Genomic DNA, 144179 nt, shown 5'->3' with positions numbered 1-144179 from the left:
CAGATGGGGCAGAGTGCTGGACAGAGATGGGGCAGAGTGCTGGACAGAGATGGGGCAGAGTGCTGGACAGAGATGGGGCAGGATTGGAAACAGATGGGGCAGAGTGCTGGACAGAGATGGGGCAGAGTGCTGGACAGAAATGGGGCAGAGTGCTGGACACAGATGGGGCAGAGTGCTGGACACAGATTGGGGCAGGATTGGAAACAGATGGGGCAGAGTGCTGGACACAGATGGGGCAGAGTGCTGGACACAGATGGGGCAGAGTGCTGGATACAGATGAGGCAGGATTGGAAACAGATGGGGCAGAGTGCTGGACACAGATGGGGCAGAGTGCTGGACAGAGATGGGGCAGGATTGGAAGCAGATGGGGCAGAGTGCTGGACAGAGATGGGGCAGGATTGGAAACAGATGGGGCAGAGTGCTGGACACAGATGGGGCAGGCAGAGTGCTGGACACAGATGAGGCAGTATTGGAAACAGATGGGGCAGAGTGCTGGACAGAGATGGGGCAGAGTGCTGGACAGAGATGGGGCAGAGTGCTGGGCAGAGATGGGGCAGAGTGCTGGACTGAGATGGGGCAGAGTGCTGGACAGAGATGGGGCAGAGTGCTGGACAGAGATGGGGCAGGATTGGACACAGATGGGGCAGAGTGCTGGACACAGATGGGGCAGGATTGGACACAGATGGGGCAGAGTGCTTGACACAGATTGGGGCAGGATTAGAAACAGATGGGGCAGAGTGCTGGACACAGATGGGGCAGGATTGGACACAGATGGGGCAGAGTGCTGGACACAGATGGGGCAGAGTGCTGGACACAGATGGGGCAGAGTGCTGGACACAGATGGGAGAGAGTGCTGGACACAGATGAGGCAGGATTGGAAACAGATGGGGCAGAGTGCTGGACACAGATGGGGCAGGATTGGAAACAGATGGGGCAGAGTGCTGGACACAGATGGGGCAGGATTGGAAACAGATGGGGCAGAGTGCTGAACACAGATGGGGCAGAGTGCTGGACACAGATTGGGGCAGGATTGGAAACAGATGGGGCAGAGTGCTGGACACAGATGGGGCAGGATTGGACACAGATGGGGCAGAGTGCTGGACACAGATGGGGCAGAGTGCTGGACACAGATGGGGCAGGATTGGAAACAGATGGGGCAGAGTGCTGGACACAGATGAGGCAGGATTGGAAACAGATGGGGCAGAGTGCTGGACACAGATGGGGCAGAGTGCTGGACACAGATGGGGCAGAGTGCTGGACACAGATGGGGCAGGATTGGAAACAGATGGGGCAGAGTGCTGGACACAGATGGGGCAGAATGGAGACAGATGGGGCAGGATGGATACGATGGAGACAGATGGGGCAGGATGGGGAGATCATATGGGGCAGAATGGATACTCATGAGGGCAGGATGGGAGAACATATGGCTGGAGCCTGGAATGAGACACACGGGGGCTAGGATGGCAAATATTACCATAGGGGCTAATTAAGGGATATTATTATTGCAGTGAATTATTTATTTTATTTTTTGAGTATACTGTTTTAAATGGGGGGCAGTCCTGTTACTGTGTAGAGTTATACTATGTCACCTTCATGTGGTGTAATGTAGAGGCTGAGAAAATTAAGCAATATGTTCTACAAGCGGAACTCGAGATAACTGTTTTATTTCCTGCAGAGACGAGTCCTGGCTGGATGAAGTGATGGTGGTCTGTGCTTGATGAAAGATGAAGGACTTCACCTAGAGTCGTCACTGGTGATTCAGTGTTACCTATACACTGACACTATACACTGTATACTATATACAGAGGTCCTGTGTATAATGTCACCAGTGATCACTGTATTACCTATACATTATATACAGAGCTCCTGTGTATAATGTCACCGGTGATCACTGTATTACCTGTAGACAGACACTGCTTACTAATTACAGATCTCCTGTGTATAATGGCACTGATGGTGATAGTATTGTGGTTTTTTTTTATTACTGATCAGTATTGTAGTATTCAGTCACTATGTGGTGGTAATATGTGGTCTTGTCATGATGCGGTGGTATTTGTTCCTTGTATTTTATATTATTCGATCACTGTGGTGGTAATATGTCATCTGGTCATAATATTGTGGTATTTGTTCCTTGTATGTAGTATTATAGGTCATTTTAAAAATTGAAAAATAAAGAAAAATATACCTAAATTGTATTGCATATTTTAACAAATATTTAATAGGTTACAGCAGAGTAGGGCCCGGCCAAAAGTGTCTACCGTGTTATGATGGCGGTTTAAAAAATCTTTTGGCCAAAACAAAAGCTGCCGGCTATATGTGTGATCTGGTGATGGGAACTATCAATGTGTGATAGGTGAGAAGTGGAGATTTTCCAAGAGAGAGCGGTGGGACTGTGGACAGTTCGAGGGGTGGAGCCTGGAGGCGGGGCTGGGGTGGAGCCTGGGCGGAGTCTGAAGGGGGCCCCGAAAATTTTGTCAGTATGGGGCCTCGAAATTTCTAGTGGCAGCCCTGGTGGCCACACCATGAGGTTATCTCCTTTTATGCCCATAGCAGCCAATGACTCAGAGGTATTCTTTGCAGCATGAGATGGTGCATTGTCATGCATGAAGATGATTTTGCTCCTGAAGGCACGTTTCTGCTTTTTATACCATGGAAGAAAGTTGTTAGTCAGAAACTTTATATACTTTACAGAGGTCATTTTCTCATCTTCAGGAACTTTAAAGGGCCCAACCAGCTGTTTCCCCATGATTCTGGCCCAAAACATGACTCCTCCACATCCTTGCTGACGTTGCAGCCTTGTTGGGACATTATTATTATTATTATTTATTTATTTATTTATATAGCACCATTAATTCCATGGTGCTGTACATGAGAAAGGGGTTACATACAGAGTTATAGATATCGTTTACAGTAAACTTGTTTACAGTGACAGACTGGTACAGAGGGGAGAGGACCCTGTCCTTGTGGACTCACATTCTATGGAGGTGGCCATCCACCAATCATCCACTACTCCATCAATGTGGACCATCCAGTGTTGCTCGACACTCATCAGTAAACAAGACTGTTTGAAAACTATTCATGTATGTCTGGGCCCACTGCAACCGTTTCTGCTTGTGAACCAAAGCAAGACTTTGAAGGATCCTACACCTTGAGGTTCGAGGGATTCCAGAGGCATCAGCGGCTTCAAATATCTGTTTGCTGGTTTGTAATGGCTTTTTAGCAGCTGCTCTCTTAATCCGATGAACTTGCCTGGCAGAAACCTTCCTCATTATGCCTTTATCAGCACGAACACAACTGTTCTCAGATTCAGCCACAAATCTCTTAACAGTAAAATGATCATGCTTAAATTTTCAAGAAATATCTAATGTTTTCATCCCTTGACCAAGGCTTTGCACTATTTGATGCTTTTCGGCAGCAGAGAGATCCTTTTTCTTTCCCATATTACTTTAAAACTGTGGCCTGCTTAATAATGTGGAACATCATTTGAAAGTAGTTTTCCTTTAATTAGAATCACCTGGAAAACTAATTATCACATGTGTTTAAGATTGATTTCAGTGATCCATTGAGCCCTGAGACACAATGCCATCCATGAGTTTATTTGAAAAACAAAACAATTAAATCATTTTGACACTTAAATCCAATTTGCATAATAACTTGGAACACAGTGTATGAGTGGTGGCTCATGGATAAAGCTGCTGCCTACAAACATTGAGATGTGAAGCTGAGTCCTGTGAGACTTGTTCACATTAGCAGAAGCAGTGAATATATAATTTAATTTTATGCACTAAGCTTAAAGATGCAGTATTGATGTTGTTGCTACTCACAATTGGTTTCCAGGTTTGCATCAGTCTGGAGCACAGTTGACTCTTTGCAATGATAAGTTTTGTAATGAACTGATCTCAGCAGTAAGCTTCTCTGTTCACAGATGTACATTACACTGCAGGTCTCCTCACAGTGGGAAATTCTTCATTGCTCATGTAATGTTTATAGAATTCAAGCAGTGGGGGGGTCTGAAGTATATGTATCATATAAGAGGACTTTGAGACTGCTGGTTACATCAGATTGGAGACAGTTTGCTGTATATGCATCACATAAGATACACAGAGACTGCTGTTTATATCACATAGGAGACATCGAGATTGCTGTGTATACATCACATAGGAGACATTGTAAGGCTATGTGCACACATTGCGGATTTCCTGCGGATCTGCAGCGTTTTTTTCCGCTCAGAAACGCTGCAGATCCGCAAGTGATTTACAGTACAATGTAAATCAATGGGGAAAAAATGCTGTGCTAATGGTGCGGACAAATCCTCACCGAAAATGCTGCAGATTAAAAAAAGGACCATGTCAATTCTTTTTGAGGATCTGCAGCGTTTCTTCACCCATTGACTTCCATTGATGCAGTCATATCTGCAGCAAAACAGCAGGATCTGTGGTTTTGCTGCGGATTTGGGTGCGAGAAACGCTGCAGATTGGGAGGGGGAACAATTTGTGGGTGGAGACTCTGTGTGTGGGAGGAGACTGTGTGTGTGGAGATGTGCGTGTCTGTGTGTGTCTGTGGTGGTCTGTGGGTGTCTGCAGGGCTGTGTGCGTGTGTCCGTGTGCGGGGGTCTGCGGAGCTGTGCGCGGGTCTGAGGGGCTGTGTGGGTGTGTGCGGGGCTGTGTGTGTGCGGGTCTGTATATAGACAGGCATCGTCAGATGGGACTTCTAGTCCCATCTGGCTATGCCTGCTACAGTGACAGCTAGCTGGATGATGGGACAGAATAATTCCATAATCCGGCTACTGTGTTCAAGTGTAAAAAAAACACATACACACATACAGTAAAGACAGTACATACATATAAACGTACGGTACATACAACATAGAGTACATACTCACCAATCACCTAGTCCCCGAAGCCGTCCATTCTCCGGTAAGAAATATAAAAATAATAGACCAACAATATGCTCCCTGATTCACAGTAATCCATGTAAAAACAAGTGTCCCATGATGATCTCTCGTGGAGAGCTGTCACACCATAACATAACATAACAGGAACATAACAGGAAAACATAACATAACAGGAAAACATACTCAGAAGGGAGGTAAGAACATTTCTAAAACAATCCACAGTGAGGAGATTGGAACAAAACAAAATCCTCTAAACTGCATGCTCGCAAACGCCAGAAGCCTGACAAACAAGATGGAAGAACTAGAAGCAGAAATATCTACAGGTAACTTTGACATAGTGGGAATAACCGAGACATGGTTAGATGAAAGCTATGACTGGGCAGTTAACTTACAGGGTTACAGTCTGTTTAGAAAGGATCGTAAAAATCGGAGAGGAGGAGGGGTTTGTCTCTATGTAAAGTCTTGTCTAAAGTCCACTTTAAGGGAGGATATTAGCGAAGGGAATGAGGATGTCGAGTCCATATGGGTTGAAATTCATGGAGGGAAAAATGGTAACAAAATTCTCATTGGGGTCTGTTACAAACCCCCAAATATAACAGAAAGCATGGAAAGTCTACTTCTAAAGCAGATAGATGAAGCTGCAACCCATAATGAGGTCCTGGTTATGGGGGACTTTAACTACCCGGATATTAACTGGGAAACAGAAACCTGTGAAACCCATAAAGGCAACAGGTTTCTGCTAATAACCAAGAAAAATTATCTTTCACAATTGGTGCAGAATCCAACCAGAGGAGCAGCACTTTTAGACCTAATACTATCTAATAGACCTGACAGAATAACAAATCTGGAGGTGGTTGGGCATTTAGGAAATAGCGACCACAATATTGTGCAGTTTCACCTGTCTTTCACTAGGCGGACTTGTCAGGGAGTCACAAAAACATTGAACTTTAGGAAGGCAAAGTTTAAACAGCTTAGAGATGCCCTTAATCTGGTAGACTGGGACAATATCCTCAGAAATGAGAATACAGATAATAAATGGGTAATGTTTAAGAACATCCTAAATAGGCAGTGTAAGCGGTTTATACCTTGTGGGAATAAAAGGACTAGAAATAGGAAAAACCCAATGTGGCTAAACAAAGAAGTAAGACAGGCAATTAACAGTAAAAAGAAAGCATTTGCACTACTAAAGCAGGATGGCACCATTGAAGCTCTAAAAAACTATAGGGAGAAAAATACTTTATCTAAAAAACTAATTAAAGCTGCCAAAAAGGAAACAGGGAAGCACATTGCTAAGGAGAGTAAAACTAATCCCAAACTGTTCTTCAACTATATCAATAGTAAAAGAATAAAAACTGAAAATGTAGGCCCCTTAAAAAATAGTGAGGAAAGAATGGTTGTAGATGACGAGGAAAAAGCTAACATATTAAACACCTTCTTCTCCACGGTATTCACGGTGGAAAATGAAATGCTAGGTGAAATCCCAAGAAACAATGAAAACCCTATATTAAGGGTCACCAATCTAACCCAAGAAGAGGTGCGAAACCGGCTAAATAAGATTAAAATAGATAAATCTCCGGGTCCGGATGGCATACACCCACGAGTACTAAGAGAACTAAGTAATGTAATAGATAAACCATTATTTCTTATTTTTAGTGACTCTATAGCGACAGGGTCTGTTCCGCAGGACTGGCGCATAGCAAATGTGGTGCCAATATTCAAAAAGGGCTCTAAAAGTGAACCTGGAAATTATAGGCCAGTAAGTCTAACCTCTATTGTTGGTAAAATATTTGAAGGGTTTCTGAGGGATGTTATTCTGGATTATCTCAATGAGAATAACTGTTTAACTCCATATCAGCATGGTTTTATGAGAAATCGCTCCTGTCAAACCAATCTAATCAGTTTTTATGAAGAGGTAAGCTATAGACTGGACCACGGTGAGTCATTGGACGTGGTATATCTCGATTTTTCCAAAGCGTTTGATACCGTGCCGCACAAGAGGTTGGTACACAAAATGAGAATGCTTGGTCTGGGGGAAAATGTGTGTAAATGGGTTAGTAACTGGCTTAGTGATAGAAAGCAGAGGGTGGTTATAAATGGTATAGTCTCTAACTGGGTCGCTGTGACCAGTGGGGTACCGCAGGGGTCAGTATTGGGACCTGTTCTCTTCAACATATTCATTAATGATCTGGTAGAAGGTTTACACAGTAAAATATCGATATTTGCAGATGATACAAAACTATGTAAAGCAGTTAATACAAGAGAAGATAGTATTCTGCTACAGATGGATCTGGATAAGTTGGAAACTTGGGCTGAAAGGTGGCAGATGAGGTTTAACAATGATAAATGTAAGGTTATACACATGGGAAGAGGGAATCAATATCACCATTACACACTGAACGGGAAACCACTGGGTAAATCTGACAGGGAGAAGGACTTGGGGATCCTAGTTAATGATAAACTTACCTGGAGCAGCCAGTGCCAGGCAGCAGCTGCCAAGGCAAACAGGATCATGGGGTGCATTAAAAGAGGTCTGGATACACATGATGAGAGCATTATACTGCCTCTGTACAAATCCCTAGTTAGACCGCACATGGAGTACTGTGTCCAGTTTTGGGCACCGGTGCTCAGGAAGGATATAATGGAACTAGAGAGAGTACAAAGGAGGGCAACAAAATTAATAAAGGGGATGGGAGAACTACAATACCCAGATAGATTAGCGAAATTAGGATTATTTAGTCTAGAAAAAAGACAACTGAGGGGCGATCTAATAACCATGTATAAGTATATAAGGGGACAATACAAATATCTCGCTGAGGATCTGTTTATACCAAGGAAGGTGACGGGCACAAGGGGGCATTCTTTGCGTCTGGAGGAGAGAAGGTTTTTCCACCAACATAGAAGAGGATTCTTTACTGTTAGGGCAGTGAGAATCTGGAATTGCTTGCCTGAGGAGGTGGTGATGGCGAACTCAGTCGAGGGGTTCAAGAGAGGCCTGGATGTCTTCCTGGAGCAGAACAATATTGTATCATACAATTATTAGGTTCTGTAGAAGGACGTAGATCTGGGTATTTATTATGATGGAATATAGGCTGAACTGGATGGACAAATGTCTTTTTTCGGCCTTACTAACTATGTTACTATGTTACTATGTTACTATGTTACACCAGCAGATGCGACCGCTCTCCAGGGGCTCCGGCGATACAATGAGCAAAGGTATCCTTCCGCACTGTATCCCTCCGTTGCTGTGAGTACAGTAAGTTCATACTGTCACTTGCAGCGCCGCTGCGTGAGACAATTCTCATGCAGCAGCACCGTAAAGTGATAGCAATGAACTCATTGAACCATTAGTGATAACACTGCAGGAGCCATTGTCTCCTGTCAGTGTGTCACTGGAGGTCTACAGAGCTGTCACATCTCCTGATGTGACAGCTCTGTAGGGGAGATCGTCGTGGGACACTCATTATTAATTGGACTACATCGGACAGGGAGTATACAATGGTTTATTAATTTTTATTTTTTGAAGGTGATCGATGGTGGTTGTAAGTATGGTAAAATTAAGAATAGTAAAATACTTTTTTCTGGTTGTGTCTTTTTTTAACTCTTTCACTACTATAGGATTAGTAATAGACAGGTGTCTTATTGACACCTATCCATTAATAACTGGGCTTGATGTTACCTTAAATAACAAAGGGGACATTAACCCCTTATTTGCCCATATGCCACCACTACTGGGTAGTGGGAAGAGAGAGGATAAGTGCCGGAATTGGCATATCTTACAGATTTCTGGGGCAGCTGGGAGCTGGCATTTGTAGCCGGGGTGGGGGGGGGCAATATCCATGGCCCCTCTTTAGGCTGTGAATATCAGCCCGCAGCTGTCTGCATAGCCTTTTTGGGACCCACATCATTTTTTTAATAGCCAGTAAAGGCTGCGCAGACAGCTGTGGGCTGATATTCATAGCCTGGGAGGCTCCATGGGTATTAACCCCTTCCCATGCTACAAATATCGGCCCCCAGTCGCTGGCTTTCCCAGTTTGGACTTGAAAATTGTGCGGGAGCCCATGCAATTTTTTCCATTTTTTTTTTTAAATTAAACACATATTGCGTTTAAGGCCAGGGTAACACTTGTGAGTCTCGCACCTCAGTACCCGGCACTGCCACCGCCACTTGGGAGCGGAGCGTTCAGCTACATAGAAATACATGCAGCCGCACACTCCGGTCCTGAGTGTCGGCGGCAGTGCCGGGTGCTGAGGTGCGAGACTCGTGCGAGTTTCCTGCAAGTGTGACCCCGGCCTAACAGATTTTGTGTGTGTGTGTGTCTTTATTTAACTTTCTATGTACCATTTTATTATGTTTATTACCAAACATTGGGCTTGGTATTTATCTATCTATCTATCTATCTATCTATCTATCTATCTATCTATCTATCTATCTATCAATCATCTATCTATCTGTGTAAACAGTGTTCTTCAATGGAGTATGTAAATGAAGAGGTTGGACAAGAAATGACATCACAATGTTTTTTTTAAGTATGTTAGCTTTATTTAGGTTACAAAAACGCAGACAAATCCGCATGAAAAAACGCATAAAAAACGCAGCAAATCCGCACCTGCGTTTTCTGGCAAAAGAGGGAAGAATCTGCACAGAAAATTCCACAGGAAAATCTGCAATGTGTGCACATACCCTAAGTGTTGTGTACATCACATAGGATATACTGAAACTGCTGTATATACATTACATAGGCGACACCGAGTATGCTGTCTATACAACACATAAGGAATCATGTTGGCTATGGTATTACTGTGTATGGCAGGCAATCCCTGCATGTTATTGGGTGTCTGACAGCAGCAAAACATGAGAGGCAAGTCCTTGAGCATGGCGCTCAAGCACCCGCGATACTCAATGCGTACCCGAGCACCCAGATGCACGATCGAGTGTCGAGCACCCTCGCTCATCACTACTTCTTATGTTTCCCATTGGCTGCCTTGTAGTTTATCATGAGTATGTAACACAAGGTTGTATAATGTCTGACATGTCTTTTACTAGCTTCTCTCATAGATTTGACCAAGTATGGAAGACCCCTTTAAGATATACCTACATAGCTGACCCTGTAGTACAATTAAGGGCACTAATGATAGGCCAAGAGTATAAAGGCTTAGTCTCATCTTTATAACTGGGTTTTGTCAGATATTGCTTGTAAAAACAAGAAGATTTGCAATTTAATGTTTATTACAAGCATGATTATGTGTACATTGCACACTGTCACAATTCGGCAGTCTACAGTCGCATAGTGTACGCAGATTTTTCATTTCAGCCCAAGCATCCACTTAAACCAGGTAGCAACATCGGCCATATATTTACTGCTTTTATAGAGTAGATTTAGGAGCACCCATAACTGCTGCAATTGCAACAGTTTAGCCTGCTAAATATCTCTGTCAAACATGTCAGTGGCATTTACTGTCTCCCAAAGATGGTAGCCGTCAGTTCTGTCAGCCATCAACTCCTGCATAACACTTGGTGTCATAACTAGTGTTGAGCGATACCGTCCGATACTTGAAAGTATCGGTATCGGATAGTATCGGCCGATACCCGAAAAATATCGGATATCGCCGATACCGATATCCGATACCAATACAAGTCAATGGGACATCAAGTATCGGAATGTATCCTCATGGATCCCAGGGTCTGAAGGAGAGGAAACTCTCCTTCAGGCCCTGGGATCCATATTAAAGTGTAAAATAAAGAATTAAAATAAAAAATATTGTTATATTCACCTCTCCGGCGGCCCCTGGACATCAGCGGGAGGATCCGGCGTCCGGCACGGCTTCTTTCTTCAAAATGCGCGCCTTCAGGACCTGTGGAATGACGTCCCGGCTTCTGATTGGTCGCGTGCCGCCCATGTGACCGCCACGCGACCAATCAGAAGCCGCGACGTCATTCCTCAGGTCCTAGAAGGCGCTCATTCTAGGACTTTAGCTGAGGAATGACGTCGCGGCTTCTGATTGGTCGCGTGGCGGTCACATGGGCGGCACGCGACCAATCAGAAGCCGGGACGTCATTCCACAGGTCCTGAAGGCGCGCATTTTGAAGAAAGAAGCCGTGCCGGACGCCGGATCCTCCCGCTGATGTCCAGGGGCCGCCGGAGAGGTGAATATAACAATATTTTTTATTTTAATTCTTTATTTTACACTTCCGATACCGATACCCGATATCACAAAAATATCGGATCTCGGTATCGGAATTCCGATACCGCAAGTATCGGCCGATACCCGATACTTGCGGTATCGGAATGCTCAACACTAGTCATAACCATAAAGCTTCTATAGTGGCTGGAGGACTGCTAAATGTCCCAATATAAATGTTAATATTCCATCATTATCATTCATACAGTAGATTGCAATACTTCATCATTGCAGTGTAAAAATGTAAAACAAAAACAAACAAATAATACATTTAGAAAAAAATATAAAAATTGAAATCACCCCTTTTTTTTCTCAAATGTAAATGTTTAATTACACAAATTAATAAAATAATAAAAATATATGTCCCATATGGTGAAAGTTGAAGTGAAAAAAAACCAAACTAGCAGATTTTCAGTTTTTTTTTATCACTTCCACAACAAATCGAGTAGTGTGGATGCCAAAATGGAACCAATGAAATCAAACAACATCAACTGTAACCATTTTTTTCTTGCAAGCTTTTCTATTTTTTTAATTGTAAATACTAGAAAAATTGAAAACAAAATTAAAAAATTTGGTATCACCACAAAGGTTCTTGATTGCAGAAACAAGTGATTTTTTACTGCAAAGTGATTTGTGGTAAAAAGAAAACCCAAAGGCCGGCTTCACACTTGCGAGTTTTACGGACGTAAGTGCGCAGAAACTACGTCCGTAAAACTCGCAAAAAATACGGCACAATTATTCTCTATGCCCCTGCTCCTATCTGCCATATTTTACTGATCAGTATTATACGGCTTTCTACGGCCGTACAAAATCGCAGCATGCTGCGTTTGTCACCGTACTGCGCAAGAAATACGCCAATGAAAGTCTATGGAAGCGTGAAAAATACGGATTACACACGGACAAGCAGTGTGACTTACGAGAAATACGCAGCGCTGTTAGAGAGAAAAGCCGGTAATTCAGTGCGGTGTACAGTAAAATCACACTGACAGCTTACAGTCCAATAGGTAGAATAAATGTCTACACATAGAATAGGTATATATATATATATATATATATATATATATATATATGTCAGTGATATGTCATATATATGTATATATATGTCAGATATATACATGTCAGTATATACATGTGTATATACATGTCAGTATATACATGTATATACAGTGAGGCAAAAAAGTATTTAGTCAGTCAGCAATAGTGCAAGTTCCACCACTTAAAAAGATGAGAGGCGTCTGTAATTTACATCATAGGTAGACCTCAACTATGGGAGACAAACTGAGAAAAAAAATCCAGAAAATCACATTGTCTGTTTTTTTAACAATTTATTTGCATATTATGGTGGAAAATAAGTATTTGGTCAGAAACAAACAATCAAGATTTCTGGCTCTCACAGACCTGTAACTTCTTCTTTAAGAGACTCCTCTTTACTCCACTCATTACCTGTAGTAATGGCACCTGTTTAAACTTGTTATCAGTATAAAAAGACACCTGTGCACACCCTCAAACAGTCTGACTCCAAACTCCACTATGGTGAAGACCAAAGAGCTGTCAAAGGACACCAGAAACAAAATTGTAGCCCTGCACCAGGCTGGGAAGACTGAATCTGCAATAGCCAACCAGCTTGGAGTGAAGAAATCAACAGTGGGAGCAATAATTAGAAAACGGAAGACATACAAGACCACTGATAATCTCCCTCGATCTGGGGCTCCACGCAAAATCCCACCCCGTGGGGTCAGAATGATCACAAGAACGGTGAGCAAAAATCCCAGAACCACGCGGGGGGACCTAGTGAATGAACTGCAGAGAGCTGGGACCAATGTAACAAGGCCTACCATAAGTAACACACTACGCCACCATGGACTCAGATCCTGCAGTGCCAGACGTGTCCCACTGCTTAAGCCAGTACATGTCCGGGCCCGTCTGAAGTTTGCTAGAGAGCATTTGGATGATCCAGAGGAGTTTTGGGAGAATGTCCTATGGTCTGATGAAACCAAACTGGAACTGTTTGGTAGAAACACAACTTGTCGTGTTTGGAGGAAAAATAATTCTGAGTTGCATCCATCAAACACCATACCTACTGTAAAGCATGGTGGTGGAAACATCATGCTTTGGGGCTGTTTCTCTGCAAAGGGGCCAGGACGACTGATCCGGGTACATGAAAGAATGAATGGGGCCATGTATCGTGAGATTTTGAGTGCAAACCTCCTTCCATCAGCAAGGGCATTGAAGATGAAACGTGGCTGGGTCTTTCCACATGACAATGATCCAAAGCACACAGCCAGGGCAACGAAGGAGTGGCTTCGTAAGAAGCATTTCAAGGTCCTGGAGTGGCCTAGCCAGTCTCCAGATCTCAACCCTATAGAAAACCTTTGGAGGGAGTTGAAAGTCCGTGTTGCCAAGTGAAAAGCCAAAAACATCACTGCTCTAGAGGAGATCTGCATGGAGGAATGGGCCAACATACCAACAACAGTGTGTGGCAACCTTGTGAAGACTTACAGAAAACGTTTGACCTCTGTCATTGCCAACAAAGGATATATTACAAAGTATTGAGATGAAATTTTGTTTCTGACCAAATACTTATTTTCCACCATAATATGCAAATAAAATGTTAAAAAAACAGACAATGTGATTTTCTGGATTTTTTTTTCTCAGTTTGTCTCCCATAGTTGAGGTCTACCTATGATGTAAATTACAGACGCCTCTCATCTTTTTAAGTGGTGGAACTTGCACTATTGCTGACTGACTAAATACTTTTTTGCCCCACTGTACATGTGATATATATATGTCAGTATATACATATATGTATATATATTAATATTTTTTCCAGCGCTATACAGCTTGAAAGCCGGTAATTCAATTACCGGCTTTTTCTTTCTGCTTCCTAAACCCGACATGATTTGAGACATGGTTTACATACAGTAAACCATGTCTTCTCTCCATTTTTTTTGCAGATTCCACACTACTAATGTCAGTAGTGTGTATCTGCAAAATTTGGCCGTTCTAGCTCTTAAAATAAAGGGTTAAATGGCGGAAAAAATTGGCGTGGGCTCCCGCGCAATTTTCTCCGCCAGAGTAGTAAAGCCAGTGACTGAGGGCAGATATTAATAGCCTGGAGAGGGTCCACGGTTATTGGCCCCCCCCTGGCTAAAAATATCTGCCCCCAGCCACCCCAGAAAAGGCACATCTGTAAGATGCGCCTATTCTGGCACTTGGCCACTCTCTTCCCATTCCCGTGTAGCGGTGGGATATGGGGTAATGAAGGGTTAATGCCACCTTGCTATTGTAAACCCCGGGGAATGAAAGCCTGGGAGCTTTCTAGGTAAGTTCCCACGATCTATGAACAGCCAGCAGAGGGCGTCTCACCGCAAATGAAGCTAAATATAGATCATTGATCTATATTTAGCCTCATTCCCCGGGGTTTTGCAGCAAGGAGCAGCCTGCATTAGCGGAACTCCTTGCTGCAAAATGTTTTAACCCCTTCAGAAGGATTTACATCGTTGGACGTTACAGATCTGCGGAGGGTAAGTATATTGTTGGTTTATTATGTTTTTTTACTTACAGAACGAGGGTCTTCAGTGACTGGATTGGGCGTAGAATAAAATACTCCAACAACCATTGTTTTTATTTCATTAAAATAATTTTAAATAATGTGTTTGTGTTTTATTTAACCCTTTACTACAATTGGATTAATAATGGATAGGTGTCATAATTGACGCCTCTCCATTATTAATTAGGCTTAATGTCACCATACAATAACAATAGCAAGGTGGCATTAACCCTTCATTACCCCATATCCCACCGCTACACGGGAATGGGAAGAGAGTGGCCAAGTGCCAGAATAGGCGCATCTTACAGATGTGCCTTTTCTGGGGTGGCTGGGGGCAGATATTTTTAGCCAGGGGGGGGCCAATAACCGTGGACCCTCTCCAGGCTATTAATATCTGCCCTCAGTCACTGGCTTTACTACTCTGGCGGAGAAAATTGCGCGGGAGCCCACGCCAATTTTTTCCGCCATTTAACCCTTTACTTTAAGAGCTAGAACGGCCAAATTTTGCAGATACACACTACTGACATTAGTAGTGTGGAATCTGCAAAAAAAATGGAGAGAAGACATGGTTTACTGTATGTAAACCATGTCTCAAATCATGTCGGGTTTTAGGAAGGAGAAAGAAAAAGCCGGTAATTGAATTACCGGCTTTCAAGCTGTATAGCGCTGGAAAAAATATTAATATATATACATATATGTGTCTACTGACATATATATATATATATATATATATATATATACTAGCTATTGAACCCGTTCTACGCCCGGGTGGCGAGCATTTATATTGGTATATGGTCTCCATCCTGGTATGTGATGCTCCCATCCTGCGCCCCCGTTCTGTCATTTGCTGCTCCCATCCTGCGCCTCCATTCTGTCATTTGCTGCTCCCATCCTGTCATTTGCTGCTCCCATCCTGCGCCCGTTCTGTCATTTGCTGCTGCCATCCTGTCATTTGCTGCTCCCATCCTGCGCCCGTTCTGTCATTTGCTGCTGCCATCCTGCGCCCATTCTGTCATGTGCTGCTGCCATCCTGCGCCCGTTCTGTCATGTGCTGCTGCCATCCTGCGCCCGTTCTGTCATGTGCTGCTGCCATCCTGCGCCCGTTCTGTCATGTGCTGCTGCCATCCTGCGCCCGTTCTGTCATGTGCTGCTGCCATCCTGCGCCCGTTCTGTCATGTGCTGCTGCCATCCTGCGCCCGTTCTGTCATGTGCTGCTGCCATCCTGCGCCCATTCTGTCATGTGCTGCTCCCATCCTGCGCCCGTTCTGTCATGTGCTGCTGCCATCCTGCGCCCGTTCTGTCATGTGCTGCTGCCATCCTGCGCCCGTTCTGTCATGTGCTGCTGCCATCCTGCGCCCGTTCTGTCATGTGCTGCTGCCATCCTTCGCCCGTTCTGTCATGTGCTGCTGCCATCCTTCGCCCGTTCTGTCATGTGCTGTGGCCATCCTTCGCCCGTTCTGTCATGTGCTGCTCCCATCCTGCGCCACCATTGTATTATATGCCCCCCGCTCCAGTGTGTATGCCCCCGAATGCTGCTGCCATATAAAAAAAAAAAATACCATACTTACCTATCGTCCGGCTCCACTGCAGGTATGTCTTCAAGAAAATGGCGCCGGAAACCGGGGACTGCGCAGGCGCCGATTCCGGCAGCAGGAATCGGCGCCTGCGCAGTCCGCGCCCTCCGGAGCCGGGAGCAGAGGAGTCGGGAGACGGAGCCGCAAGCAGCGCTGGAACCGGGAAAGGTGAGTATACTTACCCTCCCTCCTGGCGGTCCCTGACTCTCCGGTGGAGATCGCGGTATGCGTTCAGTGCTTACGCATACCGCGATCTGCCGGGAGCGTCGCTCTGTGAGGCCCAGACTGCGCCGGCGCTTGCGCTTGCGCAGTCTATAGAGGCTTCGGACAGAGTGACGCTCCCAGCGTTATATTATAGATATATATAGACAGTATACTGTATATATATATTTTTTTCTTTTTGGGACACATGGATCACTTCTATAGCGGTATGTTGGTTTTGCAAGCCTGCGAGAAAACCACGCAGTACGGATGCCATACGGATTACATACGGAGGATGCCATGCGCAAAAAACGCTGACACACCCTGCCTGCGGAGGAGCTACGGACCACTATTTTCGGGACTTTTCAGCGTATTACGGCCGTAATATACGGACCGTATTTTCATACGCTGAGTGTGAAGCCGGCCAAAGGCAACAGCAATCCTTCATTTTTTATTTTTCAATTCCACCTTCTTGGAATTTTTATCCCATATTTTAGAGAGTAGTATGGCAAACCAAAGAGGGTCACTCAAAACTACAACTCGTTCTGCAAAAAAAAAAAAAATAGAAGCTCTCGTACGGCTCTGTTGATGAAAAAATAAAAAAAGTTAGAGCCATTGAAAAGCGAGAACCGAAAAAAAATGGTGGTTGAACGTCCTGGATTATCCCATTGTGCTAAAGAGTTTAGTAAATGATGTGTTTTACATAGTCACAGAAAAAGAAATTGCAGAAATGTCCTACAATGCAGCCTAAGAAAGACTGAGAAAACTCAAACATTACCTATATTACCATATAAAATATAGTATCTAAAGCCAGATACGTTTACATACAGAATGCAAATCTACTTATTTAGCAATCTTTATAACAATGTGTGTATCTATCTGAAATGTTACTAACCAGGTGAGCAACATAAGAGGGTCTCTTCCTCCCCCCTTACAGCCTTCAGTGTAAATAACAAATGGACATATCTATTCTTCATGACACATGCAGGGCCACAACACTCTCTCCATCCGCTGTCCTAGTTTCCATAGTTACTCTGCATTTGTGGCAGAACAAGTATCTATTGTTGCAGAATCGTTCATTTCACTCATCATTCAACCTGAGCAAGATTAAAGATATGTACCGCCATAAACAAGAATCCGGAGCTAAGAGCTTGTTCTATCTGGAAGAAAAGGCAGTTCTATAATTTCCTGTAAAGTAGAGCCCATCTGAGGCGCTCCAACAAAGTGAAGCCTCCATGTTTTTATTAAATCCACGGTCACACGTTCAGTATTTGGTCAGTATTTTATATCAGTGCATGCCAAAACCAGGCGTGAGTTAAAAATGTAGAAGTGGTGCACCGGTTTCTTTTATACATTTTCTCTGACTGTTCCAGTTAGGGTTGGCAGAACGAACGCACCGAGTATATATATATGAGTTATAATAGGTGCGTTCGCAACCCGGGGTCCACCGTGCAGGAGAGAACCTGCTGCTAGCAATTGGCGGCACTATATGGCGGTATAAGGGAACTCTGTTACTTCACAGAATCTCTAAGATAGGAAAATGATGTGCCCTGTTAACCTCAAAGAGGATCACAGCTACCTAACAGACTAGAAAGCAAACAGTGGTCATGCAGTCAGCCTAGCACATGAGCAATTCCTCTCCGGTGGAGCCGGAATTCTAGTGGCTATACGCCAGCCCTGAATTCATACACACAAAACTCCTCACCGGAGGTGCCGGTATTCTAGGGGCTTATTTCAGCCAACCCTGACCACATGCAGACATGACCACAAAGCAGCAAAGCTCACGACATAGGTTGTTACTAGCGCATGGCTGTGCGGCCATGCAAACCTTTTATAGCTGTAGCAGACAAGGACCTTCCTAGTGGTCCAATAGGAGCCGCTACAGGACCTGAGCGTGTGACCCCAGACCTCCAATGGAAGGTCGACCCTTGGGCATGCTTAGTAGAGGAAAACCAGGACTTAGTCCCAGGAGCATCTGCCCACCGAAGAATAGTGCTAGTTACAATTGCTGAGCCTTGAAGATCAGCAGTAACCAAGCACACAATATCTGCTGAGCCAGACGCTGAGACCGACGTCTCCGCTGCGCAGGTTTCACTGCGGCTGGAGGAGAATGGGAGACCGCAGCGGACATGGTTCGAGATTCCCCCTGTGCAGCGGCGGGAACTCGACACCTAACAGTTCCTTAGCTAGTTTTGGCTTGCAAATACTGATGTAAAATACTGACCAAATATGGAACATGTGACCATAGCCTAAAATTGACTCTGTAGTTTGTACATATAATATTACAGTATTTTATATTACCATACTTACTGCTTTTATTTATTTATTTATTTGCTTTTCCATGTTCAGTATCGAGAACAATCATATTGCCAAACGGAATCCATTACGAAGTAACTGTTAAGAGATCCTCCACTTCAGGGCTCATACGCATCACAGTAAAAAAAAACATGGTCCGATATTGTTCCTGAAAAGTCAGACAAGTGATTTTTATCTGAAGACACAAAAGAGAATAGTAAAACCAAAAACACTCAGTTTGAAAAAATGTTGCAGTAATCCGCAAGTGCTAGTAAAAGATGTAAAAAACAGGGTATTTGGTTGATACGTTTTTTGCAAAAAATGTATACTAAGCTGCTCTACCAATCTTCACGGTATACCCTTATCAGAGCAGTCCTAACTAATGTATGCAATCCCTATCTGATGTATTTAAAAACCTGATCATCTGTATATAACCTGTGTGAACAGGGTTCAGAGAGGAAAAATCCATGTGTGCATACAGGGTAGAACAGCTACCCTGTATGCACACATGGATTTTTCCTCTCTGAACCCTGTTCACACAGGTTATATACAGATGATCAGGTTTTTAAATACATCAGATAGGGATTGCATACATTAGTTAGGACTGCTCTGATAAGGGTATACCGTGAAGATTGGTAGAGCAGCTTAGTATACATTTTTTGCAAAAAACGTATCAACCAAATACCCTGTTTTTTACATCTTTTACTAGCACTTGCGGATTACTGCAACATTTTTTCAAACTGAGTGTTTTTGGTTTTACTATTCTCTTTTGTGTCTTCAGGTTTCTTGGTGGTGTGTGAACATGATCATACAGACTTGTTCACTGTGCAAGTAGCCCATGTGTTCCTGTTTCCATAAGTGATTTTTATCACCTAGCATCTGATTGAGATCCGAATCACATGCAAATGCAATCTGCATAAAGCGCGATTTTTACCATTAGCTTTTCCATAGAGGAATTCTCTGTAATTTACAGATAGTTTTCCAAGGAAATATTCTTATATATATACAAGCAGCACCGGGGACACAGCGCAGCACTGCACCACCACCAGGAAGACCGGGCAGCACCGCCACCGTGGACACAGTGCAGCACCGCCACTGGGGACACAGCACTGCACCGCTATCGGGACACTGCAGCATCACCACAGGGACACCCGCAGCAGCGTGCCGCACATCGGAACACCCACTCATCCCAGCCTGCATCAATGCTCCACTCTTGCCTCCTCCAGCAGTAACCCTGGGACCTCGCTTCCTCGCAGCCACCACCCCCGGTAAGCAATAAGATGCATGGATTATAAGAAGCACCACCAAATTTTGGGGTGCGTTTTTCAATCCGCAGCGTCTTATAATCTGAAAAATGCGGTAGTTCTTGCATTTTCATGGCTCCGGTGTACCCTAAAAGTTTAGAATCATGGACAAGTTTCAGGACTTCCAGTTGAGTAGATTCTGGGGCACATATTTGGTGGTTCTGCATCCCAAACCCTTCCTTAAAAGAAAGATCAGTGTCTTTAGAAGGATTTAAAGATTCCTGCTTAGAGTCCACTGCAACATTTTTAGCCTGCAAAGCAGCTACACAAGATGATAATTTAGAATGAGCAGGTTTACTCTGTTGCCTACATGGCACATATGAATACAGAGTTGATGTACCTGCTACATCACCGATAGAGTTCCCTGGACCAGAAAATACTTTATACTGAGAATTGCTGCTGTCCTCAGCATCCCTGAAAGGCATAGACGAACCAAGCAAGCTGCTGTTTTTGTCGATACCTCGGGTTTGCTCAGAACTAGCCTTCTCTGCTTCAATGCAGTCATATTTCTGCTCTTTTTTAAAGTATTCATCAAACATATTCGGCTCTGGTTCCGAGGGCTTTCTAAGAGAATCGACCATGCATTCTTCCTCAGGATCGTATATGGAAGGCTGTGGAAAGTATGGAGACTCTGCTACCTTCTTCTTGTTAAGAACAATATTTTTTGAATCTTCTGGCTCAGGGCTAAACTGGGTTAAAGTTGTCAAAAGTTCTATTTTTTTCTGTGTAGCTCCGTGAGTTGTCCACATTGATGAATCCTGGTTCAAATTTTCCATAGCCTGGTCCAACAGCATGGGGATTAGGACCCACTTCAGGCCCACGAAAACCATTCAGCAGTACAGTTGGACCATTGAGATTTTCATCTTTTTCAGATGCCTCAAATGACTCCTATCGATTTGTGTTTTTCACAATAACGCTAACTGCTGGAAAATCAGTGACAGATACAGACTGGGCCAAAGTCAGTCTCTCTTCCAAGCACATTCCTGATGGTTTTAGATGGTTTTCTTATTCATCACTTGTTGTTTGGATAGCTTCCTTGGCATCCAAACTTGAAGCATCAGGAATATCAAAAGCATCAAGAAGAACGTCAAAGTCTGGCAGTTGTCCATGCCGGTTAACAGCTTATGCTATGTGCCGACATGGTGGAATTCCACTCTGCACATGTTGCAGTGACTGTGGCAGCTGCAACGAACCCTGACGCAGTATGTCATGTCGTATAGCCTGGACCAATGCAGTATGGACATGGCGCATATTACGTTTACGGAGTGGGCACAGATTAAGGACCTCTGCACCCTTCTGCACATTTTCGAAATGGCTACTAAGATGGTTAGCATTGACAATGCCATCATTAGCATCACTATTCCTGTCATCTATATGCTGGAGCAGACTTTGAATAGCCTGCGGGAGGAGATGGTGGTCCCAGAAGAAGATGATGCGGAAGGGATAACAATGTCTATAAGTTCCAGTCTGTCGTCACACAGGCGGGTGCCAAGGGAGTGTGGATTACTGCGATCGAGGGGGTGCTGTTGCATGTGGTATCAGGGCTCCCAGCAAAGAAGGCCTACATCGATCCCTCACCCACTTCATCTTACTGTGACGTTCAATTGAAGGCTGTAAATGATGTCCCTGACCCCGATACCTCATGCCTGGCTGATTGCTGCAGTGTCATGATACAATTTTTACTGTGGGTGAATTGAGACCACTTTCCTGGTGTCTGTCTCTCATTTAATATGTTTTGTCAGCATTTGGGGCTGTTATAAGATGTTGTGCATGCGTTCATTTTTGCCTCCCATTGACATGAATGGCCTTGGGTTATATTTAGTGAATATTCAACAAATTAATCAGTGAATATTGCAAAAATCCAGTTCGAGCTGTTGCACGAGGTATCGGTGCTCCCAGCAAAGCAGGCTTACACTGTGTTAGGGGTGGTGGAACGCACCGAATATATTTATTAGATGGGATTGGTGCGTTCGCAACCCGGGATCCACCGTGCAGGAAGGAATCTGCTGCTAAGTAAATGGCGGCACTATATGGTGGTATGAACCAGCTCTGTTAGATTCACAGAGCAGCCGAGAAAGCAAAGCTCTGTGCCCTGTTAGACTTTCACAGAGGCACAAGCTAACTACCCAAATGAGAGCAGGCAGTGGTCATGCATGCACACAAAACTCCTCGCCGGAGGTGCCAGCATTCTATGGGCTTATTTCAGCCGGGTCCCTGAATACACACAAACACAATCTCCTCGCCGGAGGTGCCAGCATTCTAGGGGCTTATTTCAGCCGGGTCCCTGAACACATACAAACGCATGACCACACTGGCGCAAAGCACATAACTTAGGAAGATACTAGCGCATGGCCGTGCGGCCATGCAAGCCTTAACCCCTTTACCCCCAAGGGTGGTTTGCACGTTAATGACCAGGCCAATTTTTACATTTCTGACCACTGTCTCTTTATGAGGTTATAACTCCGAAACGCTTCAACGGATCTTAGCGATTCTGAGATTGTTTTCTTGTAACATATTGTACTTCATGATAGTGCTAAAATTTCTTCGATATAACTTGCGTTTATTTGTAAAAAAAACGGAAATTTGGCAAAAATTTTGAAAATTTCAAAATTTTTCAAATTTTAATTTTTATTCTCTTAAACCAGAGAGTTATGTGACACAATATAGTTAATAAATAACATTTCCCACATGTCTACTTTACATCAGCACAATTTTGGAAACAAATTTTTTTTTTCTAGGAAGTTATAAGGGTTAAAATTTGACCAGAAATTTCTCATTTTTACAACAAAAATTACAAAACCATTTTTTTTAGGGACCACGTCACATTTGAAGTCATTTTGAGGGGTCTATATGGCAGAAAATACCCAAAAGTGACACCATTCTAAAAACTGCACCCCTCAAGGTGCTCAAAACCACATTCAAGAAGTTTAATAACCCTTCAGGTGATTCACAGCAGCAGAAGCAACATGGAAGGAAAAAATTAACATTTTACTTTTTAGTCACAAAAATGATCTTTCAGCAGTAATCTTTTTAATTTCCCAAGGGTAAAAAGAGAAAATGGACCTCAAAAGTTGTTGTCCAATTTGTCCTGAGTACGCTGATACCCCATATGTGGGGGGGAACCACTGTTTGGGCGCATGGCAGGGCTCAGAAGGAAAGGAGCGCCGTTTGACTTTTTCAAGCTAAATTTGGCTGGAATTGAGATCGGACGCCATGTCGCGTTTGGCAAGCCCCTGATGTGCCTAAACAGTGGAAACCCCCCACAAGTGACCCCATTTTGGAAACTAGACCCCCTAAGGAACTTATCTAGATGTGTCGTGAGCACTTTTATCCCCCAAGTGCTTCACGAAAGTTTATAACGCCCGGGCATGAAAAAAAAAATTCCTATTTTTTCCACAAACATGATCGTTTAGTCCCCAATTTTTTATTTTCTCAAGGGTAAAAGGAGAAATTGGACCCCAAAAGTTGTTGTCCAATTTGTCCTGAGTACGCTGATACCCCATATGTGGGGGGGAACCTCTGTTTGGGCGCATGGCAGGGCTCAGAAGGAAAGAGCGCCGTTTGACTTTTTCAAGCTAAATTTGGCTGGAATTGAGATCGGACGCCATGTTGCGTTTGGAAAGCCCCTGATGTGCCTAAACAGTGGAAACCCCCCACAAGTGACCCCATTTTGGAAACTAGACCCCCTAAGGAACTTATCTAGATGTGTCGTGAGCACTTTTATCCCCCAAGTGCTTCACGAAAGTTTATAACGCCCGGGCATGAAAAAAAAAATTCCTATTTTTTCCACAAACATGATCGTTTAGTCCCCAATTTTTTATTTTCTCAAGGGTAAAAGGAGAAATTGGACCCCAAAAGTTGTTGTCCAATTTGTCCTGAGTACGCTGATACCCCATATGTGGGGGGGAACCACTGTTTGGGCGCATGGCAGGGCTCAGAAGGAAAGAGCGCCGTTTGACTTTTTCAAGCTAAATTTGGCTGGAATTGAGATTGGACGCCATGTCGCATTTGGCGAGCCCCAGATGTGCCTAAACAGTGGAAACCCCCCACAAGTGACCCCATTTTGGAAACTAGACCCCCTAAGGAACTTATCTAGGTGTGTGGTGAGAATTTTGAACCCCCACGTGCTTCACTAAAGTTTATAATGCCCAGGCGTGAAAATAAAAAATTCTATTTTTTCCCACAAAAATGATCTTCTGGTCCCCAATTTTTAATTTTCCCAAGTGTAACAGGAGAAATTGGACCCCAAAAGTTGTTGTCCAATTTGTCCTGAGTACGCTGATGCCCCCTATGTGGGGAGTAACTACTGTTTGGGCACACGTTGGGGCTCGAAAGGGAAGTAGTGATGTTTTGCAATGCAGACTTTGATGGAATGTTCTGCGGGCATCATGTTCCGTTTGCAGAGCCCCTGATGTGCCTAAACAGTAGAAACCCCCACAAGTGACCCCATTATGGAAACTGTACCCCCTAAGGAACTTATGTAGGTGTGTGGTGAGAATTTTGAACCCCCACGTGCTTCACTAAAGTTTGTAATGCCCAGGTGTGAAAATAAAAAATCCTATTTTTTCCCACAAAAATGATCTTTTAGTCCCCAATTTTAAATTTTCCCAAAGGTAACAGGAGAAATTGGACATCAAAAGTTGTTGTCCAAATTGTCCTGATTACGCTGGTACGCCATATGTGGGAAAAAACTGTTTAGGCACACGTTGGGGCTCGAAAGGGAAGTAGTGATGTTTTGGAATGCAGACTTTGATGAAATGGTCTGCGGTCGTCATGTTCCGTTTGCAGAGCCCCTGATGTGCCTAAACAGTAAAAAAAAAACACAAGTGACATCATTTTGGAACATAGACCCCCCCCCAAGGAACTTATCTAGATGTGCCCCCTTTTTGGAACTAATGTACGCTTTCCTGTAAAGTAAATTAGTAGTGCATGGAGGTGTGGTACAATTTGAAGCAATCCTTCATACACAGGCCAGGTTTTTCGGGGCAGGTGTCGCATTGATAAATGGTGTCCTTGCGTATTCCCCTTTTGTAACACACTTGGCACCTTTTTTGCAGCTTACCTTTTCTACTGGTTGGCGGGCACCTTCAGTTCCGGAAGTACTGGGGCCCTCTCCTTCCGGAGTGCCAAATGTCAGGGCCTTAACCACTACCTCCTGGAACTGAAGGTACCACGTATCGGTGTGGCGTGCACATCGTAACAGCAGGAAAGCGTTGAGCATTGCCATTTGTACAATGTGCACGGCCAGCTTTTTGTACCACACCTTGGCCTTTCTCAAAGCACTGTACGGTTGGAGGAGTTGATCAGAGAGATCAACGCCCCCCATGCTTTTGTTGTACCCCAGTACACAGTCCGGCTTGAAGACCTGTGTGGAGGTACCCCGTACAGTGCTGAGGACGCTGCCATCACCGTGTATGGTGGTCAAGAGAAGGACATCCCTCTTGTCCTTGTACTTGACCACCAGCAGGTGGTCGCTACATTGGGCCTTGCTCTCACCTTTTCTGAGCATCTGCCGAAGTAGCGTCTTTGGGAGGCCTCTCTGATTTTTGCGGACAGTACCGCAGGCTGCGGTGCCTCGCGCAGAGAGGGATCTGTAGAGTGGGATGCTGGTATAAAAGTTATCAGTATAGAGGTGATAACCTTTATCCAGCAGTGGGTGCACCAAATCCCACACTATCTTCCCACTCACTCCCAGGACAGGAGGACACTCAGGGGGTTCAATCCTGCTGTCCTTCCCTTCATACACTCTAAACCTGTGGATGTACCCTGAGGCACTCTCACACAGCTTGTAGAGTTTGATTCCGTACCTGGCCCTTTTGTTGGGCAGGTATTAACGGAATCCGAGTCACCCCTTAAAATAGACCAAGGACTCATGCACGCAGATGTCCCTTTTGGGCACGTACACTTCAGAAAACTTTTTGTTGAAGTGTTCGATGACCGGCCGAACTTTGAACAGACGGTCAAAGTTGGGGTCATCTCGTGCAGGACACTGTGCATTATCGGAATAATGCAAGAATTTATGGATGGCCTCAAAACGTTTCCGAACCATGACCATTCGGAACACTGGAGTGTTATATAAAATATCTACACTCCAATATTGCCGAATTTCTGGCTTCTTCACGATCCCCATGTGGAGGACCAGGCCCCAAAACTGCATCATTTCAACTACGTCTACAGGAGACCAGTTGGAAAATGATGTACCGGGGTTTTGCTCCAAAAATTGACGAGCATACAAATTAGTTTGCTCCACCATGAGGTTAATAAAATCCTCAGAGAAAAAGACTTTGAAAAAGTCTGTTTCTGTGAGGCCCGCGGTGTCAAACTTGATTCCTGATTCTGCCACAAAATCAGGAATCAGTGGCTCGTAATTTTCGGGGGGCGAGGTCCATACAGGGTCCACAGTGGGGAGCGCTGGTTCAGGAGTGGTGGGGGCTGCCTCATCTTCTGTCCTGGGGCGTATGCGTGGCGGTTCCGCAGGACCCGAGGAGGAAGATGAGGAGGAAGAGGAGGAGGAGGAGGAAGAAGAGGATGAAGAATCAGAAAAGTAAAGAAAAGTGGGATCCTCTCCCTCGCTATCAGTGTCGGAGGCAAAGAAAGCATATGCCTCCTCCAATGAATAGCGCTGTTGGGACGAACGGGACGAGCGGGACATTTTTGTGTGAATATGGTGATTGGGTGCACTTTATTGATAACTGTATGTGTATGTGTGGGGGGATAGTGATTTGTGCAAACTTATCTGAAAAGAAAATGCTAAAAGGAGAAGAAAAACCTGTAAAAAGAAAAGTCTAAAACAGCAGGCCCAGCTTTGATCAGTGAACTGTTTCACTTATAAAAATTTGGCCGCTGCTTGATGTGCGCACGAGGGTCGGGCAAGGGGGGGGGATAGGGGTGTAAAAAAAAAAAAAAAAAAAAGGGAAACCGCAGGCACAAACTCTGCTAAGAGAACTGCGTCACTTATCAACGCTCGGCGGCTGCTAAATGGGCGCACGGAAGGAGGTGCAAAGGGGGGTAAAAAGAGGGCGAAGGGAGATGGGGGTGGATGTGGGGATTGGGCAGGGATCAGTGATTAAAACGTATGGTTGTAGTCAGGTGGCGCAAAGGGGGGGTGAAAAAAAAAGGAAAACGGCAGACACAAACTGATAAGTGAACTGCGTCACTTGTCAAAGTTTGGTGGCTGCGGGATGTGTGTACGGAGGTTGCGCAAAAAGGCTGAGGGAAAAAAGCGAGCGCGAGAGTTGATCGGTGAACTGCATCACCAATCAACGCTCGGCGGCTGTTAAATGGGCGCACGGAAGGAGGTGCAAAGGGGGGTAAAAAGAGGGCGAAGGGAGATGGGGGTGGATGTGGGGATTGGGCAGGGATCAGTGATTAAAACGTACGGTTGTAGTCAGGTGGCGCAAAGGGGGGTGAAAAAAAAAAGGAAAACGGCAGGCATAAACTCTGATAAGTGAACTGCGTCACTTATCAAAGTTTGGCGGCTGCGGGATGTGTGTACGGAGGTTGCGCAAAAAGGCTGAGGGAAAAAAGCGAGCGCGAGAGTTGATCGGTGAACTGCGTCACCAATCAACGCTCGGCGGCTGTTAAATGGGCACATGGAAGGAGGTGCAAAGGGGGTAAAAAGAGGGGGAAGGGAGATGGGGGTGGATGTGGGGATTGGGCAGGGATCAGTGATTAAAACGTACGGTTGTAGTCAGGTGGCGCAAAGGGGGGGGGTGAAAAAAAAAAATGAAAACGGCAGGCACAAACTCTGATAAGTGAACTGCGTCACTTATTAAAGTTTGGTGGCTGCGGGATGTGTGTACGGAGTTGGCACAACGGGGGTGAGGGAAAAAAAGCGAGCGCGAGCGTTGATCGGTGAACGTCACCAATCAACGCTCGGCGGCTACTAAATGTGTGCACGGAGGTGGCACAAATGGGGGTGGAGGGGGTAAAAAGGGGGAAGAGGGGATTGGGGTGGATGAGGGGATTGGGGTGGATGTGGGGGTTGGGGTGGATGTGGGGGTTGGGGTGGATGAACAGGGATTGGGGTGGATGAACGGGGATTGGGCAGGGATCAGGGATAAAACTTACGTTTAGTTGTCTTCTTTCTTTTGCAGGGATTGTGGTGCTACAGGCTGCTGTGGCACCACAATACCCAGCACAGCAGGTAGATCCAGCAGGGAGATCAAGCCAGGAGATCCAGCAGTATGACCGCTCTGTAGGAATCCTCAGCTAGAGTGAGGACCCCTGCAGAGCGGTCATACACAGGTCAGGCAGGTGACAGACAGGTCACAGAGTGGTCATGCTGCTGCTGTGACCTGTCATTGGTGGGATCGACCATAACCTCGATCCCACCAATCAGAGCTTTCCTGGTGACCTGGCTGTGACCTGCCTAGGATCGGAGCTGTTCGCGCCGATCCTAGGCAGGTCACAGCCAGGTCACCTGCAGGGCACAGAGCGGTCACAGCGTGATCGCCGCTGTGCCCTGTGATTGGCGCGATCGACGATGACATCGATCGTGCCAATCGGCTCCTGCAGGCCCTGCTGGGCCTGTACTATGGTCCATCCTAGGATCGGTGCTTAGAGCACCGATCCACGCAGGTTCCGGCAGGGCACAGCGCGGTAATACCGCGCGGTGCCCTGCGATTGGCACAATCGATGCAATTGGCGATCGCGCCAATCCGGGGTGTTCTTGCCGGTGCCTGGCGTTGCCAGGCACCGGACCTAGGATCGAGTACATCGGTACTCGATCCTAGCCTGTGACCTCATTGTTTCAGCCACTCCGATTGGCTGAAACAATGAGAATGGCTGTGATTGGCTGTTCAGTATTGAACAGCCAATCACAGCGATCGAGAGGGCGGGTGGGCGGCGACAATGCCCTGGATGCCGAGGCCATCTTCCCCCAGGTAAGATGGCGTCGGAATTTTAATGCGATCACCGCGACTTAAGTCGCGGTATCGCATTAAAGGGCATGACGTACTATCCCGTCGAGGGTCAGATAGGCCCAGGGCACCTCGACAGGATAGTACGTCGAAGGTCACAGAGGGGTTAAATAGTTGCAGCACGTACAGAGCCTTCAAAGAAGGACCAATGAAGTTGCTGCAGTACCTGAGCATGTGACCCTAAATCTCCACTAAGAGATCTTGCCCTGCGCATGCTCAGAGTGCAAAGCAGGACTTAGTCCTAGCATCTACAAGGACCTTCCAAGAAGGAACAATGGAAGTTGCTGCAGTACCTGAGCATGTGACCCTAGATCTCCACTGAGAGATCTTGCCCTGGGCATGCTCAGTGTGTGCAAAGCAGGACTTAGTCCTAGAAAAGCCTGCTCGCCGCCAATCAGTGCAGGGTACAATAGCAGAGCCTGGAGAGGCAGTAGCAACCCTTTGCCCAGTATCAGTCGGCCGATGCAGAATGGGAGACCGCAGCAGACACGGATCGAGATTCCCCCTGTGCAGCAGAGGAAACTCGACTCCTAACACACTGTTCTCTCACCCATCTCGTCTTACTTGAAACTTCAATTCAAAACTCCAAATGCTGGCCCAGACCCTGATACCTCATACATGGCCCATGCCTGACTGCTGCTGTGCTATTCTAAAATTTCTACAATGGGTGAGTTGTTCAGTCAACTACCTGTAATACTATCCTTAAATGTTTCTAACATTTGTGGTCTATCAAGTTGATATTTGTGCCACCTGAGTGTGGCTGAGCAATAATGCAGTTTGAGCTGTTATCAGGGTAACCAGAAAAGCAGGCTTAGGCTGCCGTCACACTAGCAGTATTTGGTCAGTATTTTACATCAGTATTTGTAAGCCAAAACCAGGAGTGGAACAATTAGTGGAAAAGTATAATAGAAACATGTGCACCACTTCTATATTTATCACCCACTCCTGGTTTTGGCTTGCAAATACTGATGTAAAATACTGATGTAAAATACTGACCAAATACTGCGAGTGTGACGGCAGCCTTACACTGCTACCTCACCTTAATTGCAACTCCAATTCAAAGCTCTAAATGCTGGCCCAGATCCTGATACCTCATGCATGGCCTGACTGCTGCTGTGCCAATAATTTTTGGAAATGTGAACATTTGTGTCAATATCAAATCTCTACTGAGGGTGAATTGATCAGTTAAATACCTGTTCTACTATTGTTACATTTTTATAATATTAGTGGTCTACCAAGCTGATATTTGTGCCACCTGAGAGAGGGGGGGCTGTATGGGGCGCAGCTAAAAGGAGGCCCCCACATGACTGCGTTGCCATGGGAGCAGTGCAGTAGGTTTTCTTTTAAAAAATAAAGGTGTTATTGAGTAAAGGAGCCCGGGGATTGGAAGAGTAGGATTTGGGGTGGGGATTTATGCAAAAAGGGAGGTGGGGGCTTGGGAAAGTGCGGGAAAAGGGGAGATCAGTTACCTTAGACGGGCGAAGTGAGTGGACCTGCTGCCACATCCCTCTCACCATGTCTTCTGTGGACAGCCTGGTAGCTCAGCTTCGTCGGGAGGCCAGTTCCAGGAGGGCCGGATGGCTGGAGGAGCAGCTCACAGGGCTGCTCGGAGGCAGTGGGAGCCAGGACAGCGGGAGCCGGGGCAGCAGAACCAGGCGGTCTAGGCCGCCAGACAGGCTGTCCCCCGACACTACACCGCGCGGCAGGCGCAGGCCGCGGAGCCCCTCCAGGGACCCTGCGGGGGCTGGGGGACGCGGCCGATCCACCTTGCCCGCCCCCTCCCCCGGCAGGAATCCACCTGGCGGCCCTGCCGGCGCGAGGCGGCGCGGTGCTGGGCGAGCGGTGCAGACGCGGCAGGACGCCGGCGCTGCACAGGATGTCAGGGCCGCACTTCCGGTGCGGCCTAGCAGAGGGCGCGGCGGCGCCGCAGCACCGATAGCAGCAGCTTCTACCCGCCGGGGAGCACCCCCCGCGGTGGCGGCAACACGAGCAGGGGGACGGGGAAGGAGCCCAGCGGCGGCGGCAGCATCCACCAGGCAGGAGCCGGGGAGTATCGCGGCGGGCGCAATTGCGGCGGGGGCACCCGGATCCCATCCCCCCAGTGCGCCTGGCTCTGCGACAGGACGGCAGAGCAGACTATCGGGCAGGACAGCGGCGGCATCACGGCAAGGAGCGGGTCGCGGTCGGGCCGCAGGAGCGGCGTCCAGAGGAGACAGTCCAGCGGCTGGAGGCAGAGGAATCACGGAGCCGGACAGATCCAGATTCAGCAGGAGGTCGAGGGACCGGTCGCCTTCGCCAGTCTCGGTCCCCCCTGGTGACGTGGAGGCCAGGGGCGCGGGCCTGGGGCAGATGTGCGGCAGCGATGATTCCGGGAACGAACATCGCGACGAAATGGACCAGCAGGATTCAGGAAGCACGGCTGGTGGGGACACAGCACCTGCGCAGCCACGTGAGTACATGTCCAGTCTTTCCCCAGTGCCGGGTGTTTCGGGTGTGGTGGAGCGGGGTGGGGGCTGTAATGAGGTCCCGGGGGTCAGAGAACTTCTAGCGGGTATGTCGCAGATTTTGCGTAGATTGGATGGGGGCGGGGGTAGCTCAGTTGCTAACAGTGTGGGATCGTCGCCCGCTGGTGCCTGGGTGTCAGTTGCCGGGGGCGTAGCAGGGGGTTCGAACGAGATTGCGAGCTCGGGTAGCGGGACACCTGTTTCTGTGGCGGGGGTGTCGGTGTCGGTACAAACGGAAACGGGAAAAGGTGATACCGTTAAGTTAGACGACAGGGCAAAAGGCGAGGTATATGTGTGTTTTGAGGGTCCGCTGGGGGCCCATTTGAAGAAAGAAGTCAAGGAAAAGATTTGGAAAGATGAATACGTAGAGATTTTCTCTCTCCTTCCTTTAGAAAAATTTAACTTGGATAAAGGAAAGAAAGACGACAGCAAAAAGGAAGAGGAAGAAAAGAGGCGTTGGCGCCTTATTCCTCAGACGTTCGTTAACTGGCAGCAGGCCTTTGCCATTCTAGCGAGTGTTATAGGGGAGAAATTCCCCGAGAATTGCTCGGGCCTGTTTTGTTATTTGGATGCTATTGGTGAGGCGCATCGTACCTACGGGGGCCAGGTTTGGCTGAGATACGATGAACAGTTCAGGCAGCGAAAAGCAGTGAGGCCGGAGATAAGGTGGGACCAAAAAGACATCGGGTTGTGGCTGAAGGTGATGGCTCCGATGCGTTATGGGCAGTCCTTTCAGGGGGGAGGGGGTGGTAGCAGTCAGCAGTCAGGACAAAGTGGAGGACACTGGTCTCAGGGTTCAAAGGAAAAATCTGGGACATGCTGGCAGTTTAATGAGGGCCAGTGCAAGTATGGCACCACTTGTAAATTTAAACACGTGTGCTCCCATTGCAACGGGGCCTCTCACGGAGCCGCTAAGTGTTTCAAGAAATCACGTGGTAAGCCATCAGTGGGTGGCGGTCAAGGGGGTGACTCCGGTGAGGGTTCAAAAGATGGCCCCCTATCTAAGTAGATACCCAGATGTTAAAAAGGCGGAGGTTATTAGGGACGGTTTTCTTGAGGGGTTTAAGATCCCTCACCCGATGCATGTTGTTCCTTTTTCTACAAAAAATTTGAGTTCAGCTGGCTTGCATGCGGAGGTGGTTTCGGCTAAATTGGCAAAAGAGGTTGAGCTGGGAAGAATGGCGGGGCCTTTTAGTTCGTTGCCCATGGCGGGTGTAATTGTTTCCCCGCTTGGGGTGGTGCCCAAGAAGGAGCCGAACAAGTTCCGGCTAATTCAGCATCTTTCATATCCCAAAGGATCCTCGGTTAATGACGGGATTGCGGAGGAGTTGTGCTCCGTTGTTTACACATCGTTTGATGCGGCTGTTCGGTGGGTGCGAATGTACGGGCCTGGAGCATTGCTGGCAAAAACGGACATCGAGTCGGCATTTAGGCTCTTGCCGGTGCACCCGCAGAGCATTCCTTTGTTAGGTTGTTGGTGGGAGGGTGGTTTTTACTTGGATAGGTGTTTGCCTATGGGATGTTCTATTTCCTGTGCATTGTTTGAGACTTTCAGTACCTTTTTAGAGTGGGTAGTGAGAGATGTATCGGCCGTTCCTTCTGTCATTCACTATTTGGATGATTTTTTGTTTGTTGGTCCACCGGATTCAGCAGTGTGCTGTCATTTACTTGGGACCATGGAATGGGTGGCCGGACAGTTTGGTGTTCCTTTGGCACAGGGAAAAACGGAGGGCCCCTGCACGGTCTTGAGTTTCTTAGGGATTCTCATTGATTCTGAGAAAATGGAGTGTAGGTTGCCTGATGATAAGTTGGAGTTGCTTAAGCGAGAGGTGAGTCGGATTGGAAAATTGCGGAAGACTTCATTGAAGGAGTTGCAGTCGCTGCTGGGCCGCCTGAATTTTGCTTGCCGTATTATGCCAATGGGCAGGATATTTTGCCGCAGATTGTCCAGGGCGACGGCTGGAGTTCGGTCGGCTCATCATTTTATTCGTTTGGGTAGAGAGCATAAGGAGGACCTTCTTGTTTGGCAACGTTTTTTTTGGAAGGCTATAACGGCAGGTCGCTTATTCAGCAGGAGGATCTGAATGCTTTTGATTGCGAGATCTACACAGACGCAGCAGGTGGAGTTGGTTATGGGGCCTACTGTGGAGGAAAATGGAGCGTCGGGGTGTGGCCAGAGGATTGGCGAAAGAAGGGGCTCACCAAGAATTTGGCATTGTTGGAGTTGTTCCCGATTGTGGTGTCAGTGTTTGTTTGGGGTGACAGCTTTCGTGATCGGCGAGTACGTTTCCATTGCGATAACTCGAGCGTGGTGGCCGTGATTAACAGCTTATCTTCTTCTTCCCCTCCAGTAATTAGGTTGGTCAGGGAGTTGGTACTGAGATGCTTGGAGTTGAATGCATGGATTACGGCGGTGCACGTGCCAGGAGTTCAGAACAATATAGCTGATGCTTTGTCTCGTTTGCAGTGGGACCGATTCCGGGATTTGGCTCCAGATTCGGAGGCGGCAGGAGCAGCATGTCCTTTGCATCTGTGGCAGGTGGTTACGGAAGGGGAGGCCGATTGATCCAAGCCTCGGTGTCAAACAGGACATGGTCAGATTATGCGGCGTCATGGGCCATGTGGGAAAGTTGGTTGTTTCAATGCGGCTCGGCTGAGTCAGATAGCGACAGGGCAATGGCGTTATTGGCACTGGTAGGTAAGGTCGTGGAGTGGGGTTGGTCCGTGTCTAGGTTAAACAAGTTTATAGCAGGTTTGGCTTTTGGTTTTCAGTTGCAAGGATTGAGGGACGTCACAAAGGACTTTGTTATACGGCAGGCGTTGAAAGGTTTTCGTAAGGGTAATTCGACTTTTGATAAGCGCAGGCCCATTTCTTTTGGGTTGTTGCAGCGGTTAGGGGAGGCCTTGGGCGTAATTTGTTCATCTCAGTTTGAGGTGGTACTGTTTCAATTGGCCTTTTCTCTAGCGTTTTTTGGTGCTTTGCGTCTGGGTGAATTGGTTTCCCCGAGCAAGGACAGGTCAGGTGGTCTTTTGGCGGAAGATGTGGTTTTTTGGGAAGGGGGAGTTGCCTTTTGGATAAGGCGTTCAAAGACGGATCAGCTAGGTAGGGGAAAGAAAGTAGTGCTAGGAAGGGCGGCGGGTAGCGGGATGTGTCCGCAACGCTGCTTAGAGGCATATTGGAATTTGTCATCAGTCAGGTCAGGCCCTCTGTTGCAACACCAAGAGGGGGATTTCTTGTCACGTTTCCAGTTTGTAGCCATTTTGAAGAAGGGCTTGGGTTTGCTGGGTGTTAACCCGGAAAATTTCGGCTCGCATTCTTTTAGGATTGGGGCCGCATCTGAGGCCGATGGTTTGGGCCTTGGGCCGGAGGTGATCAAGAAAATAGGCAGATGGAGTTCTAATCGTTACCTGTCTTATGTGCGGCATTAAATCAACAATGCGGGGTGAAGAGGGACGTCTTTGCGGATTGTTAATTATGGTTGTGTTTTTCAGGTCGTAGCCCTCTTTTGGCGTGGATTGTCGGACACTCTTTCGTTTATTGGGGCGCCCTCCGGGCCGATGCGCGCGCGAATGGTAGGCAACTGGGTTTCGGCCGAGAGGCAGTGATCATCCGTTGGATGGGGACTCGTGGTATGTCGTGGCGTAGTTTTTTGCCGGAATCCTCCCGCGCCGCCCGTCTGGATCGCCCTCCGGATATTTTAGTGGTTCACTTGGGGGGTAATGATTTGGGGGCAAAACCCGTGAGGGAACTCATTCGGGATATCCGTTATGACTTGTTGAGGCTGTGGGTATCTTTTCCCGGTATGCTGACTGTGTGGTCAGACATTGTGTCGCGGAAGACGTGGCGGGAGGCCCGTTCCCATAAAGGGATTAACAGAGCCAGGTAAAATTTAACAGGATGGTGGCGAGTTTTGTGTCCCGGAATGGGGGTATTGCCGTGAGGCATTTCGAGCTGGAGGCCGGGGTCGGTAATTTTTGGAGGGATGATGGAGTGCATCTTAACGAGATCGGGATGGATTTATGGGTGCTCGGTCTACAGGAAGGAGTTGAAAGAGCTTTGGCGGTGGTGGGGCACTCACGAGCCTGAGGTGGTCAGGGCTGTTCGTGTGTGGCGGGGGGTGGGGTTCTTGGAGTTGGTGATGATGCTGATAGGGTTGATCTGGCTTTTGGTACGGGCTCTGGACGGGGTGTTTACCTCGGGAGCTTTGTGGTTGGTTTGCCCGAAATGGGTTACATGGTGCCCTCGAGCTGGTGGTTACGCCTGAGGGTAAATACGTGTTTTTTGTAAAAATGTTGGGTAGGCTCTCTGCCTATTATGAGCCAGATTTTTTAGCTCCAAGAGCCCCCCCCTCGAGGTTTTATATATTTACTGTTTACATGTTGTTATTTATGTATTTGTTTGTTAATAAAATGGCCGCTGTGGCCAAATTATCCAAAAAGAAATTAACGTGGTGGTGTGTTTTCCTGGGTAATAGATGGAGGGGTTAAGAGGGGCAAGGTAGTTGGGGGTGGGGGATGCTTTACGGAAAGGATCCTTTATTGGCCATACGCGGTCAAGAGGGGGGGCTGTATGGGGCGCAGCTAAAAGGAGGCCCCCACATGACTGCGTTGCCATGGGAGCAGTGCAGTAGGTTTTCTTTTAAAAAATAAAGGTGTTATTGAGTAAAGGAGCCCGGGGATTGGAAGAGTAGGATTTGGGGTGGGGATTTATGCAAAAAGGGAGGTGGGGGCTTGGGAAAGTGCGGGAAAAGGGGAGATCAGTTACCTTAGACGGGCGAAGTGAGTCCCTCCCACCCTCCCTGTTTTAGCGGTTCTATGAGGCAACGTAGCTTTAGGCAAGATCGGCGAGTTCGTCAATTCTTAAGATAAAAAAAAAAAAAAAAAAAAAAAAGGGGTCTTTTGAATTATATTTCTTTTCTGTTGATTTATTGAAGGCAAGCATTCTGTATTATTGTCACAGTGGCGTTGGCGGGGGGTGGGGTTCTTGGAGTTGGTGATGATGCTGATAGGGTTGATCTGGCTTTTGGTACGGGCTCTGGACGGGGTGTTTACCTCGGGAGCTTTGTGGTTGGTTTGCCCGAAATGGGTTACATGGTGCCCTCGAGCTGGTGGTTACGGCTGAGGGTAAATACGTGTTTTTTGTAAAAATTTTGGGTAGGCTCTCTGCCTATTATGAGCCAGATTTTTTAGCTCCAAGAGCCCCCCCCTCGAGGTTTTATATATTTACTGTTTACATGTTGTTATTTATGTATTTGTTTGTTAATAAAATGGCCGCTGTGGCCAAATTATCCAAAAAGAAATTAACGTGGTGGTGTGTTTTCCTGGGTAATAGATGGAGGGGTTAAGAGGGGCAAGGTAGTTGGGGGTGGGGGATGCTTTACGGAAAGGATCCTTTATTGGCCATACGCGGTCATGTGGCTGAACAAAAATCTACGATTAGAGAACACGGCACTCAGTAAATATGAGGATTGGCGGTGCTCAAGTAGGGTGTCCACCCCGTAGATAACAGATGAATAAAACTTGGCACTCAATTTGAGAAGAAAAGCTTCTTAGTTTATTGATGCATCCAGACAAACAAAAGTGCTAAACGTTTTCGGTCCACACCGGACCTTCGTCAGAGCGTTTCTTTGACATTGACTATGAAACATATAAATGAATACAGTGTCACATGATGCGGAAATATACGTCATATAATGCAAAAAACGAAAAAGAGATCTAATGGTGAAAAAACGAAAATCTACGTGATGCTCCATCTGGTTCAGGGAGACATGTGCCAGAGAGATGAGTCTATCCAGAACAATAGGTGCTCCGTGCGAGGTGGAGATATAATAAGGGATAATAAGGGATACGTGAGTCTGTGCACATAAATGTAACTGGGCATCCAGTATGTTGCTCCCACTTACTCCATTACTCTACCTCTCTTCTGTGTGTAGCTCCAGACGTTCATTTTCCGTTAGGCATCATTTACATCATTCTCCTTTTCCACTTTTCTCTTTCAGGACCCATGTTACCTACGTTTTTTGTTCTCTCTTCCTCATTCATTTTCTTTTTTTCCCTGTTTTCTGGGATGCCCAGTTACATTTATGTGCACAGACTCACGTATCCCTTATTTTTCTAGGTCCTCACGTTAGACCATCCACTATGCTATTCCATATAGCTTCACTGGAGGCGTATTCTGTATCTCATGTCTGCGTTTCTAGTATTTGTAGAGTGCATTTCTGCTATGTATCCTTTTGTTTACTCTCCTCACTGAACTAGACCCTCTCGGCCTGAGGTCACACTATTACCAGCGTCCTTCCATCTCCAGCACTATTGTTACTTCCCTTATCCAGCATCTCAGCACGGACTATATCTCCACCTCTCACGGAGCACCTATTGTTCTGGATAGACTCATCTCTCTGGCACATGTCTCCCTGAACCAGATGGAGCATCACGTAGATTTTCGTTTTTTCACCATTAGATCTCTTTTTCGTTTTTTGCATTATATGACGTATATTTCCGCATCATGTGACACTGTATTCATTTATATGTTTCATAGTCAATGTCAAAGAAACGCTCTGACGAAGGTCCGGTGTGGACCGAAAACGTTTAGCACTTTTGTTTGTCTGGATGCATCAATAAACTAAGAAGCTTTTCTTCTCAAATTGAGTGCCAAGTTTTATTCATCTGTGAACAAAAATCTAGTTTGATCTGTTACATGAGGTATCAGGGCTCCCAGCAAAGCAGGTTTACACTGCTCTCTCACCCACCTCATCTTAAGGCTATGGTCACACGTTCAGTATTTGGTCAGTATTTCACATCAGTATTTGTAAGCCAAAACCAGGAGTGGGTGTTAAATACAGACTTGATGACGTGTTTCTATTATACTTTTCCTCTGTTTGTTCCACTCCTGGTTTTGGCTTACAAATACTGAGGTAAAATACTGACCACACACTGATACTGTGACCGTAGCCTAATTGAAACTTCAATTCCAAGCTATAAATGCTGGCACAGACCCTGATTCCTCATGCATGTCCTATGGCTCACTGTTGCTGTGCTATTATAAAATTTCCACTGTGGGTCAATTGATGCCACTTTTCCTCAGGTCTGCCCCTAATTTTTGGAAATGTTTGGGCTCAAAGTTTGGTCTTCTTCATGTGTGTTGCCTGAGTTTAGCAGACCTCTCAAAGCACCAGGCCTACACCTGTCACTCATCCACCTGTTACTGATCAATGTTTCAGCTTTTGCCTCTCATTGAATTCTATGGGGGTTGGGTATGTTTGACAGACCGTTCAGCGAACATCGAGATGTTTGCCAAAACGAACCGAACTTTGAAAGGTTCACTCATCTCTACTTTTCAACTCTCCAGTGCTTTGTTTCCATTTATTTCTTGGTACTTCTTGAAGTGTGTTTGGGGTCATTCTCCTGCTGGAAAATGATCTACTACGGTGCAAACCCAGCTTTCTGACCTCGAGCCCTACATTGCAACCCAAAATCCTTTGGGAACCTTTACATTTCAAGGCACCCAGGGCTAGAGTCAGCAAAACAACCCCAAAATATCTTTGAACCTCCACTATATTTGACTGTAACTACTGTGTTCTTTTATTTGTAGGACTCATTCCATTTACAGTAAACAGTAGAATTATATGCTTTACCAAAAAACTCTATCTTGGTCTCATCTGTCCGCAAGATACTTGCTGGCCCTCTAACAATTTAGGGGCTGCCCCCTAAAATTGTGACTTTCAAGGTGTCTGAGCATGTCTCACACTACATGCCCTGATAAGTTATTAAAATGCTAAAATTACATTTCCTGTTGAATGTTTTTTCACCATTGAAAGCAATGCAAACGTGCTGTGTGTGAACAAAGCCCAAGGTGTGAGGAGCTTTTTTTTTCTTTTATTTATTTTGCCTTATATACAAGTCATTATCCTGGAAAGAATGTTTCTTAAAATGGATTTTACTGTAAAAAAAAAATTCGTCAGTTTTGTATGTTTTGTCAGTCCTTAAAAGTGCTATAATACTCTGACAACATTGTTCTTGGCAACGATCTGGGACTCAGAGATACTTCCATGGGTCTTCCCCATGCTGTTCCCATGGCATTTCAGTGATGTTTACATTGTTTTCAGCAATTTTTAGACCCCTTGCCTTTACTTCATTTAGCTAGAAAAAAATGTAACCAAAAACTTGTGATTCCAGCCATGCAGTATTAGCATAAAATGTAATAAACCTCATGCAGTATTTTGCAATTTGATGTCACTAATGCAGCTGCATTTTGTTTTTCAGATTACAGACACAAGACCTGGATCCCTGACTTGTTCCAAGCAACTTAGCTTTTCTCACCATAGAATCCTCTGGTGACCTAGATGCATTCAGTAGATGTTGCAGCAATCATACCCGTGCTAAAATGTAGCAGTATTGTGATAGACCTTAAATTAAAGGGACTCTGTCACCTGAATTTGGCGGGACTGGTTTTGGGTCATATGGGCAGAGTTTTTGGGTGTTTGATTCACCCTTTCCTTACCCGCTGGCTGCATGCTGGCTGCAATATTGGATTGAAGTTCATTCTCTGTCCTCCATAGTACACGCCTGCGCAAAGCAATCTTGCCTTGTGCAGGCGTGTACTATGGAGGACAGAGAATGAACTTCAATCCAATATTGCAGCCAGCATGCAGCCAGCAGGTAAGGAAAGGGTGAATCAAACACCCCAAAACTCCGCCCATATGACCCAAAACCAGTCCCGCCAAATTCAGGTGACAGGTTCCCTTTAACATCAGCTCTAGGTAAAGTCCCTGCGTTCTTAATGAATTCCATACCTTTGTTTTATATGTCAGTGTCTTTAAACCCTGCACTTACAGCTCTCTGGCCTCTGGCCATCCCTAGCCTCCTGTCAGTGACTAACACAGGTCACTCTTCCCTGTGAACTGCTTCCCTGCCCAAGATGTCTTGCAAGCGTTTTCATTCCTGTTTTCATCAAGACCTTACTGCGTATGCGCCACCCGCAGGAATGAAGGCATTTGCGCAAGATCTTGGGCAGGGAAGCAAGTCATAAAGAGGAGAGACTTGTCAGTTACTGACAGAAGGCTGGCTGTGGGAGGAAAATTGTAGGTGCTGGGCTAAAAGACAAGGACTTATAAAGCAAAGGTATGGATGTCAACAGTACAAATATTTTACATAATCTTAATTAATTTGAAGTCTAAAAATCTGCTCAAAAAAGAAACTCAATGGTACTGATGCATCAAGAACGGTACTGTTCATGGCGGTCTTGATGCAGAGGTGTGAGTGAGGCCGGGATCACACATGCGAGAAACACGTCCGTGTCTCGCATGTGAAATCCAAGCTCTGGCGCCGGCACTCCAGAGCGGAGCGTGCGGCTCCATGTGTTGCTATGCGGCCGCGCGCTCCGCTCCACAGTGCCGGCGCCAGAGCTTGGATTTCACATGCGAGACACGGACGTGTTTCTCACATGTGTGATCCAGGCCTGAGTCATACAGTCCTATTTCATGCAAAGCCTCATCATGAATCAAGACCTGTCCCATCCCAGCTCTGCCCATTTTGGCGGACCTGGAGAAGCTGGCATGAAGAGGCCACAAATCGCAAAATGTAGGCGCAATTTCGAATTAAACTTTGATACTTTTCAAAGCTTTCACAGCAGAATTCTGGAATGCATCAGGCCCAATATGCAGATACACTTACTACTTGTATTGTTTTGACAGGTAAAAGTGATATATAAATATATTTTGTGTAACAAAAAGAACAATAAAAAAGACAGATCCACAAGTAGAACGTGAGTTTTATTTGTGAAGTGAAATCTGGTTGGTTTTTGAAAGTTCCCTGAGGCCGGATTCACAGTATTTGAAAGATTATCACAGAACAACAGCTAGTCTGCATCAGCCTTCAATGCAACCTTTTATTATTATTATTATTATTATTATTATTATTTTTTGTTATTTTACTTTAAATATTAACAGGAATTTCTTCACATAAACAGTCACATAACAGACTCACAAACATGACAAAATAAATATACAACAAGTTCACATGTTCATTTTCTTTTCTTTTTTTTTTTTTACTTAAATAATAAATAAATACAGCATTTTATATACTGTCATCAGTGCCTGCAATATTGTTGCCTTTTCGTGGCGGAAAAGACGTCAAGCAACGATGAAGTCTTCCCCGCCACGAAAAGGATTACATAAATTAACCGAAAACAATTACAACAAAACGGAAAAAAAAAAAAAAAACAGAACAAAAAAACATTTCTATGCTTTCCCTTTTGCCCGATAAAATTAAAATGAACAAAAATATCAAATCTCCTGTTTTATAAAATATTTTTAAAAAAATTCCCATTGTTTAAAAGAATAAATAACAAAATATATAAAAAATAACTAAGTTTCATCAAAACTAGTAGCTGTAGATAGCGTTTTTAATTTTCTTATTATTTTCCCATGGAATATAATTTGTCAAAAGTTTTTTTTATTTATTTATTTGTTTTCACGTTTTTCTTTTTTTTTTTTTTCTTTTTTTTTTTCTTTTCGCTCTTTTCCCTTATTACCATGTGGTGTCTAGTTAAAAAAAAAATAAATAAATTAACATAAATTTTAAATAAATATCAAATGTTAACATATGGTTCGAATGAATAAATTACAAACAGAATATTTCCAAAAATTAAATAATTTACACATTAATTAAACCTATATCTATAGTGTTTCCGTGGAAGTGCAGCTGTTCTACGGGTAAGGTACTAAACTGGGTATGCATTCACAAACAGGGTAGAGCTTATTTACAAAAAGCAGGGCTGCGGCGTGAATTTTGCAAAATACATCTAATCTCCCAACACCACAGTATGTAGAAATATTTTTTTTCCCATAGAGTCCTATGCGCCCAGTGGTATGTAGTTAAAGTATTCCCTGCTAATATTCTGCACTATGGAAAGCAATTACTCACAGAATTTCCACGGAAAGCCTCAGTGCACTAATTGATTTATTTTACTGGCTATTACTTGCAATCACCAAAAGGTCTTAAAGTGCACAATGAGAGGTGGAAAAGTAATATGAACCCTTTTAGTGCTGTGTGCCATGCAAACGGTTACTCCCAGAAAAATGGAGAAATTAAAAAAAAAAAAAAAAAAGGATAAAACAAAAATGATTCTTTACGGTTAGTGGTGTGGACTAGTGCATCTCAATAAAATAACTTATTACAAAATAAGGAAAAAAATATGTTTTCTCTCCTGTTTCCTATTGTTTTCTTTACTGTTTTCTGAATTGATCAAATAATGATAATAATTAAAAAAAAACTTGGCCTTTTAAAAATGCTTGGGTCCAATAGTTTAAGAAAGTTTTTTTTGAGTAAAAGAAGAACTTTGATCTCATAATAACTTAATAGCATCCGCTGATTTATAGCTCTGATATGGGATTTTTTAAAAAATAATCTGTCGTTTTATTTAATTTATTTTTCTAAAACTGATAAATTAAAAAAAAAAAAAAAAGAATCCATTAAAATATTCCCTGTGTTCACAATAAAAATGTTCCCGAAAAAAATATTTTTTTTTTATATTTGAGCACATGAGACTTCAGCATGTCAAAACGGCAGAGAAGAATTATACAGGCCGCATCTTCAAGGTGGGTCATGAATCATGGTCATGCCAAATTTTGGATCGGATCAGCCAAGCGCTAACCCCAAAAGGCACACCACCATTCCTGAAGGGGCGTATATAGCTCCTCTGCTTTACATTTCTTGCACTGCAGCACACTAGGGACGAAGACATAAACACAATTCCCAAAAAAACTCTAGACACTGTAACATGACGCAAGCTGGCCATCCCACCGGAGTGATCCGCAACCCACGCGTTTTCTAGCTAGTTCCCACGCGTTTCACAGCCAGTTGCTGACCTCCAACTGCTTACAATAAGGTTAAGACACAAAAAAAGGGGGGGGGGGGGGGGAAAATTGGACTATGCAGTTGGTAACTCCAAAAGCTTTCCCTGAGAACCTTTAATCCTTTGCGCTTCTGTTGGAATTAAAGAACTGCTCTTCAAATGTTTCTTGTGAAGAAAAAAAAAAAAAGTCACGGCTCTTCTCATAATACTTGTCATTCTTCTTCCCTTGCCAGGTGATTTTCCAAAAGACACAAGGAGTGAAATGGCCCAGTCAGAGTCAACAGAGATAAAGCTTCCATTTTGGCTTCTGGATGAGTTTGGTCCATGTACAAACCTCAGGGATTTGCTGCAGAGTTGATTCCTTTGTGTCTTTATACACTGTGATTGGACAATTGAGGCCCATTCACTGTCAATGGCCTCAGCCAAATACAGGTAGGTACACCTCTTTTTTTTTGGGATGTGTCCAAACTTCCTATCTGGCTTCCATATACAGTTATTATAACTTCAGTCTTTGTCCAGCTTTTTTGGGATTTATTTTTTTTAATTCATTTTGGTCCATTAGGTTTTGTGATTCAATGCACAGAGCACAAGGCTTGTGAACCTGAATACTAGACGGGAGTGTCCTGATATCCCCTCATTACACCTGGATACCTTTGACTGCTTGCTTGATACTCTCAAGCAATGCTTTGTTCTCTGGGTTTTGGTAACACTCTTGGTTACTGTACATATCAGTCAGGGTAGTGACATAGGCATCAAAGTTCTGTTCGCTGATTGGCTCCTGTAAGTAAAATACAAAAATTAATAATAAAATAACAATATTCTTCATCAAAACTTCCTGTAAATTTGAATGCTTAATGCAAAATTACACTAATTATTGAACTAAAACTTTTTGTTATCTCCAAGATCCTATCTGAATATTTAGTGGGTGTAGTAATAATAATTATACTAACAAATACCTCCAATTAGAAATGTATAGTTCTTCTGATTCACTATGTCGCTTACCCCATGTGCAGGGCATTGCAGTAGCTTAGGTATCCATGGTTGCGACCACTATCAACTAACTGTCACTATATGAGTGGTCGTAACCATAGATACCCAAGATACTGCAATGCCCTGCACATGGGGTAAGCGACATAGCGAATCAGAAGAACTATACTACATTTCTAATTGGAGGTATTTGCTTATATTATTATTATTACACCTACTACTTATTGGGATAGGATGTTGGAGATGGGAATACTCCTTTAACTCCTTAATGAAGCAGCCAATTTTCATTTTTGCGCTTTTGCTTTTACCTTCACTTTTTCCAAAAGTCTTAACTTTTTTTTATTTTTACATCAATATGGCCGTATGAGGTCTTGTTTTTTGTGGGACGAGTTGTAGTTTTGAATAACACCATGCATTTTACCATATAAGATAAAAAAAAGTCCAATTGCTGTGATATGGCAAAAAAATGCCATTCAGACATAGTTTTTGGGGTTTTATTTTTTACCGCTTTCATTGAGTGGTAAAAATGACCTGCAACATGATTCTCTGGGGAAGTTTGATTACAATATCAAGCTTGTATATATTTTTTATTTAAGTAATGAAATTTGTAAAAACAAATTAAATAAAAAATGTGTTTGGGTCGCATTTTTTGAGACCCGTAATGCTTTCATTTTTACATCAGTGCACATGTATGAGGGCATTATTTTTGTGTGGCAAGCACACGTTTCTATTATGGTTTTAGGATAGTTACAACTTTTGATTGCTTATTACTGCATTTTGCATTTTTTTTTGCAGTGTTGCCAAATGAAAAAAGAAAAAACACGGTTATAGGTAGATGCTGACTGTGTAAGGCCAGTCTCACACGTCCAGATAATTCCGGTACCGGAAAAAAATCGGTACCGGAATTATCCGTGTCCGTGTGCCCCTACGTTTCTGTGGCACATCAGTGTGGCACACGTGCGGCACACGTGTGCCGCCCGTGTGCCCACTGGGTACCACACGCACCGTGCTGGGTACAACACGTACCAGCATCTGGTGCTGAAGCCGCGATTCATATCTTCCCTGCAGCAGCATTTGCTGTAGAGAAGATATGAATAATTGTGTTTAAAATAAAGATCTATGTGCCTCCCTATGGGAGGTGGAGCCGCATATTCATGACTGTAATCGGCGGCACCACGTGACCGCTGATACAGTAGAAGATGTGGCCAGAACAGGAAGCAGCGCCAGCGAGGGAGCTGGGTGAGTATTTTCAGAACAGCGGGGAGGGGGGGGGGGCGCACAGGGGGTGGGATGGCGGGGGGCACATAGATCTTTATTTTAAACACAATTATTCATATCTTCTCTACAGCAAACGCTGCTGCAGGGAAGATATGAATCGCGGCTTCAGCACCAGTGGGGGGGGACAGCGCTTAATGTAGCGTTGTCTCCTGCACGGCACACGGACTGCACACGGACAACGTCCGTGTGCGGTACGTGTTTTACACTGACCCATTGACTTTAATGGGTCCGTGTAATACGTGCACTCCCACGAACACTGACATGTCTCCTTGTTTGGCACACGGAGACACGGTCCGCAAAAAATCAATGACATCTGAACAGATGCATTGATTTTAATGTGTCTACGTGTGTCAGTGGCTCCGGTACATGAGGAAACTGTCACCTCACGTACCGGAGCCACTGACGTGTGAAACCGGCCTAAGGCTATGTGCACACGCTGCGGATTTTGCTGCGGATCTGCAGCGGATTGGCCGCTGTGGATTCGCAGCAGCTTTCCATGCGTTTACAGTACAATGTAAACCTATGGAAAACACAAAATCCGCAAAGAAAACGCGGTAAATCCGCACTGCGGATTACCTGCAGATTTACCAAAACAGGTGCGGAAAAATCCGCAGAGGTTCCATCGACGTGTGCACATGCCCTAAGACAGCCAGCATATGCAGGATGTGAGGCAGGCTCAGCACCTTATCCCACATCAAAGACGGGGAGTCGAGATTAGACATGACCTGGTAACATACAATCATGGCAATAACAAACTTGTTAGGGTATGTGCACACGTCGATGGAACCTCTGCGGATTTTTTGCCACAAAAAACTGGGAAAACGTAATGACTCGAGTATAAGCCTAGGGTGGAAAATGCAGCAGCTACCGATAAATGTCAAAAGTAAAAATAGATACCAATAAAAGTAAAATTAATTGAGACATCAGTAGGTTAAGTGTTTTTGAATATCCATATTGAATCAGGAGCCCCATATAATGCTCCATAAAGATTATGATGGGCTCCATAAGATGCTCCATATTAAAAAACTAGCTGTTTCCAGCCAGCTAACGCTCGGCACGCTCATTGCTATCTAATTAACGCTGCTGGTGATTAAACTAAAGTAAATAATGACAACATTCAATAGCGCTTACGCAGGTGGTAAATTAACTTAAAATGAAGTTAATAACAATAATAATCATAAAAAATCTGAATAATACTAATAATACATTTTATTCACAGTGTAAAATCAAAAACAAACTGGATTCAGTAAGATGTGCGTTTTTTATTCATTCCAGCATCTAAACAAATTTAATAATGAAACATAAATTAAGATAAAATTTCTCTATAAACACAATTAAATGTATAGTCATTTTCGTCATTTTCAATGGGTGGTGATGGGGTGGGGGCGGATTATGGGTGCTGATGGGGTGGGGGCGGGATTATGGGTGGTGATGGGGTGGGGGGCGGAATTATGAGTGGTGATAAAATGGTGGGGCGGGATAATCGGTGGTGATGGGGTGGGGGGGCGGGATTATGGGTGGTGATGGGGTGGGGGGGGCGGGATTATGGGTAGCGATGGGGTGGGGGTTGGTTTTATGGGTGGAGATGGGGTGGGGGGCGGGATTATGTGTGGTAATGGGGTGGGGGCGGGATTATGTGTGGTGATGTGTTGGCGTCGGGATTATGTGTGGTGATGTGGTGAGGGGCGGGATTATGTGTGGTGATGTGTTGGGGGCGGGATTATGTGTGGTGATGTGGTGGGGGCGGGATTATGTGTGGTAATGGGGTGGGGGGCGGAATTGTGTGTGGTGATGTGTTGGGGTCGAGATTATGTGTGGTGATGTGAGGAGCGGAATTATGTGTGATGTGTTGGGGGGCGGGTTTATGTGTGGTGATGAGGTGGGGGGCGGGATTGTGTGTGGTAATGAGGTGGGGGGCGGGATTGTGTGTGGTGATGTGGTGGGGGGTGGGATTATGGGCGGTGATGGGGGTGGGGGGCGGGATTGTGTGTGGTGATGTGGTGGGAGGTGCAGCTACTGTGCAGGGGGTGGGATTAGCGAGTAATCACGATGCCTCATATATATAGATGCCCCATATAATCCTGCATAAAGGTTAATAATGGTCCTATAAAATGCTCGATAGACAAATTTGCCCAATATAATGCTGCACAAATGTCGATTATGACCCCATAAGATGCTCCATAAAGATATTTGCCCCATATAGTGCTGCACAAACGTTATGGCCCCATGCAGACACTTGCCCCATATAGTGCTGCACAAACGTTATGGCCCCATCCAGACACTTGCCCCATATAGTGCTGCACAAATGTTATAGCCCCATAAGATGCTCCATACAGACACTTGCCCCATTTGCATACTCACCTCTCCGTCACTCAGGACACCGGCACTTTCAATATTCACCTGCTCCTCGTTTCGGCGCCGCTCCATCTTCAGCGTCTTCAGCACTGACGTTCAGGTAGAGGCGCGCACTAACCATGTCACCGCGCCCTCTTACCTGAGCGTCACTGCTGAAGACGGAGCGGCGCCCGAAACGAGGAGCAGGTGAATATCGTGCAGTGATGCGCTGCGCTCCCCTCCCCGTTATACTCACCTGCTCCTGGCGCGGTGCAGTCCCTTCTTCCCGGCGCCGCACTTTTTCATGTACTGAGCGGTCACCGTTACCGCTCATTATAGTAATGAATGTGCGGCTCTACCCCTAATGGAGGTGGAGCCACATATTCATTACTATAATGAGCTGTACCATGTGACTGCTCAGTACAGGAAAAAGCTGGGGCGCTGGGAAGCAGGGACCTACAGGGACCGCGCCAGGAGCAGGTGAGTATAATTATACAGCCCCCGTTCCCCCTCCCCTGCCGACCCCTGGGTATGACTCGAGTATATGCCGAGAGGGGGACTTTCAGCCCAAAAAAATGGGCCGAAAATCTCGGCTTATACTCGAGTATATACAGTATGTTTATTTTTGTTTATTTATTTTTAACGTGGTAAAGGAGGGTGATTTTAAACTTTTATATATTTTTTAAACATTTTTCTAGCTTATGTTTTGGTCATGTTAGGGAACTGCAATACATAGGAAAAATGATGTTTTCCTGAGAACCCCAGCCTATGGATGGGCTTCACAGACGTTCGAAGATGGCAGCGAGATGGGCCTTCAGTAGGTTACCAGTTACAATGGTAAGCCATTGGCACCCTGTGGTTATGTTATGGGGGAGTGAAGCGAAACTGTGCCCCATTTGGAATGAGTGCCTTAAAGGCCACTGTTAGAAATTCATGGCAAAAATTAAGGGGGTTAAATGGCAGCGATCAGAGCTCGGTCTGGTTGCTGCTGTTAGAAATGTATGCTGGACATGTTCATCACACTTCAGGAAGGGGTAAAATGTTTAGTTCTCAGTCTTTCTTCCGCTCTAATAGTGTTTTACTTTTTTTTAAACTGTAAATATATATTGTTTAAAGAAACTACACAATATAAGTTAAGGATAACAAGCTAAATATTGGAAATTTCATAAAAACGAGAGTAGCTGTTGATCTACTAAAAAATTGTTAGATAGCTCCTTTGACAAGAAAAATACCTAAATCAAGTAAAAAAAAAAACACAAACTAGCAGAAGGCATCATTGGTGAGAAACAAAAGTCAATATCTAAACTAAATATCTGGGAATATTTTCTGAATGATGAGGGTTATGAGAAGCCGTGCAGGGAAAGGAGACAGTCGCTCACCATGTGTGGAAGGCGGATATTGGTAAGACTTCGTATAAGCGCCTGGCTTAGTCCGGAAAGTTCTACAAACAGAGCATCGTTCTGCTCCTCTATCACCTTGTTCTCCTCTTCAATGTTCTTCAGGTTCTTCTCCATTGTTGTTATCTGTTTTAATGAGAATGTATTCAGAGTTGTCAAGGAGCAGATCTCAAACAGAAATATTTATTTTACTCACTTGTATAGCGCCATTAATTGCACAGCTCTTATTATCATCGCTGTCCCTCACAATCTAGATTCCCTATCAGTATGTCTTTGGAGTGTGGGAGGAAACCGGAGGAAACCCACACAAACACGGGGAGAACATACAAACTCCCTGCAGAGTTGTTCTTGGTGGGATTTGAACCAGGACCCCAATGCTGTGAAGCAACAGTTCTAGCCATATTACTCCTAGATAATAGTTTGTGATGGCTATGGCTGTGGGCCATATGACAATATTTTGTCTCCTGACAGCGATTCTCAGACAAGTCAGCTTACCAAAAAACATCTGTGCAATTTGTTTGTGGCTGTCACGCAACTAATTTTAAAGCTGTGATTTTGCGATAAAAAAAAAATCAAAATTCCCAAATCACAGATACGTCGCATGTGAGTTTGCATTGAAGACTATGGCAAGTGAGTCGCAAGCTACCAACAACTGAAAATTCAATTCAAGACATTTGGAAACATTTGCGACAGGGCAACACCATAGGAAATCATTAGCAATGCAACACTTGTCGATGTGTAGACTTTGCCTAATAAAGCATTGTCTACCTTTACGACAATATTACTAATACTTGATTTTTGTTCAATGATATGGACTTAAGGAAACATGTCGTTTAACCGACGGCCATCTTTACCAACTCCCTCGTGGACCTGAACACTTGGCTCACTTAAATGATCATAGGTTTTCAATGGGCAGAGGGGAGGAAGATGCTGCCAGACTCCTTTGTCAAAGACTTATCTCCCTTGAAAAGAATATTCATTAAAAGTAGAAATTTCAGAAGATGATGGAGACAGCCCCCTATACACTTTACTGTAGATGGTGGTGATTTTTGGATGATTTTCATCTAATGTGCATTCCTTGTAGATTTTAAGCTTATGTAGTCACTTTTGGTAGGTGCTCAATTATATGTTAGGCTGTAATGTCTAATATTGTCTGTTCACGTCCCCTGTGAAGTGCTGCGTAATTTGTCGGTGATATAAAAATATAATTATTTTGGCCCTTAGGGTATGTGGGCAGCACGTTGGCGCAGTGGTTAGCACAGCAGCCTTGCAGCGCTGGGGTCCTGGGCTCTAATCCCACCCAGGACAACATCTGCAAAGAGTTTGTATGTTCTCCCTGTGTTTGCGTGGGTTTACTCTGGGTTCTCCGGTTTCCTCCCACATTCCAAAGACATACTGATAGGGAATTTAGATTGTGAGCCCCATCGGGGACAGTGATGATAATGTGTGCAAACTGTAAAGCGCTGCGGAATATGTTAGCGCTATATAAAAATAAAGATTATTATTATTATTATTATTATGTGCACACGCTGCAGATTTTCGTTTCCGCAGCTGCGAATCCGCAGCAGTTTCCCATGAGTTTACAGTATAATGTAAACCTATGGGAAACGAAATCCGCAGTGCACATGCTGCGGAAAAAAAACGCGCGGAAACACAGCGATTTACATTCCGCAGCATGTCAATTCTTTGTGCGGAATCCGCAGTGGTTTAACACCTGCTCCAACAGAAAACTGCAGATGTAAAACCGCAGCGGAATCCGCAATAGAAACCGCAATAAATCCGCAGGAAAAAACGCAGCGGTTTTGCACTGCGCATTTATCAAATCCGCTGCGGAAAAATCCACAGAGGATCTTTCTACGTGTGCACATACCCTTAGTCTAGAGTCACATATAGTATATCCTAGCCGATGTGTCCGCTCTGTCTTTTTTTTTTACTCTGCACTGGTCACCGTCATAGCTGGACAGAATGCTACATGTAAGTTTTGTTTTATCCAGCCCAAAGACCCGTTTAGTGCAGCAAGTGATGGGCACTGGTACTAAAATACTGGCGGGAATAAACAACAGATGACTGATATATACGGTATTTCTGTCTCCACGCGGGTGGTTTAGCATTTTTTTAACTGCATGTTTTGAGAAATTATGAGACCTTCTAAACTAGGATTGACAAGTAAGTGCTATAGGATGTTGTGATCCTTCTCAACATAAAATATCTCATTATATTACTCTATACATTAGTGCAGAACCAATCAATGTTTGCTGACCGGCCGAAAAATAAGACAAAGAGCTGACCTGAGATTGGAGGTTCACCATGTCCGCTTCCATCTCTGAGTTCGATTCTGTAAGCTCATTTATTTCCTTATTCAGCTGTTTGATTTCCTCATCATTTTCTAAGACTGTAAAAACAGATGGATGTCAGATCTAAGGAGCAGATACTAGTAGCTAAACTTTATACAGAGGAATGGGTTAGACTGTTCTTCAACCAGCTCATGACGGGGCCATTTCTCCCCCTTCCTGACCAGGCATATTTTCAGATTTTGTCGTCCTTTAGTAATTCTAAAAAAAAAAATTCTCGGTCGGATATTCAAATAATTTTGCCCCTTTTTTTCGAGATACATGTGTTTTTAATTTTTATGTCATTTTTATATTCCTTTTTGTCTATCAGTGGAAAATGTAAAGTAAGATAAGAAATACAAGTGAATTTTTCACTTTAAAGACCACACAGGACTGCTAAAAAACATTGATTTTTAAATATTGGACATATTTTTTTTTTCAATAGGGGCGGCACTAGAAACAGCAATTCAGACAGGCAGTTTTTCTTTTGTTTGATTTATTTATGTTTTTTTTTGCTTTTGTAAAATTTATTTTACATGCTGTACCCCCATAAGGTGTTAAAAGACCTTTTGGGCCACTTTAATATATTGATACATTTTTTGGTATTTTAGCCCCAGTTACATGGGGATCTCAGTCTCCTGGCTGTATAGCAGAGCAGTCTTGGTTTCTGAGGACCCAGCAGCTCCTGTTTTTCCCCTGCACCCACTGAAAACATGTTCACCGGGTCCAGAAGAGGAAGCACTGTCAGTGTTTCCTAATTTATATACACAGCGCTGGCCTGGTTCGGAGATGTGTATACAGAGATCAAGAAGTTAAATTTGGTAATAAACCTTATAATAAAGCTTATCTTCTCTCTGGGTAGTCTTGCTGTGTGTGACAGCAGCTTCCCTACCCAACAGCTGCACAATCTAGTGATAGGTGCTTGGACATCAATACCATTTTTGATTGTCAGTGCAGGGGCATGTGTGGACCTCCTGAACTTTTTAAATCTATGGACAGTCCAGAAGTAGTTAAAGTAAACCTGTCACTTGCATGCTACCCAAACCACGGTCTGCATTAATCAAAACCTGGCTGCAAAATTGCAAACAGATATATTTTTCTCTGAAATTCTCTGGTGTTTCAGAAAAATACTTTAAAAGGAATATATCAGCAAGTTTTTGCTATGTCATCTGGGAGCTGCATGACTCCAAGTACATGTCACTTACTGGGCTGTATGTTGCCATTTCAATCAAATCATTTTTTATCAGCAGGAGATTATCACTACCTAGTCAACTAGTAACTCCGTCCCCACCACTGTTTAGCAGCTTTCTGCCTATGCAAAGTGTACACAGAAAGTTGCCAATCAGTGTTGTGGGCGGAGTTATAAAGAGCTCAGCATTAAGAGAACTGGTATATCTGCAGCAGAGAAAACTATGATTGCATCAAGATGACAGCAAACAGGTCAGCAAGTGACACATGGCTGGTCTTCAGGTACGGACTGGGGCTGAAATTCAGCCCTGGCATTTGAATTCACACAGGCCTATGTTGTCCCCGTCCCCAAGCACCAGATGAAATATATTAGTAATATTACTCTGGATTGAGGAAAGGAAGATTTTCTACAACACCAATATTTCTAATGATACCTGTGGCCTGCTTTGGTTAGTGACGGAGTCAGCGACTTTGTGCTCCATCACAACTCTTAATAGTGTGGGTGTCTTGAGAACACCGATTCTGTTAACAATGTAGCAGATAAGGCAGCCCATGACCACAAAGGCCCTTCTGGCATTTGCCAGAATTGCCAGATGGCCAGTCCGGCACTGCTGGTCTTCCTCTTTGCCTTGTTCTTCCGACCTTGATGTCACTCACCCGTGATTACTCTCTTCATATGAGGTGTTTAAAGTAGGCAAATCGTAGCTTGGTGATCCTTGCTTCGCGTGACATGTTTGGCTTGATTTGTTCCAAGATTGATTTGTTTGTTCTTCTTGCCATCCATGGTATTGATAACATCCTTCTCCAGTAGCACATTTTGAAGGCGTCGATTCTTCTGTCTTGTTTCTTTATTGTCCAGGTTTCGCATCCATATGTTACTACAGAAAAAAACAGACTATGTACGAGCCATGCCTTGTCCAGTGACTTAATTGTTGTTTTGCCCATAGCTATTCTCCTATTGACTTCCAGTGTCGTTGCTGCATCTTGAGTGATCATTGATCAGAGTAGGTTAAAGTCCTTTACAACTTCCAGTTCATTGTCATCCATCTCAAATGTGTCACGGTCATACCTGGCAGTAGTCAATATCTTTGTCTTCTTTGTATTGGTCAGGAGTCCCATGTTTGAGCTTTCCATCTTTACACTCTGTAATGAGTAATTCATTCCATCTATGCTCGTTGCTATCAATGTTGTGTCGTCTACGTATTTAAGATTCTTGATGATTTGTCCAGCAATTTTGATTCCTTCTTCTTTTTCGGCAAGTCCGACCTTCTTGAAAATAGCTTGTGCGCATAAAATAAAGAGAAATGGTGACAGGATGCAGCCTTGTCTGATGCTTCGCTCTACTTTTATCCATGCCGTGTCGCTGTTTTCCACTCAGACTGTTGCTTCTTGGTTGATGTAAAGGTTCCTAATGAGATTGATCAGATGGTTTGGCACACCCAAATCCTTCACGGTATTCCAAAGTTTCTGGTGATCAACACATTCGAATACATTGCTGTAGTCAATGAAGCAAAGATAGATCTCCTTGTTGTATTTGGCCTTTTCCATTATCCATCTAATGTTAGTAGTTACATCTCTTGTTCCTCTGACTTTTCTGAATCCTTTTTCTTCCTCTGGCAGCTCTTTGTCAAAGTAAGGCTATAGTTGTCTTTGCAGGATCTTTAGTAGTATTTTGCTGGCATAAGGTATGAACGCAATAGTCCGATAGTTTTCACGGTAGCATCTCGCTTATTCCAAATAGGAATAAACACTCATCTTGTTAATGCTGGTACACAAATCATAACGTCAGCAGCACATTGCCCGGTGTCAACAGGTGACATGCTGCCGATAATGTGCTGCTGTATGCGGGCTGAATGATTGTATTAGTGATTGCTCTGCAGTTGTCAGCCTGTGTGAACAAACAAGCACCAGTTGACTTGTAGATAGTTGATCGGCTCTTGCTGAATATCTGATATACTGGCCTGTCTAAATGGACATTTAGGGAGTTGTCAGGGTCTCTTTTAAAAAATCTTATGATCAATAACAATATTTTTAGAGAAGATCTGGGACCCCCTTAAAAGCGATTTGTACTAAATGGGTATAAGAAAACTAACCCTACAGGTGACAGGTAGTGATGAGCGAATAGCATTGTTGCTCAGGTGATCTCCGAGTATTTTTGCATGCTCCGAGATTTAGTTTCCCTTGCCTCAGCTGCATGATTTACAGCTGATGAACAGCCTGAATGCATGTGGGAATTCCCTAACAAACAGGCATTCCTCACATGTATTCAGCCTGCCTAGCAGCCATAAATCATGCAGCTGTGGCGACGAAAACTAAATCTCCAAGCACGCACAAATACTTGGAGACCACTCGAGCATGCTCAGGGACTCAATGAGTATTCTCGTTCATCACTAGTGGCAGGTTATTGGGCATCTACACTTACCATCGCTAGTCTTGAATTTTGTTCCAAGAAGCTCATCCCCTGAGAGTTTTCCCTTTTTCCCAGCAAAAGAGGCTCGCGGACAACCTGACAGACTAAAGACAAGATGATCTGAGTTATTCAATAGATGAGATAAAGAGATGTGTGCACTACAACCATGTGGTGCCCGGGTAGGTTCCCAAACCGTTAGTGATAAATATAATATAACCCGGCACTCAACTTAGCGGTGAAAAACAGCGGTAGGTTTATTGATCCCAAAGTATAACAAGACGTTTCGGTCCCAGATCAGGACCTTCATCAATCACGTTTTTAAAGGGATATGTAGTAGCAAAAACCATCTGTCTGAGCCAGTGATAACAGCTAAACGTTTATGAGGAGAGAAATCCAATGGAAAGAGGGACGAAGCCTGTGTCCTGTGTGCTGCCGCGGCGTCCACCGCTGGACTCACACAGCCGCTTTTTACTACTACATATCCCTTTAAAAACGTGATTGATGAAGGTCCTGATCTGGGAACGAAACGTCTGAGTTATTCAATAGACACGATATTCATCAGACTTTCTATAAAGGTGGACCATTATAGAAAACAATGTTTTTACCTCCTGTGAGTTAAGAAGCTCCCATTGGCGTGACCTGATCCGTCACAACCTGGGGTTGGGCACGTTGGACCTTCATTTTTCAGAGATTTCCAGGAGAAGGCAGATCCATTCAGAGTGCCTTCCTTCTGTCTCCGAGCTGCCAGAGGACAGCCGGACGCACTGCGATGAGAAGCGTATTTACCACTTATGTGTCCAAGTCCATCACAGCCTGGAACTGGGCACCTGAACAAAAGGTGAAGTAAATGTTTAGATTTATTTCTGAAAATATATTGTTCACACCTAAAACTAATCTGTAAATGAGGGCGCTGAAGATTTGTTTTTCCTTTATTGCAGATGGGAACACGACCAGAGCTATACCAAAATACTAGGTGCCTTGACACCTAAAATCAGTCAGTATTATTCTGAATGTCATACAGTGTTGGCCTTTCCAGAGATCTGAGCAAATGTTGAGAGCCTCGCCACAGTCAATGGGACATTAAGGACCAATCTTTTCAGACGAGTGCTATGTGTGGTTTTCCCGGATAGCACTCGTACCTATGATATTCTATGGGGCTGTGCACATGTCTGATTTTTTTTATTTCAGACTGAGTTATTCACAGAAAAAAAAGGAGACGTATCCAATTTTGATCCAAGTGTCATATCAAAATTGGCAGTGCAAGTCTATGGGTCTATGAAAAAAACATCAGACCTCACTCGGATGACGTGTGTGGTCTGATTTTCAAGGACTGACAGAGTGAAGAAGGTGGAGAACCTTTTTTTTCTCTGCATATCTGTGAAAAACCGAAGCCACTCTGGTCGAATTCTTATCAAAGTCTAATTCGAGTAATTGTTTTTTTTTTTCACGGATGGTGAGAAAACAGTTGTGTGACCCTACCCTGATAGCGATCAGTGGAGGTCCGAGCTCACAGAACTGCACCAATAGCTTTGGGCATGTCAAAGGTTTGTTAAAACAAGAGGAACCCTCTAAGGTGATTGCCTTCTACTTCTCGCTTTACTTCTTGCTCAGGATTGTATTTATGAAAGAGGAGAACAGGCCTGAAGTCATCATCCTCTATAAAAAAAACCCGCTCATCTTGCTGTTAATTGTCTGTAAAAGCAGCACAATTTTTTTCTTAATATCCTCGCCAGCAGGAATCTCCGAAAATTCATAAGAAAACTGCGATCCGACGTCGAGGAGCAAATTAGTGAATCCTCTGGAGAGAGAGAGGCCGCCTCTCCATCACACCTTTATGGTACTTATGCTACCTGCCTTATGTGGCTAATATACCTTTCATTGCATCTCTACCATAGCATTAGGCAGTGTCAAACATCTGTCTGATTCAGGTTAACCCCTTAGCGGATAAGAGCGCAAATGAAAGCAGAAAGCCTGTTTGTCGTCGGCTCTTCCCATTTGCGATAATTGTAAAGAGTGGGATTTGGTTTAACATCTGCCGTCGTTTATTTGAAGAATGATTAACACAGTGATGGATCCTGAATTGCTCTTCTCTCAGTGGGGGGCAGCAGAGCTCAGCCTTGTGCCAAGCAGCCTGTAATACCCTGACAGAGCCACAGAATAGCTTCCATTCCACAATGCTTAGCACAACCGCTGGGGGTAACTATTGATAGAAGACCGCTTGCCGACCACCCAGGGACAATGTGCACTTTGCAGCCACGGGGGATTATAAATATGTCGCTGTTGCACAACACTTTTAGCAGAGTGACTGCAGCTCTCTGCCGATGGGAGCCACGATTTAAATGTATTTCATTTTTCATTTCCGTCTCTGATCACCCATGGTGTACACGATTCTTGTAAGATGTAAATGTTTTTCAAGGTGACACCCCCATGAAGGATCGGAGAATGTGTTTTGTGTAAACTGATTGTTATGTAGGACTTTCTACAGTAAACTATGGCAGGTTTATAAAAAGCCAAAACATATTGCTAGATATCATCACATAGGATAAAACACAAGTATCTATCATCTATCTATCTATCTATCTATCTATCTATCTATCTATCTATCTGTCTGTCTATCTATCTATAGATCTGTCTATCCCATATCTATCTATCTATCTATCTATAGATCTGTCTTTCCCATAGCTATCTATCTATCTATCTATCTATTATCTATCTATCTATAGATCTGTCTATCCCATATCCATCTATCTATCTGTCTATCCCATATCTATCTCTCTCTCTCACTATCTATCTATCTATCTATCTATCTATCTATCATCTATCTATCTGTCTATCTATCTATTCATCTATGTATCTATCTATGTATGTATCTATCTATCTATCATCTATCTATCTATCATCTATCTATGTATCTATCTATGTATGTATGTATCTATATATCTATCTATCTATCTATTATCTATCTATCTATAGATCTGTCTATCCCATATCCATCTATCTATCTATCTATCTATCAAATTCAAATTCAAATTCAAATGAGCTTTATTGGCAGGACTAAGTACATGTTAGCATTGCCAAAGCATATGGTAAAAATACGGGGGTGGGGGAGGGGGGGCATATAGAGGTCCAGGGAATATCAAATTCCTTTTAGAGGATAGGGGATGTTTCCAGGGTGGGGTATAGGAGTCCATGACATATCGGGCTCTTTAGTCGGGGGATAGGGATATGTCAAGTGTTGGGGTACGGGAGTCCATGACATATCAGGCTCCTCTTAGTCTGTGGCAGGCACTGACATATTCCGCTGCTACGGCCACTGCACTTTCCTCTTCCCCCAGTATTATCGGCAGTTTCTCTTCCTCCTCCTTGGAGGTGAAATCTGGGAGGAGATCAGACAGCCTCTTGAAGTGAGTGTCCCTCACTGCGGAGTATTTGGGGCACCTCAGCAGGAAGTGGGCCTCATCCTCCACGGCCTCCTGGGGGCACTGCTGGCAGAGTCTGTTCTCTCGAGGCTTGTAGTTCTGTCGGTGCCGCCCGGATTCGATGAGTAGGCTGTGGGCGCTCAGTCTGTACCGGCTCAGGATCTGTCGATCTTTGGGGTTTTCTAGTTTCTCTAGATATGGGGCCAGTTTGTACTCCCTCTGTAGATTCCGGTATATTGTCAGTTTCTGGGATTTGTTTATGTCGTTCCTCCAGATGCTGAGATATTCCTCTTTGACTTTGTGTACCATTTTCTGGATTTCACCTTTTGTCAGGCCATGGAGGTTGATGGCTTGGTCAGACTGGCTTTGGGTACTTTTCCTTGGGAGGCTTCCTGAGGCTTCCTGGTGTAGGAAGGCTTTGTGATGGTAGGAGCTGGGACTGCTACCTATCTATCTATCTATCTATCTATCTATCTATCTATCTATCTATTATCTATCTATCATGTATCTATCTATCTATCTATCTATCTATCTATCTATCTATCTATCTATCTATCATCTATCTATCATGTATCTATCTATGTATGTATCTATCTATCTATCTATCTATCTATCTATCTATCTATCTATCTATAGATCTGTCTATCCCATATCCATCTATCTATCTATCTATCTATCTATCTATCTATCTATCTATCTATCTATCCCATATCTATCTATCTATCTATCTATCTATCTATCTATCTATCTATCTATCTATCTATCCCATATCTATCTATCTATCTATCTATCTATCTATCTATCTATCTATCTATCATCTATCTATCTGTCTATCTATCTATTCATCTATGTATCTATCTATGTATGTATGTATCTATCATCTATCTATCTATCTATCATCTATCTATGTATCTATCTATGTATGTATGTATGTATCTATCTATCTATCTATTATCTATCTATCTATAGATCTGTCTATCCCATATCCATCTATCTATCTATCTATCTATCTATCTATCTATCTATCTATCATCTATCTATCATGTATCTATCTATCTATCTATCATCTATCTATCATGTATCTATCTATGTATGTATCTATCTATCTATAGATCTGTCTATCCCATATCTATCTATCTATCTATCTATCTATCTATCTATCTATCTATCTATCTATCTATCTATCTATCTATCCCATATCTATCTATCTATCTATCTATCTATCTATTATCTATCTATCTATCCCATATCTATCTATCTATCTATCTATCTATCTATCTATCTATCTATCTGTCTATCCCATATCTATCTATCTATCTATCTATCTATCTATCTATAGATCTGTCTATCCCAAACCTATCTATCTATCTATCTATCTATCTATCTATCTATCTATCTATCTATCTATCTATCTATCATCTATCTATCATGTATCTATCTATGTATATATGTATCTATCTATCTATCTCTCTATAGATCTGTCTATCCCATATCCATCTATCTATCTATCTATCTATCTATCTATCTATCTATCTATCTATCTATCCCATATCTATCTATCTATCTATCCCATATCTATCTATCTATCTATCTATCTATCTATCTATCTATCTATCCCATATCTATCTATCTATCTATCTATCTATCTATTTATCTGTCTATCCCATATCTATCTATCTATCTATCTATCTATCTATCTATCTATCTATCTATCTATCCCATATCTATCTATCTATCTAATATCTATCTATCTATCTATCTATCCCATATCTATCTATCTATCTATCTATCTATCTATCTATCTATCTATCTATCTATCTATCCCATATCTATCTATCTATCTAGCTATCCATCTATCTATTATCTATATCTATATCTATTATATATCTGTCTATCCCATATCTATCTATCTATCTATCTATCTATCTATCTATCTATCTATCTATCTAATATCTATCTATCTATCTATCTATCTATCTATCTATCTATCCCATATCTATCTATCTATCTATCTATCTATCTATCTATCTATCTATCTATCTATCTATCCCATATCTATCTATCTATCTATCTATCTATCTATCTATCTATCTATCCCATATCTATCTATCTCTCTAGCTATCCATCTATCTATTATCTATATCTCTATCTATTATCTATCTGTCTATCTATCTAATTAGTGAAAATTAAAACAGCAAAAATTCAATTCACCAACTTCTTGCACAAATACGTTTCTTTAATCCATTAGGGATACAAGCATGTCACCAGGCAGGGAATGAGCAGGGAGCTTGTCCAAGGCAACAACCGTTTCACGCTGTCAAAGTGCTTCTACGGGTCTACCGGTTGACAGCGAGAATTGGTCGTTGTCGTGCATAAGCTCCCTGCTCATTCTCTGCCTGGTCACGTTTGTATCCCTAATGGATTAAAGAAACGTATTTTTGGAAGAATTTGTCAAGTGCCATTTTTCTATTGGAATGACATTTACTACTAAGTTGTGCACCAATAATTATTTCTGCATTTGGCTGATCTGCTCCGTATGTGGGAAAATAATCTTGCTAGTAAAAAGAGCTGGTACCAGTAAGCTTCCACTCCGTTTGCTGATAATAGATCATCTGATGTCTCCTATGCAAAGAGAATTTTTTTTTTATTTGTCAAATGGTAATAATGAATTTAGAATCAAGCCCAAAGTTGTCAGGCTGATTTGCTGTTGTCAGTCTCAGGGAAAGTTCACACTACGTCTGACCCTTCCATCACATGTCTACGTTGGAAGTGTTGCCTGACATAAACCTCCCATAGTAGGTTCCAATATTGTATAGGCGCCCACCTCCAACTGTAAAACAAATGTATACCGCCAAATGGCTCCATATAAAGAGTATAATCAGTTACTCTTTTCTAAGAAGAAAAAAAAGTGCAACAATGTATACTAGCCCTATGGAAGTCAAAAGCTAGGGTAACCGGTATGGGGCAGTACTGGTACAAGAGCACTGCTGGTGGTGTTCTGTAAGTAGGCACCGTTTTGGTTTGCTACATTGTGTTTTATACTGTCATATTAGTATACTTTGTGATGTGCAAGATGCAAGCTCAGACTCTGGGGCCTCACGATAACGTGCGAATAAACCAATTACACGCACTTTCCAGTTACAATCATTGTACATGGTTTGTTTTTTTCAGATTCTCATCACGTGCTTGGCTTCTACTCACTTCATTAGCTCTGGGTCGTCCTTGTCATCCTTAGTGGGTGTAACTTTCATTCCGCTTTTCTTGGCACGAGGACAGCCTGACAAGCTATAAATTCATAGAAGAGGATGTAATTACTGCCATATGCTCAGCTCTAATACACAGTACAACCTATTCCCAGACTGTTCACCTGATTGGCCTCTGCAAAGCTATATTATAGCGTGATAGCAAACAAACCCAGAGATTGAGGCACTGCCACGTCTCCTGAGGCAATTATACACATGGCTCTACGGAAAACAATTACGCTGAGAAATATGCTATTTCTAGGAACATCAATTCATGAAGACGTTACAGGGAAAATGTGATACTACATGACAAATGTGCAACCTAAACAGGAGAGTATGGAGATAAGCTTCAAAATGATGATCATTATGTTTATAAAAAATATTAAAAAAAACTTTCTCGATTACAGAGTACCTTTCACCCATTTGAGCATACTAAACTGGCCATGTCATGGAATAGTGATTTGCAGAGCTGAGAAAAATGTAGTTTTTATTTTTTTAATTTCTCCTCTCCCTTGTAAAGATTTTTGCATCCAACTGGGTGTTACCAGAGATTTGTCTCTGGGGACATGGATTCTCTCCCCTGCATTTGGTTGATCAGTCATATGCAGCCACATTCTTTCAGGAGAAAAAAAGAGCATGGGCTCTCCTCGCTGATGTAAGCAACTACTGCGTAGAGATACAGCAGAGCTGAATTATGTATCATTACAAATACTTCCAGATCTTATCTCACGGCAGTCAGTGTGGGGGGAAGTTGAAAGCTGACAGCACTGTGAGATTAGATCTGGATGTGTCTCTAATGATACATAACTTAGCGCTGTTGGCAGCAGAGATCAGTGTGGAGAGGATGGCGTGTTCTTTTTTCCCCTGCATGACACTGCCTACTTATGATTGGTCAACCTCAAACAATGGAAGAAGTGCACACCCCCAGAGACATTGCTCTGGAAACACTCAGTTGAACTATAACATAAATTATAACTTAAACTCTGCAAGCTAATATCTTCACAACAGAGAGGTGAAATAAAAAAATAAATAAAAGCTATATTTTATTCAGCTCTGCAGCCACTAATCAAGGGGTGGGAACCTTTTTCCTTCTAAGTGCCATTTGGATATTTATACCATTCTTCCGGGGCCGTACAAATCGTGCGCTAAGTCCAGCCATAAAATATGTCCTGACACTGGCACTGGTGTCAGGACATAATCTTTCATTGAACGTAACTCAGCTTTCACTAGTGAACGTTGTGTGCACGTGCTCACAGAGCAAAAGGAGACTACAGGGCGGGCGGACATCAAAATACAGCTGATGGCACAAGCACTGCAGTTACTTGGAATCTGCCTGGGAGCCAGATAAAAGGTCATAGCGAGCTGTAAATGGCCTGAGGTTTCCCACCCCTGCACTAGTCCATGGTATGGCCAGTTTAACATGCTCAAACTGGTGAAAGGTCCTCTAAGTTTGTTGCATATTTTAGGTCACAGACACACAGATTTTAAAGGGAACCTGTCACCCCGAAAATCGTGGGTGAGGTAATCCCACCGGCATCAGGGGCTTATCTGCAGCATTCTGCAATGCTGTAGATAAGTCCCCGATGTTACCTGAAAAAGGAGAAAAAGACGTTAGATTATACTCACCCAGGGGCGGTCCCGCTGCTGGTCCGGTCGGATGGGCGTCTCCGGTCCGCTGCGGCGCCTCCCATCTTCTTTCCATGACGTCCTCTTCTGATTTTCAGCCACGGCTCCGGCGCAGGCGTACTTTGCTCTGCCCTCTTGAGGGCAGAGGATAGTACTGCAGTGCGCAGGCGCCGGAAAGGTCAGAGGCCCGGCGCCTGCGCACTGCAGTACTTTGTCTGCCCTCAACAGGGCAGAGCAAAGTACGCCTGCGCCAGAGCCGTGGCTGAAGATCAGAAGAGGACGTCTTGGAAAGAAGATAGGAGGCGCCGGAGCGGACCGGAGACGCCCATCCGACCTGACCAGCAGCGGGACCGCCCCTGGGTGAGTATAATCTAACGTCTTTTTCTCCTTTTTCAGGTAACATCGGGGGCTTATCTACAGCATTACAGAATGCTGCAGATAAGCCCCTGATGCCGGTGGGATTACCTCACCCGCGATTTTCGGGGTGACAGGTTCCCTTTAAACCATTCAGTAGCACCAGTAGGGGTGCATTCATATATATAATTTTTCCCAGGATTATTTCACAGTGTTATTTCAGATGGCAACTTTGTGCAATTTTCGCACCTGTCTGGTGTCTACAGCAAAGTTTCTTTATCCAACCAGATCAGATATTCATCCTTAGATATTTTGCCTTTGGACATAATAATGACCCCATGGGAAGCTATGGAATCAGTTTTGTCATCAATACAATTATTTAACTATTGTCACATCGGTGTCAGAACATGCTACTTCTACCTCTGCCTTGGACGCTAGATGGCATACACTAAGGCTGCCGTCGCACAGTATTTTACATAGTATTTGTAAGCCAAAACCAGGAGTGGGTGATAAATACAGAAGTGGTGCATATGTTTCTATTATACTTTTCCTCTATTTGTTCCACTCCTGGTTTTGGCTTACAAATACTGATGCAAAATACGGACCAAATACTGCTAGTGTGACGGCAGCCTAAATGCTGCTGGGCAATGGTAGCGTGTGACTGCTATTGTTAGGATTACTGGGACTGATTGTCCCTATCCAGTTTACTTATCTTCTTGCAGGATGCTAGTTATCTGATATAATTAGCTCTCTGATAGGGTTCCTACCTATTTAAACTATAGAAGTCAGTCTCTGACTGTCATCGATAAGTATTCCTTTATCTGGACCACATTGCTTTAATCTGCTTTGGTACTATTCGGGTTTCTTCTGTTTCTAATTTCAGCCTGTTAACTGATTATTCATCTGACTGACAATTTTGTTCCCTATCTGTACCCCCTGGTTCTGACCTGGCGACCTGACCATTCCTGCCAGCCCTCTCTACCGGCCAGCAGCTACTCATAGGATTCAACTAAAGGTACCATCACACTAAGCGACGCTGCAGCGATACCGACAACTATGTCGATCGCTGCAGCGTCGCTGGAGAGCTGTCACACAGACAGCTCTCCAGCGACCAACGATCCCGAAGTCCCCGGGTAACCAGGGTAAACATCGGGTTACTAAGCGCAGGGCCGCGCTTAGTAACCCGATGTTTACCCTGGGTACCGTTGTAAATGTAAAAAAACAAACACTACATACTTACATTCCCGGTGTCTGGTCAGGTCCCTCGCTGTCAGCTTCCCGCACTGACTGGTGAGCGCCGACCAGCCGTAAAGCAAAGCACAGCGGTGACGTCACCGCTGTACTTTACGGCCGGTGCTCAGTCAGTGCGGGAAGCTGAAGGCGAGGGACATGACCAGACACCGGGAATGTAAGTATGTAGTGTTTGTTTTTTTACATTTACAACGGTAACCAGGGTAAACATCGGGTTACTAAGCGCGGCCCTGCACTTAGTAACCCGATGTTCACCCTGGTTACCAGTGAAGACATCGCTGAATCAGCGTCACACACGCCGATTCAGCGATGTCAGCGGGAGATCCAGCGACAAAATAAAGTGCTGGACTTTCCCCAGTGACCAACGATCTCCCAGCAGGGGCCTGATCGTTGGTCGCTGTCACACATAACGATTTCGTTAACGATATCGTTGCTACGTCACAAAAAGCAACGATATCATTAACGATATCGTTATGTGTGACGGTACCTTAAGGGTCCCTGTGTAAGTCCACATCCTTGTAAAAGGGTAAAAGGATAAAGGTCAAGGCTTGGCACCGTCCAGGTTGAAAACTAATTATCCTGCAGGCATGGATTACGGCGTGGGAGAGAACGATGTATAGGTGAGGGATATTGTTGTTTTTTTATTTTAGTTTTATTACAGAAGACGAGGGCTTTGGTGGAATTAGGCATTAGGTGAGTATAACTGTGCTTATTATTTGTAAATAAAAGTGGAAAACTTTTGTTTTATTTATAATAAAAGATTTTATTCTGGCTGTGTCTTTATTTATCATGTAACTACAGGATTAGTAATGCATAAGTGTCTTGTAGACGCTTCTACAAAACTAATCCGTGGGCTTGAGGTCACCTGACAATACAAAGGTGACATCAACCCCACAAATATGAACCCAACATGCCACCGCTACAGGGCAAGTGGGAATAGCTGGGAAAAGTACCAGAATTGGCACATCTAATAGATGTGCCTTTTCTGGGCAGGTGCGGGCAGGTATTTTAGGCTGGGGGGCCTATAACAATGGCCCCTTACCAGCCTGAGAATACCAGCTCCCAGCTGTCCATTTTAGCAAGGCTGGTTGTCAAAAATGGGATGGACCCCACACCGTTTTTTTCAATTATTTATTTAAAGAACTAAAAAAATATTGTGGGGACCCCTCTATTCTTGATAACCAGCCTTGCTGAAGCTGACAGCTGAGAGTTGCAGCCCCCAGAAGTCAGTTTTGTGAGGTTGGTTATAGAAAATAGAGGGGAACCCACGCCGGATTTTTAAAAAAAATTATTTATTTATAGGGCAGGCGTCAGCAGATGAATACTCCCATCAGCCACTCCTGCTCTCACTGTTATTAGTGGCAGCAGGTGTAGGCTCATAGGAGTAATAGTCCCATCAGCTGCTGCCTGCTGTCATTGTGATCACCTGAATGCAACTCTCATCATTATCCCCTGCTCACGCTCACAGTACTTACCGTAATATTTTTTAGCTTCTATGCTAATTTTTCCTGCCTAGAAATACCCAATAAGTACTGAATGGATTCCCTTTCATCCTTTTTAGCAGCATTTTACAGCACATTTCATATTCAAAGACCGTGATGCAACTCACGGAAAGATGTTGCCCTATGTGACTTTGTGGCTTAACTCAGGATAGGCCCTAGAAACACAATACAAGCTATAAAAAAACCTAATAATTAATTCCCATAGGCTCTTACCTCCGATGAGACGCATAATTCCCTGTAATGTGTCCGGAGCCATCACATCCTGGGGTAGGGCACCTGTACAGGAGAAGAGAGAAGACATGAAAATTGGAGAAGACATCATAGAGATGCGCAGTATTACTTCTGTCCCGGATGAGCGTTCAAACAGATGAGTGAAAAGAAGGTTTTAATTCAATTAAGAAATAATTGTTAGGCACATGTAATGAATTAAGCATCATATCTTTAAATAATTTTTATAGATCTTGTATCAGATTCCTTTCATTTAGGGTATATGCAATAAAATGTCTTTTTCAGGTGGATACAGTCCGTAACCCCTTGAAAAAGTGCTAAGGAAACATTGGACATGTGCACTGCATTGTAAAAAAGACTTGCTGTGCAGATGTTCAGTTGTCTGTGCTCCTTTTAACTGCTTCACTCATCCAAAGATGCAAAGTGACCTGACCATTATTCAAGGTGGCAAAGCAACTGTAAAAGGCGACGCCACTGCTGGAATTTTCTGTTCACAAAACATCAACATCAGCATCTAAAAGGCATTGTGTGCATACACCCTTACCAGAATTTTCCCGTAAGGCCGGTGTCACACTTGCGAGTGCAATGCGAGAAACTCGCATCAATTCCTGGCACTGCCGCCGGCGGCTCGTAAAGCGGGTTCAGCTGCATAGAAATACATGCAGCCACACGCTCCGGTCCCGAGTGCCGGCGGCAGTGCCAGGACTTGATGAGAGAGACTCGCGACAGTTTCTCGGATTGCACTCGCAAGTGTGACCCCGGCCTAAGCGTTTAATCGTATGATGAAATGTTCTGCAACTTTCTAAGTGCAAACAGAACAATACAAGTCGCACAGCTGAGGCTCTGTCACTATTGTATCCAGCTAGACAACCATCTGTGAGCTAAAGACATTGGTAGCACAAAAAAGTGTCCTGCACTGATAGTTTGCTGCTAGATCTAGACTTTGGCGCAGATCTTCTTGCAAATTCCTTTAAAAGTAACTCACATTGAACATATCTTAAAGGCTATATTCACACAAAAGTCTTTGGAGGAGTTTTTTGGAGAGTATCTGCTCCAAAATAAGTTTTTCAAGCAGAAGACACTTTAGGAAAATGCTAGCGGTGCTTTTGGCGCCTTGATATCATTTTGCTGATGGCGTTTTTTCTGTTGTTGTATTTTTTACTTTTATGTATAACTCAGCGAGCGGCTTGAAGCCACCTGAAGAATGGCCGGATCACTTCTTTTAATCACTTCATGACTTTCAGGCCTGAAGGAGTTACAAGAGACTCAAAAAGTATGAACGTCAAGTTGTTTTTACATAGAGTTGCTTATGGTCATGCTTTTTAACATTTTTTAAAGCGGGTTTTGGTGTGGACCAGCCTAAAAAAGACATTGTGTACACATATCCTAATGCTACGTTCCCACAATGAGGTATTGGTGAGTTTTTGATGTTGCAGATTTTCTGGACCATTACAGCACCCATTAAGTAAAATAGGTTACTTGCATTTGTTCGAACATACACAGAGTCAAAAACTCACCAAAAAGTCCTCAAGAATGCTAGAATTTTTTTTCCTATTCATAACTATGAGAAATCCACCTTGCTGTTCACATGAAGAGGTTTCCTTCTTGGTTTTTTCTTTTTTTTTAACAGGTTTTGAAACACCAGATCGAAAGAAAAAGTGCATGTCACTTGTAAAACTGCTCCAATGCGCTCCAAACTAGTCACATGCATTTCAAAAGACTGCGAAAAAATGCTTTATGAAAAAACTCCCAAAACACTTTAGAACAGAAGTTAAAAACTTGTGAAAATAAGAACATTTCCTAAAGAAAACTTGTTGTTTTTGAATGCCTCAAAAAACACTGTGTGAACATAGCCTTAAGAGTATTTTCTAGCCTATATACACTTGTAACAAACCCTCAGCTGTGAGATGCATTAGGCAACGTGCCCACGGTCAGGAAGAGCAGCGTTTTGGATGCAGCTCACCTGCGCTGCGTCCAAAACGCTGCATTCTACATTACAAGTACAGTGGATGGGATTTATAAAAACCCCATGCCCACTGTGCTTCTATTTGACACTGCGTAAACTCACCCGTGGTGCGGATTTACAAGCCGCAGCATGTTAATTATCAGCAGCGGAGACATTGTGTACTCTCACCCATAGCCATTCAGTAGATGCAGTAAATACGCATGGGTCACTGAACAAATGCGGATTTACCTGAGTCATTAGAACACAGCGTTTTGGATGCAGTGAAAATACGCTGCGTCCAATACGCTGCTATTTCCTGATCGTGGGCACATAGCCTAAGCTGTGTACAGGAAGTAACCAGAAATGTTTCTTCTGAGCAAGCATGGATTTTGATAGTGGTGATAAATTGAAACACAAAGCAAACCAAAAACCTGCAGAATGTAAAATTGTACAATAGTTAAACGGGTTATCCGGACTTTATTTTTGTTTTGAGACTAAGCACTTATGAGCAGGTATTTGCTAACTACCTGTCTGCTCTGCCCTGTGTTGATCTCTCCTGGCTCAGAGCGGTCACAGACCGCTCATGGAATCAATTCTCCTGCTTCCTGTGACGTCACGTCAACAGAGCAGTTCCTTCTCTTCTGCTCTGCTCTATCGATGGGGCGTCACTGCCGACGTCATTTTGACTGACAGCCGGCTCCCCTCTGCGTTAGGCTGAGCCGGCTGTCAATCAACATGACGTCGGCAGTGATGCCTCGTCGACAGAGCAGAAGAGGAGGAACTGCTCTGTTGACGTGGCTTCACAGGAAGCAGGAGAATCGCCGGCAGGAGCGGTCTGTGATCGCTCTGAGCCGGGAGAGATTGTCACAGGGCAGCACACACAGGTAGTTAATAACTACCTGCCCATAAGTGCTTACCCCCATAGGAAAATTTAAAAAAAAGTCCTGAATTACCCCTTTAAAAGGGTCTCCTGTATCCTGGCCTTCACTCATGACATTTCAACATGGACATGTGTTGTCTGCTGCCTCAAGTGATTGGCTGCAGTGGTCACATGTCTGTGTCAAAGCCTGGCAGGGAACCCGGGTATCTGTTTTAAGGTGAAACCTGTCACATTCTCATCGTTTTTGGGAGCTGTTCTCTGCGTACAGGAGAACAGGATCTATTAATTTGATGATGCCTTATTCAACAATTGGGCTGTATATCAGGACGATAATGAACACATTGAAGGTGCAGAGTCAGTCATTAATGCACAGGAATATTTCCTGATGTGCAGTTCTGCTTTGATATGAAATGATAACATGAAGGATGATGAGAAGATCAAGGAACAAGAATCTCTGCGACAGCTCTTCTCTAATGCAATTGTCAGGCGTGCAGTGCTAAAAGCAGCCAGCGGGGGCAGTAAGACGTGACATGCTCTGAACTAGCTCGCATTAATTTACGCATGGCTTAATATACACTTGACATCCATTCTCTAGCAAATAAGGAAAGCAGGGTGGGCGAGGGGTGCAGCAATTAGCCCTGAAGAAGCAAAATCTGCTTAGAGCTCAAATGACAGACACTAGTATTGATCAATATGTAACGTCTTCTCGTTACATTTTTTTTCCCACCCTGGTTCTAATGACCCACTACAGCTTTTGATCAGCCTCAGCAGATTTTGACAAGCAGAAGGGAGAGAAGAAAAGCCAGGAGTAGCAGTTTAGCTCAGCGCAAACATACTTGAGATCAGCAGAGTGTGCAGCCATGAGGTTTCTGAGACTCTTGTCAGCAAGAGGGCAACCAGAAAGACTGAAAGAGAACAGATAGATAACTGGATAAGCCAAAATAAAAAAAAAAGAGGTGTGCGGGATAGTACTAAACAGCCTGCAAGCCAAAGCAAAAAGGAGCAGTCAAGAGAAGTCTAACCTGCGGTGAGAGGCATAATTTCCAGTAATGTGTCCACTTCCATCACATCCCGGTGTAGGGCAGCTGCGTGTAGAGAAAATGTCATGTTACTAGAAAGCGCAGCAAACAAATGTAATGTTCTGTGCCGTGTATTTGTCTATTTAATTGGCAATGCACATGTCTCATCAACTCCATTGGTAGTGGTTAGTGATGAGCGCAATGCTCGTTACCCGAGTTTCCCTAAGGTGCCTCGGTATGCACCGAGTATTGCAGGCGCTGGAGTGACATATTCGAGTCCGCACCACATGTTTCACAGCTGTTAGCCACAAAACATGCGGGCGTGGAGACTTGAACATGTCACTGGAGCACCCGCGATACTCGGTGCATACCCGAGCACCCTAGGGAAACTTGAGTAACGAGCACTTGCGCTCATCACTAGAAGGGATCCTTTTATTTTATAGGAATTCGGATCCACACAAAAAAATTCTAATTTCAGTGTGCATTCTGGACATGTATTATACCTTTCCAAATGGCAAAAAAATAAGATCCCGAGACCTCCATATTATTTATGTAAGTGCGAGATTGCAAGATATGGTTGTTAGTCTCATATCTTCTGTGTCTTCCCTGCTTTCTAGAGGGCAGGGGTACAAGATCAAGACAGAAGATGAGAAGGGTAATACGAGCAGCCTGGAATATCTCATCATTTCCTTGGTCGTAACTGAAACCTTCCTACGCATCTATCTAGGTCACATAGCCGACAAGGACCATTGATTGTCAATTGCCATTCATTGTTTTTCCCTTAAACCATACTCTTCCACTTTGTTTCTTTTGCCCAAAATTTCCCACAAAGGGTTTTTTTTTCTAGCAATCAAGATGCAGACACAATCACTGCAAAAGTGAGCTACATACTTAGAGCCACTCGATCATTGCAGGCTCTTCTCCAAGCACACCAAACTGTGACACTGAAATTACAGGATAAAAGACGTACACAACACTAGAGTAGAAGACAAGGGATGCTGGTACCTGGCCCGTGAGGGCAAGACAAGACCGACAAACACATAAGGATGTCTGTAGTCTACTTATGGGGGGAGGGCAAGGCAGGTGGTGTTCAAGGAATAAGAACTCACACTACCTATTCCATAAGCAGGCTGTCCCTAGGAACAGTTCCTCTACTTTCTGCTGCAGCTCAGGAGAGAGCACACAGGCCAAAAACTATGACATGCCTACAGGATAAATATAGTAAAGTCCTAGACTTTTATGAGCTTTATTCTCTTGAAAAAAAGAAGCTGGAGGCGGAAACAGCAATAATCCACAAAGAAACCTGGGAACATGTGAATTGCGAAGTGCAACGGCCGAAATTGCCTTTTTTAAATAAAATTGTACCAAGTGAACATAAAGGTGATAGCTTAATTACATCATTACATCAAGACTATAGAGTACAAGCTTGTGATTTTTTTCCCAAGCGTTGTGTTCCTATAACCTAACATAAGATCAATATTAGGGCTTTTCACCTTCACTTGAGAATTTGGCGTAAAGATGCAAAAAAAAGTTTTGAGCTACATTGGGCTCGGGCTGTAAATGTTATTTTTTTGATACGACCCTCCTTTTCTATATTCATGTTTCTGATCCAATTCATTTTTCAGATTTCTTTATCTCCATCTCCCGTCACCTAAATTTAGCAGAACTATAAAAGTGCTAACAAACAAGAAACCTCTTTCGAGGAGTAGTGCAATTTATACATTTCTAGGAAACGTATCAACAAATCAAAAGTTTCTGCCAACTTTAGGAACAGCTATGAGATTGGACCACAATTATCTGAGCAATATTATACTCGTCTAGCTTTCCAAAACCAGCGATCCTCTTGGTCTGAAGATACATTCCCACCATTGCTACTTTCTTTGGTATGCTAAGCGAAGGCTTAATGTAGAACTTACTCATTCAGGAGGGTTCCTGCTTTTTTTCCTCCATCGCCCCCTTTTGGACTTGCGCACCCCCCGTCACGAATTGGCCGAATATCCCGTTGTGCAGCAAAATATCTGAGAAAATATTGGTTTCAAGTAAGTCCAACGGGAGGGCCATGTTCTGCCAGACTTAAAATGTGCCCACTGTCTGCATAGAGTGGAAGCAGCGACTTTGTAGACTGAAATAATATTCATGGGATTGCAGTGAGGATGAAATATTGATTCAGTACACAAAATGACTGCCAACACAGTGCATAGGCAACAGGCAAACTTTAATGCAGGGGTACATCTGGGCAAAATGGGAACCCTTTATGCATCTCAGTGAAACAAAGACACTGACTTACCTCTATGAGGTTCGAGGCTGGAGAAGGGATATTTTCTCAGCTCCGCTCTCCAACCTGGAACTCAAGCGTCTTGCCATGGTAATTGTAGAAAGCAAAAAACATCATACTGTAGCCCCAATGACTGTATATAACTGTACAGTGAACTGCAGGAACTAGTTTGCGTCTAGATGTCACCTAATCTACTAATGTACTCAACTGTTACATAAGCGCACCTTAGAGGATGAGTGCAACGCCAGTGTTGCCTGTACACCCACTTACCTGCCCTACCAACAAGAGTAATGCATGTAATAACGGGGTCCTTTCATAAACTGTACAGATTTCCCTACCTGCCAAAATGTGTCTGGCTCTCAAACTAAGCTATTGTGTCTGCCCTAAGTTAATAATTCACGTTATATTCCATTTTACTTACGTCAGCAGCTCTTTCTTGCTGTCCTTGGAGAGAAACTTCAGTTTGAAATTGCTGAGCGTCACGTCTCCGGGGTATTTACGGTCTTCAAAGTTCTCCTCCTGCATCTCTTGGTCGTCTGCTTCTGATGAAGCAAAAGATGCTCCCGCAGGTTCAGACTTTGAAGAACAGTAGAGTTTAGTTTTCATTTTAATTCTTAAACAATACATATTAATGCTTAAAAGATATTATGGCACCTAGGATGGAATTTATGGAGATAGACACGCTATGGAGAGAAACACGCTATGGAGAGAGACACTATGAAGAGACACAGTATGGAGTGAGACAATGTGGACAGAGACACGTCGTGGAGTAAGACAGTATGGAAATAGATACACTATGGTGACAGACACGCTATAGAGACATGTTCTGGTGAGAGATACGCTATGGAAATAGACAATATGGAGCGTGACATGCTATGGAGTGAGGCATGCTATGGTGTGATACATGCTATAGCAGTGCTTCTCAACTCCAGTCCTCAAGAGCCACCAACAGGTCATGTTGGAGAGGATTAAATGTTGCTTTTAAACTATTCACAAACTGTATAATATTGTTCCCTTCCAGTAAAACTCACTTAAGATTGTCAGGACCTTTAGAAAGCCACAAGCAAGATTATCTCTGCATCATTAGTCTAAAAGTGTCCAAACAGATTATTGGGGGGACCAGCCATGTACATGGAGGCCTCCAGACTTTCCCTGACAGATGATGTCAAAGACAAAGAAGGATTTCAACACTCAATCCATTTAATTTTGAGAGAGAGAACTGGTCATCAGAGGTGTGTGCCGGTGACTCACTCCTTTGTCCTTATTATAATGCTCAGCCAAACTGTGCATGCGTGTGTATGAAGAAGTTGGTTGGAATACTTGTCGGTGAAATGAGTGTTTGGCTGAAAGCTATTGGAGGAGTACAGCCATCTTTAGACAATCTTTTGTCTCGTTGTCCACCAACAACTTACTTCTTCAGGCTCCTCTTCACGTTGGCGATTTGGCTTGGTATAGTCAATGGGTCCATCCCAATCATCTTGCCGAGAAGTCTGGCTGGACTGGGGTGAGGTCATAGTGCTACTTGTGGCACTGGTGCAATTTTGGCGTTGGGACTGGTCTGGAGACTTCATGCTTGGACTACTGCTGCAACTGCTGCTGCTGGGGAACGTGTTCTCCCTTTTCCGATGTTTGTTCATACTCAAGTCCAAAGTGCCATTTTCATCTACTTCAATGTCCATAGACTGCAAGCACAGACGGGGGGGCGGAAGACATTGTGTTAGTTTTCACACACAACAGTTGTTAATGAAGACAATAAACAATATGGAAGAACGATTTCAGTAGATGAACTTTTGAAAGTGTAAGATCCCCACAAACTAGTTTTGAGGACCTTATGAAATAATGCTGGATATGCACAAAATCTTCAAAGACATAATGTAAATCGTAGCTTCAGATTGATGAGTTTCAGCAATTTACATGACATCAAAGGTAAATCAAATGATAAAGCAGGTACTCACTTTACATGGCAGGTCCTGCTGCTTTGTACTGAGATTCTCCGGCATCTCCCAGCACCGAGTGGAAAGATTCAAGATGGCCGTTGCTGCCATGTGTGCAGCCTCGGCATCATGGGTGTAATCAAAGCCAGAGGATGAAGATGAAGTGCTTTTAACATAGCTGCTGGATGGACTGTGACTTGGGGATGAGGCCTTTGGAAATGGTTTAGCTGTGAAAGAATAGACAACTAACCATATTAGAAAGCATAGGAAACAGTCAAAAACAAAGTGCCAAGGGCAAGTTATCTTGAACAAAGGGGTGTCCAACTTCTTTGAAAACTTTGCACACTTTTATGCACACTTTCTTTCCCATTTGCTTCCTAAATGCACACATCAAGGAATTGATAGTTGGAAATAAGTCATCACCTGTCTGCTGGATAGATCTTTTGGGGTCCGACGTGTTAAGCAGAAATGGACACTTTTATTGAGCCGCAATGAGCGTGGCCGACCCTAGCTCCATAAATTCTTTACGGGGTTATTGGAAAAAGCTGAGCACAGTGCTAAAAAGTCTCAAAAGGAATGGATGGAGAGGTGTTTAGGTGTGGCAATGTTACTCCATTCTGTTGGAGGAATATCAAGACACATTCTGCTGATTATTGTGGGACCCAGGAGGTGGACCCTTATGGGTCTATAAATTAACATTGATCCTGTGGATAGGTGATAAGTTATCGTCACTGGACAACCCATTTATTCAACTTTCTAAATAGTCTTAATTTAAAAAAAATGCTACCTTTCTGCTGCTGCATTGTGTTTGTAAATGTGTGAGTAATGTGAGTAAATGTTACTAATCAGTCAGAGCTTCTGGTTCAGCTCTGCGCTTTCTTCTTTCAGTGTTAGAGATAGCAGCATGGAGGTTGAGGGGGTTATACATAGATTACCACTATCTGGGCAGGGGAGAAAGTAGAAAACAGTCTTTAGATAAGGAGAAAAGCAAATGAAGAGGAAATAATATAGAAGTTGTGCTAATGAAGACAGCAGCCCTCCAGCCTACTTTACTGAGAGAGGCGCTCCCAAATACAAGATGCTGAAGCTAGGATCAGGCTGTAAACGGCATAGCATGGGGTCTGAAATGAAGTAATGAATGAAGATTGCAAAAAAAAACTAATTAAATGTAACCACTACCGTATGTAAAAATCTTTTTTTTGCACATCAAAAGTGTCCAAACCCTTTAAGTATTTATCTCGTTTTATAGCATCATTTGCCCTTTAGAGATAAATTAATTACATAATGACTATGTGACCCAGGCCCGCCTGCACTGCTTTCCCCTGGCTCAGAAAAGTGCAATTTTATTTTTTTTGCATTAAATTCTACACCATGAACCAGTTCACTAAATATAATATATCCTCCGCTAAGAAACTCCTACAAATACCTAATGAATTGCATTATGAGCTACCTCGGCTGCTGCGCATCTACTTTAAATCTCCTCTGGGAAATTTAACCAGTGGGAAGATTCATCTCCAATTTGCTTCCACCTCCTCCATGAAGTTTTACATTTAATAAATCTTTCCAGCTCAGATGGATTTTCAGGCAGTGAATTAGAGGAGAAGAGCGGTGCCGGGACGGTTCGTCGTCCTCGCTGCTTTGCCGGAATTTATTTTGTCAGTACAATTACCCAGAAAAATGCTCTGCAAATATTGCAAATGAGGCGATCTTATTCAGCGGGAGAATTATTTTTGCTGTGAAACAAATGACTTTTCCGTCAGTCCTAACCCAAGCTGTCAGCGCCACTTCTCCAATTTGGCCAGTAGCCAACGTCATCATTCTGTGTGCCGCGTGGGTTCAGCAATAAAGACGTAAGTCCCATTGTGCTGCTATAGTGGAGTCATCTCTGAAGCATGAACATTTTTTTTTTTTACTGAGCAGCTGTGTCAGGATTACACAAGGATCTTGGAAAGTAGGATTAGTTATGAGGGAAAGCCCTCTCGAGGCTACTGAGATCTACAAGCAGTTTTCCTAAACCCCCTGATATTCTTTGCTGAGCTCTAGCAACAGATCCTGATTGCAGATTACAGCGTTTTACCTCGTCCCCCTAAATGGAGCTTCCAACATTTCATTCCTTTCTTAATCTTTGATATAAACTTATTACTAAACTACATTTTCCCAGAAAATATAAGTCCTTAAGTCATCTTTTTTTTCCTCGCTGCCATAAACGCTACTCCACTGTTTCCAATGTGTGTGTGTGTATACAGTGCCGGCAAAAAAAATCTTTACACTTGCGCAGCAAAAAAAAAACTTTACATGTAAAATCCACATCATAATTTCACTTTTTAAAAGTGTACACAATGGGGGAGATAATAAAAAACTGTCTAATATTAAAGCTGGGTTTGTTGCAAATATCAACCAATCAACGCTCAGTTTTCACTTCTCTGGTAAAGTGAAAGCTGCACTCTGATTGGTTGTTATGTGCAGCTCAGCCAGTTTTGCTATTAGGCAGTCTTTTATTATCTCCCTCAGTTTTTTGTTATCTCCCACAATGAGTCGAAAGAAGCTTAAAATGGAAGAGAAATCCCGTGCCTTGACTCTGGTCGAGAAGGGGGATTCGGTGATTGCTGTAGCTAGAGATCTGGGAGTGTCAAGAGAAGCAATTTATCAACTGAAGTGGTCGGCGGCATCATTGCCTCCTGGGATGGTACCGCAGAGGAAGTCACGCTCTGGCGCACCTAAGGCTAGGTTCACATTGCGTTAATGGGTTAACGCTAACGGACTGCGTTGCACGGCGAAAATGTCGCAATTAACGCCGTGCAACGGATCCGTTAGCGCACCCATCGACAGCAATGTGATTTGTGCCTGTAGCGCATCGCTAGCACATGCCATTTTCGGCACGCGCTAGCGATGTGCCGTTCTTTTGTGACGGACCTCGGACGCTGCTTGCAGCGTCCAAGGTGCGTCCGAGGTCCGTCCCTCGCTAGCGCTGATCGGGGATCTGCACTAGCGGGGACGGCGAACGCGGACCCAAAATAAACATTGCGTTAGCGCAATCCGCTAGCGCTAAGTGCTTAACGGACTGCCCTAACGTAATGTGAACCTAGCCTTAGAAGACTTCACCAAGGACTGATAAGCTTCTGAAGCGTGAAGTGATGTCACATCTTTCTACAACTGCCGTTGAACTACAAAACAAAGTACCCTATGCTCCTCCAGAACATCGCAACTAGGACAATTCGTCACCGCCTGCAGAAGGACCCGGGTCTACCAAGTTGCCGTGCCACAAAGAAGCCCCTGCTCACAGCAGCAATGAAGATGAAAAGGCTTGCCTTTTGTAAGAAATATCAAGATTGGACATCTGAAGAGTGGAAGAAAGTGATGTTTAGCGATGAGAGCACTTTCAGGCTGGTCAGGGGGGGCTCAAAGGTCGTGCGTTGTCCGAGTACCGTGTCACGGTATGACCCAAAATATACAGTTAAGACTGTTAAACACCCTGACAGTGTGATGGTGTGGGGTGCTGAATCCATGCCTAAACGACTGCAGATGGTGATAAAATGTAAGGGTGACATGACAAAATACTAATTGTAATAAAATATCCACAATAAAACACTTGAATCACTTGAATATTAAGATTTTGTGGTTTCACTGAACTTGTAAAGATTTTTTTGCCGACACTGTATGTGTTTGTGCTGACAAATATAATTTCCGAACCCCCCGTGTACAGTCAATCTGCCTATATCTCACCATATAACGTGTTGCCGGTGTACAATATGATGACCCATACTTACATTTAAAGGCTTTGGGTGAGGTTTCGCTTGTCTGAATCTTTGGGGCAAGCAAGCGTTTGCCGAAAACCTGAGCATCAAAACTTGCATAATCAAAGGTAACCTTGGAGTATTTCTCCAGTTCCTTGGCTAAATTGGCTCTTGGCGTTGCAGGAACCATGTTAGGCCTATAGCTGCCATACTGGGGAATCTCCAGCTGCTTCACAAAGCACATGGGCCTAGGAATAGAGTATGATCAGTGATTGGCATGCAGGTTAGAGGATTATAAATATAGCAGAGCTATGACTAGCATATGCCTCCATACACATTACATAACTGTTTCTCTTCTATACTCAGGAATGCCTGACTAGACGGAACTCTTTTGTGTCCTCCATGAGAGAGACTCTGTCAGACTCCTCTGGCACCGGCATATCTTGGGGAGAGAAAAATGTTGAGCCACTGAAATTCAACTGGCCGGATCTTTCTCTACCGTGACATCATCTGTCGCATAGAGTCGGGAGGCCTCCATACGTATTAGACTTTCGGCTGGTCCTGCAACTATGGGCTCGGCTATCTTCAGTCTAAAATGTATCACGGCCTTTAAATGTTTATAGGCACAGTTGTGACTCAAAAGTTGGGTCGCCCCGTGAATACAACAATACATTAGTCTCTCCCGTTAGACATAAAAGCCAGGTAAAAGTGAAGAGCATATGGGTAGCACTGTTTTGTACTTTTGACTTTCAGGCTGCATATCTCATTATCCACTACTGCTTTGAACTTGAGACTGTCATCATTTTATAGACAATCATCTTGGCTGTTTCATAACTTAAATTTGACTTGCAACTATTTAGCATATGATTAGTTCTGCAGATTCTGGTCATGTCACTGCATTGCTACTGTTTTGCTCCTAAAGATCTAAATTTACATTTTTATTATTTTGGTAGTATTTTGTAATTCCACCTTTGGCTTTCAACACTGCCTGAATTCTTCTTGATCAGATTCAAACATGTGTCGACCGAAATGTGATCTCAGGTTTCTTCTACATGTTACCAAAGTTGGTGCATACTGTTTGACTCACTTTGGTATGTATACAGTTTTTTGTTCAACTCTACCATCAAGTGTGTGATTTGTTTGAGGACTGAGAACTGTGGCGGCCAATCCAACACCGCTGCTTCATTGTCGTGGAACCATTTCTTCGCCAATCTCGACGTATGCTTTGTGTTGTCGTCCTGTTAGAACACTATGTCGTCCTTTTCATACCCATACTTACTTGGGTGTACGAAGTAACTCGTCTTGTAGTATACTCACATATAGCTCAGCATTGAGACCACCATTGATCCTGATCAAGCAGCCAATGCCTTTGGCTGTGAAACAACCTCACATCATCAGACTTCCTCCACCAAACTTGACATTTCCTTCAATTTCTTTTGTCAGCCCCTTTTTCCCGTGTTTCTTTCAGACCCATTTGCACCTATCAGACTTCAGTCTATTGACTTTCATGTCATCTCTCCAAATCACCTGTTTCAAATCTTTAAATGTCCAGTTTTCGTTCTTGTTTGCAAACTCGAACTGATGCTTCTTATGAGAATATTGAAGTTGAGGCTTTTTCACCTTTTTTGGGGTCACCATTCCAGACTTTGTGTAATGTCGTTGCACAGTGCTTGCATCGATGTCTGTGATCTCACTAGTATGAAGCATACGAGCCACCACCACCACTGCCGTGTTTGTCGCCCCAGAACTGATAGACCTTGGGATGAGCCAACTTGTTGATATTTTGCCTGGACCTTTTGGCTTCTGAATGGATGGACGGCCTTCATTTTCTATTCTTCCAACTGTCATGGCGCTCATATGATACAGTTTGGCAATTTTCTTGGCCAAGAGACCGCTATCGATGAGCTGGATAATGCTGTTTCTCTTTTCTAGGGAAATCATCTTCATGGCTGCTCCTCGATTTGAACCAAAGATCTTTCACTTGGGAAGCAACCTAATAACACACTGAGCTATTAGGGAATGTGAGAACAGGTTGTATTTTGTAGTATTGAGGAAGAAAAATATTTTTCCACCAACAGCAAAATGGTAACAATGCAGTGACATGACAAGAATCTGCATAACTAATCATATGCTAAATAGTTGGAAGTCAAATGTATGTATGGGATAGCCAAGATGATTCTCTATAAAATGATGGCAGTCACACGATCGAAGCAGCAGTGGATGGTGAGATATGGAGCCTGAAAGTCAAAAGTTCAAAACATTGTTACCCTTTGCTTATCACTGTATATATGTACCGGTGTGTATCTATATATATATATATATATATATATATATATATATATATATACAAAACACTTCTTTTCTTATCTGAATATGGTTATACAAGGAATGAAGCTCCATCGTAGCCTCTTGTAACCTTCCTATATCTCCAGAGCAGGGATTGTGGTTTCTGTCTTGAGGCCTCAATACACATTAGACTAATGTTGGCGGAGCTCGCCAATATCGATGGGTTCACCTGACAGTCTAATGTCTGGTCGGGAGAGATGTCAATTGCGCCTAGCTGATTTGGATCCACTGATTGCATTGCTCTCCTGAAGATGAGCTGCTGGCCACCAAGTCAGTCAGCTGCTTTCTCATAGAAAACACAGAAGTGCTTGGACAACAGAGTGCCCCTGTATATGTGAGAGTTGTTTGATATTTATGTTGGCCGAATGTTCAGCCGAAGCATCGTTTGACCAAAGCCAATGTACAGTCATGGCCAAAAGTATTGACACCCCTGCAATTCTGTCAGATAATACTCAATATCTTCCTGAAAATTATTGTAAACACAAATTATTTGGTATTATTATCTTCATTTAATTTGTCTTAAATGAAAAAACACAAAAATAATTGCCCGAAATCCAAATTGGATATAATTCCACACCAAACATAAAAAAGGGGGTGGACAAAAGTATTGGCACTGATTGAAAAATCTTGTGATGCTTCTCTAATTTGTGTAATTAACAGCACCTGTAACTTACCTGTGGCACCTAACAGGTGTTGGCAATAACTAAATCACACTTGCAGCCAGTTGACATGGATTAAAGTTGAGTCAACCGCTGTCCTGTGTCCTTGTGTGTACCACATTGAGCATGGAGAAAAGAAAGAAGACCAAAGAACTGTCTGAGGACTTGAGAAACCAAATTGTGAGGAAGCATGAGCAATCTCAAGGCTACAATCTCCAAAGACCTGAATGTTCCTGTGTCTACCGTGCGCAGTGTCATCAAGACGTTTAAAGAACATGGCACTGTGGCTAACCTCCCTAGATGTGGATGGAAAAGAAAAATTGACAAGAGATTTCAAACGCAAGATTGTGCGGATGTTGGATAAAGAACCTCGACTAACATCCAAACAAGTTCAAGCTGCCCTGCAGTCCGAGGGTACAACAGTGTCAACCCGTACTATCCGTCGGCATCTGAATGAAAAGGGGCTGTATGGTAGGAGACCCAGGAAGACCCCACTTCTTACCCCGAGACATAAAAAAGCCAGGCTGGAGTTTGCCAAAACTTACCTGAAAAAGCCTAAAACGTTTTGGAAGAATGTTCTCTGGTCAGATGAGACAAAAGTAGAGCTTTTTGGGCAAAGGCATCAACATAGAGTTTACAGGAGAAAAAAAGAGGCATTCAAAGAAAAGAACACGGTCCCTACAGTCAAACATGGCGGAGGTTCCCTGATGTTTTGGGGTTGCTTTGCTGCCTCTGGCACTGGACTGCTTGACCGTGTGCATGGCATTATGAAGTCTGAAGACTACCAACAAATTTTACAGCATAATGTAGGGCCCAGTGTGAAAAAGCTGGGTCTCCCTCAGAGGTCATGGGTCTTCCAGCAGGACAATGACCCAAAACACACTTCAAAAAGCACTAGAAAATGGTTTGAGAGAAAGCACTGGAGACTTCTAAGGTGGCCAGCAATGAGTCCAGACCTGAATCCCATAGAACACCTGTGGAGAGATCTAAAAATGGCAGTTTGGAGAAGGCACCCTTCAAATATCAGGGACCTGGAGCAGTTTGCCAAAGAAGAATGGTCTAAAATTCCAGCAGAGCATTGTAAGAAACTCATTGATGGTTACCGGAAGTGGTTGGTCGCAGTTATTTTGGCTAAAGGTTGTGCAACCAAGTATTAGGCTGAGGGTGCCAATACTTTTGTCTGGCCCATTTTTGGAGTTTTGTGTGAAATGATCAATGTTTTGCTTTTTGCTTCATTCTCTTTTGTGTTTTTTCATTTAAGACTAATTAAATGAAGATAATAATACCAAATAATTTGTGATTGCAATCATTTTCAGGAAGAAACTAAGTATTATCTGACAGAATTGCAGGGGTGTCAATACTTTTGGCCATGACTGTATGGTTTAGATCATGGCAGCAATCAATACAAGTGATATCTGCATTACCCCACATGGCAATTTCTCATCCTGTTTCTGTTAGGTTCTCTGACAGTTTGTTTGTGGCATTTTCCATCAGATTGTTTTGTCACTGCAGATACCAGGCCACATTTTATGCCACATGTGACTTGGTGCTGGAGCTTTTGTCTGTCTTTATTTTACCCCATGCTTTCCCTAGTAGCCAGCTAATTAAATGAAGATAATAACACCAAATAATTTGTGTTTGCAATCATTTTTTAGGAAGAAACTGAGTATTATCTGAAAGAATTGCAGGGGTGTCAATACTTTTGGCCATGACTGTATATGCCCAGCTTTACTTCCCAGGATTGGTAACGTAACATCTCAGTGACATCTCCGCTACTCCAAACAATTTTCAAAGGGAAAGTTAAAGATAAAACCAATAAACATTTGGTGTGGCTTTTTGACATGCACTTTGGGATGCCCCATCAGAACCCATGCGATGTGGGGTCTTACCTGAGTATCCTGTCTGAGTTTGTGTTATTTTTGGTGAGATCTCCAGGCTGTTGCTGCTTCTCATGGGATCTGGCCAATTTTTCAGCTGCAGCAATGGGGCATCCAGATAAACTACAAACCAATCCAAAAAAAGAGTAAACTTAAATGATAAGTTTCATAATGAGAATGCGTTTCCGGGCCGCTAACGATGGTCCAGTACCTCCTATGTGTGTTCCTATTGCTGTTCACGTGGCCCTGTCCTGTGCAGCCGGGCGTTGGACACTTGAGTACATTCTCGTGCATGGCCAGAACTGTTAAAATGAAATAAGAAGATTAACTATTTATTCAAGATAAATTGATTGTGATTAATCATGATCATAAATTATTTCTTCTATACTATCCTCTATAAAGGGAATTGTGCTTGGGATGTGACAACCACTGTTAATAATAATAATAATCTTTATCTTTATATAGCGCTAACATATTCCGCAGCGCTTTACAGTTTTGCACACATTATCATCACTGTCCCCGATGGGGCTCACAATCTAGATTCCCTATCAGTATGTCTTTGGAATGTGGGAGGAAACCGGAGTGCCCGGAGGAAACATACAAACTCTTTGCAGATGTTGTCCTGGATGGGATTAGAACCCAGGACTCCAGCGCTGCAAGGCTGCTGTGCTAACCACTGCGCCACCGTGCCGCCCATACAACACATAATAAGTCAGAAACGTGTCCGTAGAGTTGTCACTGCCTTTGTACACTATCTTAGCTTTCCATACAAATAATATTGCTTCAAAAGGAGAAAACAATAAGCAGAAGGGGGAAAGTAGAACTGGAGCAAGTTCAGAGAAGAGCTGCCAGGATGGTGAGCGGACTGCAAAGTATGTCCTACGAGGAACGGTTAAAGGATCTGGGAATGTTTAGCTTGCAAAAAAGACGGCTAAGGCTACTTTCACATTTCCGTCTTCCAAATCTGCACAGGATCCGTCAAGACGTTGAAATGACGGATCCTGTGCAGATTGTGGAAGAGGGGACTTAATAGCTGTCTACACATATCTGAAGGGATGTCACAGTGTAGAGGGATCATCCATTTACACATGGAAACACGAGAAGCAGTGGAATGAAACTGAAAGGGAGAAGATACAGATTAGATATCAGAAAAAACTTTTTGACAGTGAGGGTGATCAATGGGTGGAAGAGGCTGCCTCGAGAGGAGGTGAGTTCTCCTTCAATGGAAGTCTTCAGAGGCTGGACAGACAACTGTCTGAGATGGTTTAGTGTGTCCTGCATTGAGCAGAGGTTGGACACAATGACCCTGGCGTTCCCTTCCAACCCTAACATTCTATAGTTCTATGAAGACAAAACAGACAGCCATGGGATTTAGGAAAACAATGACGTGTCTTACTCTCCGGAGGGATCCTGTCCTTGTGTGGGCATCCTGAGAGGCTTCTGTGATGAGGGTATAGTCCCGTTACATGTCCGGTACCATCACAGCCAGGCGTTGGACATTTAATCTCTCTTTTTTCAGGTCTTGCTGCATCTTATAATAGAAATAACAATTCATAAATGATTGCTCCAATTCTGGACTATTCTCTTTATTGTTAGAAACCTTCCCCCAGCTCTGCCACTTGAATGCTGTTTCTAGATACACTTTGGGTCTTGCTACTGATTGTTGGGTCAGGATCAGACAGCTTGATGGGTGAAAGATTATACGGTCTTTGTATATAAAACAGCAAATAAACCAAATCTATATATGAATTAACCATCTGTCACCACAACTCCTCAATGTGCTCTGTGACTACAAATGCACAAACTGCCTATTCCCAATGCGCCGGGGTAATTAGTCCATATAAAAACATTTCTTTTTTTTTTGTCCTGGAACATCCAAGCAGCTGTTTACAGTTTTTTCTTTCTTCTAAATATCCACACCTACATTATATCGTGCTGTAGTTTTTTTAATGTCTTTACCTGCTTTTTGATGAATAATATTGTTGTATAATCGCTAGGACAAACACCAGTCAATCTTATTTTCCCTTTTGAATTAAATGCATGTATGTTACTGCTCCATTTAAAGGGAATCTGTCAGCAGGTATTTGCTATGATTATGATTTAGGGACAGAGATCTTGATTCCCGTGATGTGTCACTTGCAGCAGTTCTGAGTTTTCTCTGCTGCAGATCTAGCAGTGCTCAGAATGCTGAGCCCTGTGTAATCCCACCCACACTCCTGATTGGCAGCTTTCTGTGAATACGGTCTATGGGCAGAGAGCTGCCAATCAGTGGTGTAGGTGTGGCTGGACCAGGAGGCGCGAGGCACCTAGTCACCTAGTCATGTAGTGACAATCTCCTGCTGATAAAACACTGATTTTATTGAAATAGCCTAGTAAATGATACATAGTTAGATTCAGGGTCTCTGCCCCTGTATCTTGCTGCTGTCAGATTAAACCGCAAATCCTGGTGACAGATTGCTGTTAATGTACTGATGGAGGGCTAAGTGTTTCTATTATACATTCTACTACTTTTAATGAACAAAGTAACGATCTCAATCATTTCCTTTTTGTTTTTCTCGTACTCCACATTAAGGTGAAGGAAAAAGTTAAAAGTTCCGTATGACTTTCCCTTCCGTGGCTGAGATCTTACTGATAAAATAATTTGAGACCTTTTTTATTTAAAAAAAAACTTATATTCCTTCTGTTTCAGCACATCTCCCCCCTCCCACCTTCTGACACAGAGTCAAATACTAAATTTGCTGCACTGAGATATAGAAAAAAAAATGTCAGGACAAAGCTGAAAATGACGCAGGGAATCAATGGGTGAGATCGTTTTCCCTTTCACGTTTGGCTAATCTGTTTCCGGTAAACCAGCAGACAGCCACAAAGAGATTATTTTACACTGTGGCAACACTGCTGGGAGAGTCATATTCTTAAAGCTATCAGTTGGATAAAGGAGAGGAAGCGGAGAGGGAGAACTAGCTTGTAAATTGCTTATGAAGCAGAAAATGTTGCTTATCACCCTTGGCAACGGCATAATGAACTTCAATCTGCAGAAATACGCAATGGACATTTTTTTTTTTCCTTTTTTTGCAAAACGTGTTAACATCTACAGATAGGAAACATGATTTTCTAGGACATATTTTTTTTTTGCAGTGTTGTTTCCAAGCTGTTCCGCTTGGAGTAAAACGTTCAATTATAATTTTACATACTTTCTAGACCGAATTTGACATTCATTGCAAGATTTAAGTTTCTTAAGCCAAAAAACATAGTTTCCGCTTCAGCTTTCTTTCTTTATACTTGCAGCAATTTTAACATTTTTCTAAACGGTTCATGATTTTCACCTCATATTCATCTTAATGTAGCGACAACTACTGTCTTTTTCATGATCGCGAAGCTCAGAAGTTGTCACAACTAGCTGGAGTAAACCTTACGGTTTCCATTTCCAAACCTGCGTCCTATCTAGAAAAGGAAAGATATACAGTGGGGCAAAAAAGTATTTAGTCAGTCAGCAATAGTGCAAGTTCCACCACTTAAAAAGATGAGAGGCGTCTGTAATTTACATCATAGGTAGACCTCAACTATGGGAGACAAACTGAGAAAAAAAAAATCCAGAAAATCACATTGTCTGTTTTTTTAACAATTTATTTGCATATTATGGTGGAAAATAAGTATTTGGTCAGAAACAAAATTTCATCTCAATACTTTGTAATATATCCTTTGTTGACAATGACAGAGGTCAAACGTTTTCTGTAAGTCTTCACAAGGTTGCCACACACTGTTGTTGGTATGTTGGCCCATTCCTCCATGCAGATCTCCTCTAGAGCAGTGATGTTTTTGGCTTTTCGCTTGGCAACACGGACTTTCAACTCCCTCCAAAGGTTTGAGACCTGGAGACTGGCTAGGCCACTCCAGGACCTTGAAATGCTTCTTACGAAGCCACTCCTTCGTTGCCCTGGCGGTGTGCTTTGGATCATTGTCATGTTGAAAGACCCAGCCACGTTTCATCTTCAATGCCCTTGCTGATGGAAGGAGGTTTGCACTCAAAATCTCACGATACATGGCCCCATTCATTCTTTCATGTACCCGGATCAGACGTCCTGGCCCCTTTGCAGAGAAACAGCCCCAAAGCATGATGTTTCCACCACCATGCTTTACAGTAGGTATGGTGTTTGATGGATGCAACTCAGTATTCTTTTTCCTCCAAACACGACAAGTTGTGTTTCTACCAAACAGTTCCAGTTTGGTTTCATCAGACCATAGGACATTCTCCCAAAACTCCTCTGGATCATCCAAATGCTCTCTAGCAAACTTCAGACGGGCCCGGACATGTACTGGCTTAAGCAGTGGGACACGTCTGGCACTGCAGGATCTGAGTCCATGGTGGCGTAGTGTGTTACTTATGGTAGGCCTTGTTACATTGGTCCCAGCTCTCTGCAGTTCATTCACTAGGTCCCCCCGCGTGGTTCTGGGATTTTTGCTCACCGTTCTTGTGATCATTCTGACCCCACGGGGTGGGATTTTGCGTGGAGCCCCAGATCGAGGGAGATTATCAGTGGTCTTGTATGTCTTCCATTTTCTAATTATTGCTCCCACTGTTGATTTCTTCACTCCAAGCTGGTTGGCTATTGCAGATTCAGTCTTCCCAGCCTGGTGCAGGGCTACAATTTTGTTTCTGGTGTCCTTTGACAGCTCTTTGGTCTTCACCATAGTGGAGTTTGGAGTCAGACTGTTTGAGGGTGTGCACAGGTGTCTTTTTATTCTGATAACAAGTTTAAACAGGTGCCATAACTACAGGTAATGAGTGGAGGACAGAGGAGACTCTTAAAGAAGAAGTTACAGGTCTGTGAGAGCCAGAAATCTGGATTGTTTGTTTCTGACCAAATACTTATTTTCCACCATAATATGCAAATAGATTGTTAAAAAACAGACAATGTGATTTTCTGGATTTTTTTTTCTCAGTTTGTCTCCCATAGTTGAGGTCTACCTATGATGTAAATTACAGACGCCTCTCATCTTTTTAAGTGGTGGAACTTGCACTATTGCTGACTGACTAAATACTTTTTTGCCCCACTGTATATCTTGGTACCGTGTTAGCCAGTAGATAGAATAATATTTGGAATTGAGGGTCCTCAGTGGTCGATACCTTTTAATGGCTAACTGAAAAGATGGTAACAAATTGCAAGCTTTCAAGACTACTCAAGTCTCTTCATCAGGCTCAGACTAATATAATATATGAAGAATCACATATTTATACACAACACAGCACAGAATTGTCATTATGGGAGAGTGATAAACAGTTGTGTCCATAAATATTGGAACAGTTTGTAGATAAGAAGTGAATGTTTTGCTGTCCTCTGATTGGGGTCTGGTTCTGTTATGATGCCCCATAAGGTCTGAAGTGCAAATTCCTTAATTGATGTATAAAGACATAAATCCATGCGACACATTCATTCCTGCACTAAGTGTGTCAAAGGTCATCATAAGTTTATACTCCCAGATTCTCCTGTCTCTCTGAGATTTGAAGTTACATTTCAATACAATTAATTACAGGTCCATGGTGCTATGATCAGGCATACAAAAATGTTTGGATCTACCTGTGGCCAAACATTTTTCTCGAAAGCTTGCAATTTGTTACCATCTTTTCAGTTAGCCATTAAAAGGTATCAACCACTGAGGACTCTCAATTCCAAATATTATTCTATCTATATTTGCAGTGGATCCATTTTGTTAGACCTACATCAAAATGGGAATTATGCATTCTGGGTAAATAAAAATGTTTTCACCGTTACACGAAATAAAACAAATTTACCGTAAAAGCTTTTTCTCATTGTGTCTATCGACCGATTCTGCTTCTCTTCAGTTTGGTAATTCTTGATGGTGTCTGGTGTGGTCCTGCTCTGTTCCCGGACGACTTTCACTTGTTCAGCCTTCAGAGCGATCGCTTGTTCTAGAAGGCCAAGGTTTCCCCGCGTCATCATGTCGTACATTTCTGATTCATCTGTTACAGCCGATTTTTGAGAATGGCTATCATCATCCTTATCATCATCTGACCTGACCTCCACAATAACTGAATATTCTGGTTTGGGGCTAAATTGTCCTTCACAGTGGATTTTTGGGGAGTCCTGAGAAGCGTGGGGGGCATCTTGGCTCATCATTTCAGAAGAGTGCTCTTCTGCTTCTTCATCATCATCCAGGTCATCATCATCTTCATCATCGTCATCAACGTCGTCATCATCCTCTTCATCGTCATCTTCATCATCCATGTCCTTCTTGCAAGTCTCATCACAATGTAAGTCATCTCGGGGTTCAAGACAAGACTCGCTGCTGGGCTCACTGGTGACTTCAATGACTTCTTCAGCATCTTCTGTCTGTATGATGATCTCCTTGTCGCACAGTTCTTCCACCGCTGCTTCCTCTACTTCGGGTTGAACTATCTGTACTAAACCAGAGCTTGGTTTAGGAGTATCCAGTTCACTTTCTGGTAAATGTCCCTCTGAAACCAATGTTTGTTTTGCTATTTGGCCCAAGTTTAAAAGAGAATTGGCAATGATTTCTTGATAACTGCTGTATGTGGCTTTTGTGGGGGTCTCGTCGCTTGTTGGAAGTTCTTCATAAGATGTTTTAGCAGGAGAGGTTTCAACTGCAAGCAAAGAAAAAGAAGCAGAAAAAAAAAAGTTTATCGTCTTTCTGCCTAGCGTTTCTGCGAAATACATATAATTATATTGTTACAAAGTTTAAAAGAAACCCGTCACTCAAAGCATGCTGCTCAAACCGCTGGGGGCATGAATCGGAGAACGATTTCGGTGCGGTAGGTTTCAGAGAAAAAATAGCTTGAATGTTCGGCCGGGGACCATCAGGAAAGATGAGATTAGTCCGATGCAATCCCTGGCCAGATTCTCACCTCTCCTTCCTGGTGATTGACAGGTCTCTCCTTATGTACACACATGGAAGAAACCTGTCAATCAACTGGAGCAGTGCAAGATGCAGAATTTCAAACTATTTTTTTTTATGAAACCCTGGAGCACTTCAGAGAAAAATATACTTGGCTGCAATTGCGCAGCTCGGCTGCTATTCATGCTGCCCATGGTTTGGTCAGCCTGAATCGAGTGACCGTTTCCCTTTAAAGAGTAACTAAGCCTTTATCACTTTTTTGATATTTCCGTGACCTTTTAATTGTAAGCAGATTGGTGGGGGTCCAAGTCTTGAAACCCCCCTCAGATTCCTCCAACCCCCCTCCACTCTCCCAATGAGAGGTGCACAGCTCAGGTTATAGGGGCGCATATCAGAGTACGGATTCAATATAAAGCATGGATAGATCGCTTATGCTCTCTATTGAATTGGTCGTCTGCTCAGTATGCGCATTCAGACTGGAACTCCACAACCCCAGATAGGTTTTTTTGAGTGATAAGTCAGAACTCAGGACCCAAGTCCCCACTATTTTGCTTGCAATTAAGAGGGCATTCAAATATAAAAAAAAATTGCTAAACATTTAGTTACTCTTTAACTGGAATTAAACCATGATTAGCACTGTCAAAGATTAGTGACTACAAGGTAGCATGAAATCCCAAATGTATCACTTTTTTACCAATAATGTCAGATACTAAAATTCCCCTTTTTAAGACTTTTTTTGTTCTTTTATTTTCTTTCTTTATTTTATATGATTTTTTTTATTGCAAATTTTTTAATTCTATTTTCTGTACATGCCTATGGGGGTGGCTATCTTTTTTGAGTTGCAGAGATAAGTACGTCAGCACAGGTGCTCGATGGAGGACACTGTGGATAACGTAGGACGCGTCATCCACACGAAGCAAGAAGGAGGGCGGCATCACAAGAATGGAGGCACCACCGGATCAAGAGCGGCGACGTCCATCGGATCGGACCGTGCTGTCTGTGAGTATAATAAAATGTCTTTTTTGTGATCTGCAGAGGGAACTGGGAACTGCATTGCACGTGAGAGCTTAGGATGTTGGCCCTCTTTTATATGGGAAAAAACTGGTGACGGATTCACGTTAAATTTTTACATGAAAACGTAACAATAAATCACCAAAAAATCCTCATTCTGCAATAATATTTTTAACTTTTTATCTTTTAAAATATGTTTTGCTTTTGGGTCATGATAAATTCAATAAAAGAGAACACTTATCCAGGGACTTATAATATGATATCTGGCATAAGGGAATGGGTGGGGTGAAAACTTATGTAGCACCGAATCCACTTATGGATAATAAGTCTCCATATTCTTATTAGGTGGGGAATAAATACCTTCTCTAGGTTCTGGGCTTGGAGACTCTTTTGCTTCAGGGTTTTCAGATTCTTCTTCGGTCTCCACCAATGTCCCATCAGAGTCCTCAGAGCCAGACTCCTCATCTATGATCTCTGTGTCCTCGCTACCATCACTGTCCATATTGTAGCCCTCATCCAGAGCCAGTTTCAGAGGATGTGACTTCCTCTTCGATGCTGGGTGTTCGGCCTCTGTATCTTGCACCTTGCGCTTACGAGCCAATGGGCAGTTTTGTAAACTGTAAAAAGACAACAGGAAATGTAAAATTCTCCATAGTTTATATTCACCGACCTTTCCGCCTAATGGAAGAGCAGTGATTGGAGACTTAATGTCTGCAAGAAGAACATTCAAGGGTTTCACCAAAATTACCTTCTGTGTCTTGCATACTTTCCACTGATGTGTCCTGAGCCAATACAGCCTGGGGTGGGACAGCTTTAAATGAGAGAGAAAACCACTATTACAATATCACCTGCTGCTTGTTCCTCAATTTCTCCTCATCTCACTCGGATGATGAACCACATAACCTGGCCTCCAAGTGCTTCATACCTAATGAAACACTTCACCTCCCTTAATTAATTGAGTGCTTCATTATAGTTTTATAGCGTATGCTTAATTAAAGATTTGTATGTGCACGGCACACAGTAAGGCTCCTTTGCTTTCTACAGTAACTCCGAGGAAGGAAACCTTTATGGAACGGTGGTGACACAGGTCTGAGGATGACAGCCGGAGCCCAGAGGTCCAAGACGTGGAGATTATGTAACTAGATAAATGGAAGGTTTCTGCCCGATCACCACAGGACACGGGACTCCGTTTTGACCAAACGGAAAAAATCCAAAAGAAAAAGTGGTTCCAGCTCCTGATAAACTACGCGTTTCGCACGCACTCCGACGTCTTTTGAGCTGAATTATAATATAGTCCATGACGCCTATAAACCCAGGCTGAACCAATAGGAGGTCAAATATATTATGAATTATGTATATATTATGTATATGTGTTCTTTTTCTGGGATTAATATGGAATCTAGTTTTTAATTTTTTTTCACTAACATTTTATCAGGCGCTGGAACCACTTTTTCTTTCTAACTCTTGCGCATGGCTACTTAATATCGAAGCGTGAAGAGTACAGCTAAATGATGTACGTGACAATGCGCAGTGCCATCCGTGCAGTCCGTGGTTCTGATTTACGATGGCAAAGCCGCGGTGTGGTGTCATTGTAGCTAAGAGCCTCAACGTCTCGGCATAATCAAATGGCATCAGTATTTGCAAGACCGCAGATATCAATCACACCGGGCAGTTCATTATGATAGACTGTAAACGGAGCGGGATAATTGCTTGCGTTGGGAGTATGGGCAGTATGTGTGAGAAGCAGGGACATTATGGCTATAAAAAAAACACAAAAAAAAACCCTCTTTGCTAATATATAATTTTATCTTTAAGTGCACATGTTGGCAACACGGTGGAGGCTGCCAATTACCGTCTGAACTCATATTTATGAGAACAGAGCCTACAGATTCACTGAAGTCTAAATGTAGCTGTATGGAAGAGGAAGATGAGAACTAAAAACCCTGCTAATAATTGCCTAATTGTGCAATTTCTCATTGCGCTACATTTTATCATTTAAAGCCGCCATGAAGTTACCATGATTGCAAAACCTTCACGGCCCAAAGACAATTCATTACAAAGCAAGATGAGAATGGACGGTCACAGCCTGAAACCTTACACGTGGCTTGTGCAGCTGTAGGGAATAGAACGGGACTTGGAAGAGGATGTAATTCAGGTTTTTAGGACTTACCTCACTTCCTGTCCGACAATCTCGACTGGAATACCTGAAGACAGATCAAAGATAAAAAAGGAGTGAGGCGGTTATATTCATCTATGGAACATTGGTGAAACGCGCGTCGGGTGTGTGTAGTGGGTGAGCCCGTCCTCTTGGCTGTAAGGCTGCCGACTATTATGTTCTTATATTGATCGACTTTTCACTTCAGTACAATTTCCCCTGACATTCCATTTTTATTTCCATTGTGAATTGATTACGTTTTCTCTCATCTCTTCTACTTGGATTATTACTTTCAGGTTTTTTTTTTCATTGGTTCATTGACCAACGCGTGTCAATTGTCTTCTCTGTGTTGGGACAATTACCATCATAAACTTTTTTAACTTTTAATCTTTTTTGCAATAAAAGTTATTCATTATTTTGATTACTTTTTCCTGTCCTGCACTTAATCAATATTGGTCTTTGCATCAATAGATTTGGCATCAGCTGGTGATGTATGGAAGCATGTGGTTTACTTGTGTCCTACCTTACTTTGGTGCTAGTGAATGATGGCGCTGTACAAGGGTTTTCTCTTATCTTAGAAGGTGACGCAGCTCTAACTTGACATTATTGAGGTGAGCATATACTGTGGAGCACCCATGTACAATCTGTAGGGTCTCTATGCAGGATCTCAGCAGGAGGGGCAACCACAATGCACCATAAGTCTATCCGGCCACCTACACGGTGCACAGAATGGCATCTGTAAGTGGAAATTGAGAGGTATTTTTAATTCTATAGTTTGCTGCCTATTGCCAAGCTTTCCAGCCAAGGATATAATATAGGTTCAGAACGCTTCGAAATGACTTTTTACAGGATATCCTGTTGTTTTTAAATATACTTGCTCCTTATATGATGATAGGTGGTGGCGAATTCAGCCGAGGGGATCAAGAGAGGCCTGGATGTCTTCCTGGAGCGTAACAATATTGTATCTTACAGTTATTAGGTTCTTTAGAAGGACATAGATCTGGGGATTTATTCTGACGGAATATAGGCTGAACTGGATGGACAAATGTCTTTTTCCGGACTTGCTAACTATATTTTTTTAATATGATGGAATAAAGGTAGGTTAAATTTGTAATTGATGCTTCGATGCCGAGTGCAGGATTCCAGTTTTTCATTGTTTTATTGAGGCTTCATGTTACCTAATACCAGACTCAGGTTTAGTTTTTTCCAGCGCACCTCCGAGACTCAACAGGAGAACCAGTGATTTGTGCTGAGCCGATACACATATATAGATCAGAGGCGGCCAGCATCTTAGGCAAGAAGAGTGCACTTGAAGTTCTTTGCTTCAACGCTTGTGCTGTAAAACTTTCTGGAAAACTGGGTCCTGCCCGAATCTTTCACCCTGTGCACCTCCGATGGTACAGAGGCAAAGCTACCCCAGTTTGCACTGCAGAAGGACGTACGATTCTGGCCTTCGGAGCGACCACGCTGCTGGTCTGAAATATCAATCTTCATGAGAAATATTAATCTTCGCGAAGGCCCCGTCCTCCAGGAAGCATGAAGCCGCATGGCGGAAGATCTATCATGCGAACACTCCTTTGAAGGTGGTTTTGTATACTCTAAATTTGTAATATACAATATGTCAAAACTATTGTGGCCCCAAAAGGTTATGAGAAGGTTAGAAGCTTCCCCAATAGATGCTCTCCATAGACAGAATTCTAACAAGAAAGAAACAATCCCATCCATTTTCCTCCGTCTTGATGAGCTATGAAGACTACCTGAGGCTTTGATACCCCGGTGACAATGTAGTTGCCTTCCTGCCTCCTTGATGAGATTCCAGCAGATCAGATCTCTGTGTTCTTCTCACAGCGGCAGCATTTGTGCATCCCTGTATCTCTCACTAGTTACGCTGTCAGCGCCGGCCCCCAGAGACCCCTCTCCTCCACTGCTCTCTCAGCTGCCTCCACTCTGTACATTTGTAAGTAATTAAGAGCTTTCTAAAGTTCACATAGATAATGTTAATTATAAATTAGCGTTGGCGCATTTTGTGAATGAACCCGCTGGTGTGTGATGTCATGGAGATAATGGAACGAGGAGGGGGCAAGATCTTACCTCGGATTTTGGATCGCGTGCGGGTCCTTTTGTCATCATTTTCTACATTCATCTGAAGGAAAAGACATGTCAAGGCAATGGTAAAAGAACCCGTGTAATACTGAACGGTAATATCTATTATGTTCTGCAGTCATTTGTCACAGATAGCGCTCAGGGAATCATGATGCCGTACAAAGGGCTGCGCGGTCGACATGTGATGCAGCTGCCAATGTATTAAGGCACGAGCGCAAAGTTTAACTATAAGCATAGCAACCACAATTGTGAGAAGCCAGGGTTAAAGGGACTCTGTCATAAGGTTTTTGCCATCTAATACGAGAGCAGCATGACGTAGAGACAAAGATCCTGGTTCCAGCGATGTGTCACTTACTGGGCTGATTGCTGTAGTTTTGAAAAAATCATTGTGCTATCAGCAATATATTACTACTAGAGGACTACTAAACCTGCAGCCATGTAGTCCTGGATCTTGATTTTACACACAATTATTCATATCTTCTCTGCAGCAAACGCTGCTGCTGGGAAGATATGAATTGGGCTTCAGCACCAGATGCAGGGGACAGCGCTAAACTTTAGCGCTGTCTCCGGCACGGTGCGTGTGGTACCCAGTGGGCACACGGGCGGCGCACGTGTGCCACACTGATGTGCCACAGAAACGCACCGGCACACGGACATGGATAATTCCGGTACCGATTTTTCCGGTACCGGAATTATCTGGACGTGTGAGACTGGCCTAAGGTGTCAGTGCAGATCTGCAATTTTTTTTTCTCATGCCAATTCGGCATGGGAAAACAATTGCAGCTTTTTGCGAGGGGATCCAATAATAGGATCACACGCACCCATACAAGGTTACGGGTGCGTGCAAAACATCAGACCGCACTCGGATGTCATCTGATTGCATTCCGATTTATGCGGACGCAGAAAATGGAGAACATGGACATATTATGTTCTCCATCTTCTCCACACCTGTGCTGCGATTCTCTCATGTGAAAGAATCGGATCACACTAAGGTGATACTCGGATCAAACTCTTGATAGATTTTGCGAGAATATATGGCAGTGTGAGTGAGCCCTTACACTCAGTCTCAGCAGTGGGATGCGTTCCATCTAGTTATCAAATATCAATGGATTCGTAATATCTTGCATGTATCATGTATTTGTCTATATTTACCCCCTTTTTCACATGTAAAGCACCATGGAATAAATGGCGCTATAAACATGTATAATAATAATAATAATCTTGCCTGGTCCAGAATACCCCTTTCATGCAATGCCATTCTTCAGTGTAAGGAAAGATGGGGTGAAAACTGCTTGACCTTCCTATCCAGGAATAGAGGGGTGTAGTGGTAGCCCAAAGTGTTGGCCTCACTTTGCTGTTGTTTGGTCATGCCCAGTAGTCATGGACTTCTTGTAATGACTATGAGGAGCCGTATGCGACATGGCTGACTGTTCACACGTTCAGGATTTGGTCAGTATTTTACCTCAGTATTTGTAGCCAAAACCAGGAGTGGAACAATCAGAGGGAAAGTATAATAGAAACACGTCACCACTTCAGTATTTATCACCGTACAAATACTGAGGTAAAATACTGACCAAATACTGAACGTGTGAACGTGGCCTTAGAAAGACTTTTGGCCTAGCCCATCTCTGTGACAGCATTATGTTTTCTTATTGCATCAAACAGCCTCACGACTAGCCCCCTGACTAAGACGTAGCAAATGCATTGCAAGTTTTGATATCTAAATTCCCTCTGAGAGAGGATGCATGTAGCGTAGTCTCCATTTTGCTCTCTCCAGGGCACGGGCACTGAAGTTCTGCTTTGTATGTGTTTGCAGAGCAGAACACTTTCCATCCAATTTATTCTACTTGGATGCTCTCTGGGCTCTTCTATTTCCTCAAGAAGAAAAGCCTTTGGAGGAATCTGCTTTCTAATTATTGTGCATACGCTGCGTAGCATAGCTGTATCAACTGCTCTACATCCTAGGCGCTTGCTATGAGTAGACATTTTACTGGGTGGGATGATGTAAAGGGCTCGCAGCCCCTGCATCTCGGATATAGACTAACGAGATGTTGGGTCATTACAGACAATTACAATCTGAATGTGATCCATGAGAGCTTGGTGGTCCATGGGCAAGGATCAGTCACCTCTGTAAGCCTCCCCCCATCTAATTTAATTACTCCTGAGCAGCTCAATTCATTAGTCATTAATTTCAGCCTGGGAGGACGTATTCTGCCGTCACCACAGAGATTGTGGCCTTGGGCAATTGCCTACTATGGCTACAACTGGTCTAATTATGACACATCTGAATACCAGGGATTGTGGCATTCATTAGGCGAATAACTGTTATGGCTAGAGAACATTTTCTTTCTAAAATTCCTGGTTTATATATCCCCTTGTGTTGTCCTGTTACACAAAGGTGATAAAAATTCATAACTACCGGTACATGCATTTCTGAGAAAGTTGAGAGACTACTCGTGTAGCAGCCATTAGGTCACATTGCACGGCGACATTGGTCTCGAAAGCCGTCGTGTGACTGACGTTTGCTTGGTGCTGCTGCTGCATCGCAGCACTACAGAAGTGAATGGGATTGTAAGGGTATGTGCAGCGCCCCAGAGTCCTGGTCGTTGCAGTAATGTCGCTCTGCCACTAAGGGGAGTGATGTTATGTCTGATTGCACTAAAGGAGTTCACCTGACCAGGTATCACAGTCACACATTACACTTCACACTCCGGCCACCAGGGGGAGCAAAAGGCACTATGTATTAGGCCACTCCTCACACTTTGGTAAAACTGGGGGTTGGATAGGAAGTTAGGACAGAACGCAGCCTGGGAGAGCTCCAGGGAGGACCTGTCAGGGGTGGGTTCCTGGCAGGTACCTAGCAGAAAGGACAGATCGTTACGGAGCCGCGCCTGCACTACCTTGCGGCGGCATCCTAAGGAAGGACGCGAAGTGAAGGATATTGTGGAGAAGTAAGAAACGAGATCACAGCACAAGGAGATAGACCAGTAGGAGTCGTGCCCCGAGATCGGCAACATCCTACTGAGGCGCGTAGCCGGTGGCTGGAACACCGAGGAAGTAACAGACTTCAAGCATTACTTCAAACAGCGGCAGGACAGTTGATTATAGGTTGGCTGTCTGCCTTACATCACCTAAGCAGACATAGGGGGCAATTCTGGGAGAGGGGCGTCTCTAGGGTCCCAGAATAACTCCAGGCCTTCCCGTCAAACGGGTGCGTCCTAGCCAGATAAACTTGGGGGACAGAGAGAACAAACGAATACAAAAGCTGTGAGGACTATCCCGTGGTGCTCAGCAGGGAAGGACTACAACACACAGGCGCTAGTTGGTAGGCACTGATCTCCACCTGCAAAGGGAACTCTGGATGTGCCTTCGGACCGGCCGGACTCAGCGAGCCCTGTTAGCAGTGCTCTGGATTGCGGATCCCGAAGTCTTCAGTAAAAAGGTAAAGAGACTGCAACCCTGTGTCCTCGTTATTAACTGTGCCTCACATCATCGCCACCTACACTACTGGGAAGCCCTGGGGATATACTTCACCTGTGGGAAGGTATACCATCTAGCTGCCATTCCATCACCCCAGTGGACCCCTAAGCAGCGTCGGTCACCCTGACCGAATACCACAGGTAGCGTCACGAACCCTTGACAAACTTTCATCACCCTTTCATTGGACGCCCCTTAGCAGGGTCACGGAACGGGTCCAGCCACTGTGACAACCCCAGCACTGAGACAGAGAGGACCGGTACCGAGTACCCCGTGGCCCTGTGTCTGGGGGCGCTCCAACTGTGCACACGTTGCCAATTTGGCTGCGGATTCGCAGCGGATTTGGCCCTGCGGATTCGCAGCAGTTTTCCATGTGTTGTGCAGTACCATGTAAACCTATGGAAAACCAAATCCGCAATACAGATGCTGCGGAAAATTCCACGCGGAAACGCTGCAGTTTATTTTCCGCAGCATGTCAATTCTTTGTGCGGATTCCGCAGCGTTTTACACCCGTTCCATAATTGGAATCCGCAGGTCTAAAAACGCAGGTGAAATCCGCACAAAATCCACAGTAAATCCATGGTAAATCCGCAGGTAATCAGCAGGGCGTTTTACCTGCGGATTTTTCAGAATCTGCGTGGAAAAATCCGCACACGAATCCGCAACGTGTGTACATACCCTCACACCTATATGACTTACTTGTTGCAGTATTGTAGGTGCCGCCATGCAATCCCATTCACTTGTGATGTAGCGGAGGCACCGAGCAAACTTCAGTCACGCTACAGCTTTCATGGCCAAAGTCGCCGTGTAGCCCTAGCCTTAATCTTACCACAGGGGTTGTCACCCAGCTCTCCAAACTCCTCAATGTCCAGTCTGGAGTTCTCCCATATTATGAAGGCTTGAGACTTTAGAAAATATGGATGACACAGATAGATAGATAGATAGATAGATAGATAGATAGATAGATAGATAGATAGATAATATCCCCAAAATGGCATAATTCTTCAGAAGAAGTGCTGTCGTTTTTTGAATATTTTCTATTACACTGGTATACAGTGATTTTGGTGCCAACGATGTCTGAACAGTTTTATATTACGTTTCTGGTGCTGATTAAGAATATGACTTAGGTTTTGCCAGATTGGCTCTAGTTTCCGAGATATTTAATAGTTAATTAATTTATTACAGTAGAATTCTGGCTTAAAAAAGCATTGTAAGCCTACAAATTGAAATACCAAATAATGATATGGGATATTTCATTACCTAAGACATTGTGAAAGAGCCCAAAGACAAAAAGCTATTGCATTTGTTATCACACACAAGTCGCATAGAGGGACTGCATTATTTTCATGGATGAATTATCTCAAAAACTAGAACCAATTCAGTAAAAGTAATGGAATTAATGAATTCAGCACCCTCAAAATACTCTAAATCAATTAAAAAAACTTGGCACCTGAAATATTTTTTTTTAGACGTGTTATAGATCTAGTTGAGGTCAGATGGAATGTACCCTGAGGCCGGTTTCACACGTCAGTGGCTCCGGTACGTGAGGTGACAGTTTCCTCACGTACCGGAGACACTGACTCACGTAGACACATTAATATCAATGTGTCTCTGCACATGTCAGCGTGTTTTCACGGACCGTGTGTCCGTTTGGAAAACACGGAGACATGTCAGTGTTCGTGGGAGCGCACAGATCATTAAAGTCCATGGGTCCGTGTAACACACGTACCGCACACAGATGTTGTCCGTGTGCAGTCCATGTGCCGTGCAGGAGACAGCGCTACTGTAAGCGCTGTCCCCCCCATGTGTGGTGCTGAAGTCCCATTCATTTCTTCTCTCCAGCAGCGTTTGCTGGAAAGAAGGAATGAATAATCTTTTTTTAAATTTATTTTTGTTTTTAAAATAAAGTTGCCGGTAATATGCCCCCTCCCACCCCCTGTGCGCCCCCCCCCCCCCCGCTGGCATTAAAATACTCACCCAGCTCCCTCGGCGCTTACATCCTTTCAGCGTCTCTGCTTGTCCAGTATGAGCGGTCACATGGTGCCGCACATTACAGTGATGAATATGCGGCTCCACCTCCCATAGGGGGACAGCACTTAACTCTAGCGCTGTCTCCTGCACGGTCCGTGTGGTCCTCAGTCGGCACACGGGCGGCACACGGCTGCCGCACGTGTGCCACACTGATGTTCAACGTAAGCAAACGGACACGGATAATTCCGGTACCGGAATTATCTGGACGTGTGAGACTGGCCTTAGACTGTGTCGGTGCTGTTTCTATTTTTTTTTGGTACCGTAAATATATAGATAAATATGAGATAGATAATAGATAGATATGAGAGAGAGATAATAGCGATAGATATTAGATAAATAGATAGATAGATAGATAGATAGATAGATAGATAGATAGATAGATAGATAGATAGATAGATAGTGATAATTTTATGTATCCAAGCATCTGTTGTTATACCTAATTTTTCCCTCTACAGCGATTTATTTGTATTTCACAATTTTGCAGATTTTTTTTGTTTTAAATCTCGTGGCACCACGTATCTGACAGCTGTAACCGTGGCTTGTTTTGACTGTATTCCCTCTGGGGGTGTCCTCCCCGCTGCTTGATTTAAATACCCCTGACAGCTAGGCCATTGTTAGCTCTGACTTGAGTAGACAAATAAACAGGAGTTACATCCTGATCAGCCAGCACAAAGGATAGCTGCTCTCTCCACGTGACACTCAAGTGTGAGAGTGTGTGCACATTTATTAACATGTCACTGCTGCACATAGGAGCCATAGCCCCCATACACCTACACATACTGCACAGCCCCCGTACACATACTGCACAGCCCCCATACACATACTGCACAGACCCCGTACACATACTGCACAGCCCTCGTACACATACTGCACAGCTCCCGTACACATACTGCACAGCCCCCGTACACATACTGCACAGCCCCCATACACATACTGCACAGCCCCCATACACATACTGCACAGCTCCCATACACATACTACACAGACCCCATACACATACTGCACAGCCCCCATACACATACTGCACAGCCCCCATACACATACTGCACAGCTCCCATACACATACTACACAGACCCCATACACATACTGCACAGCCCCCATACACATACTGCACAGCCCCCATACACATACTGCACAGACCCCGTACACATACTGCACAGCCCCCGTACACATACTGCACAGCTCCCGTACACATACTGCACAGCCCCCGTACACATACTGCACAGCCCCCATACACATACTGCACAGCTCCCGTACACATACTACACAGCCCCCGTACACATACTGCACAGCCCCCATACACATACTGCACAGCCCCCATACACATACTGCACAGCTCCCATACACATACTACACAGCCCCCGTACACATACTACACAGCCCCCATACACATACTACACAGCTCCCGTACACATACTGCACAGCCCCCATACACATACTACACAGCCCCCGTACACATACTGCACAGCCCCCATACACATACTACACAGCTCCCGTACACATACTGCACAGCTCCCATACACATACTACACAGCTCCCATACACATACTACACAGCTCCCATACACATACTACACAGCTCCCATACACATACTACACAGCTCCCATACACATACTACACAGCTCCCGTACACATACTACACAGCTCCCGTACATATACTACACAGCTCCCATACACATACTGCACAGATCCCATACACATACTGCACAGATCCCATACACATACTACACAGCTCCCATACACATACTACACAGCTCCCATACACATACTGCACAGATCCCATACACATACTGCACAGATCCCATACACATACTACACAGCTCCCATACACATACTGCACAGCCCCCATACACATACTGCACAGATCCCATACACATACTACACAGCTCCCGTACACATACTGCACAGATCCCATACACATACTACACAGCTCCCGTACACATACTACACAGATCCCATACACATACTACACAGCTCCCGTACACATACTACACAGCTCCCGTACACATACTACACAGATCCCATACACATACTACACAGCTCCCGTACACATACTGCACAGATCCCATACACATACTACACAGCTCCCGTACACATACTGCACAGCCCCCGTACACATTCTGCACAGCTCCCATACACATACTACACAGCCCTCGTACACATACTGCACAGCTCCCATACACAAGAAAAATTGACAAGAGATTTCATTGCAAGATTGTGCGGATGTTGGATAAAGAACCTCGACTAACATCCAAACAAGTTCAAGCTGCCCTGCAGTCCGAGGGTACAACAGTGTCAACCCGTACTATCTGTCGGCATCTGAATGAAAAGGGACTGTATTGTAGGAGACCCAGGAAGACCCCACTTCTTACCCCGAGACATAAAAAAGCCAGACTGGAGTTTGCCAAAAATTACCTGAAAAAGCCTAAAACGTTTTGGAAGAATGTTCTCTGGTCAGATGAGACAAAAGTAGAGCTTTTTGGGCAAAGGCATCAACATAGAGTTTACTAGAGAAAAAAAGAGGCATTCAAAGAAAAGAACACGGTCCCTACAGTCAAACATGGCGGAGGTTTCCTGATGTTTTGGGGTTGCTTTGCTGCCTCTGGCACTGGACTGCTTGACCGTGTGCATGGCGTTATGAAGTCTGAAGACTACCAACAAATTTTGCAGCATAATGTAGGGCCCAGTGTGAGAAAGCTGGGTCTTCCTCAGAGGTCATGGGTCTTCCAGCAGGACAATGACCCAAAACACACTTCAAAAAGCACTAGAAAATGGTTTGAGAGAAAGCACTGGAGACTTTTAAGGTGGCCAGCAAGGAGTCCAGACCTGAATCCCATAGAACACCTGTGGATAGATCTAAAAATGGCAGTTTGGAGAAGGCACCCTTCAAATATCAGGGACCTGGAGCAGTTTGCCAAAGAAGAATGGTCTAAAATTCCAGCAGAGCATTGTAAGAAACTCATTGATGGTTACCGGAAGTGGTTGGTCGCAGTTATTTTGGCTAAAGGTTGTGCAACCAAGTATTAGGCTGAGGGTGCCAATACTTTTGTCTGGCCCATTTTTGGAGTTTTGTGTGAAATGATCAATGTTTTGCTTTTTGCTTCATTCTCTTTTGTGTTTTTTCATTTAAGACTAATTAAATGAAGATAATAATACCAAATAATTTGTGATTGCAATCATTTTCAGGAAGAAACTAAGTATTATCTGACAGAATTGCAGGGGTGTCAATACTTTTGGCCATGACTGTATGGTTTAGATCATGGCAGCAATCAATACAAGTGATATCTGCATTACCCCACATGGCAATTTCTCATCCTGTTTCTGTTAGGTTCTCTGACAGTTTGTTTGTGGCATTTTCCATCAGATTGTTTTGTCACTGCAGATACCAGGCCACATTTTATGCCACATGTGACTTGGTGCTGGAGCTTTTGTCTGTCTTTATTTTACCCCATGCTTTCCCTAGTAGCCAGCTAGGGCCGATATGTCGCTCTTACCTTGGAGTTTCTGCTGGTTAATCTTTGTTTTGTGTGACAGCTGTTAATCTTCTCGCCACGGGTCCACCTTTGGTTCAGCAGCTCACCTCGGAACTCATTTTCTAGAGAAACCAATGAATGGAAAAGTTAGAATATGGTGAAATATATCATTTTACTATCTCTGTTCAGTGCAAATTCAAAGTAGAATCCCATTTTGGACATTTAATGGACGGACGTAATATATGCCATAAATGTCTGCTCGATATTAGCCCTGCGCATATCTTGAGAATAGGGCCAGGAATGGAGCGGTGTCTGCGCGCACGAAGCTCCCTCTATTCATTTCTTGGTTTTCTTGGCTACATCTATCTCATGGTTATCTACCGTAACTGCCTGAAATGTGAACACCCGTTTGAAGGGTAACCATCATTTATTTTTTTTAATTTAATAAATCAATAGTATACATACAAATAAGCAACTTTGTAATATAGCTTATCGGAATAATCGGCTTCTTTTTACCCCTAGATTGAGCTTTCTCTCTCAAATCATGGGTAAAATCTGTATTCGGTGAAGACGGATTTCCCCATTAGCGAGATAGGAGATGAGAGTTGGTGCTTTTCTATGGAAAGGGGGGTGCTACAGACATTAAACTACAAGTTTCAAAGAAACTCCTAGTTCTCCATAGAACTTCATGAGCACCATCTGCCATCTCCCATCTCAGTAATGGGAAAATCTGTATTCACATTTCACCCTTGAATTGAGAATTTTGGGAACGAATGATCAGTCCCGGAGGAGAAAGAAGCAGATCTCTCTGATAAGATATATTACAAAGTTGCTTACTTTCACGCGTACTATTGATTTATGAAATACAAATTCCAACGACGGTGACTCTTTAATGCTTAACAGCATGATGGCACATATTGCAAGCTGTTAGGACGCCCATAATCTAATATCCCCACAATACCAGGAGCGATGATAGCGGGCGACAAGGAGCACTTGCTCTTCTCCAGCCATCAATCTTCTATGTTTCCATTACAAAATGGAGCACAGTCAGGTGTGAGAGCGCGCGCTGTACACATCAGCCGTCCTCGTACGCTGGGAGTTATTTATAAAGGCTAAAAGGACAGAATAATGCTGTAAAGTGACATCAGCGCGGTGGTTGGGGGTTGCTCATACTGAATACTGAGTTATGCACAGTGATTTTCTTGCACACAAATCTTTCCCCAGCTGCATTTAAAAGACCTGATGGATCATAGTGCAGCTGGGGGTGCGGAGGGGGCCGCACTATTATTCTGCTCTTCACTCCCTCTTCTGCATTCGCTGTAATGAATCTTGCCTGCAGTAAAAATGGTATTCTCTTCTCTACGGTCCCCGAGTGCCTGCCAGCCGCTCTCCTCCTCTCACTGTTCTCCCAACATCAAGTGTTTTGTTGGGTGATGAGATATCACAACACGCCAGTCACCCAAGAAGGGGAATGTTGTAGGTTTTACATGCTAATTGTGACAACCAGAAAGTGCCCATGACTGACAGCTCTTCCGCGTGACGGGCGCTGGCAACTCTCGGCTAATGCCAGTCGGAAATGTATCAGCGACTACAAATCCTTATCCCAGTATCAAACATGAACTTGTCTCCGACTCTTCTCCTGTATGTTATACAGCGGCTATGATACTCACATAGAGCTGGATGCATAGTAAAAAATACCGCGACTCACGGTCGTAGATGAAATTCTGAGTAATATTTTAGATATATCGGTACAGGACTGGGCTACAGTGTAGGGTGATATTCATATGACACCTTTAATAATGAAAATAGTCCATATTCTGGTCTGAAGGCAATGGCCAAACATTTTTTAATGCTTCAATACCTCCTAAATATTAAAACAAACTGCCTAATAAGTGGTTCTACAGTTGGTGTATACAGCTCCTGTGCAGAGTTATGTGTCACTAATAGTGATGAGCGAAAGTGATCGCTAATCGGGTGCTTGGGTACGCATCGAGTATCACAGGTACTCAAATAAAATGCTCGAGTCCCCAGCCACGTATGTCTTGAGGTTGTTAGACAGCCAAAAACATGCGGAGAATTCCCATGTATGGCAGGCAATGCCTGCATGTTTTTTTTGGCTGTCTAACAGCTGCAAAACATGTGCGGGGGGAACTTGAGCATGTCTCTCGAGCACCCACAATACTCTGTGTGTACCCGAGGACCCACAATTCTCGGTGTGTACTCGAGCACCCGCAATACTCGTTGTATAACCAAGCATCCGTAATAAGTGGTGTATACCCGAGCACCCACAATACTCGGTGTGTATTCAAGCACCCGCAATACTCTGTGTGTACCCGAGGACCCGCAATACTCTGTGTGTACCCGAGGACCCGCAATACTCGGTGTGTACTCGAGCACCCGCAATACTCGTTTTATACCCGAGCACCCGCAATACTTGGTGTGTACCCGAGTGCAGCGCCCCAGAGACCTGGTCGTTGCAGTATGGCACTCTGCCGCTAAGGAGAGTGGCGGTACGTCCGATGGCACTAAGGAGTTCTCCTGACCAGGTATCACCAGCACACATTACACTTCACACTCCGGCCACTAGGGGGAGAAAAAGGTTTTATTTATTGGGCCACTCCTCACACTGGTAAAACTAGGAGCTGGGGAGGAAGTTAGTCAGAAGCTGACTGGGTTGGAACCAGGCAACATCCCGTGGCAGGGGGTGTTGCAGGGAGAAGGCACAGGGGGGTCCCTGTCAGGCGTGGGAACCTGGCAGGTGCCTAGCGAACAGAACGGAACGTAACGTAACCGCGCCTGCACACCCTGCGGCGGTATCTAGGAGAGAGACACGAAGGGAAGGATATTGTGGAACAGTGTAAACGAGATCAAGCACAAAGGAGAGCCAGTAAGAGTCGTGCTGAGAGAGAGAGAGGCAACATCTTACTGAGGCGTGTAGTCGGTGGCCGGAACACCGCAGGAGTAACTGACTTCAAGCCTTACTTCAAACTCCGCCGGACAGTCAATTATAGGTTGGCTGTCTACCTTAAATTTCCTAAGCAGACATAGGGGGCAACATTGGGAGAGGGGCGTCTCTAGGGTCCCGGAAGACCTCCAAGCCTTCCCGTCATACGGGTGCGTCCTAGCCAAAACATACTGGGGGACGAGAAACTAGTAACATCTGGAACTGAAGAGAGGGAGAGAGCTGTAGAGAACGAACGAACGAGAACAGCAGTTGTGAGGACTATTCCGAATGCTCAGCAGGGTAGGACTACAACACACAGGCGCTAGTGGTATGCAACGATTTCCATCTGCGAAGGAAACTCTGGATGTGCCCATTGGACCGGCCGGTCTCTGATAGCCCTGTTAACCGTGCTCTGGATTGAGGATCCTGAAGTCTTCAGTAAAAGGGTAAAGAGACTGCAACCTTGTGTCCTCATTATTGCCTGCACCTCACACACCATCACCATCCACCTTACTGGGAAGCCCTGGGGACACACTTCACCTGTGGGAAGGTATACCATCCAGCTGCAATTCCATCACCCCAGTGGTCCCCACAGCAGCGTCGGTCACCCTGACCGAACACCACAGGTGGCGTCACGAACCCCTGACAGACTGTACTACCACCTCCATTGGACGCCCCTTAGCAGGGTCGCGGACCGGGCCTAGCCACCGTGACAGCCTCAGCACCGAACCAGAGAGGCCCGGTACCGAGAACCCGTGGCCCTGTGTCTGGGGGCGATCCACGAGCACCCACAATACTTGGTATGTACTCGAGCACCTGCAATACTCGATGTGTACTCAAGCACCCGCAATACTTGCCGAGCACCTGCAATACTTGGTGTGTACTCGAGCACCTGCAATACTTGGTGTGTACTCGAGCACCCACAATACTCGTATACCCGAGCACCCACAATACTTGGTGTGTACTCGAGCACCTGCAATACTTGGTGTGTACTCGAGCACCTGCAATACTTGGTGTGTACTCGAGCACCCACAATACTCATATACCAGAGCACCCACAATAATTGGTGTGTACTCGAGCACCTGCAATACTTGGTGTGTACTCGAGCACCCACAATACTCGTATACCCGAGCACCCACAATACTTGGTGTGTACTCGAACACCTGCAATACTTGGTGTGTACTCGAGCACCTGCAATACTTGGTGTGTACTCGAGCACCCACAATACTCATATATCCGAGCACCGCAATACTTGGTGTATACCCGAGCACCCGCAATACTTGGTGTGTACCCGAGCACCCACAATACTTGGTGTGTACTCGAGCACCCACAACACTCGTATACCCGAGCACTGGCAATACTTGGAGTGTACTTGGACACCTGCAATACTCTGTGTGTACTCGAGCACCTGCAATACTTGGTGTGTACCCGAGCACCCGCAATACTTGGTGTGTACCCGAGCACCCGCAATACTTGGTGTGTACCCGAGCACCCGCAATACTTGGTGTGTACCCGAGCACCCACAATACTTGGTGTGTACTCGAGCACGCACAATACTCGTATACCCTAGCACTGGCAATACTTGGTGTGTACCCAAGCACCCACAATACTTGGTGTGTACCCAAGCACCCGCAATACTTGGTGTGTACCCGAGCACCTGCAATACTCGTTGTATACCCGAGCACCCGCAATACTTGGTGTGTAAACGAGCACCTGCAATACTTGGTGTGTACCCGAGCACCCGCAATACTTGGTGTGTACCCGAACACCTGCAATACTCGTTGTATACCCGATCACCCACAATACTTGGTGTGTACCCGAGCACCCGCAATACTTGGTGTGTACCCGAGCACCCACGATACTTGGTGTGTACTCGAGCACCCACAACACTGGTATACCCGAGCACTGGCAATACTTGAAGTGTCCTTGAACACCTGCAATACTCGTTGTATACCCGAGCACCCGCAATACTTGGTGTGTAAACGAGCACCTGCAATACTTGGTGTGTACTCGAGCACCCGCAATACTTGGTGTGTACCCGAGCACCCGCAATACTTAGTGTGTACCCGAGCACCCACAATACTTGGTGTGTACTCGAGCATGCACAATACTCGTATACCCGAGCACTGGCAATACTTGGTGTGTACCCAAGCACCCGCAATACTTGGTGTGTACCCGAACACCCGCAATACTTGGTGTGTACCCGAGCACCCGCAATACTTGGTGTGTACCCGAGCACCCGCAATACTTGGTGTGTAAACGAGCACCTGCAATACTTGGTGTGTACCCGAGCACCCGCAATACTTGGTGTGTACACGAACACTTGCAATACTCGTTGTATACCCGAGCACCCACAATACTTGGTGTGTACCCGAGCACCCGCAATACTTGGTGTGTACACGAACACTTGCAATACTCGTTGTATACCCGAGCACCCACAATACTTGGTGTGTACCCAAGCACCCGCAATACTTGGTGTGTACCCGAGCACCCGCAATACTTGGTGTGTACCCAAGCACCCGCAATACTTGGTGTGTACCCGAGCACCCGCAATACTTGGTGTGTACACGAACACTTGCAATACTCGTTGTATACCCGAGCACCCACAATACTTGGTGTGTACCCGAGCACCCACAATACTTGGTGTGTACTCGAGCACGCAAAATACTCGTATACCCGAGCACTGGCAATACTTGGTGTGTACCCAAGCACCCGAAATATTTGGTGTGTACCTGAACACCCGCAATACTTGGTGTGTACCCGAGCACCCGCAATACTTGTTGTGTACCCGAGCACCTGCAATACTTGGTGTGTAAACGAGCACCTGCAATACTTGGTGTGTACCCGAGCACCCGCAATACTTGGTGTGTACACGAACACCTGCAATACTCGTTGTATACCCGAGCACCCACAATACTTGGTGTGTACCCGAGCACCCACAATACTTGGTGTGTACTCGATCACGCAAAAAACTCATATACCCGAGCACTGGCAATACTTGGTGTGTACCCAAGCACCCGCAATACTTGGTGTGTACTCGAGCACGCAAAATACTCGTATACCCGAGCACTGGCAATACTTGGTGTGTACCCAAGCACCCGTAATACTTGGTGTGTACCCGAGCACCCGCAATACTTGGTGTGTACCAGAGCACCCACGATACTTGGTGTGTACCCGAGCACCCACAATACTTGGTGTGTACCCGAGCACCCGCAATACTCGTTGTATACCCGAGCACCCACAATACTTGGTGTGTACCCGAGCACCCGCAATACTTGGTGTGTACCCGAGCACCCACGATACTTGGTGTGTACCCGAGCACCCGCAATACTTGGTGTGTACCCGAGCGCCCGCAATACTTGGTGTGTACCTGAGCACCCGATGCAAACTCGAGTAGGGAGCACTTTCGCTCATCACTATGTTTACAGGCTAAGTTCCTGATTCATCAAAGCGATTAGGCGTAAATCATTTTCAAAAGTGACAATTTTGGACACAAAGGGGAGATGCTCAAATAATTTGCAACTTTTGGCGTTTCCGCACCAGTTTCACCAATACATGACGCGCTGTGGAGTAAGCACTAGAATAAGATTTGCGGTGAGGCACACGGAGGCGCATGACTCATTGACCTCTTAATGAACTAATCGACTCTTGATGATTCTGGCCCATGAATAAGCGCCCTTCTTGATGAATCTAGCCCATGGGTATGTGCACACAGAATTTTTATTCAGAGTTTTTGGAGCAGAAACTGAGCAGAACCAGCAGAAAGCAGAAGACGTTTTTTGCTGAGTTTTGAGGATTTGGACAGTTTCTGCTCAGTGGCTATGTGCACATGGCACCTGCTCTCTGACAGTGGAGCCACCAGAGTTTTCAGACCATTGTCGCTTCAGCTCTGCCAACGTTTTTGAGCTTGTTTTTAAGGCAACACTGCTATTAGAGTCTTTTGCCTACACCTTCTCTTATACAGATGAACATGTTATTTCCTTTAGCCACTCCAGGGTTCCTGAACCCTGAAACGGTAAAAAAAAGTAACAATATACTAAATGTGTGCACAGCAGTGTTGCTTTTACATTGCTGTGCATTATATCCAATTTTCTTGGAGCTTTTTCAGGTGGTTCTTGGATGGAATCAGCCTGTGCGCACATAGCCAATTTCTAGTGATGAGCAAACATGCTTGAATAAGGTGTTATCTGAGCATGCACGGTGCTGAGTGTCTTCGGTGTGATCGAAAAATATGTTTGAGTCCCCACGGCTGCATGCCTCACAACTGTTCGACACCCGCAACACATGCAGGGATTGCCTAACAAACAGGGAATCCCTGCATGCATATGTTGCGGCTGTCGAACAGTTGTGAGACATGCAGCCGCAAAGACTCGAACATATTTTTTGAGCAGGCCGAAGACACTTGGTTACACTTGGACACTCCTGACGAAGCCACAGGTGTGGTGAAACGCGCGTCGAGGTGACTCAGTGTGGGCTGGACACTTGGGCAAATGACCGCAGGTAATACTTACTATCTGATGCTTTTAGGGTCCTAATTGGTACTCCTCTGGTTATATTGGCTTAGGGGTTTGGTGCAATACTAGTATAAGTACTGTGGACTGAGCACTATTTGCTGCTCTATGACCATAAGATATATCTTTATGACGTTATTGTCCGATGGGCGCAGTGCAATTTTCATGGCAGCACCTTGAGTGGATAGTGCCTTCTATGCCAATCCACTGACATTTACTCCTATCGACCGTCCAGACACTAGGACTAGATTTTTGTGATACATTGATAGTATCCTGTGTGATGTTTTTTTGGTCAATGTTTTGCCGTGTTGTCCTATTCCCGCTATGTCTCTTTCTCTGCTGACATCTATTTAGAGATGTTTTTTTCCATCTGGCATGTACTCATTCTAATGTAGATTATTATATTTAATTATTTTGTACTGTTATCTTAACGAATAAATTATGTGTTTATTGGAAATTTCACCTCCGAGTGTCTCTCTATTGGTATATACTTGGTTAGCACCCGAGCATGCTCAAATAACACCTTATTAGAGCATGTTCGCTCATCTCTAGTCACAAACGCTCCCATTGAATCCTCAGAATTATCTCACTTCCAGATTCTCTGTTAACTCATTCTGCAGCCAGCAATAGAGAGGCTAAATGATTTTTATCCACAAATACATGCATTTTAGTAGGAAGAAATGAAATACGGTATCTTTGATGATCCCACAAAAGGTTTTTAGCTGCCTACAAGAAATCCGTTTTTGTTTTTTTAATGCGCACTTAAACGGTTATTCCGATCTTAGCCTTTCACGACTGAGACAGGGATAACACCGCGTGGACCCTGACCCCTGGAGATTAGCTGAGCTACCCTGATTCTATATCTCCCATTCAGGTCTATGGAATTTTCAGAAACGGTGCATCTTCCTTCGCATCACCTCCTGTGGTCGGGGCCTGGATGGAGCTGGGAATAAGCTGTCCACATGCATCCGAAAATAAGGCGTCCACATCGCCTTCACTGCTCTCTCCTACTCCACGTTACAGTGTGGGATAAATCTCTCCTGAGCGAGAAGATGAATTGATCATAAAACTGAATCCTGCAGATAACAGTATTGTTCATCAGCCTGCGGGTGGGCGGCTGGATGTGTGAATGAAATATTTACAATGACTTGTTCCTACTCATAGAAATTAGTAGTAATGTTTACATCCTTCATCTGCTGTGGAGCCTTATTCATACAGTGCCTCGGAGTGTGGCAATCTCCTGGGGGATGGAGCTGCAGTCACTGATAGATGTATCAGAGGAAATACAAAAGTGCCATCGCTCATATGCAGGATCGCTTTTCACTGGTATAGCGTAAATGTAAGGATATGCAAGAGATAATCCCACTATACCCCACACGATAACCTCAATGAAGAACTCCCATTCTAGCCCAATAACGTCTTCTTTAACTCTATCCCTAAGGCCTGCATACAGGTAAAAGATAAAATGTATCTTTTTATTTTCTACACTCACTTATACAGCGCTTTACAGACATCATCATCGCTGTCCCCATTGGGGCTCACAATCTACATTCCCTATCAGCATGTCTTTGGAGTGTGGGAGGAAACCCATCTTAAAGGGACTCTGTCAGCGGGCTTTTGCTATTTCATCTGAGAGCAGCATGATGTAAGGGCAGATAGTCTGATTACTGCAATGTGTCACTTGCTCAGCAGCTTGCTGTCGTTTCAATACAACCAGTGTTTTATCAGCAGGAGATTATGGGACTAGGTGACACCTGCCAGACAGTCCAGCTAATCTGTGCAACCACGCCCTCACCTCTGATTGGCAGCTTGATGACATTATGCAGTGTACACAGAAATCTGCCAATCAGTGGTGTGGGCGGGGATATACACAGCTGGGCACTGCTAGATCTGCAAAAGGTAAAGCAGGGATTTTCTCAAAACCACAGCAAGCAGCCCAGTAAGTGATACATCCCTGGAATTAGGTTCTCTGCCACGACATTCGGCTGCTGTCAGATTACATTGCATAAATCTGCTGAAAAATTCCCTTCAAGGCCACCATGTACATCAGATAAAAGTGGTGGACAGACAAAGTTTCATTATAATTCATAAGCACTGGCATCGCACACAGACAATGCGACCTGATAAGCTTTTTTATAACACCAATGAAAGACTGCTCATCGGCCCACCTTCTTCTTATGTGTTTGGGAGCCTTTAGGGAGCAAATCAACTGAAGACCCAAATGTTTATATTATATTCAGTCCATATGTAGGAGCAGATAGACATTTAATATGATCAAAACCCCTAAAAATGGTGCGTTCCATTGGGAAACTGCTCTGTTTCTCTATGTAGCATACGAAAATATATGTAACATAGTTCAGTATGATGGCCTGCCATAAATACAAAGTTCATTTTTGATGTAATAGGATAGTCTGGGTCTCCCTGCACAGAGTTGCAGAGCACCTCACATGTACAGCATGTATAGAGTTAAAAGAAAGTAGCAGAAATCATCTGGCAATGTAAAGCAAGATGCAGATATTCAGGTACATAAAACATATCTCCTTTCATTTGACCTGCGGGAATTAGGTGCAGAGAAGGAACGTTACATTCAGCTGGATGTGTAATAATAGTCTCTGTGCAAGCGTAAAAAGACCCTCTATAGATTGGGTATAAAAAATAGAAATACAGTATACAAGATATACAAGATATGGTAGCTATAGATAGATGATAGATAGATATGGTAGCAGTAGATAGATAAGAGATAGATAGATAGATAGTGAGATAGATAGATAGATAGTGAGATAGATAGATAGATAGATAGATATGAGAGAGATATTAGATAGATATGAGAGATAGATAGATATTAGCTAGACTAGATGGTGGCTCGATTCTAACGCATCGGGTATTCTAGAATATGCATGTCCACGTAGTATATTGCCCAGCCACGTAGTATATTGCCCAGCCACGTAGTATATTGCCCAACCATGTAGTATATTGCCCAGCCACGTAGTATATTGCCCAGCCACGTAGTATATTGCCCAGTCACGTAGTATATTGCCCAACCATGTAGTATATTGCCTAACCACGTAGTATATTGCCCAGCCACGTAGTATATTGCCCAGTCACGTAGTATATTGCCCAGACACATAGTATATTGCCCAACCATGTAGTATATTGCCCAGCCACGTAGTATATTGCCCAGCCACGTAGTATATTGCCCAGCCACGTAGTATATTGCCCAGCCATGTAGTATATTGCCCAACCACGTAGTATATTGCCCAGTCACGTAGTATATTGCCCAGCCACGTAGTAGTATGCCCAGCCACATAGTATATTGCCCAGCCACGTAGTATATTGCCCAGCCATATAGTATATTGCCCAGCCACATAGTATATTGCCCAGTCACGTAGTATATTGCCCAGCCACGTAGTATATTGCCCAGTCACGTAGTATATTGCCCAGCCACGTAGTATACAGCACAGAGCCACGTAGTATATTGCACAGCCACGTAGTATATTGACCAGTCATGTAGTATATTGGCCAGTCACGTAGTATACTGCCCAGTCACGTAGTATATTGCCCAGCCACGTAGTATATTGCCCAGCTACGTAGTATATTGCCCAGTCACGTAGTATATTGCCCAGCTACGTAGTATATTGCCCAGTCACGTAGTATATTGCCCAGTCATGTAGTATATTGCCCAGCCACGTAGTATATTGCCCAGCCACGTAGTATATTGCCCAGTCACGTAGTATATTGCCCAGCCACGTAGTATATTGCCCAGCTACGTAGTATATTGCCCAGTCACGTAGTATATTGCCCAGCTACGTAGTATATTGCCCAGTCACGTAGTATATTGCCCAGTCATGTAGTATATTGCCCAGCCACGTAGTATATTGCCCAGCCACGTAGTATATTGCCCAGCCATGTAGTATATTGCCCAGCCATGTAGTATATTGCCCAGTCACGTAGTATATTGCCCAGCCACGTAGTATATTGCCCAGCCACGTAGTATATTGCCCAGCCATGTAGTATATTGCCCAGCCATGTAGTATATTGCCCAGTCACGTAGTATATTGCCCAGCCACGTAGTATATTGCCCAGCCACATAGTATATTGCCCAGTCACGTAGTACATTGCACAGCCACGTAGTATATTGCCCAGCCACATAGTATATTGCCCAGTCACGTAGTATATCGCCCAGCCACGTAGTATATTGCCCAGCCACGTAGTATATTGCACAGCCCACGTAGTATATTGCCCAGCCACGTAATATATTGCCCAGCCACGTAGTATATTGCCCAGCCACGTAGTATATTGCACAGCCCACGTAGTATATTGCCCAGCCACGTAGTATATCGCCCAGCCATGTAGTATATTGCCCAGTCACGTAGTATATTGCCCAGCCACGTAGTATATTGCCCAGCCACGTAGTATATTGCACAGTCACGTAGTATTTTGCCAAGTCACGTAGTATATTGCACAGCCACGTAGTATATTGCCCAGCCACATAGTATATTGCCCAGTCACGTAGTATATCGCCCAGCCACGTAGTATATTGCCCAGCCACGTAGTATATTGCACAGCCCACGTAGTATATTGCCCAGCCACGTAATATATTGCCCAGCCACGTAGTATATTGCCCAGCCACGTAGTATATTGCACAGCCCACGTAGTATATTGCCCAGCCACGTAGTATATTGCCCAGCCACGTAGTATATTGCCCAGCCATGTAGTATATTGCCCAGCCACGTAATATATTGCCCAGCCACGTAGTATATTGCCCAGCCACGTAGTATATTGCACAGCCCACGTAGTATATTGCCCAGCCACGTAGTATATTGCCCAGCCACGTAGTATATTGCCTAGCCATGTAGTATATTGCCCAGTCACGTAGTATATTGCCCAGCCACGTAGTATATTGCCCAGCCACGTAGTATATCGCCCAGCCACATAGTATATCGCCCAGTCACGTAGTATATTGCACAGCCCACGTAGTACATTGCACAGCCCGCGCAGTATATTGAACAGCCCGCGTACTATATTGCACAGCCCGCGTAGTATATTGCACAGCCTGCGCAGTACATTGCACAGCCCGCGTACTATATTGCACAGCCTGCGCAGTACATTGCACAGCCCGCGCAGTATATTGCCCAGCCTCGTAGTATATTGCATGGTAGCTATAGATAGATAGATAGATATATACATATGATAGCAGTAGATAGATACGGGATAGATAGATAGATAGATAGATAGATAGATAGATAGATAGATAGATAGATAGATAGATAGTTATTAGATAGATAGAGAGATAGATAGATAATAGAAAGATATGAGAGATAGATGGATAATAGATAAATAGATATGAGAGATAGATAGATAGATAGATAACATATAGATAGATGATAGATATGGATAGATAGAGAGATAGATAGATATGAGAGATAGATAGATGATAGTTAGATAGATAGATAGATAGATGATAGATAGATATATAGACAGATAGATGATAGATAGATAATAGATAGATATGAGAGATAGATAGATAGATAGATAGATAGATGATATATAGATGGATAGATAGATAGATAGATAGATAGATATGGGATAGATAGATAGATAGATAGATAGATAGATAGATGATATATAGATGGATAGATAGATAGATAGATAGATGGCTAGATAAATATGGGATAGATAGATAGATAGATATGAGAGATAGATGACAGATGGATAGATAGATAGATAGATATATAGATATGAGAGATAGATATATAGATAGATAGATGATAGATAGATAGATATGGGATAGATAGATAGATAGATAGATAGATAGATAGATAGATAGATAGATAGATAGATGATATATAGATAGATAGATAGCTAGATAAATATGGGATAGATAGATAGATAGATAGATAGATAGATAGATAGATAGATAGATAGATAGATATGAGAGATAGATGACAGATGGATAGATAGATAGATAGATAGATATATAGATATGAGAGATAGATATATAGATAGATAGATGATAGATAGATAGATAGATAGATAGATAGATAGATAGATAGATAGATAGATATGGGATAGATAGATAGATAGATAGATAGATAGACAGATATGAGAGATAGATAGATAGATAGATAGATATGGGATAGATAGATAGATAGATAGATAGATAGATAGATAGATAGATAGATAGATAGATATGGGATAGATAGATAGATAGATAGATAGATATGAGAGATAGATAGATAGATAGATAGATAGATAGATAGATAGATATGGGATAGATAGATAGATAGATAGATAGATAGATAGATATGAGAGATAGATAGATATGGGATAGATAGATAGATAGATAGATAGATAGATAGATAGATAGATAGATAGATAGATATGGGATAGATAGATAGATAGATAGATAGATAGATAGATAGATAGATAATAGATAGATAGTAGATAGATAGATGGATAGATAATAGATAGATTTTTCTTTAGCTTATAGGAACCAATTACACTCCAACTCTAATTTTTCAAAGGCTTTTTCAAATCAAGGCAGTGTTCACACTGTGGCAATATCTTCAGCTTTCTGTTGCACTGGATGGAAGGCATATGCAGCATATATATACTTTGTTTTCCTTGTGTGAACACGTCATATACAGAGTATTTTATCTTAGTGCATTGGTGTACCACACGGCCAAACCCTTATTGAAGGCTGGCTGTTTCATTAGGTATTGCACCTGTGCATTTGCTATTTTGTTTGGGTCCGCTGCACCCTGCTTGTGCATTTGTATTGAGGCCTATTTAGACAGGTAAGCATCTTTGCCTGTTTTTTGGTGTTTTTTCTTGAATGTGTCCTTTTTTGGTGTTTAGCATATATATACTGTATAGTACCTGGCATCCATACTGCATGTTCCCTTGATATGACCGATGCAACTTTACAGCAGCTCTCACGTTGCACGTTGGGGGGATGGTGGACCACCTGAATGTACTACTATTGTGGGTTGCTCTTTAGTGCCCTGACATTCATAAGATACAATAGGCCCAGATCAGTACTAAAAGAACAGTGTATCAATTTAGCCTTTCAGCTAAATGCTGAAGTCATGCATCAATGTGTGCTTTATGCAGGAGCGAATCAAACCTCGAGAGGCCATAATATTAATCATCAAAGTGCAGAAATAGATTTTCTCAGTCACTCTTGGTGTGCGCACATCCATCCTTCCCCTGGAATATATTTTCCACACTTGCTTGTTCTATTATTATTCTGCATGCAGTAAAAAAAAAAAAAAAAAAAGAAAAAATTGATGCAGGAAGGCGTAAAAAGCACCAATAGGAGGGGGCGCTTTACAATCTAGCGCATTGTAACAATAAATTATTACTCCGTATACCTCTACCCACATCTTCGCTGATATTTGTGGCCCGCAGGCAAATTAGGTAGAAAATGCATTGTTAGCATGCAGATGGGGGGAGAGAGAAAAAAAAGAGCTTTTCCATATTATGTTTGCAGTTATTGAAAAAAAAAAGTGAAAAAAAAAAAGAAATGTCCATCCGGAGGCCGCTCTTCACATCTGATCCAGAGAAATAGGAACATTTCCCTTTAAATGCTGCTGATCTCAGCAGAATGGGAGCAATATAAATATACAAATCACCGACGGCCTGATCTATGTGACTATTACATGCGGCCAGTGAGCAGATGTGTGTTGTGGTTGGGTTGTAAAAAGAAACCTACAAAGCAGTTAGATTTAATTAAAATAGGATATTATTGATGGGTTGTGTTAATGGCCTCCAGTTTTCTTCGACCACATTAAGCTGCGATTTGGTCTTTGTCGCGACCCTGCGCCGCTCTGTATGCTATGGCGCTGTACACACATATGAAGGCGACCAAGGAACCATCACTGCGGCACCGTGCACCTTGTGCGTTAGCAATGGCCCAAGTCACTGGTAAAGGCATAGACTGACGATCAGCGGACTCTGCCTATGGCAGGTCAATTAGATGGGGATAAGGGTAATATTTCCACATTTTCCTCTTAATTTGGGAAATACAGTTGCTTTATTTATTATTTTTATTGTACTTTTTAGGTATTTATTTTGTTTAGATTGTAGTTGGGTACTAGTATAGACCCCCTACTATAAAAACAACTCACATGTATATAAGATTTTTGGCTAAGGCGTCACTTACTACAAAAAGACTTATTTATTAAGGTATAATAAACTTGTCCAAAAAATGTATAATTGAATAAATAGGAGCACGTAACGCTTGTCCATATAATAAATATATACATATATGTTAGTGACGAGCGAATATACTCGTTACTCGAGATTTTCCGAGCACGCTCGGGTGTCCTCCAAGTATTTTTTAGTGCTCGGAGATTTAGTTTTTCTTGCCGCAGCTGAATGATTTACATCTGTTAGCCAGCATAAGTACATGTGGGGATTCCCTACCAACCAGGCAACCCCCACATGTGCTTATGCTGGCTAACAGATGTAAATCATTCAGCTGCGGCGATGAAAACTAAATCTCCGAGCACTAAAAAATACTCGGAGGACCCCCGAGCGTGCTCGAGAAATCTCGAGTAACGAGTATATTCGCTCATCACTAATATATATATATATAATATTTATTTTTGTATTAACTTTTACACCAGAAAACAATAATAATCCTATAAAAGCATAAAATCTAGACGAAGCATTGAACAACATTGTTTTAGTCTATAGCCACATCTAATTGAGTCATCTGAAGAAACAAAGATATGCGGAGAGAATAAATTAAAACGATAGGAATTTAAGAACGTTTTCCCTTTTTTTTTTCTTTTTTTTTTTTTGAAGCGGCGTAGTTGAATTTTATGTTGTAATGAAAATAAATAACAGGTCACCTTCGGGTGTGTACTCCGCCTGTAAATGTGTCTCTTTTATTGTCACTGGGAATACATGGCGCAAGAAATCTGTTATCTGCTCAGAGGGGAGGGAGGACGGGACAGAACGGCCTCTGACAGCAGGTTGGGAATTGAGGTGGGTCAAGTGGTCTTTATCTCCTGTCACTTTATGCCTCTGTTACCAGGGAACAGACCACAGACATTAACCATCCATCTGTCCCCTGGTGACAAAGTAAAGGTGACAAGGGGACGACAAAGAAACGTCCAATCTGCGACCACACCTTCCCTACCTGCCTATGGAGGATCATCTGTCCATCTGTCATCCCCACACAGGGTGGAAACCAAAACACGAGGCCTAACGGACAGGACAGACTTCTGTCTGATGAAACATTTGGCGAGTTCAACTTTCATAGAACTAATGAAGTGCAAACATGATGAGCGCAGAACCTTTTTCGATCACCTGTGCATGCACAACGTCAGGGGCACCTGTCCTAAATAAATATTCTCATTTTTATGTGCATCATTGGTAACTTTTACATCTGTTTTATGTTTATTCATTACACGGAGCAGAAAATGTCACTTTATTTCTATGAAGAGGGAGTTACTTTGGGGCGGTGGGGACTCAGCAGGAGCAGGTGGTAAAAAATAATTACCTCCTCCTCTCACACACGAATCATACAATTAGCAGCAGACATCATGATACAATATACCGGACCGGTATTGGACTGTGATGCCAAGGGGCCACGAGTGACATTGACTGTTTAGTAACATGTGACTTATATTGCCCCCATTTCACAAATTTACCTCTGCTTCTTTATAATAATAAACTGAACAGTTGTTAAATAAATGCTGCCTTTGTCCGTACATAGTGAATCAAATATATGGTACCAACTACTACTATTATTATAGAGTGGGGGGCCCACCGGAGGATTCACGTGCTCTCCGGTGGGCCGGTCCGAACCCGTGCAGGGCCCTTCACTAGTACATATGGTATCTGCAACTATTTAAATAAATTATGGACAGAAATATTTAATAAGCCAATTCTATGTCTGTACATGGTGAATCAAATGTATGGTACCAACTACTACTATTATAGAGGAGTGGGGGGCCCACCGGAGGATTCACGTGCTCTCCGGTGGGCCAGTCTGAACCTGTACATGGTGAATCAAATGTATGGTACCAACTACTACTATTATAGAGGAGTGGGGGGCCCACCGGAGGATTCACGCGCTCTCCGATGGGCCAGTCCAAACCTGTACATGGTGAATCAAATGTATGGTACCAACTACTACTATTATAGAGGAGTGGAGGGCCCACCGGAGGATTCACGCGCTCTCCGGTGGGCCAGTCCGAACCTGTACATTGTGAATCAAATGTATGGTACCAACTACTACTATTATAGAGGAGTGAGGGGCCCACCAGAGGATTCACGTGCTATCCGGTGGGCCAGTCCAAACCAGTGCAGGGTTATCTGCACCTATTAAAATAAACTATGGACAGAAAGATTTAATAAGCCAATTCTATGTCTGTACATAGTGAATCAAATGTATGGCACCAACTATAGCTGTTATAGAGGAGTGGGGGGCCCACCGGAGGATTCACGCACTCTCCGGTGGGCCAGTCTGAACCTGTGCATGGCTATTTACTTGTACGTATGGTATATGCATCTATTAAAATGAACTATGGACAGAAAAATTTAATAAGCCAATGCTGCAATAAGCTGGAGAAATTAGCTTTATAGTTGACAGGCCGATAGTGGCCATTTGGACCAGTGAGACTAATAACAAGTTGATGATGGTAACCTGCAACTAAACAATTGTTTTGACAGATGAAAATCCTCCATCTTGGTGTGAAGTCCTTAAACTTGCCTATAAATATTCTGTCTTCTTATAGCTTGGTGTTAAATGAGCCTAAACCATCGGGCCAAGCAGCTTTTCCCATGATGAGTGATGTGCAGGCCAGATTGGTAATGACATGCACACAGATACAAGAGAAGCAATCATTTGATTATCAGATGCAGTCCCATCGCAGCGTACCTGCCCACTCTTCAGATGGAAGGATAACCCCCTCCCCTTAGCAGCAGCACCACCACATCATGGGTTATTATCAGTCCCTTTACTGCTACTGTTTAGTTATTTTTCTCCCCTAGCACTCTCCTTCATTACTTTGTCTCTGATTTAGCATCTGAACCCTTTTCACATTTAGTAATAACCAAATGCAAGCTGTGTACTTTAATCTTCCAAACACAGGCGCACTGCTGTGAAAATCATACACACTCCGCTCCCTGGCATTGCGTGCCCCCATCCTTTTCCATTTATATGCAAATGCTGACCTTTCACCCCAGCTGGCTGCACGAAGAATTTTCCTAAAAATGCAAATAAAATCGTGCAGTCATTTTTACCCTCCTCCAATGTTTTATCCCTCTTTTTTTTCCCCTCCTTCTGAGTGAGCGTACGGAGGGCTAAGCGTAAATGGCAGCAATAATTATTTTTTATGAATCCTACCGTCCACAGGAATAAGCTTTGGGCTGCATTGCCTTCTGTGCGTTAGTTATGGGGCTGCTGTAGAGGGAAGAGCAGTCCGTCCGGTTTTATTTCTAGGTAATGGACCAGCTGTGTTTTAATATTTGTGTTGGTTTTATTAATAACCATTGGTGCAGCTCCATAAACGGCAGCGGTGCCGCATGAAGACGTAAGTAATAGGAAGGCTTTATTGCAGTCATCAGAAGTTTCATGATATGTGGGCCATATATCTATAACTCTTACAGTATTTAAAGGGGATTGTATGAACTTGGGGGGCTCCAACTATTTTATAACGCGGATTTCGGGCAAGATAGATACAAGGGATGTTGAAACGTGGACACGTTCTTCCTGCTGTTCCTTTCCTATGTAAGAAGAAGAGGAAGAGCATCCGACCCAGCTCGTCTATGCTCAATAGAAAGTAGGAGCACATGTGGCAGGATATTTTCTAGCCTACCGGTGGGCACATTGGGAAGATATTTGGTAATTGTCATTACCCCCTAGTTCGGCATTAATAGGACATCGGTAAAATACAACAATGTACAAGGGCTTAGGCAGTGGAAAGCTGGAACACCCCATACAGAACTCCTTCATATCTACTTTTTACACCCAGAACTTTCATTAATGACTCATGCAGACCCCCGTATAACTTGGACGAGTGCCATCCATAGTTTTGACGGATACACTCATCCCTTTGGTATGCTATGGACCGAGTTGGTCCAAGGAAAAGATGGCAGCATATGTGATTTACTTCCGAGAATCAGATGGCACTCTCCCATCCAGTGTTAAACTGGGATGCCAAGGGCCAACCAGTACCCAACTCCAGGGCCCCACTTTTCATGTACATGCAAATGTGACATTATCCTCAACCACAAATTTATATAACAATGAACGGGGTAGATTGTTAAATGAATAAGATGCCGCCATTATCTGGACATAGTGATTCAAGTATCTGCACAGGGGCCCACCGGGCCAGTCCACACCTGCTCCCATCCAACTCTATAGGTCAGTGGAATAAATCGGAGTGCGGTCTGATTTTCCCGGTCTGACAGTATAGGGAAGGTGGAAACACTATTTTTTTTTTTTTTTGTCCTCCACCTTGGAGAAAATCGGATCCCACTCTGATCAAACTCTGATCACAGTGTGATTAGCATAATGGGACCGAAGGTTCGTGCGACCCTGACCTAATAGTTAAGGTACCGTCACACTTAGCGACGCTGCAGCGATACCGACAACGATCCGGATCGCTGCAGCGTCGCTGTTTGGTCGCTGGAGAGCTGTCACACAGACCGCTCTCCAGCGACCAACGATGCCGGTAACCAGGGTAAACATCGGGTAACTAAGCGCAGGGCCGCGCTTAGTAACCCGATGTTTACCCTGGTTACCATCCTAAAAGTAAAAAAAAACAAACAGTACATACTTACCTACAGCCGTCTGTCCTCCAGCGCTGTGCTCTGCACTCCTCCTGTACTGGCTGTGAGCACAGCGGCCGGAAAGCAGAGCGGTGACGTCACCGCTCTGCTTTCCGGCTGACCGACGCTCACAGCCAGTACAGGCTGTACTGGCTGGCTGTACAGGCTGTCACACTGGACGATATCGCTAGCGAGGACGCTGCAACGTCACGGATCGCTAGCGATATCGTCTAGTGTGACGGTACCTTTAGACTAGTTCTTAATTAACTGACTCAACATTAACATATATAATATTAATATATTAATATGCTTTGCTCCTCATTTCTAATTGTAGCACTAAGATTGCCAGTTCCCCAGCACAGAGTAATTGTAGGTGCGCTCGCAGTCCGCAGCCCTCAAATGCCAGCCATTTCTAGAGTGACAACAAGTAAAAGGTAAATTAAATAGAAAATGATTTGTGTGCCGTGCCCTGCGGCCAGAAATCAGGACACTGACCTGTCATACAATTTCGCAGTTTTGCTAATCCCACCAATGACAGATATAAAAGGCAGGTCTATCCTGAGTAGATTATTGTGTCTGTCCTTTCTGCTGTCACTTTCTGGACAAAACTTCATCTCTCTCTCTCTCTCCTGGAGACTGTCTATATATACTTGTCGTACAATTCAAAGAGACTCTGAACCAAAGCGTTTGATACCGTGCCGCACAAGAGGTTGGTACACAAAATGAGAATGCTTGGTCTGGGGGAAAATGTGTGTAAATGGGTTAGTAACTGGCTTAGTGATAGAAAGCAGAGGGTGGTTATAAATGGTATAGTCTCTAACTGGGTCGCTGTGACCAGTGGGGTACCGCAGGGGTCAGTATTGGGACCTGTTCTCTTCAACATATTCATTAATGATCTGGTAGAAGGTTTACACAGTAAAATATCGATATTTGCAGATGATACAAAACTATGTAAAGCAGTTAATACAAGAGAAGATAGTATTCTGCTACAGATGGATCTGGATAAGTTGGAAACTTGGGCTGAAAGGTGGCAGATGAGGTTTAACAATGATAAATGTAAGGTTATACACATGGGAAGAAGGAATTAATATCACCATTACACACTGAACGGGAAACCACTGGGTAAATCTGACAGGGAGAAGGACTTGGGGATCCTAGTTAATGATAAACTTACCTGGAGCAGCCAGTGCCAGGCAGCAGCTGCCAAGGCAAACAGGATCATGGGGTGCATTAAAAGAGGTCTGGATACACATGATGAGAGCATTATACTGCCTCTGTACAAATCCCTAGTTAGACCGCACATGGAGTACTGTGTCCAGTTTTGGGCACCGGTGTTCAGGAAGGATATAATGGAACTAGAGAGAGTACAAAGGAGGGCAACGAAATTAATAAAGGGGATGGGAGAACTACAATACCCAGATAGATTAGCGAAATTAGGATTATTTAGTCTAGAAAAAAGACGACTGAGGGGCGATCTAATAACCATGTATAAGTATATAAGGGGACAATACAAATATCTCGCTGAGGATCTGTTTATACCAAGGAAGCTGACGGGCACAAGGGGGCATTCTTTGCGTCTGGAAGAGAGAAGTTTTTTCCACCAACATAGAAGAGGATTCTTTACTGTTAGGGCAGTGAGAATCTGGAATTGCTTGCCTGAGGAGGTGGTGATGGCGAACTCAGTCGAGGGGTTCAAGAGAGGCCTGGATGTCTTCCTGGAGCAGAACAATATTGTATCATACAATTATTAGGTTCTGTAGAAGGACGTAGATCTGGGGATTTATTATGATGGAATATAGGCTGAACTGGATGGACAAATGTATTTTTTCGGCCTTACTAACTATGTTACTATGTTACTATGTTAACCAAAGTCTCTGCTTAACATTTTCTGTGCTCGGTAAGGGAAGTCCAGAAACCTTCTCCCTCTGTGATCACTATTTCATGGATTTTCATCCTTGGAAACCTTCAGAACCGTAGGTGTGAATGATATCAGTATATGGCACTTCCTGTAAAAATTTTAGTGACCCTTTAAAAGGAACCAGTCATGTTGAAAATGGTCTCTGATCTGCATGTTATAGAGCAGGAGGAGCTGATCAGATTGATAGGCATTTTTGTGGGGAAAGGTTCAGTAAAACTTTTTTAATCATTGAAATCCCTGGTGTTTGGATACATAAGAGTCTAGTGGGTGGGCCTACATAGTGATTGACAGTCCACCCTATGATTATGAATGCAGAGATATAGCAGTCACAGAGTTAGACCACCCACTGGAGTCCTAAGCATAGAAATACCTATAATTTATAGTGAATCTCTTCCAACCAACCGGTATATCATTCTTCTCACACACCGTGCTGTCCACAGATTCATGGTTGACAGGTTTCCCTTTTAAAGTGCAAGATATAAGAGGATCATGCTAATAATATATGATTTTAACCTTTAGGCTGCTACGTGAGTGTCACATATAGGGTCAGCCATCATGTAGGTAGATGTCATAGTTAATATAATTTATACAACCCTCATGACATATATGTAAGGAAATACAGCCTAGGTGTGAAGGATACATCAATGTTCTCTCTACTAATGTCAGTAATTCTAAGTTACTGTGATCCCCTAAAATAGTTCTTCTTACTCTCGTCTTGTGAGCAGGGTCTTCTTATAATGTGTCCAACATAAGAAGAAGTTTCATTCCGGCCAAAGATTTGACTTGTTGGGATCGAAAGGACACTTATCTACGTTCCTTCTCAGGTATAGTATTCTCAGAAGTTTGGAGGCATCAGTACTTTTTCCTCTCCAATTATGTAATTTCGAAGTTTGTGTTTTCTTGGGGGGTTTCTGTGTCTCCTTTGATATAATTTTCACGAGTCTGCGTTTATTAAAAGGGAATTCAGCCTTAGTTGGGTCTTCATTGAATAAGACAATGTCTATATCCCCCATTCCCTGACATTAAAATTATATCATTAAGATTTGATCACTTCAACACGGCGGCCGTGACATGTGTGCATATGAAAAATGATGAGTATACAGCCATGGGCAGAGGGAACGCTTGACATATTAAATATACATTGGAAATGATATGGAAATTATATTCAATGTGGGGACTCTCTAGACATTAATGTGGTTTAAATATTTGATGGGAGGAGATACGGTGCACGGGGCAGGTTCATTTACTTTGTTTTTATGCGGTATGCACTTTTATAGAAAGATCGGATATACACACATTAGTTATAACGCTTAAGCTTTGGAAGAAATCAGCAATTGTCAGTCAACCCATAGGCCAGACAGCCCTTGTGGCCATACAATTTCATCCATAAGGTGAGTAAATGTACCAATAAACAATGGGATCCAACATTTTGTGTTGCAGTTAAGGGGGTTGTCCATTGAATATTTTATTTATGTTATAAAGATTATACTGGATTAAAAAAAGAAAGAAAAATATGTGAATCCTTCACCCCCCACTGCAACTCTTGTTGTGAGAGCTGGTCCCCATTGGTTTCTTTTTTCTGGTCATGTCTACACGCACTGGAAATGTCAGGAATTGGCCACTCGGCCAAACACAGGGTATTCTGGCGACCCACCTCGCCCTCTGATTTGCCTTTTCCTCTCATTTCTGGATTTAGGGACCAGAGAGGACTATGTAAGAGCATTAAACAACCGGCGTGACATTGATCATGATGAGTAGAACTGTTTAAACATTTTTTAAAACTCAAGTCTGCAGTTTAAAAAAAAAAACCTCTTAAAAAAGTAATCCCAACAATCACATGATTATCGCCAAGATCGGCACAAGCCTCTCCAGAAATACTCGGCCTTGTTGATAAAACCTGTTCTTCCAACTTCCAAACTGTCCTTCACATCAGTCACTGGTTCCTCCAAGATTTGCTGAAACACTCTGCAGCGCTGTGAACATTCTGATCACCTGGTTAAAGCTGACACAGTTGTACCAAACATAAGAGGCGCCTTTCGTTCAGGGGCACAGGTTTTATTCTTTCTTAAAACGGGTCCGGAAGGCCAAAAAAAAAAGCAAGTAGGAAATGAGAAGCAGCTGTGCTCTTTGCACAATCTGGACAAGCTGATTATAAATGTAATGGCAATTGAGGCAGGAGAGGGGCTGTTGATCCCGTAAATGCCGGCTTTTAAATAAATTACAGTGAAGGGATCAAAAGAAAAAAAGGGGTTAATCATGGAAGATGTGTAAAGCGGAGAGCGTGTGCGCTGAGCGAGGGGTGGGATGTTGCAGACTCAGCTACCTCTGATCACCACGTGACTTCCAGCAATAATTCAAAAGCATCTTGGACTAATGCACCCCTATCTAGTATCACAGCAGTCATTTGGGTTTTCTTTTTCTTTTCAAACCAGCAATAAATGGCTGAACTGAAATCACGAAGGAGGAAAATTGATTTTTTTTTTTTCGAGCAAACCATTGCTTGGCAGATATTTCGAGCAGGAAGGAAAGTTCTTCGGTGCTCAATCCGGAAAATGCAATGTAGCTGATTCAGCTCTGTTTTCACCATAAAGCTCTTAGCTCTAAAGGGCCTTGTCCGTCACCAAAGATAATAATGTGATATACGGCGGCGTAGATGTGATTACTGTGGTTACCCTAGCACACAGGGAGCTGAAGTTTAACTCTACATCACACTACAATTCTTTATAGCTGTATAGTAGGACACAGATGGACCTTCCTCGATAAAAGCCTCATGCCTGTAGCTTAGTTCATCCACTGTTTTTGCTAAGGTCTGGTTGGGACAGAAGGGCACAATAGAGAAACGAGAGAGGGTAAGAGTGATGTAGTGCTCACCTGGGAGGATTGTGTAGGGACACAATACCTACATGGGCTTTAGAATCCACGGCGGTGGCCCCAGTGGCTGGAGGAAATATTCTATCAGACAGCAATTCACTTTTGTGGAGAGGGCACGGTACCTAGGCTGCGCATGCGGAAATGAAGAATCCTCGATGGTACAAAATGAATTTTTTTTTAGCTTAAAAAAACAGGAGCTCGTCTGGTGCTGAAACGCGTTGGTGTGATAAAAATCTTCATTTTGTATTATCAAGGATTCTTCATTTCCGCATACGCATCCTAGGTACTGTGCTGGTACTGGTGGTGAGTGTGACATTGTTTTTTTCATCTTGAAAAATCCACCTGTCTGGTGCCGAAACGCGTTAGTGTAATAAAAACCTTCATTTTGTACAGGTACTGTGACCTCTCCATAAAAGTGCATCCTCTGTTATTTTCTCTATTTTATGGTAGTTTGCTGAAGAAACTGACGCCACAACTGATCCTATACATTCCTATACAATTAAATCCAAGCATCCAGCCATCACATTTTGCACCAGATTGATCCAGGAGCTCGACAAAAACACAAGCACCATTTTTTGACATGACTGGTACACGAAGTGCTCTCTAAAATCACTTTAGCCAAGGCCTGAAACAAGAGGCTGGACACAAGTGATATTTGGGAAACCGGCCAAAGCCGGAACAGCACAAGATTTGCCATAATAACAATATGACAATGATAGTTAATTCTTTTTTTTTAGCTCTCTGTTTCCAATACAGTTTGCAGTCATCTCTTTATAATGCCAGTATCAATTTAATGTTCCTAAAATTGTGCCAATGCAAGAATAATAGATGATACATCCGCATCCTACATTACAGAACAGAACATGCGGCACCGGCGGGGGTCATTGCTGCTGACTCATTGACGGCACAACTCTAAGTGGCCAAAAAGGCATAAGTGATGAATAATACTTCTAAATCCCATTCCTATATTAGAGTATGACCAATGATAGGTTCCTGTAATGTATTACTAATCATCGAAAGTCAGTCATATGGCTAATCTCTTCTAAGAATATCATACCCAGAAGAATCAAACGTGGCCAGAACATAGAGCCAACATCTCAATGAGTAATTCTTGGAGCTACTAGAACTATTTATTTCCAGTTCAATGACATGAAATGGTTAAGAGTGAAAGGCCCCTTTTATTTTTCTTCTAGAAGCAATGTTTTCATTGAACTACTATCAATGGCTTCTCCTTTCCATGGAGGCTCAAGCCTCATGGCTCCATCAAAAGATTGTTCCTTCTCTGAAAAATTCCAGCCTTCTTCGTCTCTTGCTCCATTCAGTTTATTGGTCTCTGATGAAGTCTCAGCTGTTTAATTCCCAGTAATTATGGATAGCCTGAAACGTCTGGTGAAAAGTCACCTGGTCCTACAAGCCACCTCCCAGCCCCCTGTAACCTCGCTTGGAGTGATGAGCTGTGAAAATCAGCTCCTGGCGAGTTCATTTGTAAAACAATGGAAAGCAGAGCCTGGAACAACTATAAAAAGCTTATGAATGTATCAAGCAACAAAGGGAGATTGAGATTGTCAGGCATTTGTCCTTTACGCCAACATAATGAAGACACAAGTAGAGCTCCAAAGAAAGACACTTAACCCACAGCGGTGCTTTCGAGTTTTCATGTACTGTGTTGTATATTACCGATATGAACAAGTTGAAAGAATGATTACTTCACACTGAGCTCATATTCTTCCAAGTCTCATATATTTTCTCTTATGTACCACTGCTTAGTAGTTATTAAGAATAGGTCGCTTCTAGAAATAAACATGTCACATATGGAATATGCCATGTTTTCCACAAAACGGAAATGTCCACCTGCATGAAACATGTACCCATCAAACAAGTATTCCTGTGGGTCAATAATGGGACAAGAGGACGTAACTTATAGGCATGAAAGAAGATGGAATACATCTCACATTGAACTTCTCACAAAACTTATTAAATAGAACCTGTCCGCACAATTTTGCATATTAACGTAAAGGCATGGCCATAATGGCGCTGTTATGCAGATTAAATAGACACCTTTAGTGAAGAAACCTGCATGGTGATTGTTCTTAAATCATCATTTGTTGTTTGGGTATAATAAACTTTCAATGCATAGGAACATGACTGTGGGTAGGGTCATTGGATCTTGCCACGGCCCCACCGCCTGCCTTTATCTTTTTTATCTGCCTCCTTTTTGAATGTTTGTGCCGGTGCCGTCCTCTCTGCAGGTGCAGATTGACCACCTGGACGTCTTCGGTAAAATGGAGCCAGATACGGTGCATCCGTAGATTGAGCTCTCGGCTCCATGACCAGCCAAAATTTAGGTCTGCGAATGCGCCGCCACTGGCATGATTTTCCTAAAGACATCTGGGAGGTCAATGTGCGCAAACACTGCCGGAAGAGCAGATGGCACCAGTGCAAACTTTCAAATAGGATGCACATACTGAGACCAGAGGCAGAAGGACGGGCCGGGGCAGAACCTGAAGACCAAATCTACAGTCCCACTCGAATGCACCGGAAGCTTATTACACCCAAACTTCAAATGCTGATTAAAGAGCAATCACCATGCAGATTTCTTCAGTAAAGGTATCTATTTGATCTATATAACAGCTCTATTGTGGCCGTTCCTTTACTTTAACATGCAAAATTGTGCTGACAAGTTCTCTTTAAGATAAAAGGTTAGAGAAAAAACATTGATGAGTTCTGAAAGTAAAGAAGAGAAAAGTTGCTGTTTTTACACTCTCTAGGCTCTTGGATAAGATCTATATTCCCTTCAAGAATGGCAGACTGCAGTGAATCCCAGAGGATTAATTTAATCGAAAACCATTCAATGAAGAATCAGGGTGGAGTTTTTACCCACTTACAACAACAAGAGCATTTTTTGTGGCGTAGACCAAATGTTTGATGTCATCATCATTGACATGAAATGTGATCCATCAGATAAATGCATGATAGAACTGAATCACTTCTACTCATGTGAATGGAAATGATGAAGCCAATGAAATTATTTGGAGTGACCTAGCTTCTCTTGTTTGGGTCGCTCTCTTTCATACGTATCGCCAAAGGTCATACAGTCTCCCTGGATAGGGGATACCTACATCCGCCATGGATTTATTTTTCTATTCAGATTTTGTTGGACTTGATTGAAAATGACTTTTGACCTGAAAGTTCTATATTATTTCGGGACTTGTTGGCTACAGGTCTTTATATACAGTTGTAAATGAGATTTCTTCTTGTACTCGGTAATCGTTATGTTGGTGAATCCTTTGTTACTTGATTGTTCTGAATTTCTTTTCAATAAAAACCAGATTAAACATAAAGCCAATTAATGGCAATGAGATCCAACGTTTTGGGAATGTCCATAGTGTATACAGCAACAGCACATGGTAACATAGCAAGTAATTAACACCTACATTCACAAAACTGAGCCTATGTATCACTGATTACGAGAGTTTACCAACTTATTTTCTCACATTAGAAGGTCTTGTCCACTGACTGGAAGTAAGAGGTGGCCTCAAAAGTTCAACTTATTGAAGGAGATCAGGCTACTGTAGCCTTGATATGGAGTTTATAAAAGAACTGGTCATTAAGGCACGACCAATTGACAAAACTAAGGGTTTAAAAATGGAGAAAGCAGGTGGCTGGCTATAAGACTCTATCAACACAAGACTGTATCTCCAAGTCATAAAATATGTCAAAATACATAGAATACAAAGTTACAAATGAGCGGAAGACTATAAGATACTATCACAAGGAGATACCATTCCTTCCAGACTTCCACCTGCTTCAAAACTCACATATATAAATACTTTTATGCCCCAAAACAGAAAAAAGTGATCATTTTACAACTTTGCACAAATGTCCTGTTGTATCTCCTCTATGTTGTGCTCCAGTCTCAGCAATTCCTTTATAAACTCGCCTGACGAAGGAGCCTCTGTGATCTGAAAGCTTGCAATTATCATTAAACATATCACTCCTGGAATACTTTTGTCATGTTTTTGGGCATAAAAGTATTTACGTTGATTTTTCTGGCTAACACGGTCGTGCAATTTAATTTCTTATCGTATATCAAAAGCCTAATCTTAAAAGTCTATGAAATATTAAGCTAGAACTTTAAAAACAAATCAAGTCGATGCACTATTAAAGGGGGAATAGATTAAAGGGGGACTAGAGGAATACCCTTGTACCCTGCTTCTTCTCACACAAAGAAAGGGTTATGGGAGACAATAAATACATTAGAATATTCCAGATTCCAGGTAATATGGATTCCTTGAATGTGATGTGGGAATCCACTGACAATATGGCTAAATAGTTTATAGTATTTTAATGAGGTTTGCAATCCCTATAAAGCTGTGATTCAGTGCTCCCAAGGGAGGTGCTCTGATTGGTCAGGCAGAGTTAAAGGCTTAGCCTGGGGCTCTGTATGTGTAGGAGGGAGGGTGACAGGACCCTTCTTTTGCCCTGGGCAGTGTGGCATGGATAATTCATACGCAGCATTTATGGAATACCCCACATGAAAGATAAAGGAGAAATGTTACAGACTTGACGCTATGCAAAGCCAACGGAAAACCGAGCACTGCTGCCGAAGCTGGCAAATTCTGTTCAAGAATAGTTGTGTTACATATCCTCACTCATCCATGTGATGAAACTTTACTAGTTTTATATAGAGATCTCAGGACTCTCAGTATTATACAATGATCTGAGACTAAAAGAAAGATTCGAACGACAAGACAGAGAGTGATCAGCTAGAAAAGCATTAAAAAGTAGCACAGATAGTTATGTACCCAAACACTGAGTGTGTGTGCGTGTAATGTGCGTGTATGCAATGTGTGTGTAATGTGTGTAATGTTTGTGTAATGAGTGTGTGTAATATTTGTATCTATATGTAGTATGTATGTGTAATGTGTATGTATAATGTGTGTGTATGTGTGAAATGTGTGTGCATGTTTGTACTTGTAATATGTGTGTGTAATATGTGTATATGTGCATGCGTGTATGTGTGTGCGTGTGTAATGTGTGTAATATATGTTTGTGTAATGAGTGTGTGTAATATTTGTATCTATATGTAGTATGTATGTGTAATGTGTATGTATAATGTGTGTATACTGTATGTGTGAAATGTGTGTGTATATGTTTGTACTTGTAATATGTGTGTGTAATATGTGTATATGTGCATGCGTGTATGTGTGTGCGTGTGTAATGTGTGTAATATATGTTTGTGTAATGAGTGTGTGTAATATTTGTATCTATATGTAGTATGTATGTGTAATGTGTATGTATAATGTGTGTATACTGTATGTGTGAAATGTGTGTGTATATGTTTGTACTTGTAATATGTGTGTGTAATATGTGTATATGTGCATGCGTGTATGTGTGTGCGTGTGTAATGTGTGTAATATATGTTTGTGTAATGAGTGTGTGTAATATTTGTATCTATATGTAGTATGTATGTGTAATGTGTATGTATAATGTGTGTATACTGTATGTGTGAAATGTGTGTGTATATGTTTGTACTTGTCATATGTGTGTGTAATATGTGTATATGTGCATGCATGTATAATGTGTGTGCGTGTGTAATGTGTGTAATATATGTTTGTGTAATGAGTGTGTGTAACATTTGTATCTATATGTAGTATGTATGTGTAATGTGTATGTATGTGTGTATATGTGTGAAATGTGTGTGTATGTTTGTACTTGTAATATGTGTGTGTGTAATGTGTATATGTGCATGCATGTATAATGTGTGTGCGTGTGTAATGTGTGTTTGTACAAAGAGCTTTATAAATAGTATTTTTGCTCAAACAGAAAAAAAACCCATTCACATAAAACATTTTGTGTAAAAAGTTAAATAAAATGTAAAAGCAGCACAAAGGAGCAGAGGTCATTGATAATGAGTTTCATGGCTTGGTTCGGCACACTTGTATACTACAAGGATTGCCGAAATTCTTGTTACACAGGACATAATACCCAATCCTATTGTGTGGCATCACGTCGTACATGTATCATGTAGGTGACCGCCACATTGTTATACAGTCTGCTGAACTTAATGGGCTGTAGTACTGCAGGGGACAAGCCATTGTGTGTCCTTTCCCCACACGCGCAGGCAAATGGTGGCCTTGTTGCTTGCAGTGCTTGCCTCTCATCCCACAATAATCACAGGATACAAAGCATTATGGGGCAGGGAGGCTGCTCCCAGCTTTGGTTTCTATGACAGCATGGAAGGCTCAGAGTGCAAACCTCTGATTCCCGGATTCCAGGTTCTTTGTTTGCCATTAATTAAAGTGACCATATGGAGCAAGCTGATAATGGAAGCAGATGATCCAGTAGAGAGAGGAAAAAATGAATCTGAAGCAGGAAACTGGTCTGAAAAGGATTTTGTGGCTCTATGCAGATTTAAATATGAGCTGGGGGGGCGGGGGTGGTCTTGACAATGGATGTCAGATCTCGTACGAGGGGGAGATCACACAAATGACAACACGCAGGCGCTCTCATCGCTAAATACTACGACCGGTGGAGGCAGAAACACTTAATTTGGTGAGAAATATTCGCCTCCATCAGATAAAAAGCCACAACCCAAACTGCACAATATATGGAAATACAACCCAACTTCTCTCAGGACCATAGGTGACTGCACAACTTTCTTGTTACCCAACTGCAACAATGTATCACTTCCACAATCCCCCCTTTCCCTTCCCAGCAGATGTTACATAAACTTTCTACAGGAGAAGGTCCTGTAAACTCTGTGGAAATCATGGGCCATGTATCTGCAGAGCTGGGAGAAGATGGGGTGGAGGCTTTGTCCTTCTGGAAGTGTTTCTCCATTTGTGTTGTTTGTTCTAAACATCTCCATGAGTTACACCAGGATTTGCCTTGACCCAGAAAACAGTCAGGGCCCCAAGACAACATTCAGTACCAGCATACAACTCATCCTCAGAGTTTTCTTCAGTAACAGTCCTTCCAGAGGGGTGTGGAGGGGTCTCCCCTCCAAAAATAACAGGCAGGTTCCTCCAAAAGCCTAGAGGTGGACAGCAGCAGAAGCAGCAGCAGCCAGGAGCTGTCCATGGTGCTGACACCCTGGTCGGGCAGAGACCCCACAATGTGACTTACCTTCATCACAATGACATCATGGGCAGCAGCAGTCAGGGGCTGTGCATGGTGATGGAGTCCAGGGCTCACTCTGATCCCCCTTAGAGCTGCCTTGCCCTGGCACCGAGCACTCCTGCTGGCTGGGGGCTCATTCCTTCATTGACCAGGCTCATGAGTAGACCAGGCTCGCACAGGGTGGGGGTCTCCAGAACTCCAGCCTCGCAAATCTATCTGTTTACTCTCCGAGGTGAAGGAAATTTACAGTACAGCATCAAAAAAGATGGAGCAGCTCACTTCCTCCGGGGAGGCGGTGGGCAGGCCCAGCTCCGTACAGCAGCCTATTATTACCGCCCGGGCTCCAGTCAGCAGAAGGTGCCGGGCTCATCCGAGTGATTAATAATTCATCTGCACGATCGCTGGAGCTTCTTCAGTGGGGGGTGTGCATATTACAACTGTCATCGGCACCACCCCTATGCAATGACAGCTTTTGGTAGAGTCCAATAATTTCTAATAGAAAAGACCCAGCAGATGATAGATGCCTTGTGTGCACACACAGCCAAGCCAAAGTTGTTCTGGGGGTCCACGCCTGGTGGGCAGAGGTGACCTTCCCCCCTTGGCACCAACATACAACTTTGCACGGCTCCACGGTGACACCCACAGCCTCCCCCAGCTCCTTAAAGTCCTGGCAGCACCGTAAACAACTACACATGTCACCAGCAGCAAGAAAATGGAGTATTTAACTCCTCGATGACCACACCCCTGCAGCTAGCTGTCTCCAGGGATAGCAGCCTGAGCTCAGGACCTTCAGCACACGAGCAGACAACGTTCCGTATATTAAGTCCTTGCGATCACTAGTTATAGGCAGAAATCCTCATACCACCCTGCCCCAATCCTGCCCCAACCCTGCCTCCATCCTTTTATTACCCTGCCACAGACCTGCCACCATCCTGCCCTAACTCTGCCACCATCCTATTATTACCCTGCCACAGTCCTGCCCTAACTCTGCCACCATCCTATTATTACCCTGCCACAGTCCTGCCCTAACTCTGCCACCATCCTATTATTACCCTGCCACAGTCCTGCCCTAACTCTGCCACCATCCTATTATTACCCTGCCACCATCCTGCCCTAACTCTGCCTCCATCCTATTATTACCCTGCCACCATCCTGCCCTAACTCTGCCTCCATCCTTTTATTACCCTGCCACAGACCTGCCACCATCCTGCCCTAACTCTGCCTCCATCCTATTATTACCCTGCCACAGTCCTGCCCTAACTCTGCCACCATCCTATTATTACCCTGCCACCATCCTGCCCTACCTCTGCCACCATCCTATTATTACCCTGCCACAGTCCTGCCCTAACTCTGCCACCATCCTATTATTACCCTGCCACCATCCTGCCCTACCTCTGCCACCATCCTATTATTACCCTGCCACCATCCTGCCCTACCTCTGCCACCATCCTATTATTACCCTGCCACCATCCTGCCCTAACTCTGCCTCCATCCTATTATTACCCTGCCACCATCCTGCCCTAACTCTGCCTCCATCCTTTTATTACCCTGCCACAGACCTGCCACCATCCTGCCCTAACTCTGCCTCCATCCTATTATTACCCTGCCACAGTCCTGCCCTAACTCTGCCACCATCCTATTATTACCCTGCCACCATCCTGCCCTACCTCTGCCACCATCCTATTATTACCCTGCCACAGTCCTGCCCTAACTCTGCCACCATCCTATTATTACCCTGCCACCATCCTGCCCTACCTCTGCCACCATCCTATTATTACCCTGCCACCATCCTGCCCTACCTCTGCCACCATCCTATTATTACCCTGCCACCATCCTGCCCTAACTCTGCCACCATCCTATTATTACCCTGCCACCATCCTGCCCTAACTCTGCCACCATCCTGCCCTACCTCTGCCACCATCCTATTATTACCCTGCCACCATCCTGCCCTACCTCAGCCACCATCCTATTATTACCCTGCCACCATCCTGCCCTACCTCTGCCACCATCCTATTATTACCCTGCCACCATCCTGCCCTACCTCTGCCACCATCCTATTATTACCCTGCCACCATCCTGCCCTACCTCTGCCACCATCCTATTATTACCCTGCCACCATCCTGCCCTACCTCTGCCACCATCCTGCCCTACCTCTGCCACCATCCTATTATTACCCTGCCACCATCCTGCCCTACCTCTGCCACCATCCTGCCCTACCTCTGCCACCATCCTATTATTACCCTGCCACCATCCTGCCCTACCTCTGCCACCATCCTATTATTACCCTGCCACCATCCTGCCCTACCTCTGCCACCATCCTATTATTACCCTGCCACCATCCTGCCCTACCTCTGCCACCATCCTATTATTACCCTGCCACAGTCCTGCCCTAACTCTGCCACCATCCTATTATTACCCTGCCACCATCCTGCCCTAACTCTGCCTCCATCCTATTATTACCCTGCCACCATCCTGCCCTAACTCTGCCTCCATCCTTTTATTACCCTGCCACAGACCTGCCACCATCCTGCCCTAACTCTGCCTCCATCCTATTATTACCCTGCCACAGTCCTGCCCTAACTCTGCCACCATCCTATTATTACCCTGCCACCATCCTGCCCTACCTCTGCCACCATCCTATTATTACCCTGCCACAGTCCTGCCCTAACTCTGCCACCATCCTATTATTACCCTGCCACCATCCTGCCCTACCTCTGCCACCATCCTATTATTACCCTGCCACCATCCTGCCCTACCTCTGCCACCATCCTATTATTACCCTGCCACCATCCTGCCCTAACTCTGCCTCCATCCTATTATTACCCTGCCACCATCCTGCCCTAACTCTGCCTCCATCCTTTTATTACCCTGCCACAGACCTGCCACCATCCTGCCCTAACTCTGCCTCCATCCTATTATTACCCTGCCACAGTCCTGCCCTAACTCTGCCACCATCCTATTATTACCCTGCCACCATCCTGCCCTACCTCTGCCACCATCCTATTATTACCCTGCCACAGTCCTGCCCTAACTCTGCCACCATCCTATTATTACCCTGCCACCATCCTGCCCTACCTCTGCCACCATCCTATTATTACCCTGCCACCATCCTGCCCTACCTCTGCCACCATCCTATTATTACCCTGCCACCATCCTGCCCTAACTCTGCCACCATCCTATTATTACCCTGCCACCATCCTGCCCTAACTCTGCCACCATCCTGCCCTACCTCTGCCACCATCCTATTATTACCCTGCCACCATCCTGCCCTACCTCAGCCACCATCCTATTATTACCCTGCCACCATCCTGCCCTACCTCTGCCACCATCCTATTATTACCCTGCCACCATCCTGCCCTACCTCTGCCACCATCCTATTATTACCCTGCCACCATCCTGCCCTACCTCTGCCACCATCCTATTATTACCCTGCCACCATCCTGCCCTACCTCTGCCACCATCCTGCCCTACCTCTGCCACCATCCTATTATTACCCTGCCACCATCCTGCCCTACCTCTGCCACCATCCTGCCCTACCTCTGCCACCATCCTATTATTACCCTGCCACCATCCTGCCCTACCTCTGCCACCATCCTATTATTACCCTGCCACCATCCTGCCCTACCTCTGCCACCATCCTATTATTACCCTGCCACCATCCTGCCCTACCTCTGCCACCATCCTATTATTACCCTGCCACAGTCTTGCTACCATCCTGCCCCAACCCTGCCACAATCCTATCTGCTGCACTTTACTTCAGTCATTTCTAAGCAATAAAAAGCAAATGCAGCAGGATTCCTGCATAGATCAGAAGCTATCAGCCCACCCTTCCTTCATGAGGGGGGACCACAAGATATTACACAGCGACCGATGCCAGAGTGGAGCGATGAAAGCAGATTCACAACACACCTGCTCATCCGAGTAAGGGCATGGACTCACATAACACGCACATGTATACGGATGTGACACGGAGCTCTTCTATATAGTTTTCTATTCCATAGGACTGTAGGTAAAAAGCTAAAACTACTGCACTATGTTACTCCAGTGACTGCATTGTTTCCAAGAAGCAGTACACCTACACCACACAAAGTACATTCACAAACCACACAAAGAACACACAGCACATTCACACTCTACACACATTATACACACACAGCACATTACACACACCACACACTCACACTCTACACACATTATACACACACAGTGCAATTATACACAGTACACACACACACACATTACACACACCACACACACACACCTTATACACACACAGTACACACACACACACACACATTACACACACTCACACACAGTACACACACACACACACACATTACACACACACACAGTACACACACACACACACACATTACACACACTCACACACAGTACACACACACACACACACATTACACACACCACACACAGTACATTCACACTATATTTGATATTATTAATAGAATACTATTATATATTAATACTACAAGTCAGAGGACTTTACTGAAGCTTTCCTGCCCATCTCAGGCTGAGAATTGCTGGTCCTCAGGGTCAGGACTGGGCTGGTAAATAAGTGCAGACCTTATTCACACAGAAAGCTGCAATGGTGGCAGTAGCAGTAATAAAGCTTTAACACTGCAGTATTACACAGGACGTCCTTCTATGCAGCGTTCATCAAAGCCTGCACATAATATAATAGATTCCTGAGCTGTAAAGATTGTGGAAATAATAACATAATAATAAATGCAATCATGTTACTTGGAAGATCAGGGCAAATAAAGCACAACTAGTCCCAGCATGTCACTCCAGGGCGGTGGAGGGCTGGTTGAGTGTGTGCCGGGCGTTCAGCACCACCGGCTCCGGACAGCTCCCCGGCTCATTACACAGGGCCGAGGCTCCTCACCCGGCTGTGGGGACGGGACGGTCCCACATTATTCATGGCAACATGTTCCTCCAGGGGCCAGAGCTGTGTATCCATGTCTGTGTGTAATGTGCTACTAGTAGGTGGACTGTTTGTGTGTGCAGAACTTCCTTCCTGTATGTACACATGTATTTGTGTGTGTGCAGATATCTAAGTGTACATATAAGGTAGTGTTTGTACCTGTTTGTGTGTACATGTATGTGTTTGTGTGTGTACATGTATGTGCTTGTGTGTATGTGTCTGTGTGTGTACATGCATGTGTTTGTATATGTATGTGTTGGTGTGTGTGTATGTTGTGTGTGTATATGTATCTGCTTGTGTGTGTACATGTATGTGTTTGTGTGTGTACATGCATGTGTGTGTGTGTACATGTATGTACTTGTGTGAACATGTATGTGCTTGAGTGTATGTGTCTGTGTGTACATGCATGTGTGTGTGTGTACATGTATGTACTTGTGTGAACATGTATGTGCTTGAGTGTATGTGTCTGTGTGTACATGCATGTGTGTGTGTGTACATGTATGTACTTGTGTGAACATGTATGTGCTTGAGTGTATGTGTCTGCGTGTGTACATGCATGTGTTTGTATATGCATGTGTTGGTGTGTGTATGTTTTTGTGTGTGTATATGTATCTGCTTGTGTGTGTACATGTAAGTGTTTGTGTCTGTACGACATTTTGTTTGTGTGTATATATTTTTGTGTGTGTATATGTATGTGCTTTGGTGTGCACATGGATGTGTTTGTGTGTGAATGTGTTTGTGTATGTAGTATGTACGTGTGTAACTATATCTATGTAAATATGTATATATTTGTGAAGAAGTCTATATGTGTGTTTGGATGTTTTTATGTTTGTGGATACCTATATGATGTTGTTTGCATACATACAATTTAGTGTTTTTTGCCGAGGTGTGCGTACATGATGTTTGCGTACATTTTTGTTTTTGTGTGTACATGTTGTGTTTGTGTGTACACACATGCCTGTTTTTATGTTCTACATGTGTAAATATTCCGATTTCTGTGTGTACAAGTCTATATGTGCGTTTAGATGTTTTATGTGTCTGTCTAGTTATCTGTTTCTTCGCGGGTACCAAAACTAAAATGCTAAAGTATTAAAAGTGTTACTTTGCTAAATATATAAATACTGTGCTAGTGGGTGCAATCAGTATAAATTATTACGATCCACTGATTGCAAAGCTGAGGCAGCATATTCTGAATAGACTCGATGACTTGAGATTGTAGAAAAAAATGTAAAGAAAAAAAAAAGACCCTAAAATGCAGCCAACTTCAGACTGCACTTTGTCTAATTGGCACCAGTGTTCCCGGTTAGCAGCTGGGTGAAGATTTTCCTACCCCTTATTCTATGTTCCTATGCAGATGGACGTCCTTAATACCACAGACTACAATTAATGCTGTTGTATTTGATGAATTTAAATGGGTCTGCATTAATATTGTATATAGAACAGCTGAAGGGCTGGCTATACCAGCAAGGGGAGACCCCTGGCAGATGGAGGAAACAAAAAAAAAAAAAGTTTTAATAAGGCCTCAGGCTAACATTGTCATAATGACACCCCTCCCCCTCCCTATATCCCACCCCTCAGGACATACAATTGCTTTGTCTGTAAAGAAAGTACAAGTCTAAAGTTTTCTTTCTCAATGGGACGACAGATTTGCATTCAACTTTTTTTTTTTTTTTTTGAAACGTTAGGCAAATTGTGAAGCTGCGTAAGTGCGCTGTGTAGTATCACTTGGCAGCCATTCAGCCTGGCTGTTCTGTTCTTTGTGATCCGTACTTCTACACGTAGCAACACAAAACAGCTTGGAAAAGTTATTAAAAGTTTATTTTTATAAGTCAAAAAAGTACAATTATAAATTCTTTTTATGACTGAACTTTAGAATATGAAAAGGTCGTATATTATATATCTATATATATATATATATATATATATATACATACACACATACATAAATATATATAAGATCTGACTGCACAAAAATATATATAGTCTCATTACACAAATAACAGATAGACATATATACAATATATATATATGTATATATACATACATACATATATAGATATAAACATATAACTATATATACAGTATATACATATATATATATATTTAAGAATAAAGTATATATATATATATATCTTTAAGAATAAAGAATAGCATACATTTCCAATGATCAGTATCAGGATACACACCCTATTATCAGTACGTAAGATACAAGTTAGAATACTGCCTACCTATAGTACACATTAATATTACGACCCTAAATAAATAATAATAATAATAATAAATCTAGGCAATGTTTATATGAAACACCAAATGATAGCAATAGAAAGCAGACAATACCTGCAGATAAAGCCCATGGTCCGCACCAAGACTTGGTCGGCCACAAAGTACAAACTTGATGAAGTCAAGCCTTGTGTCCCTGAAGCTTTCACAAGTAGACGAACAAAGTTTGCAAAGAATTAACTAACCT

The 144179-nt window shown here is 43.7% G+C and overlaps 1 protein-coding gene across 2 annotated transcripts; it reads right to left on the bottom strand.

Annotated features, from left to right (window-relative positions):
- Positions 1 to 41446: 41446 nt before the first annotated feature.
- MYT1 (myelin transcription factor 1) lies at positions 41447 to 137042 on the bottom strand. 2 transcript variants are annotated; one of them, XM_069751107.1, is made up of 24 exons: positions 136777 to 137042; positions 104637 to 104737; positions 95622 to 95673; positions 93546 to 93579; positions 92124 to 92186; positions 91736 to 91992; positions 89283 to 90113; positions 84888 to 85022; positions 83703 to 83793; positions 83504 to 83614; positions 78643 to 78857; positions 74897 to 75102; positions 74354 to 74623; positions 73363 to 73517; positions 72583 to 72684; positions 70670 to 70732; positions 70484 to 70552; positions 66808 to 66870; positions 61821 to 61904; positions 55806 to 56027; positions 55213 to 55304; positions 51561 to 51664; positions 49255 to 49398; positions 41447 to 44054 (listed from the first exon to the last, which is right to left on the bottom strand). In XM_069751107.1, exons 3-24 carry the CDS (start codon positions 95671 to 95673, stop codon positions 43914 to 43916), a joined length of 3504 nt encoding a protein of 1167 aa, XP_069607208.1. In that variant the 5' UTR covers positions 104637 to 104737; positions 136777 to 137042; the 3' UTR covers positions 41447 to 43913. The 2 variants fall into 2 exon arrangements, with proteins under 2 accessions (XP_069607208.1, XP_069607209.1); XM_069751108.1 differs by lacking the exon at positions 70484 to 70552.
- Between the last annotated feature and the right edge of the window lie 7137 nt (positions 137043 to 144179).

This window comes from Ranitomeya imitator, chromosome 2 (genome assembly GCF_032444005.1).
Source record: "Ranitomeya imitator isolate aRanImi1 chromosome 2, aRanImi1.pri, whole genome shotgun sequence".
In the NCBI taxonomy this organism is placed as follows: domain Eukaryota; kingdom Metazoa; phylum Chordata; class Amphibia; order Anura; family Dendrobatidae; genus Ranitomeya; species Ranitomeya imitator.
This window is presented reverse-complemented; position numbering and strand designations above follow the sequence as displayed.

Excerpts from the sequence above, each read along its gene's own strand:
- MYT1 (XM_069751107.1), bottom strand. The coding sequence starts at position 95,673 with ATGAATGTAGAAAATGATGACAAAAGGACCCGCACGCGATCCAAAATC. Across the intron at positions 66,871-70,483 it reads GCACACTCTGCTGATCTCAA|GTGCCCTACCCCAGGATGTG; the intron begins GTATGTTTGCGC and ends TCTCCTGTACAG. Across the intron at positions 56,028-61,820 it reads GACGACCCAGAGCTAATGAA|GTGCCCAGTTCCAGGCTGTG; the intron begins GTGAGTAGAAGC and ends CCTTTTGTTCAG.